Genomic DNA, 144,179 nt, shown 5'->3' on the forward strand with positions numbered 1-144,179 from the left:
TATATATATATATATATATATATATAATTATATTTCTTTTACAAATAAAACGAGATCAAAAGGTTTGGGTTCAATCATGTGGGATTTCACTCTGGATCCCACAGCCCCCAGTACGTTTTATATAATGATCATTATTTAAATGTCTGATACAGGACATGTATGAGGATAGTGTGACAGCAGTGAAGTGTGCAGTAGGAACGGCAGACTGGTTTAAGGTGGAGGTGATTTGTGATTTGTGGTGAGAGTAGGGAGCAGGTTGAGAAGAGCCTGGAGAGGTGGAGGTATGTCCTGGAGAAAAGGGGAATGAAAGTGATTAGGAGTAAGACATGAGTACATGTGTCTGAATGAGAGGGAAGGCAGTGAAGAGGTGTGGTTGCAGGGAGCAGTGGTGGAGAAGGTGGAGGAGTTTAGGTACCTTGGATCAACAGTGCAAAGTAATGGAGAGTGTGTTAGCGAAGTGAAGAAAAGCATGCAGGCAGGGAGGAGAAGAGTGGCAGAAAGGATTTGTAATAGAAGGGTATCTCTAAGAGTGAAATGGAAAGTTTATAGGACTGTGGTGAGACCTGCTATAATGTATGGTTTAGAGACAGTGGCATTGACTAAAAGACAGGAGGTGGAGCTGGAGGTAGCAGAGTTGAAGATGCTGAGATTTTAAGTGGGACTGACGAGGATGGACAGGATTGGAAATTAGTTTATTAGAGGGACAGCGCATGTAGGACGTTTATTATATATATATATATATATACACACGTTTATATATATATATACACAAGATACTACTAACACGTCTTATATACTATATATATATATATATATATATATATATATATATATATATATATATATATATATATATAAGACGTGTTAGTAGTGGAATTGTGTAATATACAAAATACACGTTTTTTGTTCTTTAAATTTTAGGTTTCCCTAAATATTACTGGAATAACGTGTAGTTGCAGTACGCGGGTATACCACTAGATGTCGGTGTAAGCTCAAAATAAAGGCGGACATGCTACAGAACTCTGGTTGATGTAGAAAGAAATTACCCTTATAGTCAATGCTGGTGACCACTACTTTTACACAAGAGCTTATTATCTTTATAAGAAAATAAAGTGCATCCAGTGTTTGAAAAGTAATTTTTTTAACCACTATGAACAACACTCTTCTAGTTTGTTATTGAGAAAACTTGAGAAAACTAGCTAACCAAGGCCAAATGTTCTGGTATTTAAAAATGTAATGCCGTAAGGTGCCCACAGCTAAAGTTTATATACTATTATACAGGAAATGCCAGTTATTATGGTCTTGAATGGTTCTTATAATTAAGGCATGATCTTTAATGGTACACAAAATTTATTTGGCAAGGCAAGTCAAGAAGAAAAGTAATTCATTCTGAATTAATTAACTCAATTATAATTTTTTTCCATTCATAATTAATTTCACAAAAATGTTTTCCTACATGCCTTCTGCCTACACACTTATAGTGGTGCCAGTACGATTTAGTCATCCCTAAAGAGAGCAAAGCAGCTGAGATTTAATCCTTCAGTATGTCCATCGCTCTCATCTGCACACTCTGCTCAAACAGATAAAGTAGCAAACCTTCCGTGCTAATGCAGCCATTGTACACTTCATCTTGTAAATTGCTAACTAGCAATTAGCAAGTACATGCTGTACAGCTGCATTGTATTCTTTAGCGAGTACTCCAGTATTTCAGTATTCCAAAATCCAGTATTTGCTGTTTTTTGAATTTTAGTTTTGTATTTCCTTTCCTTATTATGGCATTGGATGTCAATGGAAGGCTGTGGATGTGCTCTTTTGTTTGAAGTAGCCAACAAATTTTAGAAAATGTTGGAAAATGTTCAAAAGTTATCTATAATGTTAAAATAAACTAAAACGAAATACTAATGTAAATTGTTAAAACAAACTACTAAGGTATGTGCTACGAATATCTCAGGGCTGTGCTATGAGATATTGTTGACAGATCCCAGCACACATTAGCATTTAGCATGATCATTTCATGAAAATACTTTAAAAGATAAGCACTTAAATCACTGAACTTTTATTAAAATTATTTGGGTAGATATGATTAGGACTTTGAGGGTGGATTTGTCTTTTAAAGTTTTTGTTGGATTCTGGATAGCACTATGGTGGGTAAAGAGTTTTTTTTAAATAATTAGGATGTGTCACAATCAGAATGTATTAGCTCAATGAGCAGTCTTTTAGAGTTCTTTCCCTGATGAGGTAGAAAGGAGAGACAAATATCACCTAGCTATAAAAGAAACACAGGGACAAAATAATCTATTTTATATTACGCCTCTTTCTCTATATTGTGTGTGTGTGTGTGTGTGTGTGTGTGTGTGTGTGTGTGTGTGTGTGTGTGTGTGTGTGTTGTTGCTATTCTAGATGAATTGTCAGTGTCTTCTGTGCATTTTCATAGATTTTGATAAACCCGTGGTGTGCTGGGGTGAACACATGAGAAAGCAATCTTCACAACCTTGAATTGGTCTTTGGACGAAGGTCTTGACTTGAACACAAAAAACCTACACACAGCAGGAGAGCAAAGGCCTGTGAGTTTTTGCAACCAATGCAGGAAATGCTGGCAGACAGAGAAATTATGAGCCCCAAAATACTGTGAGAGTCCATCTAAACGAGGAAGTCTGAGAAATTTGCAGCGAAATAACAGAACAAGTTTGACCACAATAAGCTGAATAATGTTTCTGGTTGAGCCAAAACATTTAACAACTATGCTATTGTAAAACACAATGGATGTTACTATGTGTATATTGTGGTCTGGACACTTGGTATTTAAATTATATGTTGTATGTCGATTCTCACAGGAAACAGAGCTATGGAGAGAATGTTAATGTTTAATTAAATGTTTTAAAATTTACTTTCCTTATTTAGTATTTTCAGTGTGTCATTTGCAATGAAACTGAAATGAATGTTGAAAGGCAATGAGTAGGACTAAATAGCTTTGATTAATCTGACAGACAGAGTGGAAGATGAAAAATCCAGACCTACCTATGGGATTCAAAGCCAAACAAGCACAATGGCCTCAATTACATCTTAAGCACACACATCAAATGGTGCAAAAAAAATAGTTTTTTTCCCTCAAGCCATCAGGCTTCTCAACACACAGAACTGAACTGTACATAACACACACACACACACACACACACACACACACACACACACACACACACACACACACACACACACTCACTCACTCACTCACTCACTCACTCACTGAACTGTGTGTTAATGAACTGTAATACCCAAACTCAACACACACTCATTACTCATCGCAATCCATTCCACCACCCATATTATATTTAGATTTAATCATATTATACTGTTTACATGCTGGTTTTTGCACCTCTCAACTGCTGCTTCTGCTATTTTTGCACTACATTGTGTTTATGTTTACAAATACACTCTTGTTTATAGTCCTCTTTTGCACACTACTGTATAATCACAGTATACAATAGGTTTACTGGTCTGCGCTATTTTGCGTTTTGTGTTTTGTGTGTCTGTCCCACACTGTCTTGTGTTGTCTGTTTGCACTGTTTTTGTCTGCACTGTTTGCACTCAGTTGCACTCGATGCACTTTATGTGGTGAGGACACTTACTTTAGTCCTTAACTGTGTGTTCTGTTATGTAGCTTTATGTTGTGGGATGTCGCTCTATGTTGTTTTATGTAGCACCCGGGTTCTGGAGCAATGTTGTGTCATTTCACAGTGTACTGCGTCAGCTATATATGGTTGAAATGAAAATAAAAGTTTCTTGACTTGACTTGATTTGAGATGATGGTAAACGTGACTGAAAACTTGTAAACCACACCCAGAACATAAACATCCACTCAATTGCAGACCGTTCATCTCATTTAGATAGTTTGGCTGTGGTTCTCCAAACAGGAAATCATAAAACGTGCAAGAGAGAAGATGGAAGTATGATTAGTGCATTTACATCTATTGCTAAGATGCCATACAGATCCTCCAGTCCCTTTTGGTGTTCGTTTACATGGATGATGGCCCAGAGGATAAGACTGTAAAATACATTTATAATCACTAAAATGGGCCACCAGAGAAACATCAGTAATGGTTTATTCAAGTGGAAATCATCTGCTATGTTCACTTGCCTTTTTTTTTGTTCACAACTCTTAACTTCTGAGAACAGTTTTGTGTTGGTGTTTTACTAATCCTATTCTCACCGTGTAATTAATGTGTATAATGCAACATTGCTTACTTAAACCTTTGCCTAAAATAATAACAGGAGAAATTAAGTTTGTTGTATGATAATTACTAACTTAAACGTTTACGTGAGGACCATGTCCAGAACCCAGATCTGTGTAATAATGGTACATCAATTCAAAAGGCAGTCAATTTCAAATAAGACCTCTACCTCTATCTGGGTAACTATGATCATTATTGTTTATTTAGAAGAACTATGCTTTTTTTCCTGGTCTCATGTGTTTTGCTGCTTCAGGAGCTTGATGTCTGTGTGGGGGCTCAGTGACTAGTTTGGGCTTGGCTCAACAGGAAGAAGCCTGCTTATGGCCTGAAACAGCCTGGTTTTATCTCTCCCCTTCTGCCTTTCATCTTATCTTTGCCATTACTGTCCTTCTTTCCGCCACTATCTCAGTGTTTAAAAAGCAGCACTCTAGTAATGCTATTGCCTCTCTCTATTTCTCTCGCTATGGTTTCTCCCTTACCCTTCTCATGCTTGTCTTCTTTCTTTCTTTTTTCCTTAACCCTTTTTTTTCTTTTTTTTTTATCTTTACTGATAATCAAGAAACCATAAAGCAAAACATTTAAAACAAAACAACATAAATTCAAGTAACTGTAGGCCCACTCGTTTATATGATTAGATCATACAATCATTGCCCCCTGTCTAGTGAAAGTGCTTTTACTTTTTAATCTGATTCATATTACACATATTCAAATAAAAATATAGATTTTCCTATGGTATGGTAAAAAATACAGATTTTGACAAATTGTTTGAAAACTCAAGCCTATATTTCCTTAGACAACCATATAAAAATCTGATATATGGCCATATATGGCCATATATAAAATGATAGTTTATATGAACATATTTGTAGTTTTATTGGTTGCTTGAGACATATATAATAAAGTATATGTACAAACATTTAAAAAAAAAATTTTTTTTTACTTATAATCTAATGTTTATATACACATGTAGGATACATATACATTAATATGTTGTGTAACACCATTTGTGAAAAATTAAAATAGAACATAATATATGAGATACCTGATGTTGAGTTATGGAATTAGTTACTATGTGCAACTAGTGTCACACAGATGTTATTGTAGATTTTACTTATTGGATTTTTAACATTGATACACTCCTATTTTTCTAGATCTGTGAAATCTGAACATGAACATGTATGCAATATTTGTGCTTTGCATATATTGCTGTATATCAGATTTATGTATAGAAACCTAAAGGAGAGTTTGAATTGCTTTTTTCTTTACTAAACCATGGCATTTGACACATTATACTTTATAAAGCTTGTTATCTACGGTTTAATACCTTCCTTATTATTTTTTATATTCTGTCCAACTGTACCAATTACTGAAAGGCCCAATTAAATATCTAACACACCAAAAACAAGTTATAATATTCCTGCTCTAGTCTGACCCCTTTTTAGTTTCCTATTTGTGACATTTCCTGTTCTTAGTCTTCTTTTCTATTTGTGAGCTATATTTTTTGTATCTCCTGACCCCCTTACTCTGACCTGGGTGTCCACATCATTTTTCACTCTGACACTTTAATCAGAAGGTTTACTGAAGACCGTCTATAGCTCCCCTCCGTCTTAATCCTGACTTCATAAATCAGCTTTCAGCTCTACGTCCCTGGATAATATTCCTCCTGTATCTGTACTAAAAGAAAAACACGGCCTTTACTCAAATGCTTAATCATTTAATTGTGTAGTCCTCAACCTTTCACTCACTTTCACAGTACAGTTAAGATTAGATGTGATGCTTACATTAAGGCCCGTCACTACTAGTTAGCATTGGATAGAAACTGCTTGGATAACAATATTCTCAGCACAGGAAATGTTTTTTGACACTTGGCCTCTTTTTTTTTCAGTGTTTTTTAATTTTTTATTCTGAGACAACCTTGGTTTCTTGTTTGGTTCTTATGGAACCATAAAGCATGAGTAGAAGAGCTAGGACCCACTTGGACAACAAGGGCAGATTGATCGCTCCCTTGACAGAGTGAAAGTTGTAAATCTGAAAATGGGAGAGCAAAGCTAACAGGCACTCCGCATGTTTTACAGTGAGCTTTACCCAGCAGCAGGCCACCTGCCACCAACCCCCCCCCATTCATTCCTAAAGAACAAGCTGGCCTTTCACTGCTGCTTTAGAGCTGCTACTTTATTTTAAACAGACTGGCTGAGAGTGTTAGAGTGCTTACAGGTCCTAAACTGATAGTAATGTTGATGTTTGAAGGGGGGTGCATATACTAAAAAAAAAGGGACTATCAGAATAAACAAATTGACGAGAACTGCAGGGCCTAATGAAATGTAAAAGATGTTTGCGTGGCCTAACACTGGATTCAATGAATATGTGAACATATAAGGCTCGGCCCTTTAGAGACAGCGTGTCACATCAAGAGCAACTGTGCATGTGTGTAAACAATACAACAGTGGCTTGCTGGGCTCTTGTTAATGATATCTTTCTTTGTGATTAGATAAGACCCAGCAGCCTTGATGCAATTACCAGCACAAAAGACCCAATAAAAGTAAGTGAGTGCTCTCCAAAACAAATGAGTATTATGCCACTAAAAAACAAAAAACGTGAAGCCTTATGCCTCAATTTACGGCCTGGTGTCACAAGGCCACTTGTTCTGCTACCTTTATGTTTAACCTTCTCCTATATATTCAGATATTAAGAGTGATTCAGTGTGACATTCCACTTGTAGTCTCCAGGGCAATCTCTCTTCTGGCCCTTAAATGCGCTATAATGACTTGGGGGCAGCAGGGTCTCCGTGGCAACCAAATAGAATCTCATCTGTTCTGCCAGGCACATGGTGTAAGCCTGAACACAAATGTAGTAGATCTCAGCTGACATTTGCAACCTTAGTGCTTTTATGTGTGCATGTGTAAGCGTGTGTATTGATGTATGCGAAAGGGTTTGGGGTCTTGAGGGCTGGTTTACGCATGGCCCTGGTGAGGTTAATTACCGCTTTGTATGCACAATGTTCAACTTAATTTTAGTTCTAACTCATCAAAGCAATAAAAAGCTAATTTCACATTAGCCAGAGCCTATCCCAAGAACAATCAGACTGAGGTCGGAAATACAGACTGGATAATACACTAGTCAGTTACAGTGCACCACACACACACACACACACACACACACACACACACACACACACACACACACACACACAAATTTGTACTAGTTTCACTAGTATCACTGTGCAATCTGGAAATGCAATTATGGATCAATGCTATGGGCTGGTGTGCAGTTGGTGGCTGAAAGGTGAAAGAACACAAAATCAATATTTTGCAGCTGCTCTCTTAGGCTTCAGAAATAAATCCTGTTGAAATCCTGTGGTCAGAATTGTAGAAGGCGCTTCTAATGCACAAACAAAAGAGTAAGAATAGGAAATGGCTTAGATTTGTGCATAGTTTAGTGGCCCAACAACCCTCTAAAATGTCTGCAATGTTGTTAGTCATTACAGATAAAGGTTAAACTTCTCTGCAAGGAAACCAAATATTTCCAAATATTCCACACATTTTTAAGTATTTGAAATTGCACTAATTAAGAGAACAGTTTTATGTTGTAAATCTATTGTGTCAGGTTTATGCTTAAAATATCAATTGCATTAAATTTTTTTAATAAAATTATTACTATCAATAATTTGATTGTACATCATCTGCTTTTGTTCATAAACTAGTGAAAAAAGTTGCTGGATATTTAAAAAATAAAAAGGCGTGAAATTGACTGGAATTGAGTGACACTCACCTGGCAAGCAAGTAAAAACGGCATTAACTCACACTCATTAAACAACACTTGACCCAGTCAGAGATCAGCTGTCTGAATGAAAAGGCTTGTTGAGTTGCTATGTGTTTGCCAACTATAGTGTGTTTGTGGAAGAGTTTACATATCATATTTGGGACACAGCTGTCTGGGGGCAGGGTGTGCATTTCTTTTTCTGTGGACACAGAAAAGGGCTTGAGTCTGAAAAAGCAGCTGTGGATTGCTGAATGTTATAATCAACAATTATTTTACAGTTTGAACAGCTAGGACACACACACACACACACACACACACACACACACACACACACACACACACACACACACACACATTCAGAAACAAGTATAGATAATTTACAGTATCTCATCACACACCTGTAGATTTTGCATTACTGCAGTCCAGCTGTTGCAAAGGCAGACTTGCTTCTCAACCATGTGGACTTTATTCTCCTCATCAGCCGTACTTCATGTATGTTGGTCTGGTAAAATCCTTTACATAGCCACATTTGACACTAAATATACTGTGTTTCTCTCTACATGTCTATCAAACATGAAAAATGTAAAACATTTGTACACAAACAGCAAACCAGGAGAAAATTTCATTAGAATAATTGTATTTTTGCCTTTTACACTATTTATTTATAGAAAACATTACTTGACTATTAAGTAATTCGTTTTACAATGATGTGAGCATTACCCACATTAGTATTGTGCATGTATACATGTTAAGAGGGCAGAATTACTGGCTATTACTGGATTACTATTACAGGTAGTGTATTATTACTTAAAACCAAATTTTGTGTCATTTTAGTTTGGCTGTTTTCAGCCAAAGTTACATCCAACATGTTTTCCTAGGCTGCCTGATAAAGATTTCTGATCTATTGTTCAGTCACAAAAGATGTGTAACTATAAGAGAACTCTCCTGGCTGATTTTTGACTATAAGTGCCACCCTGCCCTAGATCCATACTAAGTGATGAAAGCAATAGAAGAGAAAAGATGTTTTTCTAATAAAATATTCAAAAGATACTAGGAAGGGCTCATTCCAACAAACACATTCAATATTTTATAGTGGCAGCAGATTGTGCCACACCTTTCCTTCTGCACAATAGATCCTCTCAACAGTTTAAAGCACTATTATTTGTAGCTAGTTTAATTAACCAAGTCTCTGATTTTCATAATATGGAATTACTATGACATTTGTTTTCTGCTATGGTTGCAGTCTTAGCTCTAACATATCACTGTCTGGACAGCACAACCACATAGTCATGCGGGATATTCATAGCTGCAAACAGATATGCAGGCCCAATCAGGCCCATACAGCACAGGAATCTGATAAGAATCTTATTCTTACCTATTTGATCATAGTGAAGTAAAAACATTTTATGTACAAGGGAAAACAAAGAACATTGTAAATGTCTATTATACTTTTATTCTTGACTAAAGTTATTTTAAACTTGAATAATTGTATCAAAAAATGCCACACAATTATACAATTTTATGACCAATGTTAGGTAGTAAAGATATTTTGGCTTGTGAAATCACTCGAACCTTCATTAAAATATAATGGTCAATCAAAGCTTGTGGCTGGTGACAAGTCGGTGGCTGAAGGTTGAAGAAACACAAAATAAATATTTGTCAGCTGCTGACTTAGGCTTTATATATGAGTCCTGTTAAAATTCTCTGGTCAGAATTGCAGAGGGCTGTCCTAAAACCCAAACCTAAGAATAGGATTTGCTATTTTTAGCAGAGGGAATAATGCTATACTATTTGGACAAAAGACACCTGATCGTAAGATTTGTGTGTGCTTTTTGAACATGCCATTTACACATATAGTCCTCATTTGCTGTAAGGAAAAGTGTCATGCTGGAACAGGTTTGGGTCTCCTAGTTGAAGTGAATAGAAAATTTTATGCTACCACATTTAGACATTCTATACAATTGTTTGCCTCCAACAGGAACAAATTGTGAATAAAACCAGAATGCAATGATGTGGAAGTTTCAAATTTCAATATTTTATTTAGAATACAACATAGATGACATATCAAATGTTTAAACTGAGAAAATGTCAACACATCTCAAAAAGGTTGGGACAAGGCCATGTTTACCACTGTGTGGCATCCCCTCTTCTTTTTAAAACAGTCTGCAAATGTCTGGGGACTAAGGAGACAAGTTGCTCAAGTTTAGGAATAGGAATGTTGTCCCATTCTTGTCTAAAACAGGCTTCCAATTGCTCAAATGTATCAGGTCTTCTTTGTCGCATCTTCCTCTTTATGATGCACCAAAAGTTTTCTATGGATGAAAGATCTGGACTGCAGGCTGGCCATTTCAGTACCCAGATCCTTCTTCTACGCAGCCACGATGTTGTAATTGATGCAGTATGTGGTCTGGCATTGACATGTTGGAAAATGCAAGGTCTTTCCTGAAAGAGACGACGTCTTGATGGGAGCATATGTTGTTCTAGAACTTGGATATACCTTTCAGCATTGATGGTGCCTTTCCAGATGTGTAAGCTGCCCATGCCACACGTACTCATGCAACCCCATACCATCAGAGATGCAGGCTTCTGAACTGAGCGCTGATAACAACTTCGGTTGTCTTTGTCCTCTTTAGTTTTTGACCTATAGAGTTTTAGCTGCCAACGGCGAATGGCACGGTGGATTGTGTTCACCGACAATGTTTTCTGGAAGTATTCCTGAGCCCATGTTGCGATTTCCATTACAGTAGCATTCCTGTATGTGATGCAGTGCCGTCTAAGGGCCCGAAGATCACTGGGCATCCAGTATGGTTTTCCAGCCTTGACCCTTACACACAGAGATTCCAGATTATCTGAATCTTTGGATGATATTATACACTGTAGATGATGATAACTTCAAACTCTTTGCAATTTTTCTTTGAGAATCTCCTTTCTGCTCCACTATTTTTCTCCGCAGCATTGGGGGAATTGGTGATCCTCTGCCCATCTTCACTTCTGAGAGACACTGCCACTCTGAGAGGCTCTTTTTATACCCAATCATGTTGCCAATTGACCTAATAAGTTGCAAATTGGTCCTCCAGCTGTTCCTTATGTGTACATTTAACTTTTCCGGCCTCTAATTGCTACCTGTCCCAACTTTTTGGAATGTGTAGCTCTCATGAAATCCAAAATGAGCCAATATTTGGCATGGCATTTCAAAATGTGTCACTTCAACATTTGATATCGTGAATAAAATATAAGTTTATGAGATTTGTAAATGATTGCATTCCTTTTTTATTCACAATTTGTACAGTGTCCCAACTTTTTTGGAATCGGGTTTGTAAAATTTAGGGAAGAATCACAGTTGGCTGGAAAAGTCAGGTGTCCTAATACGTTTGTACATATGGTGTATGTAAGAATGTAAGATAATAATAAGAGTACGAGCAACTTCTGGCTGCAGATGGCTGTGATATGATCTGGATCTGTATTCTAATGAACAATTTCCCAATGATAGGGAGGAGTTTCATTATTATTCATACATTATTATCACCCAAGAAACTGTATCACACTCAGAAGGAAAGAATTACCTAGGGCATAATGCACTTCAAACCGGTCCAGTGTAACTTGATCCAGAGATTAGGTCTACTCCACGTCATCCTGACGGAGGTATTGGGTTAAGTAGCAGGCAAGTCATCTGCGTCACATAGCAAGAATATATGTGTGGATTGAACTAGTAAGAGCTGGTATGGTTTCCTGGGGTATATTATTAAATATGACAAAACAAAAAAGCGCACAGTGAAAAAAATCCTTTGTCATTACTTTATTACAGTAGATGAGCAATGCTGCACTCATCCTCGCACACACAGATACACACAAATCTCCGTGGTGAAATTCCACACCTCTACTGTTTCTGCCTCAGGTTACATGGCTGCTGTTGGCCTAGTCTCTTTTACCATTAGTTCATGAATAACAACAAAAAACAGGGCATAAAGCCAAGACCACTGAGCCGTATAGTGCCACAGCTTAAGAGTTACTCTTCAGGATATTAAACTGTAAACTAAAACTAAATATCAGTGTTGATACAGTTACAGACAACAGAAAATGATAAAATAATAACAAGTATAAGAAACATACACATGCTTTACATAGCCCAATGTTACTCTCTTTTTTTTTTTTTAAACAGTGATGAATTGCTTTCATGTCTCACTCCCACTGACCTCCACACATACACTGCAGACTCAACATGCTGTGTTATGACGTCAGTGAGACTGAGGGTCAAATGGAGACCATGACAGAAGGAAAGCTGACCTTAAACACACACACACACACACACACACACACACACACACACACACAGTTAGACCTAAAGCCAAGGTGTTGACTGTTATTTCAGTCTCTTCCTGCTTTCTAACCATGTGCTCTTTACCATTGAGTCAAAATATCATCAGGCTGTTTGTGTGTTTCTGCAACTCATTATTAAAAAGGTAAATTGTGTGCATTAAGATTAAAGTCCTTTTTTGTGCATGCCACACCTTGTTTTGTTCCACCTAAATGTCTACAGGATTTGAGTCAGCCATCATGAATAAGACCCTTCTTTAACAAGAGCTTTCTGAAAGAAGCATTGAGCGCAGTTCAAAGTTTCTAAGTAAGCCTCACCCAGGTGAGAAACACAATACCTTCTTACATAATATCCATAAAAAGGTTAAACGAATATAAAGGAATCTTTTTAAACATTTGAATGCTGTTTATGTAATGGGAAATCATCAGTATGGAGCAAACATTAATTCATACTATTAATCCTTTGTGTTTTCAGAAAGGTTAGGAAAAGACAAAGTGGCATTCTAATTATGTCTTGCAATTTTTAGAATAAAACTAAAAAGAATATTACATTTTAAGGTTTTGTTGTTTTGGGGATCTATAATCTAAAAGTTTTACTGTAGCTTATTGGTGTCAATGTAGTGTATATAGAAAATGTATCTCCAGAATATACTATAGAATGAAAGCTATTGGTTTGAAGATTACCACTTACCAAAAACACTTTGCCAATATCTCACACAATCTTCTTTGGATAACTTCACTTGAATAGTGTATAATTACTCTGTTGTAAAGATAAAGAACTTGATGCTCATGCTGAAGATCCCTTTAACACACTCTGCTATATTGTTTCACTTTACAGTGTACTGCCGTTGAGATGTCATGATTCATAATCACACTATCCAGTGTCACCCAGGAGATGATTGGTTCCCTTTTGAGTCTGGTTCCTCTTAAAGTTTCTTTGTTTCATGTCATCTCAGGGAGTTTTTCCATGTCACTGTCATCTCTGGTTTACTCATTAGAGATCTTATTCTATATCCATATTTTTCTAAAGCTCCTTTGTGATGTCATTCTTCTTTCTCTTTAAGTTATCCACTTATTTTAGAACTTAGATACTATTCCCCAGTGTTCCTAAACTCCACATGCTACACTTTAGTGTCCAGTAAGTCTCCAGATGCACTACTTCATAATTCATCTGCAAAGTGCTTATAGCGGAGTTAGAGCCAGTGCAGGACAAGGTTAGAGCAAATGCATATGGTTGGCTTTCTAGTAATCATGGTAAGATGAACACACTTGCAGCATTCGTTTTTTTTATATGATCCTGGTTTAAGGCATCAGTGGTCAACATATACAAATATAATTTTAAGCTAGTATCACATTACAATGATGTGTTCCTGCAAACAGCCAATTGGCACATACGTCCTATACATAAAACAGGTTGCATGGGCTAATCCACAAATAGAATAAAGTGTGGAATGCACAGAGCAGTGATGAAGAGATATTTCAGCATGTTGATGCACACTTAATCTAACACATTTGGAATTAAGCAATGACCTTGTGTGCAGGCAGTGTCTCATGCATACGCAGACATGCAGGCTTTTAAATCTACATACATGGAAAGACCTAGGCAAGCTGATCAAAGGACTTATCTCCTTGACTATTTCCTAGTTCTGACAGTTGTGTTGCTATTTATGGCTTGATAGAAAAAGACACATGGAGTGTTATAGAAATGCTGCAGTTACTTTATGGTTCAGCCTCCCTCGAGGGAAACTTCACCTGCCAGACCACTGGCAGACTTAAACACTCAAGCAGCATGCACCAGTCTGACTCACTGTGTTGTTTTTATCCCCGGCCACCCCTCACTTCATGTTAAATCTCCTGCATGGTGGAGCGACCCAGTTTGGAAGTATTGCCTCTGAGACATTAATGTTTCCTTTTGAAGACGCTCACAGCATGACATCCCCATTACAACATGAATGAGAGAGGAAGAGAGCAATATTTGGTGAAGATTGCAGAGGAACAACAAATGTGCTAAAATATATTGTATGGTGTATGGATAGAATGGGTGCCTTTTTTGAGCTTTTAATCAAACGTGCAGATTTATGTCAGATCTCAGCCGCAAAATATAATAATGAGTGTTTGAGAAAATAGCAAAAAAAAGCAGTCACATGATGAAATGTTAATCCTGCCTTAATAATAATGAGAAGGAATTGGCATTAAATGCTGGAATAAAAAAGATCAAAATAGCTGTTCAGTAGTCTGAGTTTTACCTGAGAAATGAAGAGAAAACATATGAACTCTGTGTACAATATATGTTTAGCTTCTACATGAACACAACTTGAGCATGAAATAACTGCTTATGCATTATAAAAAAAGCTCTGCGCATACTGTTGGTTCGCCAGCATTTCTCTGTGTATGTCTTCATAAAGGATGCTAAAGTGGCAAGAACATTCCTGACTCTTTTTCCATGCATTAACGGGAACACACATTGCTAGATTTCGAATGTTTAATTCGAGAAGGGATTTACTCTGCGAAAGGTCCCTTCATGACTTGAATAGAAGTGAAAGGAAAAGGAACTAAGAAAGACAGTGTTGTTTTACTGTCTCTGTATAATTCATTTTCTGTTGATTGCTGCTAGATGTTTCCCTTCGGATGTGTCTGCTTTTATCTAGCAGATTGTACATTTCATCTTGTGTATATATGTGTGTGTGTGTGTGTGTGTGTGTGTGTGCGTGCGCGCATTTGGCTTTGCCAGCCTTTTCCCACACTGTGTAGACACACAGATCATAAACTGGAAAAACACTGTGGACAGCTGCCTGATGGCTGCCTGATGTTCAAGTCCAGCACTGGTTGGTCATGCTGCTGGAACTGACAGTGCAGACATACAAGTTGTAATATTTTCCTGAAGGAAGAGGAGTGTCATCGCATAAGGCATAATGTAGAGCCATTTATTGGTTCTCTATCACGTTTTTGACATGACCAAGACATGCACAAAATATGGCTAATGTACTTATTTTACACTCTCTCTCTCTCTCTCTCTCTCTCTCTCTCTCTCTCTCTCTCTTTTCTCACAGACACACACAAACAGAGGCACACACAGACACCCACATATTCATTTACTGATTCTGCCTCTTATCACAGAAAACACCTGCTGTCAGTTTGGGCCCCCGTATCATTAACTGTTAAGATAATAATTCAAAGAGGATGTCAGTGAACTGCTTGCAAAAGTCCACACAGCCTTTAAGTGTGGAGAAACAACAAAAAAAAGAAGACATAAAAAGAAGAAAGGTAAAGTAGGGCAACAAGACAGAATTGAGCAGAATAACAATGCGAGTAATTACCAGTGAGAAACCCTTGCAGTAAACAGGTAAAAAACAGCCTAGATCAGCAACTGCCTATAAACAATGTAGGCCAAAAATATATATTTTTTTATCTCAACTTTTTACAAGAAAAGGCTAGCAAGGCTGAAAACCAACCTCATGAGAACACACAATATAAATGACAGGCATAGACAACACATTTTTTTAATAGTCTGAATGTCTAATAAAGTTGTGCAGCTACTGGGTTTCTAATGGAGCAAAATTACTCTAAAAAATATTTATTAGAGATGTATACAATATTTTATTCCCAAACCTTTAACTGACAGAATACTTTATAACCAAGCCAAGATTGTTCTTTATTTATTAGACTACTTGTTTTTGAGTTTGCCAGTTTTGTAATGCTTAGCTCAAGAACCCAACCAAGAATTTGCTAATAGTAGAGTAGATTAACCTAAAAGCACTGTAAATGTAATTATTTTGATAAATGTATCAATGCTTCATTGATGTCTGGGAGGGTTTCAGACGTAGGGTTGCCAGGTCTCAACAATATTTTCAGCCTATTAACATGTCACAAACCACATCCCGCAAAGAAATGTTTTTCTTCATCTCATTCAATGTGTGGAAAACCAGTTCAAGATTGTATACACATTATTTTGTTTGTAGCTCCATACACAAATTATCTGCTCCATAAAATCCTCTGCTTTTGCAAATCTTTACTATATATCTTGCAACAGAAAAAGTTCTATACATCATAGAAGCACTGTGTTTAAGCTAACTAAGAAAATACCACCTGTAGACTTTTCTATTTTCTATTTCTTCCAGCTACAATGTTTTTTTTCTCAAACTCAGCCAAAAACCTGGCACAAAACTGTGATTCTTGCCAGACCTCACTTTAAGAATCACTTGGCTCTAATATAAAATGGGTTCGATAACTGGACCACACATCATATTGATATATTAATACAAAAGAATTTTAAGTTGTTACCTAAAGAATGTATCCAGGTTGAACAACCACCATGTAGAACACAAGCTGAGCAAAGATGATGATGATCAGGTGATCAGGAATGTCTCTGTTCTAAGTCATGTTTACATCGCTCACTCCCTCTGTCTTATCCGCATTAGCCATACTTCTTGTTGCCTTCTGCCTTGCTTGTTATTAGCTTCATAGGCTGGCCTACGTCTGTTGTGCATGTTAGCTAGGGCTGACAATGGCATGCAATGAGAAGAAAAATATTGATCATGTCACCAAATAGATTAAAACTAACGTAATAAGCCTGGTTTAAAAATAGAAGAAGTAGAACGTACAGATATTAACCCAGCCATTAGGGTTGCAGAAGCCAGTGCATTCTTAGTGCCAGTCCCAAGCTTGGAAAAATGGGAAGCGTTGTGTTAGGAAGGGCATCCAGCGTAAAACATGTGGTAACTACAGGGGAATAAAGTTGATTAGTCACACGATGAAGGTATGGGGAAGAGTAGTGGAAGCCAGGCGGAGAGAAGAGGTGACCATCTGTGAGCAGCAGTATGGTTTCATGCCGTGGAAGATCACCACAGACGCATTATTTGCTTTGAGAATGTTAATGGAGAAGTATAGAGAAGGTCAAAAGGAGTTGCATTGTGTGTTTGTGGATTTAGAGAAAGCTTATGACAGGGTGCCGAGAGAAGAGTTGTGGTATTGTATGAGGAAGTGTGGTGTGGCGGAGATGTATGTGAGGGTGATGCAGGACATGTATAAGGACAGTGTGACAGCAGTGAAGTGTGCAGTAGGAACGACAAACTGGTTCAGGGTGGAGGTTGGATTGCATCAAGAATTGGCTATGAGCCCTTTTCTGTTTGCAGTGGTCTCCAAACAGGAGTCTCCATGGACTATGATGTTTGTGGATGATATTGTGATTAGTGGTGAGAGTAGGGAGCAGGTTGAGAGCCTAGAGAGGTGGAGGTACGTGCTGGGGGGTGGAGGTATGCGCTGGAAAGAAGGGGAATGAAAGTCAGTAGGAGTAAGGCAGAGTACATTTGTGTGAATGAGAGAGAGGGCAATGGGGTGGTGTGGTTGAAAGAAGAAGTGGTGGAGAAGGTGGAGGAGTTTAGGTACCTCGGGTCAACAGTGCAAAGTAATGGAGAGTGTGTAGAGAAGTGAAGAAAAGAGTGCAGGCAGGGTGGAGTGGCAGGAGTGATTTGTGATAGACGAGTATCTGTAAGAGTGAAAGGGAAAGTTTATAGAACTGTGGTGAGACCTGCGATGTTGTATGTTTTAGAGACAGTGGCATTGAGTAAAAGACAGGAGGTGGAGCTGGAGGTAGCAGAGCTGAAGATGTTGAGGTATTTGTTGAGAGTGACGAGGATGGACAGGGTTAGAAATTAATTTATTAGAGGAACGGTGCATGTAGGACCTTCCATAAAGGAAGGTTTATGGTAGTGGTGAGGGAAGCCTTGCAGGTAGTTGGTTTGAAAGAGGAAGATGTAGAGAACAGGGTAGTATAGAAACATAATCAGCTGTGGCAACCCCTAACGGGAGCAGCCGAAAGAAGCAGAAATAGGAAGTACAGATATTTGTGTACAAAACGTAATAAGTGAAAGTAAAAAGTAAAAAATAAATAAATAAATAGTGAAGTAAAGTACTGATACCAGAAAAATCTACTTCTACAGTCTTTTAAATCTACAGCAACAAAGTATTTGTACTTTATTACTTCCTTTTAATACATTTAAGTATTATTTCATGGGTATGTGCTTTGCTTTTCTTATTATTTAAAATCAAACATTCTTTTATTCTGCTTACATTTTTTATATGGACCTTAGAAGCTTTAAGGTCTCTTCTTTTATCCAGCCATTGACTGTACATAATGCAGCAAATAAATGAGCTCAGTTTAGCAGTCAACCATTTTAGGTTCATTATTGTACAAAAATAATTAATGCTGTCAACAGACATGCCCATTTGTCATCTGTTGTGACCTCATGCTAAACAATGTGGTTAAGGCTGTACGCCAAAGATACCTAAGTGTGCTTGAAAATAGATAAACTACTGGACAACAGTCACAATCCTAAGAATTACCTTAGAAAATATTTAAGTACACTGGAGTTACAAAGACATTATAATGCAATATAAATACAATATTGCAAGATGTAAGTAATATTTTCAGCTAAATTAGAATAGTTGCTTCAAAACAAAAACAATTTTTTTATTAGAATTCTATACACTATTTTTTACACTATGTATATAATTTATACAATTTGTATATACGTTTTTTTTCATAGTTAGATTAAATTTGCACTGCAACATTTGTATGTGTATGTTTGTGTATGATGGGGACTGCGCCTCTTTACAGCTTCACGCTTTTGTTCAGTGAGTTCTCCTGATACATTTTATTTGGTGTTTTCCATTGCAGTTCTAACGCCTGATGTTGTCCTCAAACCGAACAAAGTTTTGAGGTTAAAGTCCAGAAAAACAGAATTGTCACCCCGTTGTGCAATTGCAGACCGCCCCTCCTTCGACATTAACGCTTAACAAGGCAAACACAAAGATTCTCTACATTTCCTGTGGAAAATCCTAAACCAGGAAAACTGGAAAGCATTAATAATTTTTCTGCAAAGAATACCCAATAAAAAGGTGAATAGGCTTTGCTGTAAAAGCCTCCTCCACTCTGCTTTTAGGTCTTTGTATATGTGTGTGTGTGTGTGTGTGTGTGTGTGTGCGTGTGTATTATATGTGAAGGAGTTGACAAAAGTTTGATGCTCATACCATGACTCACACATTACAGTATCTAGCAACTCGGCCCATCAGAGGCCTGTTAACACAGCTTTTTGTACCAGGTTTAGAACGGTGTGGAGGCTGGGATCCTGGGGGCTTAAAGTTGATCTTTTATTTCTGTTAGATGTGACACATATAAGATGTGTGGCATAACCACTAGTATCATGTTGGTTGTAAATAATAATAATAATAATAATAATATATAAAAATAATCAGTGTGATCTGTTTTATTGTTGAATGTTATTTAGTGCACACACACTCAACCCAATTTTGTTACAAAACAGAACCAGATGTATCCCACATGAAAACATACAAAACTTATTCTGGCATGCATTTAATCAGATTATCGCTATACACCCCCTGACAGTCTGTGTGTAAGTGTGTCAGGCTGTGGCTTGCATTGACTGCAGCTGGTTCCTGTACTGTCTGATTTACAAATAAATACACATCACTTCCTCAATGCAAAATCATTCTGTAACATATTTTAAGCAAATAATAGTATACAATTTGACAAACACAAAACATTTGCTAGCAAACATTTCGATTAGCTATATTTTTTCTGTTATATCGTTATAATTTAGTGACATTGTATACTGTATTTAAGGGCCATAGATATAGTAGAGTTGAATGTAAAAGGTTTCCCTAGGGTTATAATTATTGTTTTCTCATTTAGAATTTATTTTATTTTGTTTTTATTTTTGCATGTTCTTAATAAATCTTATTTGCAATTACATCATCTCCCAGCTCTTTACATGACACCTAGCTGCAACAAAAACATTATAATAGCCAAACCTTTAATGACTTAAGCTAGAATATGTTGACTGTTGATTTCTGTAAAGCTGCTTTGAGACAATGTCTGTTGTGAAAAGCGCTATAGAAATAAACTTGACTTGACTTGACTAGACTTTGTCATTACATATTCATTCATTTTAAAGAAAAAAAAACAACAACCAACAAAACATTTTTGTGAGTCAGCTAACGGCTTAGTCTGCCATGTGAAAGACATTGTGTGAAGTGCTCTGTGATTAAATGGATATTATTAAGCTACTTATGTAATGTTTATATACTGTTAAATGTGTAATGCTAGCTATTGACTAACATTAGTGGGGTATTAATTGCATTGTTTCTTTTGTGCAACTTTCCAATGTTATGGATTTCATGCTTAATTAAGATCAAATTGGCATAAAATGCTATCATTACATTCAGACTTGGGCAGGGATATGAGGAATTTTATTTTAACACAAAGGTTTTCATTACAAATGAAATTATCAGCAACAATCTTTGTGAAAAGTAGAATCCTAGAAATATTCACATGAATTTCAGAATTTCTGAATGTCTCCTTTTTGCTTTATTGGCAGTGATGACACAGACTTAATAGGTTTGTGTAAAAGATAACAACCCGTTTTAAATCCAAGTCATCTAAACACGTGATTCAATAGAAGAACTGACCTTTTGTCCATACAATTTAACATGGTCAATATCACAAACTAGCTTACATTTAAATATTCACCTAAAAAGTGTTGATTCTTGAATATTTTCTTTTTATTATTAATTTTTTTTTTTTATTAATTTATTTTTTTTTACAAATTTTAATTGAACAAATTTCTATATATTTCAATCAGAATTACATTGAAAAAATCTCAGATTTTCATTGTTGTCTCAAACATTTGGGCAAACCGTATTGAGCAAATTAAAGTCAAAGTCAAAGTTTTTCACAGAAATTGCTGAAGCTAGCTAGTTTTGAAACTCAAAGTTCAAGGGAAAATAAATTTGCCCATAACAAAAGAATTGAGCTAATTATTAGCTGGTGAAAACACACCCCACAAAAAGAAAAAGCTGACATACCCCAAATAAAAAAACAGCATAGGTAATTATGGAATGACAGCATACATTTTATGAATTTTTTACAATACATTTTTTTTTAACACTTTTACATAGCTACCTCAAAAACACTTTGTGCTAAGTTGTTATGCTAAATTCACTAACAGTAACACAGTAAGTCAGTCAATGCTATTTATAGTTAACTGAAACACCACCCTACTTCACTTGTTCAATGTAATTAAAATTTTTATATAAACTATATCATATATATTTAATCTACAAACCTTCAAACCTTCTTTTTGTGGGTATCTTCGTCTTGACAGGTAAAGCTACGTTTTTGTTGTAATTAGTTTTTTTTTTCTCATGTGTACAGGGCAGACACTGAAAAAATATTTTAAGCAGCTAATTGATGCTTTCAGAACGTGAAATGAACTTGATGATGACTTAGAACTTGATGCTGTGTTTTAACTGATCACGTTAATATATCGGAAAGCACTTATGTAAAAGGTGGGGAAATTATCCCTAACACGTGTCGGTATGAACACCTCAGCCCACTGCTGTTGTCTATTTCACCTCATCCCACTGCACTCTTTTTGTTTTTTAACGCCAAACCCACATGTTCCAGGATGACTAAACTCATTGACATGCAGAGACCAACACCTACTCTTTAATCCCACTCCTACTATCATGCTCTGACACATCACTCATTCTCCTCATCCTCATTGACACTTTGATGCTAGAGTTAGGACGTAACTCACAGCCAGGCCTTGGGGACGGTCTCTCGCTGTCAAACACAGCAGCTTCTGTGTCAAATAACAGGATCCATTTACCTTAATTATGGAGCAGCAAACAAAGACCAGAGGTGGTATGGTTTATGCGAAAGGTATCGTTATTTTACATATTCATTAATGTGCTATGTAAAGCCTTAGTTTGAGTATTGAAGATTTGTTAGCAAGTTGGCACGTTCTTTGGTAAGTTCAAGTCAAAAAAAAAAAAAAAACATTCATTCTTTGAGTCAAGGATTATGAATTAATGTTGTGATCACAATGTGAAAAGGAAGTTTTCTGAGGGCATGCATTTATTGCACATTTATCGTGCATGCATCCAGTGAGCTTTAGGATGAGCACACTATATAAAAATGATCAATATTTTATATTGTTTTGCAAGTCAGAAAAAAATGTAAGCAATCATTTAACTATTAATGAATACATAAAATTAATAGTTAAATGATTGCTTACATTTTTTTTATTAATTGCTTGCCTTTAACTATTAATTATTCATGTTTATGAGCTCTATAAAAAATAAAAACTACCAAAATCCAAAAAACTTACTCTTTATGATGTTAAAAGGTCTCTCACTGTCTAAAGCACAGCTTATATGTTCCATGCAACTTAATCCGAGGCACTATTTATATTTTACATAACTATGCTTCCAAGAAAGATTATCAAGGATTAGTTTCTGGGGTTATAACAAGTAATAAAATGTAAAATAAAGCCCTTACATAACCATGTTTCCAAAAAAGATGATTAACGATTAGTTTCTAGGGTTTTAACAGCTAATTAAATGTCAAATCAAATTAAAGGTAGAGTAAAGGCACACAAATATTCTTCCAAAACATTATCTGTTTATTAACATCATTCGAAGACATAAGAAATTCAGTCTTTAATGACTTAGCATTAAAAGCACTAGTAGACTGACCACACAACCCTGGTCATACTTCATTGCCCAGAGAACATGGATAAGCATACGAGGATTTATTTCAGTGACTTCTATACAGGTGATATTAGCATAAGTAATTGTTTTACTTTTGACAATATGCATGTAAAGAATATTTGAAAAAGCAAAGCAAACCCTGAACGCTTGCTGTGTTGTAACGTCAGACTGTTGGTGACCAACCGGAAAGTAAAAACTGCAGATAATGTCGTGTAACTACATTTTGTATCCATACAAGCTTCCTTCAAAGTAAGGATTTTTATTATCATCCTCCTGTGCCATCTGATGCAGGACAACATTCTTCCCAAATTATCCACCTGCACTCTGAGATATATTGTTGCAAACAAAATGAAAAGAAACCACAAATCTGTTTTATTACGATAAAGCTGGAATGTTTTTCGCCTGCCCTGCATCTGTGCTTTGCTTAAAACTGCTTTCATATATCACCTGCACAAAAAAGCATGCATGCTAAAAGAAGCTCTTGCATGCTGACAAAAATCACAGCCAAGTGTAAAAAGGCATTTAAAGGAACATGTTTAAAGCTGCTCAGAGTTCCTTCACAGTATCGTCGAGTCTTTCGCTTCACTAGTGCTATATCTCAACACCCGTTTTTGTCTGTTCGACACATTCACACTTGATGCTGACAGAACAACTCTTGCACCAGTAGTTGGTGTGTGAATGGTACTATGAATGCATACATCTGTGTGTGTAAATGGGTGTATCCTGTTTAGACCTTGCTTCCTAATCCAGTCCAAGCTGTAGCTCACCTCAATCATTCTACCCCCCTGGAGACTGTGGGAATGCAGCCTTTTAGAAAGCTGCTCTCACTTTCTGGAACAGTACCTGGTTTACCACTACTAAGCCCTTACTCTTGTATTCTTGACATATTGGAAGCTGCAGTTCCAATATCAATGCATATTATATGTAAAAAAAAAATAGACTAAATCTGATATAAAGTACCTGATTATCATCATTACAGCTGGCCTATCGCTGTGTTCATCACAACCGTCATCACTCATTCAGTCACACTATCATGGCTCTTAGCATCTAGTACTTTAATTATTGCTTTAAATGACTTTTATTTTCTAAGTCAATGTGCAGAGAATCTAAAGCATGCTCCAGTTTTCCCTTTGAGGTAAATCATTACAGCCCAAATTACACTGCCGAATGAAGCAACAAGGGGCTGCTGTGACAAAATGTCTAGAATAATTTCACACCAATGAAATGTAAAAGAACCAATATCCATGAGCATACTGTAAGGCAAATAAAAAATACTCCATATTAATCACAGATATACACAAACACAAAATGTCATCTTTCTTCAAAAGTCTCAATAAAACATAATAAATATATTGCATGTAAAAAAAAGACATCATCGAATTGGGGCATGTTCGATCCGGACCTGTGCCCGTTTTCCTTCTCACCAGTTTTTGGTGTTTCAGTGAGGCACCTATACATTGGAAATATTTTGAGAGTCCCGAGCCTGTCGGATTCCATAGAGCCACTTGATGACACGTGCATTTCTCTCAATTACAGATATGCCATAGGGAACACGTTCACTGGGCCTTGGAGGCCCGTCATCTTCATCATCATCCTCCTCCCTGTAAGCACGCCCTTCATCTCCACACTCAGAGCTGGGTGTGCTGACGCTGCGGAGCTTTGAAATAGAGACAATATCAGAACTGGCACGTCCAAAATGCTCCGTGCCCACGCCCTCCAATTCGCTGGGTTCTAAGCCACAGTAATTGAAAAAGCGCTCCAGGTCAGCATTAGCACGTGCATACCGGTCGCTCAGGTCGGATTTGGATCGATGTAGAGAAGGGCGTCTGCGGGTTGAGCCCCGTGAGCTTGCAGAGGACAAGCGGGTAAATGCAGGTGAAGCTGGGGGAAGCATGCCTGCTCTTAGCAACAGGGGACTGGAGGGTAGACAAGGGGACGATGGAGTGTGTGAGGGGAGGGATAGTGATTTAAAGGATGATGTAGGTGGGGGTGGGGTCTGGGGCTGTGGTGTCTGTTTGGGTTTAGAATGGGGTAGTAGAGGTTTGGACCTAGGCTGTAGAGGCATCCGCTGGGGCTTCCGGATATCGGCTTGTGGTCGCACATCGACACGCCGCACTGTCACAGGGTTTGGGCTGCTGTAATTGCCCTGTGCAGAGATTCTACCCATTCGGGCTGGCACAGGTGGAGGCCTGTGGCTCGGCTCAGGGGTAGATGAAGCAAGAGAAGGAGTCTGGATGTGGCTGTTGAGAGGAGAAGTAGTGCAGGAAGATGCAGGCTTCAACTGAAAATGTCCATTATAGCCACAACTTTGCTGAGGTTCTGCTGACTGCTCAGACATAACTGAAGGAGACTGAGAGTTTGAAGCTGGGGACGAGGACTGGGGCCCATCAGAAATGTTGATAAGATTGTTAAGGACATCCAGGTTAAGTGGAGTTGCCCTGCATGGCCCTTGTCCCCCGTTTTCAGTGTCTGAAGGTCTGCGGGGGACTTTCCTGGCTGGTGGTGTGTGCAGCATCATGGCTGGAGACATCAGTGGCTTGCGAATCACTGGCGGCTTGATGGGCTCTTGCCTGGTAAGAGCCACCTGCTGGCTCTTCACATATTTGGCCTTATCGGCTTCCAGACGCTCGACAGCACTCAGCTTGCGTACACCAGGCTCAGGAACCCTGCGGAAATAGTCTGGGCCCTTGTTTAAGATTCGGAGAGGCATGGCTGAGGTAAAATGTGTTCCAGCCAGACGGCCAGCTGAGGGACGAAGAGTCTCCACAGGCATGATGGGTTCAGATCAGTGCATGTGATAAAAGGAGCAATTCAAAAAGGTTGAAACAGAGTCTAATAGTCTGAACACCCCTTGCTGTTTCCAAATGTCCAGCGGCTCAAAAAAAAACTTTTGTATGGATGCTTTACTTGCACGTTCCTTTTGTCTTGAGTTTTAAGTTCCTTTCTCACTCGAGGGCCCCGACTCAAATCTGCTCCTTCTGTTGTTACTTGGTCTTTTTGTGTCACCTTCTGTCTCTTATCCTTGATCTTCCCAGTGCTGCTCAATGAATAAAGACTTGTCGAAGGGGGTTGCCAGAGGTTGCATTCCACATCAGTCTGAGTAGTGACCCACCAGAGTGAGTGCAGTTTGTAAAGTCAATGCTGAAGCCAGGAAAACAGGGACCCAATCCACTGTCTCATACAAGTGCGCCGTCCCATACAATCCCCCAAAGCTGGTAATTCTGAGCGTCCCTTTTTTAGGCTGATATTTTCTGAAAAAAAAAAAAAAAAGGAAAAACATGCTCAGAATTGATTATAAGTAATGAATAGAAAAAGTCTTCTCACAGCTTTAGCTCCACACATGTTCAGCACAGTGAAGCACTGAAGAGTAAATAGGACAGATACTTGGTTTTTAATGCACTGCCTGGCTCCTCCTACTCCACTCTCATAGCCTCCAGATGCTGTTTCACCAAGCAGCCAATAAGAGGAAAGAAAGGAGGAGGGAGAGACAGAGTTGCTCTCTTGTTGGCCAATATCCCAGGCTGTGACCATTGTCTCCCCCCTCACAACAAACACTCCTACTGAATTTTCATTCAAATGAAAGACATTGAAAGACAACAAAAAGGGGGAAAGGAAAGAGAACAGCTGCTATCTTTTAGTTCAGTCGCATTAAAATGTTCAGGGGCAAATAATGAAATCTAAGTTATCTATAATCTCAAGAAAATAATGAGGGTTGTGTATTATCTACAAGCAGGGTGTCACTGTCAGATTTTCATCTTACAATTCAAATCAAAGTCTAAATGAACTGTCATTCAGCCGGGCAGCAATGTGCAAAGCAGAACGAAATTGCGTTTCTCCAAAGGCTCTTGCAGAGTCACACAGTGATGGGCATGATCTCAGCTACAATCTGTTATTCTGAAGTATAACTGTTCTCAATCAGACTTTATGATGGAGTTGTAAGATTTCATTATTCCTTCTAAAGTCAAATTTATTTACTTTCCATTTTACCCTTTTCTTTATTCTATTCAGACTCATCACAGGCTCAAATGTATTATCCTTCTTCTTCCATCATACTGAAACAAATTTTTAAATGAAATAATTTTGCAATCTTAATAGAAGGAGACAGACTGGGCAAGAGGGTATGGTGTGACATTCTAAAAATAGACACCGGATTTAATACCAAACAACGATTTAATACCAAACAATGAAACACATGCCAGAGCTGAAGTGATTATTTAAATAGAACTCTAACCGAACTTATATGTGTATTATACATATAAATAACATAGTCCTTGATCAGCTCCAACAACATTGGAGTTAATAAATATATAAAAGCATTAAAGGACAACACTGAGTGCAAAGTAGCTGACTGATTCACATATACACACAAATATGTTCAGCTGTTCCTTACTGGCAGGGCTTTTAATAGATGGAGCATTTGCTTGGGACCTAGGCAGGCCAGAACTGTTGAGAAGACTTGGACCCAAACATTCAATTACTCACTTATATTGACAGGAATTCATCACCCCAATGCCCTATGCCATACACACAATGCCTCATAGTGGTGGCCATAAGGCATTGTGTGTATGGCATAGGGTATTGGGGGGCATTGGGGCACATTGGGGGTAACTCTAAAGTTATTCGATCTGTTGTTGCTTTTGTTAACTTCCTGTCTTTTACATTTCAAAAAAATTGACTCAGATGTGTGACTCAAAAACACAGACTCACAGCCACCCCCACAACCACTATTCACACCTTATTGTGCAATATTTACCTTAATCACTGCTCTAGGGGCCAGGAGCATTAGAGACATCGGTAAAGACTCTGGTAAGTAATAAGGCAGGCAAGACCAGACATGAATATTCAGGAATGAACTGGACTGTGCAGAATTGTACATTATGTAACAGACCAAATTTGGACACTTCTAGAAGTGTGAATGGACGAGATATAAAAAGGTCCAAGCATCATGGCTTCTAAGACATGTGGGCTTTCAGGAACATACTCTTTTTAAAAAGCTCAATTAGACATTTACGAATGCTAATAGTCCATTGTCGAAAGAATAGTGATCCGCTTCAACAAATAGCCATTCAGCTTCCCAATAGCCAGTAAACATTTATGTAAATGTACTCAGTATGTACCATGAGCATTAAATGCTGCTATATCCCTAGGATCTTTAAAAGGTGTAATGGTCCTCTAGAGTACTCTCTGTTTCCAGGAAATAGTTTACTGGTTAAGAAAAATGCTAAATTCCACTGTAATATAGCATTATGGTCTTGTGTTTACAAATTTCCCCACTTTGAGCAATGTGTATATAATTTCGACCCCAATTCACATTAATGGAGCAGTTTTACAGCTGAAATCTGAACTGGGGAAAATGTGACACTACATGGGCTAGAAGCACTACTAAAAACAGTAGGAGACCATCGGTCAACCTCAGCAGTCTACAACTAGAGAGTGGAAAAAATGAACACAAATTCCAGCTGAGAGAAAATACATGCTGTAATTACAAGGGTATTGGGTGAGTGAAAGCAGTTTTGTGCTTTTACAATTGCTATCAGTTACAGTCTGGAGAAGAGAGCAAGCCAGACATGTGCAAGACAGTGGAACAACAACAACAACAAAATACAACAAAGAAAACGAAAGCAGAAGTAGTACCCTGACTGGTAGGATTTATTTATTTATTTATTTTTTAACAGAGGAAATCCTGAAGATAAAGACATCAAAATGACGCAAAGTAAAAAATAATTGAATAAACTAAAAGAATGACAGCGGTTGGTTTAAAGCATGTATCTGTGTGTGTTTCAGGGGGTGATTATCGACAAGAAAGCATTATCTGGACCAAGCAGTGGCACTGACTAGAGACCAGAAATTGGTTTACTTCTCCCTGTTGAGCTCTGGGTAAAACAAACACGACTCCCTCATGCTGGGAGGCACAGAGCAAATCCAGCAAACCGCTGGTTTCTTTAGGATTTTCATTTGCTTTTTCAAATTGTACTTTTTTTTTATGGCTAGCTAAGAAATGCTGTAGCAAGTGTGTAAAAATAAAGTCAGGTGGGGTCCACTGCTGGACTGAGATAATGTGACCTCACAGGCAAACACAAACGTTAGGGGGCCATTTTTCTTTATCAGTAACTAGCACTATCAAGAACTGTGATCTCCCATTTACACATAATCCTCAGGGTCAGCAATCTGGCTATACTGTGGGGACTTGCTCAATGCTCTCAGGTCTCGCTGGTAATTGGAGTATTTTATGGCAGTAGATCACAATTCAGTCACCGTGTTTTAGCTGATTTGCATTTCAGTATTTAAGGATTCAATTTACCATTAAAGTATAACTGTCAGTAATCTCTACCTTGAAGAAGCAAAAATACCTTGAAGAAGCAAAAATGATGATTCATTTCAGTGCTATAAAGTCTCAAGTTGTGGTTAAAAAAATGCTGATCTCTGACTTAAGTTTAGGTTTAACCCATTATGGGCGATTCTAGCACAACTATGCAATTGTCATCCAAGAGCATTAAAGGCTTAAAGCTGCTAAATGATCTCTTTTAACCTGTACTTACATGACCATTACCTAGAAATTAAGGGTGATATGTGGAAAAACCTATAAACTTAACATTAGCATTACCTAACGTGCCAGGGCTCAGTTAGGTGTCCCTTGGGAGGCTTTCCAGCTTTTACTATGGTGGTTGAAGGACAGTTTATTGCCTCAAATGGAAGACACACACTACTCCCACAGTAACCAAACCCTGTTGCCTCAAGCAGGCAACCAGATAACACTACCCATCTCTACTACTGTCCCTCATATCAGTAAACAGTCCTTTCTTTATGCAGAGCCAGCACAATAGGACAACTCCTTCCAATAACAGCAGGACAAAATAAACTTTGAACAGAGAGCCATTAGAGTGTCAAAGAGTTGTAATGCGTATCCCCTCCTCCTGAGATCTTAGAGCCGTCTGAGTCTAAGCTCTCGGGACTTTCTAGATATTCATAATTCTACATGCATTCTGGCATTAAGAAGAGAACTATCCAGCAGTCTCTGTCATTCATCTTTGTGTGCAAAGCATGAACACCATCGTGTGCATGTTCAATCTTCCATCCAATTCCTAACACTTGCTGAAGATGTAACTACAAACACTGAGTGTGTCACTAGAAAAGTGAAAATAAGTACAAACAGGAAAAGAACTGATCATCTATACAGAGCCTCTTTATATTATCGGTATTTTTAAGATAAACACATAAGAGCAGGTGGTGCAATACCCCCATGCCCGAAGCAAAACCCCGCCTGTGAATAAATCGGCTCTGACAGGCGTTTGTGCATATTTTGGAGAAACTCCATCAAATAGATTTTCGGCCAAAAAAACTGAACAAAAGATTCTAGAATTCAGATTCTGATAAGTAGGACAAGTTGAGCCTCCACTCCTCTTTTGACTGTGCAGATATGAGCCAGCCTGAAGCTCTTCCCACGGCTGCACATTCCACTCATGTTTCCTATTCTCTTCTATCATATGCTGCCAGACTTTCAGAGATAAAGTCATCTGATTCAGGTCCTGTGAGGCCAAATCCATCATGGCATCATTCTTCATCAGTAATGCTACCTGAAGGCCCCTGGGAAAAGACCACTCAGGCGAATTGGTAATCCATCAGTAGTGCGTTAGTCTTCACTGAATCAAGATGTTTTTTTTAGGACTCTAATTCAGGGCACGTCACTAGGGCATCTGGGGTCAATCTGAACGCTAAACCAATAGCAGCTTCAGCATAGTTGCATTATCACCTCAGCAACAACCATTCCTAACTGTCAGCTGCAAAACAATGAAACTGTCCCGAGTCATGTACTGATTAAGCGGGACAGAAGACAAATGGTCTAAACATTTTATCAATTATAACCATTGTGTCATTTCTGAAATGTAGGCCATTTGGGCTCTACACGTGCCCTAACTAAGTAATGCTCATGGAGGAATGAGAAATGGTGTTGCCCAAACCTTGTACTTCACCATCCAAGCCTCCAAAATATGCATTATAAAAACCACAGGGAATGTACAACCTAGAAACAAAATTACATCTTTTGGATTGTGAGCTGCACAAAAAAGAAACATTTATGCATGTTCATGCACACACGTAAACATACCGTCACAAATCCCATTATAGTCGGAGTGTGATCATAAAGCTGTGGTAGTGTTGTGAGCACCCCAGTGACATCACTGCGGTCTCAGAGTATAGTCTTTATCTATTCTCACCACAATCACCAGACCACCCTTTCCTAGAGTCTCTGAGAGAGAGAGAGACCCATGCACAAACACACACAACTGTTAACACAAAACACACGGACCTGGAACGCACAAACCGAACTTCAGCAACTACTGAATCTGGTTTATTCAGTTTTACACAGAGCTTCACTGGTGACAGTGGGTTTCTGTTTGGTTTATCTGAGCACAAGAGGAGGAAGGTATACTAATACACACACACACACACACACACACACACACACACACGCATGCACACACACACACACACACACACACACACACACACACACACAATTCCGAGTTCCCATGGCTCATTTTTAGAGTATTCATGTCACTTGTCTTTACTCAAAGTTAAGAACTGTATTAAAAGTGCACAAAACATTAAAATAGGAAATATCTAATCTTAATCAAGAGACATCCAAGGACACACTGTGGGCCAAGGACAGAGGGCTTTTGTCACCTCATGGAGAGTGGAGCTTAATGAGCAATAGCTTAAGTTTACTTATCAAGAGGTTACACAGCTTTCAATGATCGAATAAAGAAACCCATTAACATTCTGGAAACAGAGTTGATCAGAAAGGCATCTATCTGCACTACAGAGTTCTACTCCAATGTGAAAAAGTAATTCAGTTCAACAAGTTTGTTTAAATCCTTTCAAACCAATAAGTCTGAATTAGTTAACATTAGTCTATTTCTGTGCAGCAACTTACCATGGAAGGTGAAAAAACTGGTCAGCCGAGACCACAAAACCTGGAAAATGAGTAATGTCCTATTGAGAGAGTTGTTCAGAAAGTCGCTCTTTAACGTCTACTCTGAAGCTGTTAAGCGCATGTGAGCGAGTTGAGTGTGCAACCGTGGAGAGAACTCAAATACTCCTCCTTTTTTGCTCTCCCCAGCTCCACCCAGCCTGTCCAATCAGCTCCTCTGTTCAAGCACAGGCAGGAAGACCACTTCCTAGCAGACACATGACAGGAGAAACAACAACTACTCGTGGCCAACTCTCTACTTTTCCGGTACCCATTCTCCTGGCACAATACACAAGAACTGCACAATACCTAGACACCTCATTCAATTTCCACAGACTCCATTTTTTTTCCACTTTCTTCATCTAAGCAGTCATTTCCCAAAACACCGCTCAACAATCTTTTCCTGTCCTTCCAGCACCTTTCTACCTTTGTGTTACTGTTAAGGAAGTGATACAACAGGGCCAGACGACTTCATTAAAGAAGTTGGGGAAGAGTTGTGGAAACAATACACTTGCAATGTTGCTACAAGGAAATCCTGTCCAGTTAGTCTCTGAGGAATTACCTGTTTGTGTGTGTGTGTGTGTGTGTGTTAATTTCAGTACCAGTTAATTCCTTTTATAGAAAAATCTGCCTACACTCCATTTACACATTTTATTTCGAATTTGGTGATTTTATCAGTATAGAACAGGATTAAGTCCATTTAGAAACTGTGCATGTATAAATGTACCATTAAATGCACAGAAATGTATTTATATATAATAAATTTAACCAAGCGCTCTCCAACTTCTTTTGTTGTCAGGAAAAGAAAAGAACCTTAGAAGATCTTTAAGTATTACAGCACAGATTTAGTTTTAAGAACAACAAGGCCCATACTTGCACAGTCAGAACAAGGGGTACTAAAACTGTTGCAATCCTTGTCATTGTGCAGCCTGTACACCAATTACTGTGTATAATTTACCTATAAAGGTGCATGTGGTGTATATTTAAAGCTTTAATCAGACTGATATTATGGAACAAATAATGTTTGATTTTGGAGGTAACAACATCCTCATGCCTTTTAATATTGAAATATCTTTTCTATGAGAGTGCCATCATACTGATTTAGCTTGAATCAAGGTGTACATGGAACATAAACACGTTTGGCTTCTAATTAAATTACTAATACCAACAGTACTCCTTAAATTGCAACTAGATTAAAGTATTTATTTATAAAATTTGATTTGTTTTGTATTTTTTTTTTAGATTAAAAACAATTATTTAACAAATTTAAATGCTATCATGTGGTTAAAAAAGAAAGAGGAAAAAAAAAGTCAATTACACCCGGAATATACATCACAGACTTCTAGAGGTCCCACTTTGTGAACCATGAGTTTAAACCATTTCAGAATCTCATTTAACCAGATGCTATACAGCGGTAAATATGTCTCTCCAAGCCACAAGTGGCAACCACTTGAAAAACCTTCTGAGCTCATGAAGGTGCGATTCTACAGCTGGATTTCAGGTTAAGATGCTAGTGTATGAGTTTCATTATAGGCATATAAACTTATCAGGATACATTAACACAAGAGGGTGTTAACAAGATCTTAAAGACGATACCAATCCTGTACAATTATCAGTAAAGCCACTGCTCTGTGCTCGTTTACATACAGCATCTGGTTAGAAGGTAACCAGTTAAAAGCAGCCCTAAATCTTGCCATGCACATCAGGTACAGGTGTGGATGTCCTCTTCATCCTGTAGCCTTTGAAACCCACACCGTGCCGGGGGCTCATATATGACACAATAGGAACAAATCACAGATACCCGTGGCTACAGTAACAGATATTAATGAGAACGGTTGTAATTCTGTCCAAGCTGTGGCATGACAGAAAGAACAAAACGACCTTGACGTCTCACAGTCTGCCCCATCTCAGCACGCACTAAAGCAAAATAATACACGATACTAGTGTTTTTATGAAATGCCATTGCAGTACAGTATAGAAAATGAACGTGTTACATAACCGAAATATCATTGCAGGCAACTTTCAACACTTTTCAACTTCAGGTGGCCACTATGCGATCATGTTCGGTGCAGGAGGTGAAGTTTCACTGACCCCTGAACTCCAACCTCCTTACACCCTGGTTGTAATTTCATCTCTCAACAACTTGCTGAGAGGTTCATAGCCAGTCTTACTGCAAGAGCTTGTCAGTGCCTGCTGCCTTTAGACCGAGCTATTCTCCTGAACAGTACAGGAGTGGAAGGCTCTTTGAATAGGGGGATTACAGAAAAAAAAAATGCTCTTTATAGAGGATTACCGCTTGAAACCATCCTTCAGGCAGAAGATCACAGACCATGCTCTAGGCCCCAACAAACACACACAAACAAAAGTCTTGGCTGAGCACCAGAGACACATTGGCAGTGAAAATTAAAAAAATAAGCAAAAGTCGAAATATGAAGTATTTGACAAACCATTTGACAGATCCCAGATGTTATTTTGGAAAAGCCCAGACATGAGTCACTGAACAGCGCAAGTAAACAAGTAAATAGACTGAATTGGTTAAATTCTCAATAATTTCCTGACCAACTCTCAGTTGGAAGACCTGTAAAAGGTAAACAGTTTGCCATTTTGGACGTGGCCCATTTTTTGCTCAGAAGTGTACCTCTCCACACAAGCAAATATAAACAATCTTTCCTTCCAGGGAACACACATTAGGCCCGAACCAGAAATGCTTAATCACACAAACAGTGAACACAGCAGGAAGAGGATAAATCAGACACATCACAGAAAAATCTGTTACAGAAGGAAACTTTGTGGTCATAGCCAAATCGGACATTATGTTAATTTCAAGCTACACCAGTCTAGATCAGCGGCCCCCATCCTTTTTTGTGCCACGGACCGGTTTAATGTCAGACAGTATTATCACGGACCGGCATTTAAGGTGTGCCAGATAAATACAACAAAATAAAATGATACAGCTGACCTAAAAACTGGTATTTTATAAATAAAATAATAAACGTGAATCCGATGTGTTGTTTTTTGTTCTTTTCTAGATTGGGGGTTTCAATTTAGTGGTAATGTATTATGTGTTACCGGCCGGAGCAGCCCTTTTAAGAAGGTAGAGGATGTAGGTAAGACATGTGACCAAGGCAAACATCATGACATTCATCAAGAGTGAGTCATAGACAGATGTGGTGGATAGAATCCGGTAATTTTCCTAAATAAAACATTGTTCAGAATCAGATAATAAATAAAACGGAAATAATGTAAGTTATGTATTCTTTCTGTGCGGCCTAGTACCAAATAACCCATGGACCTCCCGGGGGTTGGGGACCACTGGTCTAGATCACCTCCAACAAAACACACAGGTTAATGAGGCCCACCAGGGCAAGCAAAGTGTTAACACATACATGTATATCGTCAGGAAAAAGTGAGTGTACTTCTCAACAATAAGTTCGTGATTGGCTGGAATCTTGTTTCACAACAGAAATGTTCAGACTCATACAACCCAAAGAGCAAAGCACTCTGGGTAGGAGCAGTGTTTTTGAGAGTTGCTCAGATTTCCTGTCAAGAAACAATTAGTCAGTCTTCCCCTGGATAGTGTGGTCTGGCGCAACATGGTTAGTAAACCCCGTAACCGGTGGTTTCCATTGACATAGTGGTACTGGAACTTTCTTGCAAGTTGTGGTGTCACTGGCAATGAAAATCATGTTAACAGTAACTGCTAACTTTGCCAGAAAAAAAAAGATTTTCGTTCGAATTTGATTGAAGTAATATTTTCCTGCTCCATACATATATACAATAGTACAATATCTTGCTGTCACAATTTCTTTGACCATATTTGAGAAATAAAGTTTGACAACTGAGTTTCAGCCAGTGGTCTATATCACTGATGAACTGTGAGGTTTTTGATTTTGTTTCGATAGTGAAAATCAGAAAATGATCAAAGACATTAAAATCCATGTTATCAGCCTGTTGGACTGGTCTTGAATGTCTTGAGTTTAATTGAAACTTCAATAACTCAAGATATAATGGATGAGACACATTTATTTTGTATGACGTCTGAAAAATAAAAAAACAAACACTCAATTTTTTCAAGTCAGCTTAGATGCTTAGATAGACCTACTTCTGAACCTTCTATACGGCACATGTAGGTCAACCTGGGAGTCATTTAGTACCTTAAGTAGCCAAGTAAAAGTTCAGCTGAGTACTTAATGGAAATACGAGTTGCAATCACAAATGTGTTAACGTACCATACTGTCTGCTGGTGGAAGAGTACTTATAGACTATATGTGTATGTGTGCAAGTCCAGGAAAAATTCACACAAAGAAAAAACGTGTGTGGTTGCAAACTACATTCCCAGACTAACCCATATGGTTGGAACATGTAAAGTCAGCAGATAAACAAGGTTATTTTACATTATGTCATAACCACATCATATTTAACAGTGGCTATTAGCACAGATGTGGAGAAGACAACACACTCTGTCAGAGCAATGTCATCCTGCTGTTTATCAAGAGATATTTATTATCTGGCCATTCTTGAGAATCCACATCCCTTCTTCTCACCCTGTCAACAGACAGCAGGATAAGACATTCATTGTATTAAATTAGGGGCTAATTGACAGTGTCTTCTCTGGCTAGACGTCACAAATATTTTAATTTTAAAAAATGTAACTCACCAGCTGAGATATATATATATTTCTCACAATGTTGAAATTATATGTAAGTTTTTTTTTTTATCTGCTGTTTCCAAAAAGTTTAAGCTGCTGTATGATGTCGTGCAAGCTGGAGCTTAAATGAAGCTTCATGTGTGTTTTTAAAAGGTACAGCTAAGCTTCGCCAAATAATGGCTGGGGAATTAAGGTTTCTTTAACAAAATATTAATTCCATCAGTCCTAAATCTCTTCCACACTACAGACAGCTCATTAACGGCTGTAGGTTGCTAGACTATGGGTAATAGAAGGTGCTGGGTAAAGTGTGTGTCAAAACATTTCCAGAAGGGGAAAGGAAGAAGGGAAAGAGCAACCTACACTGTAATCCTGAAATCTCTACAGATGTGTCTATTTTTAGTGTAGATGTTTAAGCTCTGCTGAAATGCCTTGGAGGAAAGCAGCATTATGAGGCAAACGGCATCATAAATTAGTCAGCAGAAACATGGGGGGAGAGAAGAGAAGTGTGATGTCAGATGGAGTCTCTGAAATAGAACAAGGGTGTCACAGAATCCCCAACATTTCACAAGGCCCTGATAGAGGCTTATCTCCAAAATAGAGACATCAGCACCAGCACGGAGCTCCTCAATGCTAAGTCATCAGCACATGTGAACTAACAGCATTGCTACAGAGTGAGCAACAAGATGAGATAAGCCAAAGTGTGAGCAAATCTTATGTCGAAACATTAAGTTAAGTCGCTGGAATATTTTAAGGAATATTGAGATTATGAAATAACGGCGTTCATCAAGAAACACTGACATTCTTTAGGCTTCCCTCTGACAGCTTAAAGCATATTTATAGATTACAGAAATTAGTTTTACCTCCTTGACACAGGCAGAATGCTGTGGTCACATTTCAGTGTTTAACATTTCCTTTCATGTGTAAGCAAGTTGACAATGTGGCTGCACATCTGCACATGTTGCGAGTATGCTTCCACCAACGCCACCATTGTCTCCCTTCAAGCATAATGGGTTTGTGCTTTAAGCACACACATGCGTGTGTGCGTGCGTGCGTGCCCACACACACAAACACACAGTGCTTGTAGCATAACAAAAATTAAATAAGCATGTTGTCTACATAATCAATATTTCTCTCCCATTGGCCTTTCCTCTTGAATCAGGGATTCCCTCTTTACCATGGAATAACAGGATTTTTTCCAGCTGTGAATCATAATTAGACTGTGATTACAGCAGTTTTAATATAGGACTTATACTCGACACACTGTATAACCCCAATCAATTGTTGCTCTAATTCTATGTCACGTCAAAAAACTAAATTTAGTCATCGCTCTTTGCAGTCTGTGATCATTCTTCAAAGTGGCCTGTTTTTATCTTTCATTTGGTCAAATTCTAAAATTTTATTCCAAGTTCTGGAATTTCTGTCAAATATTTTTGGATTTAATAACAGTCAGACCATCGGTTTAAGAAAACAGAATGCACAACCAATGAAATCTTTGGCGATTTTTGCCTGCAATCGTATCTAAACTAGAATATTCAAGCACAAAAGATGTGGTGTGTATGGCTTGCTTTCAAGAGATTTCTACAATATGAATTTGCTCTCAGCATATATATAGTAGCATTCAGAAAAGTCATTGCATTCTGAAGTAGGATTAAAAGGGGGGGGGGGGAATCAACAATTCTCCGATGTTTGATTTTGATACCATTAGATTTAATGTTGTCCTGTTTTTATATGAAAGAAAACATACAAGTAGAAAATAAAATAAAGAAAAAAAGAAAAAACAGTCCTGAAAGCTGAAAGGTAAAAGTGTCTTACTGTACACTAGTGTAATGGGAGTAAATGCAAAAAAAAAAAAAAAAAAATCTTAAATGTTTTACCATGTGTTTCAAAAAGCTCGAAAGATTGGCTCCAGGCGTGTTTGTGAGACTGAGAGAAAATCTGAACAGAGGAAGTTGCTGTAAAGGCCAAAAGGCCAGTTTCATCATTAGTAGGGAAGAGAAGAGAAGAGCTGAGCTTCTCGTCTAGAATGTCTGCTGCAACAGAGTTCTGCATTATGCTTAAAATTAGGACATGTGTGCAGCTCTGTGTAGGTCGGGATATTTGCGGTTTCTCTGGGCGTTCACTCTACAAACATTCACCGTTTTCAGCAAACTTCCTACTCAAAATACTACCAAAAGCCAGCACTCAGACACCACCCTAAGGCAAACTTTCTATAATTACCATTAACTAGCTTTTCCTTACTTGGCATGTCAAAAAAAAGCTCCCTATTTGACAAGCTAATGCGTCCATTCTCCTCATAAATGTCTATAAAAAACAACTTGTGTCAAAGGAAAGATCCTGCATGTTAGCTTACTTACTTATTAACCAATCAACAAAGGACAGAGACACAATTTTTATTGCACAATTAACATGAGAAATAATAATGAAACTTCACCTCACCTGTCAGATGCTGCAGGTTTTTTTTAAATATATATCAGCAAAATAAAATCAAAAAGTATTTAAATTATTAAATAAATTCATTCACTGCTCTCAAAACTTCCAGTTATCACTTTGTCTTTATCCACCGGCTATGAAAAGTTCGGTTCAGTTCCTGCACGGAGTGTACCATTACGCCAAATATTATATTTACACAGAAATGTGGACAGTTATATTAACGCGTCTTTACAGCCTACACCAGAATACATTTTTACTTTAGTGAACAGTTTACATACATACATACATACGTATCAATCAATACGATATATTAGCGGGTTGAAAAAATTGATCAATTTTAAGAACCCCGAAAATTGGGACACCCCCATTAAAGATATAGTACGACCCTAATCCTGCCATTGGTCGTTTTGTAGTTCGGAAGACGCAGCCGAGGTTTCCAAGGTAACAAGAAACAGCTGGGGTGGGAACCCGAAACTGATCCTGGAATGACGTCATGTCCATGAGGCCTACCTCAACTGACAGCAGAACACTGCACCCTATTCACTATTCACTACATAGTGCACGAGGGTGTAGGTTTTGTCACTTTGCAGTCATGACTGAAAGTATAGCCGACATCTAATGTGCTAATGAAGTCCAAAAATTTTGCACTTTATACGACACATAATGCCTTGAGGTTTTGTTGCTCCAAATATAAGTTGTAAAAGTATTTAAGGGTTTATTTACAGATTAAATGTACAAAAAATTGGCAAAATTATGAGGATAAAAAACAATAGAGTTGACACAAGGGAGTTCTTTTTTCTCCTATAATAAGTATGAAGCGTAAATCTCGCTCGTACGCATGTGCGTCTATAGAAAACCGACATCACTCCCTAGAGCTACAAATCCCATTGTGTATTGGAGACGAGCCAGCTTTGTGAGGAGTGTTATGGGGGATGGGAAGATGATGTGTTGATCCACAGCCCCTAGTTTTTATCCTTTCAAAGGTGGCCCATTATGCAAAATGGTGATCTAATTTTTGGGTTTCAAAGTGTTAATTTCTTTAATTAAGCCCACTCCTGTGCTCAGACATGATGGTGTTGAAGAATGCTTCCCACTCCAGTCCAAGATCATTTAATCTGCCAGACAAATGTTTCTCTCACAGTCATCATTAAATTACACTGAATATTTGGTTAGGAAGTCTAATTTCAGTCTCAGAATGGAATTAAACTGTAAGAGCGGGTGACATGTCTAGACTAAAACGTATTCCACCTTGCCAACAGACAATTCTTTAAATGTTCATCACAACTCGCCTCTTTGAGTCTAGGACAATAAAAGCTCCGATGTCCCAGGCCCAAACTTAACCATGACAGACGAAAACAGAGAACTGTGGGAAACAATACAATTCAGTCCTTGGGGGAAAGATCCTCAACTGTTCATAAACTCAAATTACTTGCACCTGAATTTTATTTACAGGTTTGCTATTGTTAAGGCTTTTTTCCATGGAACAGAAAATATGTTGTTTGCCAGGCTGATTATGTAATTGTGCCCAGTGGCAAAAAAGACGACAAATTTATGAACATAAAAGCAATGACTATAACAACAATGACAAAGGCTTTTGTATAGCTGGAAATTCTCATTCATGTCTATAAGAAGTTTTATCTCCGATTCTTGTTTATTATTTTCCAATGTGTTTTACAAAACTAAATTTCACTGCATCACTGCATTATCTGTATAAAGCTGCTTTAAGACAATGTTCATCGTTAAAAGTGCTATACAAATAAAAAATGAATTGAATTGAAATTAGAGAATTATTTCAAGCAATGACTGTTAGGCATTAATTGTTTATAAAACGTGTGTTCAATAACTTCCCTACTGACTGACTACACACAATTCTGCCACCATTTAAAAAGCAGGAAGTCTCTAGAGCTCTTATACACATAATTATAGCTTCCTCCGGTGATTTTGGGGGTGGGGGACTCATCCAGCAAGTAAAACTTTCTTACAGGAAACAAAATGCTTAGCTTTTTACAGACCCCCTTGGTGAAATTAGCCAACTGTAAACTGAGGTGACCCTACTTTTGCCAATTAATGCTTTCATTAGGTAAAACACGTGTAGCTGTGCACATGAAGCACCACATGATGCACATGATGCACCCTGCCACAATTTACAGACAGTTTAACAGCACATATAAACATTTAAAAGGCAGAAATAAGAAGAATTGCAATATGTGGATGATTGGTAAATAGGAACTACTCCACCAGTGTATTTTAATCTTATCAATTCATCTACACCAACAACATCTATTTTTAATCATTGTTTTCTTTCCTTCTATTGAGAAGGCACAAAGGCCAACCAGGATACTAATAAACTCTCACACACCCACCCACACACACACATACACACACACACACACACACACACACACACACACACACACACACACACACACACATGTTGTGGGCATGCATATATATATATATATATATATATATATATATATATATATATATATATATATATATATATATATATATATATATTTTTTTTTTTTTTTTTTTTTTTTCTGATGAAGACAAGTAAAGATTGGGGTGATGCTGCAACTCAGGTGCAACTGAGGTGATTCTTAAGGGCCCACCCCTCCAATTTCTGCAAATCTGTAACAACATCTGACACCATTTTACTTTCACCTCCACCTCCTTGCTTCTTTTCACCCGTATTATTTGGTTCCCATTAGACTTCTCCATTTATTGGTTGGTCCCCTCTCCCTGTGGAGTCTATACCCATCAACCCCACAGGGCAGGATCAGCAGCTGCCAAGCAGCAGAGACACATTTTGAATAAAAACGGTGCACAGATCTCCACCAGTTCTCTCTTCCCCCTTTTCAAAACCCTGCTGATGAGCTAAAGATAGTTTGAGCTTTGGACAGGCAATGCATGTGTTTGTGTGTTTCTGTTTCACTGGTTGTATAATGCTTTTTTTTGTTACTAGCAAAGGCATTGATTTTTGCATCATTCTCAAAAAAAGCTACATTTTTTTTATAACTTCAGATATGAAAGAAAGAAAGAAAAAAGGCATATAGATATCCATATAGATATTCATGTTTATTACTAGCTTTGCCACAGCTCAAAAGTCCACAGTGTGGGCTCGATCTCACTTTCTGTGTGGGGTGTTGCATGTTTTTCTAATTTCTGCATGGGATTTCCTCTATGTCCTCCAGCTTTATTGACCTCCCAAGACATTACAGTGGGTGAACTGGTTATGCTTAATTGCCTCTAGGTGTGAATGGGTGTTTGACACCATGTATATGTGTGCGTGGTGCCCTGCGATGAGCGGTGTCCAATTTACTGTGTTCACTATTAGGCTCCAAAACCACAACCCTGACTGAGATAAAGCAGTAAGAGATGATGAATGAATGAATTTTATCTAGAAATTTGTGTTTTGATTAAAAATTTTGTCAAAGCCAATTTCATTCGTCTGTAAATTATTTCAACTGTGAAACTTCAGAAAACTCATAAAACCATAAAAAGCTAAAAAAAAAAAAAAAAACCACGAAGTTTGGAATGCAAATTTAAAATGCAATTGTTGCTGAAGGCGACATTAATGTTTGATTCAGACACAGTGAATTATTACTATGTCTTAGTGTCACATTTTTGTGATTATGATTTAAATAACTAACAACTTGTGTGTTATATAAGCACCTTGTGAAGAAGACCATCTTTGCAGTGGGTTTGGAGAGAGAATGTCTTGGAGTTGTAAAGTCAGGTTATAACACAGGGGAAAGCAGATAGACAGTCTCAGCCAATTTACTGAGGACATACCATAATCATAAACACAGTGCATTGCACTGATTATGCGGAACAGGATAACATATTGTAACTGGCTTCTCATGAAAAACTTCCTGAAGGCTGTGAACATTTTGCTTGTATTTGTTCATAAAAAGTATAATCACTAGTAGTCAATGGTAATACATTTAATACAAGTCAACATGAACTGACCTGTAAATGAATCCATGGCTATGCATAAATAAAAGATGGGCATTGAAAATACCTCTAAATATCTATCATAAATATATCATAGTTTATTTTTCCATGTTCCTTTGCCCACCCTTCTAACTTCCCTTCCTTCATCTACCACCACTTCCCTTTTCTCTCTGCAGACAAGCAGCTGCTCTGCCTCTCTGAAAGAATAGTGAGCCCCAGGAGAGAGTGAAGGGAGGAGGATGGCAGGAGAACGGATGAGTGTGACTAGACATCAAAGGTCAAGGTTCGAGTCTGCATGTGCCATGGTGCTTCGTATAAACAAACATCATGAAATAAATATCGTCTGTAACTGGGGGCTCATGAAGGGTCATATTGAGATCCATTTATTGCTATGCACTTGTCCTATCCTGTCACTTTCTTATTTCACTTTACCTTTCCCTGGTCTAATCTCATACTTGTGAACGGGCCTGGCAGTGAAAAGCCACAAAACACATGTACATATTCAGAACATAGTGATAGCTCATTTCACAGAAGCACTTAGCTGAACTATGAATTATAAAGAAAGATGAATAATGGATAGGGCACAATGTTTTTGTCCTGGAACTCAAATATGGATGAAATTTGTAGACAGATAGCTGCAGTGCATACTGGCATTAGATCTGTAGTGAAACAGAGCCACATCTTTCTAAAGTATTATTATATCTGGTGTTTTTTCTTTATATGCAGTTTTTGAATTGCTTATCACTGCTTATTACATGAAGTACAATATCAGTACCAATTTGAAAAAAAAACCCCATTATTTAAAATTATTTACTTGAAAATACATAATTAACTAATCAAATACATGTTAAGTACATTCAAAGATTCAACAAATATATTAAAATAAACATTAATATGCTATAAATCTAAAAATAATGTCTTATTAACAATATTTACATTTCCATCCATGGCTAAATAATTTTTATTAATAATGTAGTTTTCTTGTACCGTGCATGTATCTGTGAATCAAACCTCAACACTTATACAGTATTATTCATTTATTAATGCATTTTTCATTATAAAGAATTTTGACATTAAGAATTAGATTTCCTTTCAAATTAAATCTTGATTAAATAGTTTCTCTGTAGAAAGACACAAAAAAGGTTCTGTCTATTGTAATAGCACATACACTACTGCTGACTTGTAGCATTTTAATATATTTTTTTATTTTATTACCAGTGACCAACATACTGAGCAGCACAGCAACACACAGGAAAAAGTGGCCTGAGCTCCAAAAGGAAGTGGATGCAGGGAAGTAAAAGAAAAGCCCAATAATTAAAAGAAAAAAAGATTAACAGACAGTGGTGATTGATAGAGAGCAAAAGGGTGGTCAGCTTCATCATTTCCTCCAACAGGATGAAACATACTGTAAGACCTAATGAACAAATCTTTCCCCTTCCACAGATGTTAGAAGAGAGATGCATGGCACAGACAAAGAAGAGAAGTAGAGATGCTGATGTAGGATATGTTTTTCAACATAAGGAAGAGCATAGACAAAATGTTTTTTAGGAACTACATGTTCATATATTTTCATAATTTAGTAGGAAAGTCTGTATTTGTAGGTCCTTCCCTGCATTCAGGCATGGCCTTAACAAGTTTGAAAGAGGTCAAGGTCTGGGTCTCCATCGTTTAGGAAGATTTTTGTTTCCTAACTCTAATGTAGCTAAAATCAGTATGATACAAATTATAACCTGTTAATGCAGTGGCAAAGTCTAGCCTACCATGTGGAAAAACATCTATTACAAGACTGACCTGAGAGAGGCTGAGAATGATACTTTCAGTTTCCCTAGACTTGCCATTTGCTCTTGCTCTGATGGGACACAACACTAAAAATCTTCATGTTGAGGTATATGCAATGCACATATTATAGGCTGATCTCTGGCACAGCTTTAAGAATTTTGATTATACATGGACATTTGATATTAAACAACCCACTGGCATAACTGAACTGTCGCATTCTTCTTTTGTGATTCTTTTCCAGCCTTTTACCTCATCTTCTTTCTGAGGGGTTTTGAGGGAGTTTCTAACTTTCTTCCTCTTCCAAATGTGATTTGCAAGCACAAGCTTGACTGGTGAGTTTGTATGTTTAAGATCATAAGCAGATACCTTCTTTCTCCAAACTATGGTTTTTCCATCACTTTTGTAAAGGTTAATCTTGGTTCAAGTACTTTTGTGGCTCATTTCCTTGCAAACCCCAGCCATATCATGTGAATCTTAATTCTGATTAGTGGTTTGTATCTTGTGGAATGTCATCTGTAAGTCTTCTTTGAAATGTGGAGTATGATACTGTCACCCCTGCCTGAGGGACATTTTTTCTTCACAGCTCTCTCAAAGTTTCATCAACTGCTGTTGTTTTTCTTGGCTGTTTGATTTTCAGTTGTTTCATTTTGTTTTTGTGGTTTCTGATCGATTATCCTTCTTTTCCCACCTTCAAAATCCCTTGCTTTTCCCCTCATACACAACTCTCAAGTAGTTCCCTGGTGGACTACAAACGTGTGTTTCTAATGGGAAATGTCATTTTGTATGTCACTTGTATATTTGTTGTTGTTTCTTTAACTACTGCACTATTACTGGAAAAATAAGCTTGTTGTTAAAAAATACTGTTGGTTAATTTTTTATTACATACAATGAGCATGGGGAAAAACCTCATCATTAACTACTGTATTAATGCCTTATAATATAATGCAAAAATCAACACGTGTTCAAAATATATAACTCCATCAAATTAAATTCAGAATCAGATTCAGGGCGGTTTATAGAAGAATTAAAGGATAACACAACACTGATTAATTACCAAATGATTCAGTACAAATTTAGCATTGTGATATATTATCTATGACATGTTTCTGAAATATTGAACATCACAGGAGATTCAATAGTGATTATTGTTCTGTACTCATCTATATTGTATGTACAGATTTCACAGTTTGCACATGCAGTACTTGTGAACAGGGCCATTGTCATTTACACACAGATAAAGTCAGGCATAAGACTTGTGTTTTTAGACTAATGAATGGATGGAAATATAATACTTTCAACATCAGATCATCAGTAAATACATCAGCCAACACACCTGGAATAGGCGTGTTTAACATAGCTCTATCCTCAGAATTCTTACATAATTGTTACACATTTAAATTGAGACACCACACCTTTGTTATTAAAGGCATTCACCATGTTATATCTATTAAGGGATACAGGTTGGGAACCGTGAAAGGTGCACATTAAAAAACAAAATGTTCTTTATGCGAATGGACTCTAAGCTGGTAATATTCTATTTATTTTATCATTACATATGCATTTAAATGATGTTGTGTGATAGGCGTATGGAGTAAAATGGAGCTGGTATCATGACCTGGCAGTCAAACAAGCATACACACAATTCTTTGTTATGCCAAACCTGTTGCTTGGGCTTTGACTGTGCCTAAAGAGGAGGCACAGTCAAAGCTGTCATACCCTGAAGCAAAACGCTTAATCTAATTTCCTTTATTACATATCCTCTCTATATATGCATGTAAAAATAATATGCAAATGAGACTGCTATTTCCAACTGATCACTATAACTGTGTATAAATATGTTCTGTGGAATGTAGTGTTATGTTGCGGAAACAAAGGCTAAAGAGCTTTAATAAGTGAGGTACAGCACAGGACCCAACAAAAAGCTGTGGTGAGCACACAAAATGAGCAACAGAAAGGAAACAAGGCTCTAAAACAGACTACTACAGAAAGAATGACCCATTTACCCAGCATGCCTCAGGCTCTTTTGTGATGCCAGCATTTAAACAGGCTGTATTAGAGTGAAGAGAAAGAGAAATTGTGTGATATAGACCAGCCAGTAAACTGGTGACACCAGGAAATACTGGACTGGGTCATGTTCTCTCATGTTTTGGAAACTGGTACCTGCTCCTCCCACACACATGCTGCTCATGGTTTAGTTGTAGATTTAGGAACGAAGAGCAAAATAACAAACATGAATGAGTGTGTGATACCTTCTCTTCATACAAAATATTTGAACAGGACATAAAATATAATATTTCACAGAGCAGAAGCCAGAAGAAGCCCAACTGTGTGGTGTGTGTGTGTGTGTGTGTGTGTGTGTGTGTGTGTGTGTGTGTGTGTGTGTGTGTGTGTGTGTGAACCCTCAGTCTCTTACATGTACATTTACAACCAAATTTCCACATTCATGAAAATAGCATAGCTAAATGTCCCAAGGCATCAACTTATGAGTAAGATTTAATTGTGAGAAATAATGAAAGTTATATTCATGACTTTCTCAAAACGTTTTACCGTTTACCAGTGACTAGTGAATTTATCTGTCAAAATATTTATTACGTAACCCAGTAAATTCTGCTTTACCGATTACAAGTTTTAAAAAGTGCTGTTAATGATAGCTCAGTGGTTAAGGTTGTGGTAGTGATCAGAGGATTTTGAGTTCAAATCCTTTAACTTGCACTTGACCACTTGAAAATGTCTTTCCACCAAATAAGCATGTGTATGTGCACAATTAGTTTGTTTAAAAAAAAGGAAAAAGATAAATGATCCTTTACTAACACACCAGCATTTCTCTGCCTATGTGGCCTGTTACAGCTTCCCCCCACAAGTGTTGGTTAAAACCATATGCTTTCTTAAAATACTGTATCATGTCTTCATGTCAGCCCACTGCTAGAAATAAACCATTACCAGTCCACAGTTTTAGCATAGAATGAGATCAGTGGAAGTTTTTGGAAAACATAAAACAGCAAATAATATTTGGGAGTTTTTATTCTTGCTTCTAGAAATGTATTAAACATGTTGATGGAGGCAAATTATTTAAATTTGTATATGGGATTGTACATAGTATTTTTTATAACTGCAAGTGTATGTGCTGATATAATTATGCTGCTGATCGCAGCGTTTTTGTTGTAGTATGTGTGGATCACAGAGTTTATACTGTATATATATATATATATATATATATATATATATATATATATATATATATATATATATATATATATATATATATGTGTGTGTGTGTGTGTGTACAGTTTGGATACAGACTATAAAAACAGCTACTATTACATACTTGCCCATGTGGGGCCTGCTTGGCAAGTTCTGCATTTAGCTCCTCTAAATAAACAGACAGAACAGCATGTTTCTGTTGGCTAAGTTGTAATGAGCATCTATCTGAAGGACTGGCCTGGTAAGAGGTAAAAGATTATTCCTGTTGGAAGATGCCTGTCAGTTAGGAGACTATTGAATGCACATAATATTCATAAAAAAACGGCCGTCACAGGCTTTTGTTGGAGTAGGCGTCCTGTCCTGTGCATTATTGTTATTGCGGTTCTGTCTGTTCAGACTGCATGCATGGATAATCCTGTCACTGTGGGCCAGACTGACTCAAAGCTATTGGTCAAGGGACTAATTTCTCTTTCAATCTTCATCTTAGCTTTTTTATTGTTGTGTGAAGAGAAAGGACAATGTGAGAAAAGAGAGGGGACGAAGACAAATGGTGTGCGTGTTTCCTCCAGAGGGTGAAAAATGCAAAAATCTGAGATTATAATAAGACTGAGTGGGAGGAAGGGAGACCTTGTGGGACAGAGTGATAACAATGGGGGTAACGACCGAAAGGAGGGGTGAGGATGTTCTCGGTTTAATCTATATTTAGGGGGGAGCTGATGGGGACACGTGCCAGGTTCTGTGTACGGGAGATGAGGCGAATCTGGTGTGCTTAAATCGATTCTGGGTTTTGTTCTGCCAGCTGTCATTGGTACCGTCTGCAAACCATGTGACACCAGGAACCTGATCAGAGAACCCCAATTTTACACCCTTAAAGATCTATAAAAAGCACAAATGCTCAGTCTATTTTTGCATTATCTGCATTACAAGAACAAACTCAATAACACTAAATAAACTTAGGCTAACCGTACAATTACAGATTTATCAAATATATATATTTTTTAGATTATGTTTTCATTAAGACAAAAAATATATATATCAGAACATTTACATTCTGTAATTGGTTAGTACACACTTTTTAGACATCAATAGATGTGTCTTCACACATTCAGTAACTGTTCAAAATAAGGTATTTATATATAGTTTTGTTCTTTAGATGTGAAAGCCATGGTTAAAAAAACAAACAAACAAACAAACAATGTGCTGGCATTGCAAAACCTATAATCATGTCTAGGCTTTATAAGATTACCCTGTTTCATATCATATCTCAAATAGAAACACTGTGGGAATAAACCGGGTCATTTAACATTTCAGTTTTACCTGCATACAAATTATCATTTTTCTTTCTTTCCTTCTTCATTGTAGTTTTGTACTTTTTTTAAAGGAAAGAAGTTTACATCTAAAGGAACAATGATATCTTTTTGGAGAAACAAAGTACAGTGTTATAAACAGGAAGCTAAACACATTAAACTATTTAAAGATATTGTGTAAATATTGTTATTATTACAAAACCCTAGCGAGATATAACAACGAAGAACACACTGCAGCTCCCAGTGGTGATAGACATCTAACGAACATTCATTTTCAAATTGCTTATTGCTGCCATCTAGCGGCTATAATGCGCACTTTATTAAAAAGAAAGGTTGTCGTGAGACCTAATAATAATAATAATAATAATAATAATAATAATAATAATAATGATGATGATAATAATGATAATAATAATAATAATAATAATAATAATAATAATAATAATGACATTTTTGTTGCAAAGTAATGGAGAGTGTGTTAGGGAAGTAAAGAAAAGAGTGCAGGCAGGGTGGAGTGGGTGGAGAAGAGTGACAGGAGTGATTTGTGATAGAAGGGTATCTGCAAGAATGAAAGGGAAAGTTTATAGGACTGTGGTGAGACCTGCGATGTTGTATGGATTAGAGACCCCTAATGGAAGCAGCCGAAAGAAGAAGAAGAAGCAGAATGACATTTTTGTCTTCTTGGGCTCTTTAAGGGTTTATGGATAGTTTTTCCTCCGAACCATTTCTAATAGGAAAACAATCAGGATGCAAGTGGTGTAAAAGAAAATTTTAATTCAATCATTTTGGATGGACCTAGCTATTAAATTAAAAACTTGGTGTTCCAAAGTTTTGTATTCCCATACAAGCTGTTAATTGTATTTCAAAAAGCGATTAGAGTACTAATAGCTATTAGAGTAGAATACTTATATACTTAGAGACATACTTGTTTTTTGTAAGGTCTATTTTTTCTTATTGTAAGAAAGGATTCCTATTCAGTTGTATTTCCACGCTTCACCACTAGAGGCAGAGATACAGTATACCAAGCAATGACAAGTTACCTATGACATCAGTGCACTGACCATTCAGCAGTGGCCTTTTAGCATGCATTCTGCATCACGCAACCTACCGAACAGCAGCTAACAAAAGACAGCAAGAATCACCTAATATACGATCTATTCTATACCCAGTAAAGTTGAGTGTTCTGAATCCTGTACCGTGTTTTTACTGACACGCTGGGGCGAGTACAATCCCCTGATCAGCGCACACCAGATAGTGAAAATCCTTATATGGTCCTTCGAGATAGAGAGGAAAACTTCCTAACATTCGGTCTTTTGAGCCGGATAGGAAAAACTTCCTAACATTTGGTCCTTCGAGCCGGATAGGAAAAACTTCCTAACATGTGATATTTAATATAGTGTCAACATTTTCATAGTAAACAATTGATAAGCTGACGTGGGTATATTGGAAGCAAACTTTGAAATGTGTAGGACAGGTGGTTCTCCAAGGACCAGGTTTGGGATCCCATGCATAAATGCATGCAATTAGTTAGATCTCACAAATGTACACTTTTTAAATAATAATTCACTTAAGTAATTAATATTTCATTAAGGAGGCAGAACTGGAATATTTTGGGAGCCGCAAATTCAAACGATTTCCCTTTTATAATTGTTTTCTGGGTCTTTTTCACCACAATTTATAAATGATATTGGGTATTAAATAAATGGTATTTAAATACGGTTTCCGTGATTAGTCCGTGATTAGTCACGTGACCCGCATCAATTAAGCAATTAACGCGTACTTATTTATTTGAATGGCTGGCACAGGATTTGTGTCACAAGTGGTAACTTCATGTCTATTCATAGCAGGAGTTTAATAGTTTAGGCTTCCATACAAGTCCAGCGTCTTCCCATTTTTCTATCAGGCCTGGTTGGTGGCGATTTTTTTTTATCTGCATTGCTTAAACGATTTTTCGTGTATATTCAACTTGTCGCATTTACAATTTTAGTTGTTTTGATCCTGGATTTGGTGGATCACAAAGATTGCGATTTCAATCTGGCAACCCAGTCTGCAGTAGTCCATGGGCTAGGCTTGGACGCAACAGTAAATTTGTTGGATTCGTGGTTTATTTACGCCCCTGTGGTGCATTTTCTTTTTCTGGGCATCCGTGAGTAAAATTATATAGATTTACTCCAATATGGATATTTTTTGCGAAATATGGCTCGGTTTTAATGCGGGGTTATGACGCATGTTTAATTTTGATGAAGGCCGCCGCTTTGGTTTCGTGTAAAACACGCATGAAGATAGCAGGAAAGTTGTGAGGTCCACTTCATAATTTACGCAAGAATAATTATAGAAAACATTGTTTTCGGGATTAGATGATGACAAAAGTCCACTTTCTGATTGCTTCTCTTTTTCCCCCAGCTGCAAACAAATAACAGTTTCAAGAAAGTGCGTTTTTAGTATATTGTGCGCTCTTTCCTTTATAATACCAGACAGAAAAACAGGCTGGTTTAGACAAATGCATATTGTCTATCATTTTTCTAATATACTAAAGAATCTAAATGAATCTTTTCTACATGTTATCTTGTTTATAGAAAAAGCTCGCTGTTTATTCTTGAGATCTGTTTATACTTGAACTGGTGCCAGATCCGCCCATATTGGTTGCATCCTGTGGCGAAGGCTGATGTGTGGCTCAAACGCTTGTTCTTTCTTTCCTTACTTAGTCAATAAATAATTTCCAAGATTGAGTGCAGCTTTGGTTTTCCATTTCCACAAACTGGGATTGCACACGACACAGGCTTATGCTGATGAAGAAAGTTTATTTATTCTTTTCACTTTCCTTCAGCCTGAATTTGGAAGTTAATAGTGAGCTATAAATCATTTAATGTGGCCAAAAGATTGTAGTTGGGCTTGATCCAGGATCTCTTCTGTTCATGCATAAGGTGATTGTGGAAGTCCATGATTTCATTCTGTTGTCTCAGATGCTGCGTCTGACTGCAGGAAGACTGGGGACAATGCTGTCCAGAAGGGCAGTAGCAGCTTTCACTAGTGCCAGGATGGCCAGCCATGGTAATGGTCATATTCTAGTATATTAATTGTACTATATTGTACTTGTATTGGTCAGTATAGTTTACATTTTATCCACTAGGGGACGCTCTTGTCTTGGAAACGAGTGGCGTGTGCTAGGATGTTTTTTGATGTTTTAAAACGAATATCCTATTGTGCTGATCTGTTTCTCCATTCTCATCTTTTAAGTGTCCCAGCAGGCTGACATGTCTGTGCCCATGTACTGTGATCGTCTTGACACGCCGCTACCAGACAGACCTTACAATGATACCCTTACAGCTACTGAGAAGAGTCTAAAACAGAAGGAAAAAGGACCATGGAACAGCCTTTCAAATGAGGAGAAAATTGCCTGTTTGTATTTTCTCTATTACAATGATCATTTCTCTGAATCATGTCCCTGGAAAATTCGGTATTTAATCACCTTTGCTCATGTAATATGGCACTATATAGTGCGTATGTGTGTGTACACAGTGGTGTGAAAGTGTTTGCCTGATTTCTTTTTTTTTTTTTTTTTGCTTGTCACACTTTTTTGATCTTTCAGATCAAACCAATTTAGATTAGTAAAAGATAACGAGTGAACACATGCAGTTTTAAATGAAGGTTATAATTATTGAGGAAAAACTAAATCCAAAACTACTTGGCCCTGTGTGAAAGTGTTTGCCCCCTAAACCTAATAACTGGTTGGGCCACCCTTAGCAGCAACAACTGCAAGCATATGCTATAACTTGGAATGAGTCTGTTACAGCACTGTGGAGGAATTTTGGTCCACTCATCTCTGCAAAATGGTTGTAATTCAGCTACATTGAAGGGTTTTCGAGCATGAACCGCCTTTTAAGGTCATGCCACAGCATCTCAATAGGATTCAGGTCAGGACTTTGACTAGGCCACTCCAAAGTCTTCTCTTTTCTTCAGCCATTCAGAGGTGGACTTGTTGGTGTGTTTTGGATCATTCTCCTGCTGCAGAACCCAAGTTCGCGTCAGCTTGAGGTCACAAACAGATGGCTGGACATTCATCTTCAGGATTTTTTTGGTAAACAGCAGAATTCATGGTTCCATTTATCACAGCAAGTCTTCCAGGTCCTGAAGCAGCAAAACAGCCCCAGACCATCACACTACCACCACCACATTTTACTGTTGGTATGATGTTCTTTTTTGCCAGTGTTTCGGTGTTACTTTTATGCCAGACGTAATGGGAGACACACCTTCTAAAAAGTTCAGTTTTTGTCTCGTCAGTCCACAGAGTATTTTCCAAAAAAAGTCTTTGTGATCATCAAGAGGTTTTCTGGCAAAACTGAGATGAGCTTTTGTTCTTGTTGCTCAACAGCGGTTTTCATTTTGGAAATCTGCCATGCAGACTATTTTTACCAAGTCTCTTTCTTATTGTGGAGTCATGAACACTGTCCTTAACTGAGTCAAGTGAGGCCTTCAGTTGTGGGGTCTTTTGTGACATCTTGGATGAGTCGTCGCTGTGCTCTTGGGGTAATTTTGGTCAGCCGGCCACTCCTGGGAAGGTTCTCCACTGTTCCATGTTTTTGATTTGTGACTAATGGCTCTCACTGTGGTTTGCTGGAGTCCCAAAGCTTTAGAAATGGCTTAATAGCCTTTTCCAGACTGATGGATATCAATTACTTTCTTTATTGTTTCAGAATTTCTTTGGATCTCAGCATGATGTCTAGCTTTTGAGGATCTTTTGGTCTACTTCACTTTGTCCGGCAGGTCCTATTTAAGCAATTTTCTTGATTGTGGACAGGTGTGGCAGAAATCAGGCCTGGGTACGGATAGAGAAATTGAACTCGGGTGTGATAAACCAGTTTTAACACTCTCACACAGGGCCATGTAGATTTGGATTTTTTTCCCCCTCAATAAAAAATCAATAATAATTAACAATAAAAACCATTTAAAAACTGCATTATTTACTAATATTTAAAGTGTGGATAAATAGATATTTAGCATTTTCTTTAGTAATTTTGGCTTGTAAAATAACTAATTTTCTAAGTGTTTCAGCTCTTACATTTCATTCATGTAATTTTTGTTTGTACTTCATCATTTACCCTTTTTATTTTTATTTGTTGGTCACTCAGTGTACAGGCTTATGTTTAAGGACACGTATGCGGAGATGAAGAAGCCCTCCAGTGAGTGGAAGACTGTGTTTGGTGGAATTTTCTTCTTCATTGGTTTGACTGGCCTGGTGGTGCTCTGGCAGCGCATCTTTGGTAAGAAGGATTAATCATATCTAATCTTCAATGGAATTAAAAGAACTGCACAAATATTAACTTTTGGGTGTTTTTGCTCCCTGTAATCAGATGCTCCAGTATAGAATAAGTAGTAAGCAAATGCATATGTTGAAAGACTTGTGATTTGCAGACCAATGCCAAATTGAGTGTTGAGCTAATGTGGAGTTGTTGTTTGTGGGGTGTTTTTTTTTTTTTTTTGTGCAGTGTATCCTCCTGCTCCTCATACATTTGATAAAGAATGGGAGGCAAAGCAGGTGAAGAGGATGTTAGACATGCGAGTGAACCCGGTGCAGGGTTTCTCCTCCAAGTGGGACTATGAGAAGGGCCAGTGGAAGTAAATTCGGAGAGTTGTTTCAACATCTGTTAAAGCCATGGCGTTTGGCCCCATCCATTCATGTAAATGCTCAACTAAAAAAAAATTGAAATAAAATGTAATCATTCTTACAGTGAGTGGAAGTCATGCCACAATCCTGTTTTTCTGCCTCTAACCATCTAAAAATTGTGCAATTAATCATTTGCTATGGAATAAATCCTAGCATGAGTCTCTTGTGATCAGCCTAATATATTTTTTCAGACTAATATTGGTGTCATATCATCTTCCCCATTATAGTCAGATGTACTCAAATGTGTGCACACTTTCAGTGAATACAAGCACAGATGCAATACTTTGCAATTGGTTTTTATTGGTTTCACTGATGAGCTCAGACATGTTTTAAGAAAAATAAACAAACAAAACAAAACCTAAGACAAAACATTCAATTTAGGGGATGTTAAAATAAACCAAAAGCCTTAAAAAAATAGTTTTTTGTTGTCTTAGTTTCAGGTGATTTTGACCAATTACAAACACAGTGAATAACAAACACCTCAAAGAAATGGAGTTTAAGGCCATAGGAAAGAACACTGTGTTTTATAAATATTTTCAAAACATCGAGGCTTTAAATATTTTCGCTATCCTAATATGCTACTCTAAATGTAATTTAAGTTACCTAGTTTACATAGTGTCCTGCCATCATTTATCTGTCAAGCTGTTCTTATACACTATCGCTACAAGACAGTCTTTCTCATCTGGAAAAGGCGCGCACAGGTGCACACTTACACACACAGCATGCAAGCAGCGACTTTTCTTTATATGGAATGCATTCTGTTAAATCAGTGTCTACAGAGCAGCTGTAATATACATTTTTGGGCAGTTGAAGATCCCAGATCTGCCATGTTTTATGTCCTCTCAACACGTAGTGTGGCATTCAACTGGGTCTGAAGTAAAACGCAGCTCCTTTGACAGAGTGAGACTATATGATAATCATTAACTTACTTAGATATGCAAAAAACCCCATTTGTATAGGAGTGGATTTCTATTTTAGCTAGTCAAATTCTATACATTGATGAATCCCCACTGAGCATGTGCTTCACTAGATCTGGAAAGAATAGGGCATTTTCATACCCTGTATATTGAACCTACTTTAAAAAAAAAAAAGTAGAAGGCTGTTTGGTATTCAGCCTGAGAGATTTTATTTCTAGGTTTCCTGAAAGCTATCATGAATTTTCTTTTTACATATGACAAAAATTAAGTCGCTTGCCAAACACCAGTAACAATATCAGACAGAAACTTTTTTTTTTTTTTTTAGAATAAAATGCGTGTTTGCGTCTGGTGAGTGTAAGGTGCAGAGCAGCAGGTGGCCTCGCTGTGCGACAAGTAGCTTCAGCCACCATGACTTACTTACATTTAAACAACACAGCAGTAAAGACATAGAGATGATAGATAAGAGTGAGACATTAGGGAGAAATCTGTTGGGCCCAAAGGCCATTCAAGCATTCACAAATAATATGAAAAGACAAATTCTAAAAAAAAAAATGTCCCATCTCAGTCAGCTTTCCACAAAGATGTCTCAACAGTCATGCATATATGGCATATTAATTTGACACACTGCTTAGTAGGCTGGGTGGTTTCAGTCGTAGCCATTAACATGAACCTGATGTTGAATGTGAATTTGAGTACTCGGGCACTGCAGTCAGAACATTTGAGGCTCCTGACTGCATAATCCAGACAGTTTACATTCCTGGTGCATATCCTTGAAAATGGTCCTTAACTATGGAATGAAAACGGCACCATTACAATCTGAATATAAACATTTCATAAACCTGACTGTGTGCCTTTATTCGAATGTGTAAGCAATGTCACACCCATGGCAATTCAGCATGCATTAATAAATGCACACACTCAAACATTTACAGGAGAAAACAGAGATGAAGAGACCAAACACAAGTAGTAAATCAAGATTGAACACCAAATCTTGGAATTACGAGGCTGTGATCACCACGCCATGCCGAATGTAATAAATACTCTTATGACACCTTTCAAAGAATCAAAATTTGAAAAATTGAACTGGGGATGGATTTTGGCTCCAAAAGTTTTATTTGAATTGAACTACAATAGGTTAGAAGAAAATTCATGCCCATGCCATTTCAGTTTGATGTGATTCAACGTATTAATTTTCCAAATCATTCAAACAAAGGCATAACAGTTCAGCTTTAATAGAGTTTAATTGAGAGTGCAGCGGCACATTGCTACTGCATAACTGCGACCCCTGTTCAGCACCCTCAGGCACAGTAGATGTTAAAACTGTTAGGATTTCGAGCAGATCTGGGAAATATTCTGTAAAGTGATGTAAAACATTCATACATTTTTTTTAAAGTAGCAAAATAGAAATCATGCCCACTGTAAATAAACAAGGACGTACACTTATAATAGGAAGCACCCACTCACTCACTAACACTCAACAAAGTAGCAGTTTGAGAATTACTAGAAATCACTGGCTGAGAAGTTAATTATAACTAAAGCTAGCTAGATGTATCTAGGCATCTCATCTACAACCTGCGCTGATGGTTTTCTTTTAAACGATTTTAAAAATAAGCTAAACCACCACCAAAACCACACAACACACAGTGGACTCTTGTCACAATGTGTTAAACTTTTTTCTATGACATGTCACGTGTTTAGGATGTAGTGTGGCAACAAGAACAGACAGGAAAGGGCCAGCTCTAGCTCTCATTACAATACTCCCAATGGTGTAAAGAAAGTTACCACAATTTCAACCAATTTTGGTCAAATAATGAAACCTTAGAAAAAAAAGAAAGCGCGCGCACACGCACGCGCGCGCACACACACAGACAGACAATTTAACTTAGTTGCTTTTTTTTTTTTTTTTTTTTTTTTTTTTTTAATCAGGACAGGCTCTCGCATATCTCAGAGAGCACTGGGAAAATGAAAAGCTTTAATGAAGCCTAATCATTAATCGCATACAAAGCATCAAAATGAGCATTTCAGGGCATCGCTCTGAACATCAAATTAGCCTGGAATTCAATGCTAAACTACAGAATTGACCAGAATTCACTTGCAAAGATGACAACGTTATTAAACAAATCTCGTTCCCTTCATTGACCCTCCTTGGTCAAGGATTGTAAAGGACTTAAAAAATGTAGTGCAAGGTTTGAACGTGTTTAGTCCATTTTTTTTACAAGCCTGTGACTGGGTCAAAAACATGAACAGAGTCTCCATCTATAACCTGGGAGTAGGTGCTTCACTTATAAACTCACTTCTCAAAAGAGATCAGAATCATTGCTACTTGCTGTCCTCTTTAAAGATAAAATAATGTGTACATTTAAAATGTCTAAAGCTGTAAATATTTTTTTACAAGGAACAAACAGAAATGAGCGATTCATTTAGACTCTGACAAGTGATCAATTAAAAAAAAAAAAAAAGAAAAATAAAGAGGGGTGGGGGTGTTAAGCAATGCAAGTCTTATGATTTTGAGCAACATCACTGTTTTGGGCCAAGTAGCAACAAGTCCCCTTTCACCAGGTTTGATGAATTTTACAGTTGTGCCTGGGCCACTCACACAGTCCACAGTGCATCGCGAGAGGAGGAGGGTGTAAACATTACTATGCTTGGCAAAAAAAAAAAAAAAAAGTACAAAACAAAAATAACTTTGATAGTAAAAGTTTCTTCATGTATATTTTGAGGTGTATGCTGGGCGGAGGCCGCTGCTGGGTCTTTACAGGCGCTTCTGGGCGATTAAAGATCCCACCACCACCCCTGTGAACAGAGTCATCCCTGCCAGCAGCCACTTCTTGAAGCTCTCTTGCGACCTTCTGCTCTCTGCTGCAGCATCGCTCCCGAAGATCTCTGCAAAACGCTCCTGTGAAAAGAATAACATATAAGCACACGGTTCAGAAAAAAAGCAAAACAAATACTGAGAAATTTTGACAAAACAGCTTAATGTCTTCGACCAGATTCCCCACCAAATCCAAAACCACAGTAACACTGATGGAAAATTCTAAAATGATATGTTGCTTCGAGAAAATTCCTGCAGCTGTAAACCCACAGACATACACACAACTGTCCAATCATAGGTTGAGCTTACAGCCAATCACAAGGCTCTGTTAAGGACCTGCCCATCACAGGCCTTCTTCAAACACACCCCTTTTACTAACCAAGCTTGTGTGCGCTCAAAAAAAAAAAAAAAAAAAAAAAAAAACACAAAAGGGAACCAACAGAGGGCGCGCGTCTCTTTACACAGGGTTACACACCTCTCGCTTTCAGAGCAGAATTCTATAGCAACCAGTTTTATGCAAAGTGCAGAGAGGGGAGTTCAGGCTTAATGCTGGAACGTGTTTTCAAAAAGAAAAGTATATAGAAGCATGTTCGCTGACTGAGTTTCAGCTGAGCATGGCAGGGAAAAGAAAAATAAATAGTGAATTAATTCCTTCAACACCCTGTAATCACATTTTCGGATTCAGCCCTTTTACTTAAAGAGTCATCGTATCTCAGGTGTTTTGATGTCATGAAGCATTTTTGCACTTCATGTGCTTTTCTTCCCCCGGGTTGCCTAACAATGAGATCAGGTACATGGCAAATATAGCAAAAGATATTTGGAGCACGTAACCCTGATTACACCACATGCTGTAGTCATGCAGACTGATGTCATCCCCCAGCCTTGCCTTTCTACCAGATCCAGTATCTGTCTGTGCTGGTGGAAGTCAGAAAAAGAATGCTGAAGGACTAGACAGGAATTAAAACTCTTATCTTCATGTTCACTATCACAGAAATAGAAGACACCTCAAAACAATGAATTATAATGTCTGATAAGGATAAAATGCTGAATAGAACAGCATTTTATATAAACTTGATTGCTGCAACCTCTTTAAAGCCTTAAACATTCACTACAGTTTGAACAAATCGCTGTAATGCAACTTTACTCAGATTTATATATTCTTGGGGATAAGCCAAAATAAAGTATAATATAGGCTTTAGTGCCAGAATACAGCTTTCTAACAACCTGATCAAGACAAGCTATTTTATTTAGTCAGGACTCGGGGCATCACGGCCATATAAATGTTCACACAAAAACTGGAATGCGGCCTTACATGTCTCTGAACATGGTTTATCAGCTCCCAGGACACCTTATTTCAGACTCATACTTAATGTCCACAAACAAATGTTAAAATCAGACCTGACTGGAGTTACAGACATGTAAAATATCCATGCTGAATCATTTATTAATAATTATACCACACTATGGTCGATTTCTCAAATCTGACTGGTCAAACGTGATTTTGTTTTTGTGTGTAAAAGCACAGTTCAGTTAGTAAAACTGGCTGTAACAGGAACAATAGTTTAATTTTAACATGCTGCTTCTAATTGTTATTATAGTAACAGCCCATTCACAGGAACGTGTACAGTGGACCTTCTTTATAATGTATGACTGATATGGATTTTGAAAACGTGTCAACATAAATGTCTTCAAACGGCAGACACCACATGACAATTTTTAGTAGAGAAATATGGTTGTAACAGTGATACGACCTGAGGCGAGGCACAAGTTTTCATCACACACATTGAACATTTATTCGATAAACTCTAGTCCCAAGTGTTATTCCTCTTATACCATTCTGCAATTTGTCAGCCAGTACAATGTCTATGCTTAATTTAAAGATATCATATTTACTTAGTTAGCGTCTGTTATTAATTTAACAGTCATTTTCCACTAGCCTATCTTTGAAAAAAAAAAATGCAGCTTATGTTTCTGAAGAAACCAAAAGGCTCTTTACAAAGATGCTCGCATGCTGGAAACTTAAATCTTTTAGCTTTACCGAACCTTAACACTGGAGACTCCTTCTCGTTTTGACGAAAGATTACCAGATCAACAATTAAACAGTTTTTCTTTGGAGTGTACTATACGATGTGCAAGCTGTTATTATAGACACAAAAAATGTGGACAATTAAAAGCAGCATACAAGATGCCTTCAAATACTTTACCACACAAAAAAAAGAGAAATGCAATAGAAGACGATTGAGAGCCCTGGTTTGTAACGCAGACCAACACAGCAGCAAGGTAAAAAGAGTTCTTAAACGTACATGTGCGAACACACAGACACCGACACACATGTACAGCCAAGAGCAGAGACAGAGAAAGCATTGTAGCTCTTCTGGGAGTGTGGCCGAAGTGGAGCACTTTAAATCCGTGTGCATTTTAGGGCCACAGTGTCAAAAGTGTCAAGACTATACACAAAAACGAGGAGAGCGTACCAGCAAGACAAAGCGTGAAAACAATGCAGAAAGGATAGGTGAAAGAGTGTGAGCAAAGGGTTCTGCCGGGTAGAGAGCCAGATGATGGGTCTTTAAAAATAAAGAAGAGAGAGAATCAGAAAGAGAGGATTTCTTCGGAAATTAATGAGAAAGGGAGTGGTGACTGAGTATGTGGGGTGGTGGCAGCTGATAACGTTTGAGCAAGAGTTAAGGGTTGTGCCAGAGAGCAAGTCTGACCTCATAACCCCTGAGATGCAGCTGAAACAAATATCAACCTCTCAAACATGCTGTTGTATATGTGTGTGTGTGTGTGTATATATATATATATATATATATATATATATATATATATATATATATATATATATATATATATATATATATATATATTTTTTTTTTTTTTTACAGCCAGGCTGGAGTGACAGTATATTTGTAAGTATCTCAGGGTTATAAAGTCAAACTGTTGCGCTATGGCAGTAACACAACCCTTAACTCTTGTGTTATTTATTATATATATATATATATATATATATATATATATATATATATATATATATATATATATATATATATATAAACACAAGAGTTAAGGGTTGCGCCATAGCGCAACAGTTTGACCTTATAACCCCTATATATATATATATATATATATATATATATATATATATATATATATAGCAATAAACAAGCATACCTGAAGCTGCCTGACATACACAGAAAGCAAACACTAAGCTGTGCTTTACAGAGCCATCACTCAGTCTGACTATGAAAACAGAGCGACCAAAGCTGAGGATGTTAAAGATCCTGATGAAGATCACACCACATGACTCCTCGGGATAAGCTGCTTCAGGAACAATGCAAATATTGACTAAACTAAGGCAAGGCCGAGTAAAGTACACTGCCTCGTGCACACCCATGGGCCAGCACATATTACAAACATACAGGATGAACTGGTATGTGAGGAATGTGTGAGAAAAGCAGGCAGGAGTGCAAACTATGGCATGTGACTTGCCTTGCAACTTCGACAACACCACGGCTGACATTTTTCCTTTTCTAAAGCAGTGAACTGTCACTCGGTTAAAATTATTCTTTAAGATTTATTCCCTGAATTGTTCAGATGCAGGGTTTGGACTCTATCACGATGGACAATTCGATTTTTAAAAGGTAAAACACGGTGTATGAACGAAGTATTGGGACACCTGACTTTTCCAGCTATATGCGGTTCTTTCCCAAACTGTTACCACAAGGTTTAAGGCACAGGATGTCTCTGGACATGGCACCCTCGTGGCTGAATGACCACAAAATCAACGTAACCACGCTCCAAAATATATTGGTATAGTATATATATATATCTTCCCAGAAGAGAGGTGGTCATTACAACACATGGGGTCAACACAAACTTTTGTCTATATACTGTTGCGATTACATGTCTGTGTTTATAAGAATAATTTTTCACACCCAGCTCAGCCCACACTATTACTACATGCACTGAAACAGTGGAAATTTCCAGCTCTGACCGAGTGAGCCCAACATCCACTTAGTAACAGAACACCACGTTGTTTTTTATTTTCGTGATGGAAAAGTTCACCGACTTCAACGCCCACTCGGAACTTATACGAGGTGAATTTTGATCATCACAGGAAATCATTAACCTTAATGAATCATTAGAAAAAGCCACGTTGTTCTCGAGCTACATGGAGGCAGAAGAAATATTATAGTTATTTATATTCAGACTCGGTTTATTATTAAACAGGAAACCAACAGTTCAGAACTTTTCAAATATAATCTCCGTTTTAATCTATGATTAGAACAAGCAATATTTCTGACACGATTCCCTGCATGAAACGAACAGAAAACCCTTCCCAAATCTCAATAACGGAAGTCTAATTTCAGGGCAGATGCTGGGAAATGAATGTTGAGTCAATAAACATTAAACTATGAACTTCTTTCAGAACATTTTGAGTAAATCTTTAATGCATTCGTACATCACGCTCACCACACATTAAACTTTTTTCCCCAAAGGGAAAGTACAAGGTGTTTGTGTGTTGCTAAGGTAGCTGTATGCATCTGATCACACATGAATACCGCAAATATTAGGAGAAAGGGAGAGGAAAAAAACCCCAAAGAAATAATTTTTGAGAAAATGGAAAAGAACGACAAAAAAAAAAAAAAAAAAAAAAAACGGCTTCATAAGTGTAGTGCAACGGTTTTAAATACAGTATTTTAAACATTAATCAAAACTTATTCCATATAAACCCAAGGCCAGTTGTTGGGGCAGTCAGAAAAGTTTTCTGGTCTTTTTTTCACTACAGGGATACATGGTGAAACATTTGTGTCGCAATGATGCATACGCTCCATATGTTGTAGGCAATAGGTAAAGTTGATCAACACTGGAGTGTTCACTTTGGACAAGAGAACATAAAATGTTACAGTGTATGTGACCAGCAAAAAAAAAAAAAAAAAAGTAGAAGATGCTTTAGAATTCACTAAGGCATATCAAGTGCTCTTACAAATTCCACATGTTTAACAGACCTCTGTAAAGGTGTACAAACACAAATCGGTTCTTGACGCTTGTTACTTGTGGGCAGCATTACTCGGGATGGTCATGTCCCCCAGACAAGTCTGCTAGTTGATTGAATTCTATTCCATATAGCCAGGTAATGAACATGTCCAAGCATGCCTCTTTTAACACAATCAAGCATGCACAATATCAGCATAGTAACATTTACTACACTGTCTTTCTCTGACAAACACCACAGGAAGGTCCTTATCAACCCTTAACACCTACAGGTTAAAATATGTTCTGTATGAGTGGGTTGAGGGCCACACCTACACACAAAAAACCTCATCTGCCAGGCGCGCCAGCTATCCCAAAACACCCGAAGGATGGGTGGGTTTAGAAGACGTGTCCACTGGGATTGCTGCTGCTAGGCAGCAGTGTCTGCGCACGTCTCTCTAGACCACAGAGAGGAGACTCAGACGGAGAAAAAAAAAAAAAATAAAATCACGAAGGGGCCAGCATTTACACCTGACTGCTGCATGTTAACCTGCCCCTTTTTATTATTAAAACAAGATGTTTTCGTTACTGCGCATCAGCAAAAAAAAAAAAAAAAAAGGAGTAAAGCTGTCTGGCAATTAGGCAGTGAGTATGCATTGGTTGGCATTAATGACAAGGAACACACCCACAGGATATTTAGTCATAAAATCATTTTGTACAAAAAAGAAAAAACACTCAATGGGAAAACGATCGACAGTACTCATTATTTATATTGGGGAATTATAATAATCTCAGCTACTCCAATCACTGACTGCCTTCCCACGTTCTTCCTAGCCATCTTATTTGCATAGAAAAATAGGAACACAAAGTGTACACAATGGACATGATGAAAATCGTCCACATGCCAGGTACAAATCAAAGTACTTTTGTTAGCCAAATGTCCAGACACAAGCAGTTAAGAAGACACAGAGGACTTGAGCAAAAAAAAAAAAAAAGGAGTAAAGCTGTCTGGCAATTAGGCAGTGAGTATGCATTGGTTGGCATTAATGACAAGGAACACACCCACAGGATATTTAGTCATAAAATCATTTTGTACAAAAAAGAAAAAACACTCAATGGGAAAACGATCGACAGTACTCATTATTTATATTGGGGAATTATAATAATCTCAGCTACTCCAATCACTGACTGCCTTCCCACGTTCTTCCTAGCCATCTTATTTGCATAGAAAAATAGGAACACAAAGTGTACACAATGGACATGATGAAAATGCGTCCACATGCCAGGTACAAATCCAAAGTACTTTTGTTAGCCAAATGTCCAGACACAAGCAGTTAAGAAGACACAGAGGACTTCGGCGCAAAAAAAAAAAAAGCCTTCAACCTTAAACAGGAATCTTCCCTTTAACCCCTTTAAGGGTGGAGCTGCACAATCTGGTGACCCGGGAGCCGAAATGAAGTTAGAATATGCGAGTTAGTGAATAAAGTACAATAGAAGCAAAAAGGTATGCAGGGGAAACTCTTCCTTTTGGAGGAAAGACATGGAGAATAGAAGGCTAATGTTGGCAAGAGGAAGGGAGGGAGATATCGCTGGTACATTGCCAAGGTTACAGCAGAAATATTTAGAGGTATGTACACTGTGTCACAATGTACACGCCTGATTCGTTGATGTCCTAAGTGTTTCAAGAATGAGGGAGATGGGAGGAGTAATGATGCAGCAAAACTAATACTGAAGAAAACCGATGACGGACTGATGCGTGCGTGCGTATTTTCTCAGAATGAGGCAGGAAAAAAAAATAAATAAATAAATTTAGGTTTCTCCACTATTGCAGTACAGTATCCCTCTGACCTCTTTGACCCATTTTTTGACTTCTTTTCCCCTTCACACACACACACACACACACACACACACACACACACACACACACACACACACACACACACACACACAGAGTATCAAGTATTGTGGTGTGGCTCAGGCAGGTCATTATACCGAAATAGAAGCCATTGTCAGTCTGAGAATAGATGTACAGTACACACCAAAGCAAGCCATTAGTTTGGCTGCCTAAAGTACTACTCGTCAGATATTCCTTTAAGGTTTAAGACATTTTTGGCCAGTTTATTAATTTGTTAACTAGCTCAAAAAGCAATGGTTTGGTTGTCTGGAAACCGATGAGGCCGCAAGGTGATCACTTACTTAATGGCAACATTTTTAATGTAACTAATTTTACTACAGGTGAAAGAAAACTAATAAGCATATGATTATTAGTCACTTTTATGTTCTTGTTATGTCTATAAGTGTCTTAAATTGTTGGCCAGTGTTTCGGCAATGAGCTGTGGTGTATGTCCTCGAATGGCCCTCAAAAGATTTTTATATAAAGTTTTTATTTTCTTGTACCACAGGTGAAGGGGAGGTCACACTACACATTGCAATTTCCATTCTATTTAGAAGCATTCGGAGAACGAAAATACAAGCTCAACGTAAAGTAGTTTCGCATTTCTCTGCGTACCAAAGTTCAAGTTTGGTGGACTCTGTCCTGCGATTGTATAATCACATGAACAACAGAGAACTGACACATCACAGTGTGATCTCTTCAGAGCGTTGAAAATGGAGGAAACAATGACTATACAATGATTACAGTGGTGTCGTAGCATCCTGGTTTAAAGCACGACTTTAAAGGGAATATAACGAAAGCTGTTTGGTGGCACTGCACACGGGAAAAGATGGCATTTTTTAAAACAGTGGTGCACGAGTACATATACAGTTGACCGAAAAAGAATTCTCGAAATAAATTGTGTCAGGAGTCATGTTAATTTGGTGTCAAAATAGTTTTGACAGAGTTTCCACAGGTTCGGAAAAAAATTGTTATTTGTAAGTGCTAATTTGGGTGCCTCGCAATATGTGCATGCTGCACGTGGTGGGATTCGAAAGCATGTGCTCTCATTGCACAGTTACATCACAGTGAGTCACACAATATAATAGGAGAGTAGGGAGTTCTTCTTTTTCTGGATTTTAAACCTACTTGTATGTCAGGCAGCTATAATTTTTAAACAAAACAACAAACAAAAACACTGGCATGACATCTGCTTGTCCCAGGCACCCGGGCTACAGATTTGTCCACCCCCGAGCCATTAACTCAATTACTGTAATCTGAGAAACACAGAGCAGAATAGCCGTCCCTGAATGTAACTCAGTTCTATTTCAAATTCATCATGTTTTATTGGATAAGCTTAACGGAAACAAGCAGAGCTCTGTTCCACTTGTTCTCCTGAGCTAGCCCTCTAAGCAGAACAATCAGTGCTGGCAGGAAGGGCAGAACTTCCTGACGCTCACTGGAATGCTGCTTGTCAATTTTTTTTTTGGAGGTGGAGGAAGTGGAGGAAATCAGCTGCTTTGAAAGAAAGCATGACCTCAAAGCACAAACAGGAAAGCAATTCCTGGATTTGCACGAGCTTTCACCAGTCAGTATATATGAGGTCACTTTCTCCGAATCGTCTGAACACAGAGTGACATTAGCCTATACAAGGCTAAGTAGACTTCAGCAAAAGGACGCATGCTTCGACGATCACAAAGCAGGATATGTGACAAGATGGGGCTGGCAGAGAATTACAAAGCACTTGCAAAACAGAGCAAGAGGACTTGTCGATCTAAAGGACATTGGTCAATAGTGTAGCCTGTGTTTTACCAGCGTTACATCATCCTCGATAGCGCTGGTCATCGTCCATATCCCCAACAGCTCAATGACATCAGAATTATTTAGATCATCATTGGTGGGTCACAAAACTTCCAGAGAGGTGAACGTGGTAACGCAAGTCTCCTAATATTGTGATGAAGCATTTTCTGAAAGCGTGCTCCTAAGCAGCCTCATAGCTCTCTGACATTGACTCAAACCTCAGCCTTCTTTAAGAAGCAGATGTGTGTGCAGGTAAGCTCTTGCACAAAGCATATTATTAGGCAACTCCCAAATGGTACAATGTCTTCTTGTGCACCAAGACAACACACAAACCTTGATAACTGAGTTACATTAGGTACATGTTCAGTGTCAGAAGGATACTCATGCCAATGCAGTAATTTCAATTCATTTGAAATGATGATGTTAAATGATAGATATTAAGGAGGAAAGCACCGAGAGTCAGATCTCCCATCACTGCACAAGACACATCCCTTCCTATTTTAGGTCATATCTCTAGAGCTTTGTCTTAAGGAGGGTTTCTTTCTGTTACTATGGCGATGTGCGGGTGTGTGTATGTGTGGTTCTGTGTGTGTGAACTGTTGGCTATGTAGAAGTTCATATACAGAAGATTAAATGATATAGAATAGTGGCATTTCGATACCATTCTTTTCTCTATCTTACTAGCGAGATGCCACCTTTAGCTCTCTTTCTGTCAACTCAGTAAATCACAAAGATTTTTCTATCACATCCACAATTTACACATACTCTAATGGTTACATAATGGTTATATAATGGTTCATTCGTGAATATTTGTAAATTCTAAACATGACGAATATTAGACTAAAATGTACTATATTAATAAATAATACAAAATAAAACGATTTTATTTTTTTACTTAACATAATTAGGTGGTCAAAGTAGCACACATCAGCCCACCAAATATTTATGAAGATCATCAAAATGTTAAAATATAAAAACATTTTTTGTTATGGAACTGTTATTACATATTCTAATATGTTTTATGAATTTGTCAAACTCGTCACTTTTTTCCCCTCTCTCCACACAATAGATAAATTACTAGAGCTAGATACACATGAAACTTCTCTGCAAAAAATGAACATGCATTATCACGGTTATAAGCACATGGACTGAAAGTATAATTAAAATTCAGAATTGCACTGTTATGTATAAGCCACCATGAGGCCAGGGTTAAATACACTACTCCGGTATTTTTGGTCTAAGTACAGCTTGTTTACTTCATTACTGCTTTTGCCTTTGTGACCTAATGACTCTGCCTTTGTCTGCAGTTTCAGTATGTTTATGACGGAGAGCGCACAGAAAGATCAGAGCACGCTGCTACTGCTCACATGGAGACCTCGGGATCTAACGCATGTCAGTAAATAAGGAATAAAGCAAGCCAGGGCATGCTGCTAGAGAAAAATTTGTTAGCAGTTAATTATTGACAGCAACTTGCTAATAGATACTTTTCCTATTTACTAAAGAACAATTTACAATTTTTATTTACTCAAGTAGTAATTAAGATGTTGTACTCCTGATCTGAAAGTGGGGAGTTCAAATCCCAGTCTTACCAAGCTGCCATTGTTGGGCCCTTGTGCAAGGCCCTTACCTTAAAAAGTGGTGGATAAAGAACACAAAGCATGTACTTGAGTAAAAGTAGAGATACAGCAGTTAAAATATTACTCAAGTAAAAATGCTCCCTTTAAACTTACTTGAGTAACAGTACAAAAGTATTTGTCTTCAAATATACTTAAGTATCCAAATACTGTAATTTATTAGGCTATAAAATGTTCCTATCATCATTTTAAATCAAAGACACTTGCTTTCAACTCAGTTTACGGGGAAAGACTGTCACCCTTAGCACACAATCTAGTAATAGAATGATATTAAATGAGTCAAACACTGATATTAATAAATTTGAGAGCCCAAATCCTAATTTTAAACGACGTTTAAAAAAAAAAAAAAAAAAAAAAAAAAAGAGAGAGAATCGCGCAAACGTACACTGAACTGTATGTTCGTGGTAAGTTTTTTTTTGTCATCCATAATTTTAATTAGGATTCAGCTCTCTTTACTGACGTGACATCACCCAACCCCCGCCTCACCTTTCTGAGTGTATGGGTGAGGGAACTTCTGCAGGCGGTGGGTAACCAGGTTTACTGACCGTGACATGATATAATAATTGACACGACTGTGCAAATGAGCGGTGAAAAACCAAAAAAAAATTATAAGATTCGTTTTTTTTCCCTTTATGCCCACCACTCCCCCTGCTGCATGCTTGACCAGTTACGCTTACATCCACTTAAAAATATAAAGAAACGACTGATTTTGCTAAATGTTGTTGAGTAAAAAGTAAGATATTTGTCTCCCCCAATTGAAAAACTTGAGTAAAGTACAGATACTAATAAAAGATCTATCTATCTATCTATACGCAAAAAAACGATTAACAAATTTCATTTACTTCATTACTGTCCACCACTGCTCTTAACTGCTTGGTTGAATAAATGAGCTAACTGTCCCTCTGGATAAGAGCATCTGTTATAAATATAAATAAATAATTCAAAACAGTAATATTTAATTTTCATGACAAAAGTACAGCTTTTCCTTACAAGACAAAAGCTGACAACATTGTTACATAAACAATTTTTTAAAAAGTGGAATGTTCGCCAAAAACATTCAAAGTGCAAATTACTAAATAAACATCATATTAGAATAAGCTTATTTATCGGAGATAATCAACAAAAAAATTCGACCAATCAGAATCAAGAAGTCAAAACCTGGTATGCTCAACCCAATTAAGCTAATTAAGGAAGCCAAACCAACGGTTGTGATCGGGGTTCAAATCCTGTTCAGCCCTACAAACACACCACATACAGATGCATAAACACATTAAAGCAGATATACAGTGAACACACAGGGGACGTCTAGCAGGAAACAGACTGCAGGCTGTGGATAATGAATGGTACGCAGTGCCTATGTATGCGCGTGTGAGAGTCACAGTCATGGTATGTTAGCCCCATCAATCCCTGCCCAACCATGCTTGCATACACGAGCACAAAGAGACATGCTATCTGCTAGAGAAAGAGAGCGGAATTAGAAAGGCAGAGATTAATGTTGGGAGGCAGGCATGAAGGAAACTGCTAAAGGAAATAAAGAGTGAAAGACAACGGATTGGAACGCCGCTCATCAGCACAGGCCACTGGTCACATTGTGTTAGTTGCTGCAATTAATCTCAGATTCGCTAAAACCAAAAAATACAAATAAGTAAACATTTCTCAGTAACACACCTTACACTGTGTCAAATGTTTGCTTTTTTTTGTTTAACTTTGCAAAGGAGATTTGGGTAAATTCAATCTGGCTTAAGCTCAATCTAATTGAGAGAGAGAGAGAGAGAGAGAGAGAGAGAGAGAGAGAGAGAGAGAGAGAGAGAGACGAAAGAGAGAGAGAGACGAAAGAGAGGGTATACAAATCAGCCATACTTTTTTAAATGATCTTTAAAAAATGTCTAATATTACTAAGATCCTAAAGACCTGTTGTTAAAAATAAAATAAAGAATGTGAAAGTAATAATAAAGGTTAATTAATAAAAGATGATAAGAGATTAAACATAATAAAAGATTAATCAGGGAAAGAGGGAGAAACTGATTAGCCACGGCAATAAAAACGCAATTAAATATATAGCGCAAGGACCTCAAAGAATTTTGCAGAGGCACCGATTGGCTTCTTCTCCAATCATTTATTGTTTCCTCCCTGAGGTTTCCTTCACTGTTCTTTCACTTTAGCCAGATGTACATTGAAGGGTGTGTATGTGTGTGGGCTTTCCTCATTATTCTTGTTTTATTACCATTGTGTGTTGATTATTTTTTAGTTACTCACATAATGTACATTTACATTAGTTACGTGTGAAAACCGGGGTGGGGTGGGGGTTCCTAATCTTTCTCTCGCATTTACTGGCCTTTGTGCAAAAAAAAAAAAAAAAAAATAATAATAATAATAATAATAATAATAATAATTCTCCCCATGTCTATAAAGAATGTGAAATGAAAGCAAAAGGTGCACTATGTGCTATCAGGTTCAAATCAAAGCAATAAGAGAAAGATGAGAGTTCTGCAGGTGCGGGACGATGGCGAACATTGAGGAGACTATTAGAAAAACAAAACAGAGCATGGTGGGATGAGACGTGACGACGGAAGAGGACGATAGTAAAACTGACTGAGACTGTGGTATGGAGGAGGGACAATAAAGACAAAGTGGGCCAGAGAGACCTGGGGTTACAGAGAGCAAGAGCAGGAAAGGGAGCAAAAAAGCGAATAAACAAGAAAAGTGGGGAGAAACTGCTGATGGCCCAATTTCCAGACACAGACAGTTTGAGCAGGGATTCTGACTCAGCCCTGGTTTGTTCACTCTCAGAGCTCAGATGCACATGCACATAGAGTAGTTATTACAGACATCACTTAATTAGACTGCCAAAAGCAGATGAGAGTCACATGGTATAGCAAAACATACAGTACATGAAAGCAATATCATGATCACAAGAACAGGGGATATTGGGAATATACATTTGCATTACAAGCTTCTTTGCACAATTTTTGCTCTCAAATAATCAAATTCTTAACCATAAGGAAGCCGTATCATTCCGCCCTCCAGCTCGCCCCTATCCTGGCACAGTGACAGCCGTCTCATCATTTTCAAACTGCTGCTCATGCGGTAACACGGGACAGTGTAACCCACTAGGAGCAAACCCTCTTTCACATATACGAGCTCGGACACCCAGGGCTAGCTTGTGGCGCTGTGATTAACAACAAGGAAGTCTATTCCATCCCTCCCACCCAGAGAGCATGGCCAATTTTGCTTCTTTGGCACCTCGCCACGAACGGCTGTGGCATCATGACATGGGGTTCGGCTAAATATAGCCCTTGCTGGTACTGTCCTCCGTTGTTGTTTTGTCACGCTGCGTAAACAGGATGAACACCTGAATGCACAAAGCCTAATCAAAAACGGTTCTGGTTCATGCGAGATATAGCTAATCTAGAACCCAAGTAAGTCTGATTTAAACAGATCAGATTTTTGTGTCGGGCAGAACCGCAGCCTTATAGGTTTCAACATTATGATCTTTAAATAAATAAACAAACAAACAAACAAACTGTTCTTTGACACACCACTTCCATTTTCCTCTTTAAGAGGTCAGCATCAGTGCACACCGTTATTGGTGGTCCCATGATGCTGGCTTATCTCGGGGAAACTGCAGTTTGTTCTTCCACAAGAACGATTAACATGCACACACACATGCACACACAGACAAATAGAATAACAGTGAGTGTGTTAGTGAAAACGAGACAGACTATTAATAGTAGAGTGCCACTGTAACTCAGTAGACTGATCCACTGTGATGGTACACTATACAAAATAAAAAAAAAAGATTTCTGCTGCAATGTGAGGCATGCACACACACACACACACACACACACTAGGTGATTCATCTCACTGGTGACAAACCACAATCTGCGCAATGCAAGCAGAGACACACTTCATACCCGCCAACCACCCCCCCCAACACACACACAGTCTCTCATTTCATTTCCTTTATTATTGAATTACACAAAACAAATTAAAGTCGAGCTCTCAATTACAGTGGTGTATATTACAAGAAAACAATTCACAAGACAGAAACTATCGCCTGCCGAGATTACGTTCCCCCTCTCCCTCCGCATCAGTGCCGAAATGGACCAGCCCGACTTCACCTTCACCCCCAACCATCTCGGTGGAGTGGTTTACCCTGCCCAACCTCTTTTTAATTTTTTTATTTTTTATTTCTTACCACTTTCCGTCAGTCTCCATCTCCCTTTCTCTCTCTTGCACACAGAAGCTGGTGACAAGGCAGCAGCACACTGAACCTCACCATCTGTTTACTGCCATTTTCACCCAGTCTGCGCATACACACCAAACTACCAAACGTATGAAACACGGACAAAAAATCTCAAATGCTTCTTATGCACAGGCCTTGATTACCCATCCAGCCTTCAACAGTCGACAGGGTTGTGACCTTGAGAACCAGTGGATGGAGTTGCGACAGGATAAGAAACAGCTGGTGCCCTCATAGAAAGGAAACAGCGATCTAAATAAAAGGGGGTTGGTGGGATGTTTTGTGTAACGTGGCTCTGTCTTGGGTTGGGGTGGATTGGGGGTGTCAAAGTAGGGCAGGGAGAGGACACCAAGCAAGAAATCAGGCCATCAACCTCTCTCTGTGTTCAGCTCTCTCTGTTTACACCTCCTGCTACGGCCTGTTTACAGTCTATCAGAGCTCTTCACCTGGACCACTGCAGGGTGTGTTTGTGTGTGCGAGTGAGCATGCGCGTGTGCACATGCATGCGTGTCCGCCGTGTCTTTGTTTAAGGCAATCACGTGCACAGTGCGGGTTGTCCTCACACAAGCTGCAACGTACAGCTAGACTATAAATCTAATAGGTAAGAAAAAAAGGCACAAACACACACTCAGGACGAGCGTGAATACGTGACTAACCAAATTCGGCTCATCGTACAGAGAAACGTGGATCGGTGAATACGATTATATACTGTCTATTTAGAATAATTAAGGGGTAGATTTGTTAGACTGGGTGTGCAATGCAGAGCCACCATTTCTACATCATTTCTCTATTGAAAACATTTTTGCTGGACAACACGTGTAAAATGACAAGGAGAACAACTTTCTTATGCATTGAGCAACCTGGATGCGGTGCACAAAGGTTTTTACTTTGTAATTACTTAAAAATTATAATAAACGCATTCACAATAAAGCAATATTCAATGAACATGTATTAGCATTCACTATTGTTTACAAAAAAAAAAATCTAACAAATCAGACACCATTTAAGGATGTCCCACCCTCCCTTGTTTTTTTCTGGTAACTGGGTATATTATGTACACAACCCACCGTTTAATATTCTGGGCCTTTTATATGGGTTATTGTAACATTGTTTGAATTTTTTTCTGACAGATTCCTCAAGACTCCACATGAAGGTCAAGCCTAAAACAGTTACACTGCAGTTACAGCTGCACACAAGAAACACACGTTAACCCTTCAGTGTACACATTCTAGGTTGTGGAAGCACAGACCGAAGAAATGACAAAAAAAAAAAAAAAAAGTGCGCATTACACCGAGTGCTCTCGTACACGTAGAATCGACCGGAAAAATTAATAAAATACAGATAAAGGAGTGCGAAGAAAGAAAGAAAAAATAAATAAATAAATAAAAATCATGGCATCGAGAGATCTGCGGAGGAAAATCAAAGTGAGAGACAGAGGAATGAAGAAATACAAATGTAGCAGATCAATGTCGGTGACGACGATGCACACGTGTTGTTGCATGTCTGATCTGCAACACGTTTACCCACGTGAGAGAATCAGATAGGCAGAGAGACGGAGAAAAGAGAGAGTTAGAGACGAGGAGAAAGAAGTGAGAGAGAGAAGTGAGAGAGAGAAGCAAAAGAGATGGGGGAACAGAAAGAGATGAGAAGACAAATGGAGGGAGAGAAGGGAGCAAGTGAAAGAAAAAGAGAAAGAAAAAAAGAGTGGAGAGAGAGAGAGCACAAGAGAGAGAAAGTGAAAGTGCAGAATGGGGAATTTCAGTAGGTCAAGGCAAAGAGTGATGTATCCACATAGCATATCCTTTCATGAACATCTTCCACACAATACCCTGGTCAAGAAGAGAGAGAGAGCGCATGCGAGAGAGAGAGAGAGAGCGCGAGAGCGAGCGAGAGAGGAGAAACCAGAGCTTTAACCAGAAATTAGAGATATTGCTCATTACTGAGACAGCAATTAAATGATGATAAAAACTGCCCTTATTTAAACGTATGCTTGAGTGCATCTTCACTTGACTGTGTAGCTGCTTCGTTCGTGTGTGTGTGTGTGTGTGTGTGTGTGTGTTTAATTAAGGACACAGGCAGTGTGTTTGGAAATGAGTGACCTGGCAGGGGCGAGTGTGGTGACACTAGGGTGAAGAACCCTGTTTGGACAGCGTGCTAATGAGAGCTTTAAAGAGACTGCCACAAGATGACACCCCCCTCTCTCTCTCTCACACACACACACACACACACACACACACACACACACACACAATGAAGGAGAAAGCAAGGACAAAACCTCCACAGATGGAGCAATGCAGTCTTTACCCTGTCTATCCTGCTTGCTCTCAGACAGATTTCTCCCCGTGCGCTACTTATCATTCTCAAACTCACTTGCGGGTTGAAGATGATTTATGCGATATTGGCTTGTCTGAAGAAAGACATTTACGCAGGCCACATTGACTTATTATTCATTCAACAAGCCTCCCAAGCAATTCACCTCTACAAACACATCACACCAAAGATCTACAGAGCTACATTTAACAAGGTCCACGGAATATAACTGCAGATGCCTGCTAGCACACCTCTCCATGTGTCTCAATACTATATTGCTTTAATTCTTATGGCTTTTCCCAATAAAAACGTAATAGGAGTCAGAAACAGGGCAGAGGAACACAGGAGGAGAATTAGCCATAAAAAATAAAAAATAAAAAAAATAAATTAAAAAAAAATTAAAAAGAGTTTGAGGAACAATGGCAATGCTGCAGTTCATTACTAAAACACTGCAGCAGAAGAGACAATGTGTGGTAGAGGTGATGTGTGTGTGTGTGTGTGTGTGTGTGTGTGAGAAAGAGAGAGAGAGAGAGAGAGAGAGAGAGAGAGAGAGAGAGAGAGAGAGAGAGAGAGAGAGAGAGAGAGAATAAAAAAAGTACCTAAATGTACAGCCATACTCAGGTACTGAGACACACCTGGAGCTAACAGCTGTCAACGGCTTCTCCATATTTTGCGTGTGTGTGTGTGTGTGTGTGTGTGTGTGTGTGTGTGTGTGTGTGTGTGTTGCACACGTGGCAGACAGGAATGCCCAAAATGTATTGTTTAAATAAACAAACAAAAAAAAAAAAGAGTCTAAAAATGTGAATTGAAGGCAGATGCATTATTATAAAATTATTTTATGAATGAATTATTAATAATATAATTCATACAAAAATAATAAATAGAAATTAATAGAGTACAATATCATTTTCTATTACCTGAGAAAAAAAATGCCCTGACCTTTATTTATAAAAAAAGAAATAAAATACATCCTCACCTTCACACTTTCACCATTTTGGGCTAATGTGTGGTTTGGATTTGAGTCGATTTGAGTCTCAGTTTCACATGTAGATTATTTTGAAATATAGCTGCTGTGTTTTTTGACATTTCTAAATGGGAGCTGAATTATAAAATGTTTCGAATTCAGCATTTCTAAGTTTTTGTTGCTGCCACTTTTTTAGTGCGAACAAGAATATTGTTAGATGTACACTATGTGGACAAAAGTAGGGGGACACCTGACTTTTTCATGCGTTTCTTCCTCAAACTGTTACAACAACGCTGTAGGCACACAACTGTATAGGATGTCTTTGGATGTGCCAGAATTTAATTTTCTTTTTTTGAATCAGGACACCAAAACCTGTTCCAGCATGACATGGTCACTGTGCACAAAGCGAGCTCAAAGTAGATATCGTTTACATGGATGGGAATGGGAGATCTTGAGCGGCCTGCCAGACGCGCGTATGAATTGGAACACTGACCCCCAGAGTACTTCACTCTACATCAGTACCTGACTTTAATAACTGACTTATAGCTGAATGAGGCACAAACCTCCACAACCACACTCCAAAATCTAGTAGAACATCTTCCCAAAAAAGTGGAGGCTGTTATAACAGCAAATTGGGACTAATTGTGGAATGGAATGTTCAAAAAAAGCACATATTAATCTAATGATCAGGTGACGACAACCCTGTGACCATAGAGTGTGTGAGTATATGTGTAATGTAATATTATATAATATATACACATACATACATACACACAGTGGAACCCGGTTATGTTGCCGGCGTAGGGGGTTGCCAAAAAGCGTCGAGATAACCGACGATCGAGATAAACGAAAACCAATATGGCGGCAATATATTAACGTGCTTGAAATTTCTTTATGTACATGATGTGCGTTAATACATGAGAATGTGCATGCACGTGTTTTTGGAGGTTTTTACACAACAGCGTTGCCGCGATTTGTTTGATGAAGGCATGCTATAAAAATGTACATACATGTTTGTTTACACCAAAAGGCATAAGTGCACCAACTAACAGCAGAGATTTACCAGTATACAATACAAACCACCGTCCATTCTCCATACAAACCTTTATTAGATTCTCCAACATTGCAAACACAAAGATCGCTCACAAAATCACAAAAAACATGCGGGGTGTAGTTCGTTATTACAAAAAGCCAACCAGAGTCAAACTTAAATTCACGAGTCATTTCACTCCGACACACAGCTATGAAAAGTATCCTACACCTGTAGCATCTGTAAGGCTTGATTTTTCCGCCACTTCCGCAAGTTTTTCTGCGGCTGCACAGCACCGTCTCACTACCGTATTTTCGCGTATATAAGATGCACCCTGGGTGAGGGGTATCTAAAACTTTCTATAAGACGCGTCTTATATACGCGAAAATACGGTAGTGAGATGGTGACGTGGCAAAAGCCGGCGATTGGTCATGCGGATTGAGATAATAGACGTTAAATGTCAAATTTGCCCCCCCCTTGTGCTCAAGATATTAGAGTTCGTCGACATAAAAGAATTGACATAACCGATTAAAAATGCTAAGACAAAGCAAGAATTTGGCGGTTCCACTTCAAAAACGTCGACTTACTAGGGTTGGCGAGTTAACCGAGGTCGAGATAAGTGGGTTCAACTGTGTGTGTGTGTGTGTGTGTGTGTATATATATCTCTTAATTGTGAAGCGAGGCAGACAGAGAGCAGAAGTGTTCTGGGTTGTGTGTTTGTGTTTGTACGGAAGTCTAGCTGACTACATGTCGGAGTGGGTTCAGGTGGAGCTGCACTTGACCAGAACATTGAATATTTGTTTATGCTTTTAGTGCATGAAAAGGGAGCTTTGTGAAGACATTTTCCCCTCTGTAAGTGTTCGGGTAGCCCTGCAATACATGGCTGCAAAAGGGCATTAAAACTGTTACTAAGAGCATATTCAACTATACAGTACAGGAGTGACTGATCAATTCCACCCATCAGCCAAATTTAACCAGCAATTAGCAGGGGGCATGGTGTTAACAGGGAACCATTATTTTATGTGTGTGTGTGATACTGAACATTGTGAGCATTTCTCTGAGGGTAACTGGCCTACATTCAGCAGGTTCATGCACCATTTTCATGCTTGTCTCTCTTCTTGTCAGACATACAGCCCTGTATTCATCTGCCACAAAGGAAGTGACATCAGCACCACATGCCTGCTTCCCTTTAGTGTAAGAAGAAGTGAAATAAGTATTTCTTTGTTAAAAACCCACAAGATGACTTAATTCAGGCTCATTCAGTATTAAAGTCACTCATTGGCATAAAGAAGGGTATATTTCTTGGTGAAACAAATCATGATTCTGTTATGTTAAATAAAATAGGCTGTGTAAATGTTTTCTTTTCTTTTTTGTTTTCTTCTGTCAGACCTGAGAGTAAGTTTATTTTTAGGCCATGACTCCAGTTGAAATTCTGAGTGGCATGTTGACATTTTGTTACTGCAAATCTTTTAGACACTATGTCCTGTGAAACTTGGTGTCAGAAGGTTTTGCAAAAGGAGGGAAATACGAGTCTGTGTGGAAGCATTTCATGTCATCTGATGCCTCTGAAATGCAGTTTAATTCAATTGAGCTTTGAGCAGCACCAGCAATACAAGTTGACCAATCAGAGTGACACAAAAGGCAACAGCACCCAATCAAAAAACAGCCACGAACTGACCTTTCTGATCAGACAAGGACTTCCATAACATATCCCTAATGGACCACCCAGTTGTCTGGTTCTCGCCACAAAGCGGAAGATTGGCTTTTTATATTGCATCTCTACAGAGAACACTACTTATGACCCCACTGACAGCCTCGGTTTTCATCTAGTGCTTGGTTGACCAAAGAAGAGAAAAAGAAATACAAAGCAAAAAAACAACAATGGAATACAAGCAGGGAAAACAATAGGGTGTCAGGAGGACCGTCCCCCACCACCCGCTATATGTAGCTTACACATAATGCTTGCTGCTCTGCTCCGTTCAGTTTCAATTCATCTGAAAACAACTAGGGTTAGTCAATTTTCCGTTGGCCACTCTCTGAACACGTTATCGCTCTGTCCTTTTTTTTTAACCATTACATGTTGTTTAGTCCCCACCCAGACCCAGGAGAGAACAGACACTAAAAACAGTCCTCGTTTCGACCCAAGGGGGCAGTCAATCAAGCAAACGCAAAAAAAACACTTATACACTAGCCCTGGCGATAACGATCAATAACATCTGATTTGCCATTCTTTTGAAAACACTTAAAACAGCTAACCAGGATGTCAAGTGAAAAAAAAAGAATTAGAAACAACGAAACACTAGGCAGCATAAATATGTATGAGTGATGAAGGCCATCAGAAAGTTTTTTTGATTAATAAGAATTTTCACCTACCCATCCTCCTTGCTCTTCAATCCAGGGCTGGATGTGGTTATCCAGGTAGACGGTCATCCACTCTGCGATACGTGCCACCAGCGGACTCATTTCTTTTTCCACACACTCGACGCAGAGGGCACCTCCGAAGGCGAACAAGCCCACAATACGCCCCCAGTTGACGCCATCGCGGAACACCTCGTCCATGACGCTCTCAAAGCTCTGGTACACCGTGACTGGCGTGATATGCAACTGTGACGACAGGTCGCTAAAGGCGCGGGCATAGCGCAGCTCGAACTCGTTAGCAGAGTCGCGCAGTGCCTCCTTTACTGCTTCCAGGCTCGCCCCGCCGTTCACCTGCCTCTGAGGGGACAAAGTTGGCGATCGTGGAGGTGTCCCCGCTGAACCAGTCCCATTTATGGAACCATTAACAACAGCCGTCGGTGTCTCTAGTTCTGCTGCTCCACCTGCGTTCGCTTCCTCTGACTGACCTCCTGCAGGTCGATTAGCATCTTCTGTGAACCCAATGTGGTTGCAGGGGTAGTTTCTCTGAGAAAGTTTGTACTTGATGAAGTACAACACAAGTTCTCGGTTATAGTAAGACATAGTTAAGAGCGATACGTCGTTTATCTGGCGTTGGATCCCACTCCCGCTTGCTTGATTAAACAGCACACAGACGCTCGTGTCTCTACTCAGGCTTGTGTCGACGCTGACTCTCACTCATCACGGATCTTAAACCAGGTTGACCTCTGTTCTTAATTGATTTCTTCCCCGGCGTAAACAGATACAATCAAGGATGGTGCAAGAGCTTGGACACTGTGGTCAGAGAGCAGTGAAATGAAAAAGAAAAAAAAAATTATTAGCGAGAGTGCTTTCTCATACAGACATACGTACACTAACACTTAGACACGTTCTCTAAACAGGAGGAGGAGGAGGTCAGAATCAGAAGGTTTAAATGAAGGGTAAGGAGCTACTGTATGACCCAGGAAAGGGCAAAAAACATAGTTGAAGATTAACACGATTTTGTTTTAAGGCTTTGCTTCAAATGCACCAATATGTGAGTAAAAACAGGTTCAGAATTTAGTTTTGTTTGTTGATCCGTGAAAAGGCCTGGGAAATGAAACAAATGGTGCAAACATACTAATTCAGCCTTTGTAGTGAGTACTGACACACAGATAGAGCAATACTCAGGAAACAGTTACAGTTCCTATAAAGGACACCTTACAATACGGTTACTTAGAAAGGCGTATTGTGAAATTTTATCACATTGATCGTGTTATATCGTGTACCTATATGCTTTGTAAATAAACACCTTTTTTAATTCTAACCCCAATGGCTGTCCAAAGCAGCAGATGGTGGCCCCAATCATCTGCCTCTGATGAAGAACAAAAACACCTCTTTCTTCTCCTCTTAGACTCAGAAGCCTATACTAACCTTGACCAGGTTTCTTTTTTGTTTTGGTTGAATATCTATTAGACTTAACATTTCAGTCGGGCTGGACATGAGGAAACATGTCGTTGTAGTGAATAAAGTGGACATGTGTTCGTTTTTACCAGCATTTCCCAACAAACGATTATAAAGACTGTTGTGCAAAAGCGGGGACTCAAAAAACCTACAGAAAGCGTGTGCTCAAGAAATAACACACGCACTATGATCTGCGCTCGGAAACTCACAAGTCACTGGCACAGAAAAGGGCCATAACAATGGACAGATATGAAAACGTTGGTGCGCAGCTGTGCGTGAACTCGAGCACGCAGGCTGAAGACCAAACACGTGGTGAAAGAACAATCTGCTCGGCTCAACACACTGCCTCGTTAAACCACGCTAGATACAAATCGGCCCACGAACCACCACTCACGTGTGATCGAGTTGTTAAAAAAGAACGAGCACGACTACATTATGCTCATTAGATCATCCTACGAAGGGTGTACACGCTACAGAGATTTAATATCGGCCGCGCTCACGGCTTGTTGACACGCGAGATATCCACGCTCACGTAAGAAGAATGCGTGCTCTTAAGGCCTGCCGCAGTCACGCACAAAATCCTTAAGTAACCAGCTAATCTATAACACGCCCCCGAGAAGTGTGAACCGAGCGGCTGGGGATGCATCCTAGTTAAAAATTAACCCAAACATCATCACCACCATCAACCATTTAAAAAACTCTCTTCCACTCCGTTCGCTCCTATTGTAAACAACACACATGACAACCTGCTGAACTACAAAGTTCAAGATCAAACCATGCTTACCAGAACAGAAATCCGCTGTGGTGTATTCAAGGACTTCAGACTAACTTGTTGTGTTAAACAAGAACTGCTGAAACAATCAACGTGCAACCAGTACTTTCCAGAATCAACTGTTAAATGTGTGAACTCACAGAAAGAGCAGGGATAGCTTTCTTTTGGCCCCGCCCACACTTTCCCATGCAGACGTCACACACGCCCAAACAATTACGTAACTATGGCAACCTTTTCTTTGGCGTGTGCGTTATATTATATTATATTATATTATATTATATTATATTATATTATATATAGAGAGGGAGAGAGAGAAAGAATGAAAGCAATTTAAAATAAGATCAATATCGCGGAACCTGATAATACAATTATTTCTCTCTCTCTCACACATACTTATACTTACACACACACACACACACACACACACACACACACGTGTGTGTGTATATATATATATATATATATATATATATATATATATATATATATAATTATTATTATTATTATTATAACATTTTATTATTATTTAAGATAGATATACTGTAAAGGTTTCTTTCCCCAATAGATTCACACACAGCCAGTGGATGACGTCTTGTTCATGTCATTAAGTAGCTGCTCTAACTAGTGTTAGCTAATGGGGCATCGCTGATCAAAGAGTTAAATAACGATAATAATAGACCTGGTATTAGATCAGGAACGTTGTATCAGGACAGCTGGTTTAACCCCGTTACAAACTAGAGAAGAGCGTTATTATTTAAGGAGATTTCGGTTCAAAACCAAATGTACATAAAGCACCACTGTATTGAAGCGCTTCATCCATCAATCTAGAAAATGAAGACCATCAGATAAACAGAAAGATCCGTATTAGTGATCGTCCCCTTTCCTGGGTGTTCTAACTACGTCAAAACCTGGAGTCTCTCAGCCTACTCGGTTCCCAGCTAGCAGCCCGGACATTAGCTGACACAATCGGCCCGGTGGAAGTCACGATAAAGGACTAAAGAACAGGTAGGTTACAGCTGCAGCTCCCGCTACTTACTCAGATAAATAAGAGCGCTACGTCTCGCTCTCCCACATGATCAAAGAAGTAAGCAGGACTCCAGTCAGTGGCCGACTGTAAATCCGACATTTCTTGCTCTAAATCTCCACAAAAGCGCCGCCGCAGCCCAGCGAAGCTACGCTAAGCCTCCCAGCTACCAAAACCTGCCTGCCCGAGCGAGAAGCTCTTCTTCTTTCCACACTCCTATTACGACAAACCCCACCTTCAAACTCCGGGGATTGGCAAATACTTCTGTCTTCCAAGGGCTCCACCCCTACATCTGACCAATCACCTAAGAGCAGGAACTGTGCACGTCAAAACGCGGGCGGGAAAAATAAATAACACATTCCGACCGACATGCGCATGCGCGTGAATTCCGCCCTCTACTATTTAGACCACTGCGGCAGGTCCTGCCAGAGGTAGAATAGACTCGAAGAAAAAAAAAGAAAAACGCAGTTAAGACTCCAACTTTCTTACTAATGATTTAGACTCATGTAAATCGTGTAAAACCAGCCGAACTTCATTACCCCAAATGGTCTTTTAGTTTATTGAAATTTCACCCTCAGCATCCTCTACTTACTCCTCATTCATTTAACACATACTTTTAAAAAAAAAAACATAGCAGGTTATTTTTTAAATAGTGCTAATTTCACAACAAATGTCTTAGTATAAATAACTATAATCTAAGAATATTAAGCATATGAATACAGACCATGGGTTTTTTTTTTTTTTTTAAAGAGGTTTTCACTGAGGGTCTGGAGCCTGTCCTGGGACCACTGTGCAAGATGTGGCAATATCAGAGCATTATGCACACACATTTACACACAGAGGTAACTTCAGGTCACCAACCTACTTACCTTCATGTTTTTGGTAGTTGGGAAGAAACTGGAGAACCCAGAGATAACATATGGACACAGGGAGAGCATGAGAAACTCCACGCAAACAGTAACATGAGTTTAGGATTAGACCCTGGAGCCATGATGTAGGAATGCTCTGCACTGTGCCCCCATGCTATCTGACCATATTTATGCTTATTATAGAACTTATTAGATGCTTAGCTTAGAAAATCAAAAAAAAAAAAAAAATCTATAACTTGTTGGTGATCCGTACATGATTGCATAATTTCAGCTGCATCCCCAGAACCACAAATGATGCACATGCAGAGAATTGCAACTCTGCAGACTTTGACCCTATTTACAATTTAGATTGTAAATCTGGTATTATATCTGGATGGTTATTGCTAATCAAAATATTGACATGTTAATGCACTCAAAATGCATTTCAGAAAGATTCAAAAAAGATCATTCAAACCATTGCAGAAACAGGAGTGTGTGTAAATGCATCTGTCTGCTGTGACAAAACTTGGCTTACTCATACAACTTTAAATAAAACATACTGGAAGTTGGTGTTTGAGTTTAAAGCACTGATTTGAATATCAATGTGTAATACAGCTCAGTCTGGCCAAGCGGAGATGCATTTGACTACATGTGTTAATGTAGAAATCTTAGAATTTGATCCGGACACAGGAAGTACAAAAGAAGCTGGAGTAATTTGAAATATAATATTTTGTTTTTGCTGAGGATTCCCCACATTTGCAAGATGACACAACAATATGTATAGCGCATTTAATCTTTAATTTTACATGAAAACTTTACACTTGGTATTTTTTTCTTACTGTATATATATATTTATATTCCCCATACATTAGAGGAGCAAAGTAGACATATATAGTTGCAAGGGCAGGAATGCTTTCAGAAAATATTTTAAATGCACTTCAAAGAATTAAATACATCTGCATAAAAACGAATCCCAAGCTTCATATGCTCTGCTACTACAGAGGCTTTATACTGTTATACTCTGGTATAAACAAGTCGGCATTATACAGTGTATATAACCGTTTCTTTTTTGTTGTTGTTGTGGGGTTTGCTTGGCGTCGGTGGGGCAACACTGCAAGATAATGAAGCAAGCTGACCTGATCACACTCAACTCTGGGATAAAGCTCAGCTGATGATGGGACAGGAGAGATAATAAATCTGTCCACTAAGCAAGGACTTTCCACCAAGTAAGAAGAAAAAAAACAAAACAAAAAACAACCTACATTTTTTTTTTTTTTTTTTAAATGTAGGTCGCAAGAGAAGGCCATCTTCTAGATGTTTTCCCCAATTTGTTTGCACAAATAATGTAGTGTGAATTATCAAGTGAATGGAATGGTCTTAGAATCAAAAAGAACCAGGAGCAGCTTTATTGTCCCTGGTCAACACTGTCAACTTCAGTTAACCAATTCTTTTTAAATTATTAACACACACAGCAGGAAATAAAGAGTAACCGTTTCTCACATTCAGGATTTTACTGTTAAATTTGATACATGCAGCCTAAACCTAGGCTCTAAAAATAAAAGGTTTCACTTTGTGTGGTATATGAATGCAGTAAATGTGCTAAGATGCCAGACATGCCAGACAGAAAGTGCATTTTGCACTGTTCATCAATAAAGCTCCAATCAAAAATGATCAAAATACACTAAAAGGACAATAACCCAGTAGGTATAGAGTTGAATCATTTAATTGTTATAGCAGCACCTAACCCTTGTGTTTCTTGGTGTAATTCTTGTTTAAAGATTTAGTAACTCTCATTCATCATAGGCCTAACCTTTAAATTGCAAATGTATAAATGGTAAAATGCTCCTCCAGCTCTGTGCATTTGGACGATGCTGTTTGCTGACTTAATGAAACGACCAAAATAACAAAGAACACAACAAACAAAAAAATAAAACCCCAACACAAATCAAATGACAATTGGAAACAGGATAGACCACAAAATGAATAATAAATTAAATTATTGTTGCCATACTGCTCTGGAATTCATGATATGATTTTACTGAGCTGCAGTGTTGAGCAGTCAGCATAGAGGAAAATTACTGCTGGCTCACAGTGCTGTTCTCTCTTAAGGGAGAGCTGGGGGATGAAAAGATCATGAGGTCCAGACATGGAGGGTGGCTTAAGACACACAGGGCGAGCAGTCTCAGCCTCAGCTCCGAGCGATCCTGCATGGTTCTTCACACCCGAGGAGGGATACACAACACTTAAGCTTTCCTGCCTCCTCTTTTCGTTGTATTTTATACACATGAGCCATGCAGAGGCCTATGAGGCTGGGGTTTGCGCGTACACCATCTTGGGGGTGGCGATGTGGAAGACTGAGCCGATGCGGAGGAAGAAGCGACGCAGGACTGCACGCAGCTCAGGGATGAGGTCAAACTGCATCATCTCGCAGAGGAGGGGGTAGTAACATGAGGCATGTGGCTTGAACTGAAGAGTGATAAAGAATGTGTTCATGTGTTATGAAAAGTATACAGTAAAGAGAACACTGAAATAACAATATATTATATAATAATTGTATTATATATAATTATATATTATTTATTATAATATAATATCTAACAAGGATGCTAATTAAATATCAGCATTGACCAACTGAAATCTATTAATACCCTTTATTCGTCAGATTGTCCTAGTAAAAGGAAAAAAAAAAATAAAGCACATTGTGTTTCCAGAGAGGCAGATTGGCTCTAGCATTATCTTCAGTGCTCTTATGAATAGTAAAGGCCATCTGGATTAAAAAAATAATAATGGGAGAGCTCCTGGGGCTGTCAGTATTCTATCACTACAAATCTTGGATCTACATGTACATACAGAGGTCATCGCACTGACAGTTTGACTTATCAGCTGGGAGTTTCCTGCAAGTGGGGTTTACCCTAAGGGATAAAATTTGAATATGCAACCCAAGGGACATTCGGTGAAAAATGAAACAGACTACTGACGAGAAAAACTGTGGTAGAATGTTTGAGTGGGCTATAATATTATATATATATATATATATATATATATATATATATATATATATATATATATATATACACACACACACACACACACACACACACACACACACACACACACACACACACACACACACACACACACACACTATGAAGGGGAATTACCTTGTCATCAGGGAGTCTAAGTGTTCTAGTGAGTAAAAGCAGCAACAAGCTGGTCCAGGCCTCCCGGTGGCTCTCTGAGGTTAAGATGATAAAGTAAGCCAAAGCTTCACTACACACACTGTGAGAGACGAAACAGAATGAAATACACAAACGTGTATGAGTAATGGGTTGAGGTGAGCACTAAAGGCTTTTCTGTCAATCAACATTTACTCAATCCGAATACAGATCGAGTAAAAGCTTCTGCTAAACTCCTATTACACATTAATACATTAAAAATGGATGAACTTAAAAGCCAGACATATTGGAAGCTATAACTACACAATCCGATTACCATTTACAATCAAGTTTTCATGGCACAACCATTTCCCTTGTGAAATTAAAAGACAATATTGAAAAATAACCAGAGTGCACTCACCAGCCATTTTATTAGGCACATCTGCATTCATGTATTTATTAATTCAGCCAAAACATGATCTTGAGTTAATGTTTACAGCATATATCGGACAGGTATAGACTTAGACTGTGATAATTTTTTTTTTTTTGTGTGGGTATTTCAGAATCTTCTGATGTCCTGATCAGATTCTGTATGTTGCATATTAACGGGTGTACAAGCATATCTACGGATACGGTTTGTTACCTTTGTTGTGAATTGAGGAGATTGTTAATAATGTTTGATTAATTATGTTTAATATTTGTAACCATCTAGTGCCTGAGCAACACAATGGAACTAAAACTAGTTTTGAAATCTATTCCTTAAACTAATTATTTAATTTGCAAAGCATTTTACATTCAGATTACAATACTACAATTAATCATGGGAAAACAAAATTGGAAAACTAGTATTTAACACACCTGACACTAATCAACAGATGTGAGCTATCACACATTGTTAAAAGGTAAAAAAAACAAAACAATGTGAAGATTTAGCGTTTTATTACATCCAGGTGTTTCAGGTGCTAATTGTCTCATTGTCTGATCTAATAAAAGCACATGGCTGCTCATTTCCCTGGTAAAGCTCCATGACCCCCAGGGTCTAAACTTACAATAGTAGTCGAGTCTGGATTTCGGGCCACGCGTTCTGCAGCCGGCTGTCTGAGTACATCCGGAATAGTATCCTCAGGCTGCAGGCCAAGCTGCTCGTCTCCTGCTTCAGCAGGTTGGGTTTGGATTTGCCCTTGAATCCTGCACAAACACAAAGGCAGTTAAAACCGTATTAGCCAACAACTAAATACCTAGCACTTTGTCTGAACAAAATTGGTGAATTTGCTTCTTTTGGTGTTTTATGTGATCAGCTATTTATATATTGATAGCTTTTTTACTGCATTCTTTACAGACTGATAAGAGACCACTTGCAATAATAATCAAATTAATTGAATATAACACATTATGTCAAAATTTATGTAACTAATGTAAGATGCATATTCTGAACAGTGTCATTCGGTAGATCAGTAGCTAGTTCAAAATACATATCATGTGTCAGAATAATCTAGTGAATAAATTTTCTAACTCTCTAAAATGAATAAGCAGTGGAGCTACATCAAATCCATGAGTGAATAAAAAGGTATATACTGTTTTTCTTTTATTAGAGTCGAAGAAAAAATTTATTATCCAAAAAAAAAAAAAAAACCTTGTCTAAGTGTCTATACATATAATTAAGAGGAGACAAACCTGCCCTCCAAAGCACTGTCCTCTGCTCATTGTTGGAGTTGAAGACTTTAGCAAACCTGTGTGAATCAAGCAAGCAGTCGAGCAGTTTGAAGAGGTGCTGAGGAGAGAGATGCCTATACATGCCCCGCTCTGCATCAACCTGTGGCTCGCTCTCCTCTGGACCGTCTCTCTGAGTGAGGAGAACACACAAACACCAAAATATTAGACAAACTCACCCCCGAAACGGTCTTCTGACTACATTCTGCAGGCATGGAAGCGTTAACCTATGAGAAAAGTACAGTAATGGAGCTTTGTAGAAATTATAAAAGAAAGACAGACATACGAGAGCAGCCGCCATGTTCTCAGCGTCCTCTTTTTTGCTGGTGGCTGGGAAGAAGACAATGTTGTCTATGGTCTGAATGAGCTCCAGCTGCACCACGCACTTTATAAGGAGCCCTGCAAACAGCTTCTGGTCTGACACTCCTGTAATACACAGCAACATAAACTAAAGCTTAATCATATTTGACTGATTATTGGGTAGATACTAATATTTCTGTTTTATCATGAGCAGCTACTGTGTATGTTGATATTATTGATTTCCTTGAGAAAAGTCATGACTGATGCACAGTCGTGCCAACAAACCTCTTAACTTCTGTGAAAGGGTCGAAATGTCATTAATTGACTTTTTGACATTGTACTTTTTTAAGAAGGCCAATATGAACTCCTAACAAATTTCAACTTTAACATGCAATATATCTGTTGATAAATAAACTATTTTTTGGGTTTGTGATAAACAGCTTTTATCATTAAGCTAACATTTAGGAAAAACAAAACTATTATTAGTTAGATTTAACTAAAGGGAAGAAGTCAAATAAGTGTCAGTGGTTTGCCAACTTTTTTCTTTTATCAAACATTATTTTTATACTTTAAGCAGATATACTTTTCTACTTCAACCCAGGTGGCTAATAAAAACCTTACAACCAGAGTATGTATTTAGATGTGTAATCCCACTTCAATAAGCGCAACGTACTTGGGCACCTTTATCAATTTTGTTGAAATAAAGCACTGGAGATAGTTGGCAGTTTTGTTTATCTTTAGACCTTCGCTGTGGACACAAAGTGATGAAACTAGATTAAATTGTATCAGAAGCCAATTCTAGACATTAATTTGCTGACTGATAAAACATCTAAATGTTTTGCACAAAAGCAGCTTATGATATAAAGTGGACAAATCATGGTTGCTTCAACCATTCACTAGTGAATCAACCAGAAGCTCTAAGTGTACTATTGGGTTCATTTTAAACAGAATTTCCATAAAGATCTAACAGATTCAAGAGTCAATGAGAGAAAGTATTTTCTCAGATAACCTTTCCATGCTACTTCCACCTGCATGACTCTCTACACATTATTTAGAAATTGCTCTGTGGTCATAATGGCCTTATATTAACTCCACTATTCCGTCACACCGTTATTACACTGGTAAATTACATTTTTAATCAAGATAACAGAATTAGGTGGACAAATTTCTCATAGCTAATGTGTGTTTCATGCAAAGTGGGGAACATAAAAGCAGACGATTCCATGAGATCAGAAAGAACAGGAAGTTCACTCTGAATGGTGTAGGTGAGAGATGACGAACAGGCTGCTTACGTGCATGGGGCTTTCCCCTCCAAGCCTCATCACTGGCAGTAGACATCTGACTCTGTCCTCTTTCAGACAACGTCCTCTCAAAACTGCTTTGAGACTGAGAGTCCATTTCCACATCCTGAGAAAAAAAAAAACCCCAGAACTGTTTGCATTGGGTTCCACATCAGAAATATTGTTTGTTTAACATTATCTCTAGCCAGGGTGTATCATGTTAGGAAAAATGTTTTACTGGCATACAAACATCGGCGTGCCATTCAGTTGGCGATTGTCTCTGTGTATCTTGATTGTGGTGTGTAATATTTGCTTATGTTAGTTATCTCACCATGTGTTTCCCATCTCCCACCTCCTCTTCCTGTCCAGCTGGTCTCCATGTCAACAAGCTATTAAGAGGACAACAATCACATCAGGTCAGGTGTATTTAATTAGGAGCATTTCATAGTCAATGAGAGGTGCCACAATCCTGTTGTTCCCCTCTCGCTCTCGCTCTCGCTCTCTCTATATATATATATATATATATATATATATATATATATATATATATATATATATATATATATATATATATATATACACACACACACACACACACACAGTGGAACCTCGGGTTACGAACGCCCGGCATACGTATAATTCAGGTTGAACGAATCGCAGTTCATAAAAAATGTTGCCTTTAGTTACGAGAAATTTTTTAGGATACGAGCGTTAAGCACGGAAAAATCGCAGGCAGGTTAGTTTTTTACGTATCGCCACGTGCTCGCTGCGCCTCGTGCAGCACATACACATCCGCCGTCGCCTAACAGTGTGGAATTACTGAACTTTAAATACTGTACGTATTCCTATCACCATGCCGCCAACAAAGTAGCCTGATGGAAATTCTCCTTCCAAACAATAACTCTCCCTCCTCCCGCTTCTACGGATGTCGTCTCCATCATGCACGCAGCGAGACTTCTTAAAGGTAAGGTACCATTTAAAGATTTATTTTTTATATGTTTATATGTTTTTATATGATACGATTTCAATATAACATGTTAAAAGTAAATAATATTAGTGAATATTGGCGTTTTTTTTAAGAAACACCTTTTGGGTGTCCAGAACGAATTACCAAGTTTCTATTCATTCTTATGGGAAAATTTGTATCGGGATACGAGCTTTTCAGGTTAAGAGTAAAGTGATGGAACCAATTAAACTCGTAACCCGAGGTTCCACTGTATATATATATATATATATATATATATATATATATATATATATATATATATATATATATATATATACACACATATACATATACACATATACATATACATATACACACACACACACACATATACAGGGAGTGCAGAATTATTAGGCAAATGAGTATTTTGACCACATCATCCTCGTTATGCATGTTGTCTTACTCCAAGCTGTATAGGCTGGAAAGCCTACTACCAATTAAGCATATTAGGTGATGTGCATCTCTGTAATGAGAAGGGTGTGGTCTAATGACATCAACACCCTATATCAGGTGTGCATAATTATTAGGCAACTTCCTTTCCTTTGGCAAAATGGGTCAAAAGAAGGACTTGACAGGCTCAGAAAAGTCAAAAATAGTGAGATATATTGCAGAGGATGCAGCAGTCTTAAAATAGCCAAGCTTCTGAGCGTGATCATCGAACAATCAAGCGTTTCATTCAAAATAGTCGACAGGGTCGCAAGAAGCGTGTGGAAAACCAAGGCGCAAAATAACTGCCCGTGAACTGAGAAAAGTCAAGCGTGCAGCTGCCAAGATGCCACTTGCCACCAGTTTGGCCATATTTCAGAGCTGCAACATCACTGGGTGCCCAAAAGCACAAGGTGTGCAATACTCAGAGACATGGCCAAGGTAAGAAAGGCAGAAAGTCGACCACCACTGAACAAGACACACAAGCTGAAAGCGTCAAGACTGGGCCAAGAAATATCTCAAGACTGATTTTTCTAAGGTTTTATGGACTGATGAAATGAGAGTGAGTCTTGATGGGCCAGATGGATGGGCCCGTGGCTGGATTGGTAAAGGGCAGAGAGCTCCAGTCCGACTCAGACGCCAGCAAGGTGGAGGTGGAGTACTGGTTTGGGCTGGTATCATCAAAGATGAGCTTGTGGGGCCTTTTCGGGTTGAGGATGGAGTCAAGCTGAACTCCCAGTCCTACTGCCAGTTTCTGGAAGACACCTTCTTCAAGCAGTGGTACAGGAAGAAGTCTGCATCCTTCAAGAAAAACATGATTTTCATGCAGGACAATGCTCCATCACACACGCCCAAGTACTCCACAGCGTGGCTGGCAAGAAAGGGTATAAAAGAAGAAAATCTAATGATATGGCCTCCTTGTTCACCTGATCTGAACCCCATTGAGAACCTGTGGTCCATCATCAAATGTGCGATTTACAAGGAGGGAAAACAGTACACCTCTGAACAGTGTCTGGGAGGCTGTGGTTGCTGCTGCACGCAATGTTGATGGTGAACAGATCAAAACACTGACAGAATCCATGGATGGCAGGCTTTTGAGTGTCCTTGCAAAGAAAGGTGGCTATATTGGTCACTGATTTGTTTTTGTTTGGTTTTGAATGTCAGAAATGTATATTTGTGAATGTTGAGATGTTATATTGGTTTCACTGGTAAAAATAAATAATTGAAATGGGTATGAATTTGTTTTTTGTTAAGTTGCCTAATAATTATGCACAGTAATAGTCACCTGCACACACAGATATCCCCTAAAATAGCTAAAACTAAAACTACTTCCAAAAATATTCAGCTTTGATATTAATGAGTTTTTTGTGTTCATTGAGAACATGGTTGTTGTTCAAATTAAATCCTCAAATAAAATTAATCCTCAAAAATACAACTTGCCTAATAATTCTGCACTCCTGTATGTATATATATATATATATATATATATATATATATATATATATATATATATATATATATATATATATACATACATATACATATACACACATACCACCCATATATAAGCCGCACCCACTGAATTTCACAAATATTTTTATTTTGAACATAAATAAGCTGCACCTGTCTATAAGCCGCAGGTGTCTACACTAATTTACTTTACACAGGCTTTAACGAAAGACAGTGTCTGTTACATGGTGTAACGGGTGAAATATGTTGCGCTTCTTTAGGAGCATAGCGGTATTTTGGGAATAGCCTGGCACTGCATTTTTCCGCTATTACTGCATGTGTTCAAGACGAGGATTATATCCTTATTATTTTCTGATGCTCATTTCTAAGTTTCTTTGACTAACCCTTAACGCTGTTGCCAAGAATAATACTTGGGACAAAGGTAACAAAAAAAAAAAAATGCTCCACGTGGGTCGTGGGTAAACAAAACGTGGGAAAAAAGTAGCGGCTTATAGTCCGAAAAATACGGTGTGTATGTGTGTGTATAATATAATATAATATAATATAATATAATATAATATAATATAATATATATATATATATATATATATGATTATACAACACACAGCACCAAAGTATGATCTTGCAGCTAGTTTATATCATAGACAAAACTCAGCAAACTGTATTTATACAACAATATTTATAATATTGAATATTTCAGCTTATTACATTTAGTTTACTGTCCTCACATAATTAAAATATAGTTTGACCATAATTAGCATTTTTATTTATCTTACAATAATTTTAAAGGCGACGGAGTTAACATATTCGGGGTCCTCTGTGCAAAGTATTTTAGAATGTCTTAGAGAAGTAAAGAAAACAGTGCAGGCAGGGTGGAGTGGGTGGAAAACAGTGGCAGGAGTGATTTGTGATGGAAGGGTATCTGCACAAGTGAAAATTTATAAGACTGTAGTGAGACCTGCGATGTATGGTTTAGAGACAATGGCATTGACAAAAAGACAGGAGGCGGAGCTGGACGTGGCAGAGTTGAAGATGCTGCGATTTCTATTGGGAGTGAGGATATTAGAGGGAACACACAGGTAAGAAATTTTGGCGAAAAGGTGAGAGAGGCTAGATTGAGATGGCTTTGTCATGTGCAGAAAAGGGACATCGGTAGAAAATGCTAAAGATGGAGCCACCAGGCAGGAGGGGGTTTATGGATGTGGTGAGGGAAGACATCCAGGTTGTGGCAGATGTAGAGAACAGAGTGATCTGCTGTGGCAAACCCTAACAGGGGCATCTGAAAGTTGATGATATGTAAAGGTGACTGCAAATTACAAACAGTTCTTAACTTTATTCTAAACATCATTTCATCAGTTTTACTACACACTGTATATTCCTGCTTTGGAAACATCTGTTCTCGTTAAGGCATGTACAGTTGAAACCAGATATTTACATACACTTCAGAAAAAAACACAAAAACTTTTATTTCTTTAATGTCATACATTAAATCAGAGTAAATTTGTTCTGTTTTAATTTAAAAAGAGAAACATATATTTTGCATTTGTTAAATGTCAGAATTGAGTGAGGGAGAATTTTCATGTATTGTTATTATCACTTTCATCAAATTCAGAAGTATACATACACTTCCTTAGTATTTGGTGGAATTGCCCCGAAACTGTTCCACTTGGGTTTTGGGTATCCTTCCACAAGCTTTCTACAATAGTTTGCTGGAATTTTGTCCCACTCCTCTTGACAGAACTGGTGTAACTGGGTCAGGTTTTAGGCCTTCTTGCTCACACTTGCCTTTTCAGTGCCGCCCACAAATTTTCTATGGGATTGAGATCAGGGCTTTGTGATGGCCACTTCAATATCTTGACTTTGTTGTCCTTAAGCCACTTTGTAACTAATTTGGAGGTATGCTTGGGGTCATTGTCCATTTGGAAGACCCATTTGCACCCAAGCTTTAACTTCCTGGCTGATGTCTTCAGATGTTGCTTTAATATATCCAAATAATTTTCTTTTCTCATGATGCCATCTATTTTGTAAAGTGCACCAGTCCCTTCTGCAGCAAAGCAGCCCCACAACATTATACTACCACCCCCATACTAAACAGTTAGGATGATGTTCTGAGGCTTCAAAGCTTCGCCCTTTTTTCTCCAAATATACGTTTATCATTATGGCCGAACAGTTCAATTTTTGTTTCGTCAGACCACAGAACATGTCTCCAGAAATTAAGATTTTTTCCCTCATGTGCAGTTGCAAACTGTAGTCTGGCTTTTTTTATAGTGGTTTTGAAGTAATGGCTTTCTCCTCCCAGAGTAACCTTTCAGCTCATAGTGGTACAGTATTCGTTTTACTGTGGATAATGACAGTGTCTTACCAGTTTCAGCCAGCATCTTCACAAGATATTTTGTTGTTGTCCTGGGGTTGATTTGCACATTTCACAACAAAAAAACATTCCTCTCTAGGACTCAGAATCTGTCTCCTTTCTGAGCGGTATGATGGTTGTACATTCCCATGTTTTATATACTTGGGTATTATTGTCTGAACGGATGAATGTGGGACCTTCAGGCATCTGGAAATTGCACCTAAGGATGAGCCATACTTGTGGAGGTCAACAATTCTTTTTCTGATGTCTTGGTGGATTTCTCTTGATTTTCCCATGATGTCAAAGAAAGAGGCTTTGTGTTTGAGGTGTGCCTTTATATGCATCCACAGGTGTGCCACTAATTAACTCAAATGGAATCAATTAACCTATCAGAGGCTTCTTAAGCTCAGAATGGAATCATCTGGAGTTTTTTTATTTAAAGGCACGATAAAATTAGTGTATGTATACTTCTGACTTTGATGAAAGTGATAAATACATAAAAATTCTGACATTTAACAAATGCAAAAAATAATATTAATATTTATTGATTTAAAACAGAAAAAGTTTACTCTGATTTAATGTATGACAGTAAATAAATAAAAGTTTTTGTGTTTTTTTCTGAAGTGTATGTAAATACATTGGTACCCCGCTTATCGGCCTTAATCTGTACCTTAAAACCGGTCGAAATGCGAAAAGGTCGAAGAGCGAATGTAATTATCCCATAAGAAATAATGGAAAACCAATTTATCCGTTACCGACCTCCACCGAGACCCATTTATTAACAATTTTTACCCTGTTTTTAGCATTCAAAACGAATAAGAAGTAGAGATCATGTCCACTAGGTAATTTCTGCAATAATAATAATTCTGGGGTTTTTGATTTGTTCACTAGTAAAGCTACTGTGCTCATGATTAAGCTGAAAGCAGACTAGAGTGTGTGCAAGATTCATACACATGAGGGCTTGTAGACTTGAAGATCTCCAGCATGCAGTTGCAGGTGATATCCCAAACCTCTCCACTGAACTTCTCTCCATTCTGGATCACCAGGTTTTCCAAACAGTTGGTGCCCGACCTTGCTAGCTGTTCGTTATCTAAGAACACAGAGTACAGTCTGCATTAAGACTGCATAAAGACTGCATACAGTCTTATGCAGTAAGTGCTGCATAAATTACAGAAACATTTTTTCATAAAACAACTTGAGCTTTATGTATTTCACTGGCTACAATATAAGTAGCAGTGGTTCCAGTTGTAGATAGTGCATTGAGAGCAATAAACAAATACATTTCCCATTTATTAGTTTTACTGAGTCACATGCAGGTTTATAGTTCCATTATTAGTAATACTTTATTCCCAAGGGTCCCTTTACCAGTAATTTGAATTCAGCCTGTTTAAGATAACATTTTGGACTGCTGGTGTAGTAGCTTTGTGACATCGCTGTGAAATTTTAAACTGTCTAACACAATGCTGGAATCTTTTTAAATAGTGGAAAAACAACACTAAAGTACCTGGGCATTTTACTTTTTTTTTTTTGTCACATCCATGTGATTACCTTTGACCAGCCCACGTCAGTTCGTAGTAAATGTGTAACTGCAACACCTATTAATTTGATAGGTGCACAAAATGCAATAACATGGCTTTTATTTTGAAGGCCACTATTGTTTTTGTTTTTTTGGTTTTTTTATTAACGTCATCAGTATGCTTATGCACGTCAGCGGATGTGTTGGACAGATTACAAGAAATTAGCTGTTAGCCTAACTGTTAACTAACGTCAAAAAAAGAAAGATTTATGCAGAATGTAGAGATTTCAACAGGGCATGGACTTCTAAATATTTATTTGCTGAATTTAAAGACAAAGCTGTGTGCTTAGCTCCCAATTATCTATCCAGTCTTCTAACACGCTACAATCAGTCCCATTCCCTGAGATCTCAAAACTCTTCTAGTAGTTCCTAGAATAGCAAAGTCCACTAAAGGTGGTAGAGCACTTTTAGCTCCTAAACTTTGGAATAGTCTTCCTGACAGTGTTCGGGGCTCAGACACACTCTCCCAGTTTAAGTGCAGATTAAAAACGTATCTTTTTAGCAAAGCCTACACATAACACACATCACATCATAACCTTGTGCTCCACAACATCTGATCACATGCACATTATTAACTTGTGCTGTTGATATCATGAACAGCAGCTACGCTAATTCCTCTCCACTGCTTTTCTTTCTCTACCCATCCCGAGGCATCCTGAGGTTGCTCTAGCCCCAGTCACGTCCCACCTTATAAAGATTGTGGACCGTTAAAAGAAGTAGATGCCAACCCCGCAAACATCCAGAACTATCTAAAGACGTACCAGTGCCAATTTAAGTTACAACATTGAACCTCCTTGAGTGTTTAAAGGCTCTGGCATGGAGAAGCTGGTGTTGGAGATATAAAATATCTGCCACATTTTCTCACCATAATGTTCCATTTACTGTTTCTTATAGTGGAATATATATATATATATATATATATATATATATATATATATATATATATATATATATATATATATATATATATATATATATATAAGTTCTCTTTTGGTTTTTTTATTAACGTCATCAGTATGTATGAACTTAAGTTCGATATATATATATATATATATATATATATATATATATATATATATATATATATATATATCGGAACTTAAGTTCACAACTAAGCAATAAGCATATATTAAATATAATATATATATTCCAGCCCTCTAAAACCATTCCAATATTTCATGTGGCCCTTTTCGGAAAATAATTGCCCTCCCCTACAATAAAGGGTAGAACTGTGACCTTTCCCCTGTATTACGAGTCAGTACTTTCGAAACATTAGTGCAGTGGTGCAATAATCATGAATAATGAGCAATGCACTATAGGTCCAATACCATGTGATACATGAGTTTGTGGAGCAATGAGTGGGCTTGTTTGAGTATCTGAAAGCTGTACCTTGTCTGACGCACCACTGCAGCTGAGCAAAAACATCGGCCAGCAGCACCTCGCTTAGGGGCTCGTAGAACTGCGTGAAAACGTCACAAATAGCGTAGAGCGCGTGGTTGCACGTAGTGGTCATCCATTCAGTTTTCTGTTAAAGACAAAAGCACAGCAGAAATGCTCTCACACTAAAGGCTGTTTATTTGCACTCAAATTCTTTATTGCAACATTCTTGCAGTTAAATAAAATATATGACTTCACTTTATAATTGTACTTAACCAATTCCAAACAAACTTTTTGTCAAAAAGACGCATCCAGAATTTAACATTGGATCTGTAATACACGGATCTTCAGTAAAATTATACTTAATGTATAACCACAATTAAGGCATTATTATTTAGTTCATTATTATATTATATTAATTATACATAAATTTTTTACAATTATTTTTACCATCAACATTTATTGAGGTCCCAGGATTTACCATTACACACACAAAAAGTGAGTGCTTTGTTAATCAAACAGACACAGATGCAACAGTGAGACCTTTGGTTCTACAACCATTAGAGTATTTCTTTACATACAATTTTACCATTTATTACCAATGACAAATATGTGCAAATAGGTCACCTCAGTCTGTTGCTCTGGAAGTTTCATGTTGTCAAAGATGCGGAAGACAATGCGAAAGAGGTCATGCCACCAGTGCTTCTCGAACGTGTGTCCATAACTCTTCATAATCTCAAACATCACAGTCAGCCCTCTGAAGACTCACAAACAATGTAAAATACAGAAATATCTGAAAATGTCTCAAATATTAGAAAGAGTGTAAGGAGAGGAGTTCAGCCCACCTGGTTCTGATGTCCAGCTTGCAGCGGTTGATGATACAGGAAAGCTCAAATAGAATAGGGAACCAGCCTCGCACCCACACCCGATCACCAGGAGCAACGTTCATGTCATCGCTAGTGTACTCTCTTAGTGCCTGTGCAGGATAACGATGTGAAAGATCATTAGTAAACGATCTTATCTTTAAAAGATCACCTGCGATCTACAGGAAAGCACGAGTGCTCACCTGTGGTCTGTCAGATACATATTTAGCACAGTGTCGAATGAGCCGGATGGCTTCCATGCTGGTGTCAGGGAATGCAGCATTACACACAAACTCAGATAGACATTTCACCGCATCCTGGAACGAGTCAATGGCTGCTGCAAAGTGCTGCTGAAAGGTTTTCACTAAGACGAAAGGTGAAGGGTAGAGAAAAGGGAATGGAAAGATTAGAAGAACACTGCATCCACTTTTACTAAAGACTAGTTGGTGTTGCTGCTCTCTCAGATGGGCAGTTTCTGACACTCACTGACAATATGTCCTGTGGTTTGGAAGGCAAGCTCCACTATTGTTTCATCATGGTCTGATGCCGCCTGGTGGAAGACAGAAAATATGTTTTTCCAGCCTGAGCGGATGTTAGCTGCCTGAGAGTTCACCATTTGAGCCACGCAACGAATCACCATATCCCGGATTGTCGGAGACCTATATTAAAAAAAGCGGGAAAATCTAAGTAAAAACCAATGCTAGCCAAATTATTACTGATTACAGGTCATGTTGTTTCTCTAACCTGTTCTTCTTCATAATGTGCTCAAATGGCCTAAGAAAGTCCTTCTGGAAGCGAAAATTGGCCAACTCTCCTTTCTCCAAAAACTTCATTGAAAGCTGTCTCAACGAATCAACAGCAAAGATGGCCACATCCTCGTTAGGGTTGCAGCCCACCTATTATAAAAACATAAGCAAGGTAGGCACACCAGAAATGAGCAATTATAGATTCTGCACAAACGAAATCAAAAAGTAGAATAATAGATCTATTTGAAACAGAAAAACATAGCTGACCTTGTTGAAGTGGTCTCCTATGACCTGCCAAATGCGTGACCACTGCAGCCGGATGCGGTTCATGTTGTAGTAGGAGATCTCCACAATCTTCTGTAGGCTGAACATGCGTGGCTGGTGAGCAGAGGCCAGTTCATCCATGGACACTGCGCATAGCCATCGCACGAAATCCACTGAGAGAAAAAAGTTTACTATTATAGTCAACTGTAATTTTAGCATGGACAGGGGTAGACGTTTCTTGTTTTGTTTTATGTTTTTTTTTTTTTTTTTGTTAAATCTATTAAAGGAAGCAAGGGCATAACCAAATATACCATGTTAAGAGTTTAAGCTCTTTATGTCTGAAATGGTGACAGTTAAAACAAATGTAATCCATACCAATTGCATTTCCATCAAGCCTGGTGGATCCAGTGAAAATTCTGGGGAACAAAATGGAAAAAGTAGAACATTAAACGTGATACTAAATATACAGCTTTTTTTTTTATTTTTTTAGCAGTCAACGTTCTCTCACCTGTCTACAGCTACCACTACACTCTGAGAGCTGGTTTCCCCCACAGACTCCTGAATGTGAGCCATTTGACGTCTGTCTGGACCCCCAACTAGTGTACCTGTGATCATTTGAAAATTCACTCACAAAATGTAAAGTACAAGGATTGGTACATAAATTACAATGATTACAACACATTCTTTCATGTCTTTCTATGGAAACACGTTGTTCACAACAGAGTGCAGTTAAGAAGCTTTTCTGGCCTCTAATGGTGTTTTCACATATGCAGCACTAAATGTGTTTATATTGATCATGTTTATTTTTTCCCCATGCTTTTATTTATTCAGAGAATAGCAGTACTCGAGTGCAGACAAAACGATCATTTCAGAGATGGGTTTTGTTCCAGTGTAAATGCAGTGAATAAGTCATTAAACTCTAAATCTGATTTTGAAGATTCAGACAAACAAACAAAACCTGAATGAATGAATGAATGAATAAATAAATAAATGATGGATGCATTTAAAAGATTCTTTAAACTAGTTGCCTATATAAATATAGTTATCTACTGTATATAGCCATTTATTTAAAGGCCTGACTATATGCTCTCCATGCTCAGGAGATTTTTTAATTCCTATGTACACTTGATTTGTATCCAAACACCAAATTTTTGACAAATAAAAGAGCTTGATGAGTACATAATGCCCCTCAGCCGACAAATTTTAGTTTAATGGGTTGTTTAATTTTATTAAGTTTAAAAATTCAAATAAAACAAACCAACAGTACGATTTTCTGTTCATCTTGAAGCATAACACTAGCTTACCTAAGCCAAGAGGCATGAACTCCTCTCCTCCAGTAGGAAAGCCTTTGATGCCACCTCCCTGGTCACGGACTACACCAGAGATATAGCGCGTCTTTACTCCAGTGCCAATCAGCTGAGCCAATTCCAACTGACTAATACAACGCAGAATCTACATAAGTGAGCAGAAGATATTAGATCAGGTGTAAAATGAGGGCTTTACTTAATGGATAATCTGCTAACAAGACCAAAATTAGCTGCAGAGATGTAGTGCAATAGACACCTCATGCCAGGAATTGCCCAGGTAGTTCCCATCAGTATGTGCCACAGTGATGAGGGTCTTAATGGTATCAATGTTCTTCTGCTTCATTTCCGTAATGCTGGAGCTAGCTGTGAGCAGTGTAAACCTGGCCAAGGCCTGAATATATGCATCACGCTCCAGCTACACACACACACACACACACACACACACACACACACACACACACACACACACACACACACACACACACACACACACACATAAAAATCTAGACAAAATTATGGGTACAGATGGCGCTGATGAATATGGTGAACTCACCTGCATGCTAAAAATGCAAGCAATCCTGATCGCACAGCGAATTCCCTCCAGACACAGAGATGCCACCTCCTGGTCATCACAGTCCTGCAGGCCCACGCTGAACGCTGCTAACAGTGGCGTCCACGCTAACTATAACATACAAACACTGTATTGCCTTTTCGGATTTTAATTTTTAACCTCAATAACATTTTAACAAAGCCGCACTAAAATAAACGACTTATTTCAAAGTAATTTTAACCTTAAAGAAATTTTCCAAGCAAAGACAGAATAAAAAGCATTAAATAAATGAGTGTCAATATGTATAATCATCCAGCTCAAGTAATAAATCATATCTAGGACTGTGAAGCTATTTTGGTCGTCTCTGTTCTTACTAAATTAAATAAATAAAGAAGGGAAGAGGGAAAGGTCTTGTACCTTAAACATTGGGCGGACATGTTCTAGGTGGGTGGCACTGAAGAAAGGAGCCTGAGCATGGCTCACAGCTTCCATCAGGGCTTTAGCTGTCTTAGCCATCTGCTCCATTTCCAAATTATACAGCAGCCGTCTCTGTTTCTCACTAGCTACATCTTCCAGAAAAGCAGAAGCTTATTCAGTTCAGCTCAGAAAAAGCACTTTACATAAGGTTTTTATCAAATTCAATTAATTCTAGTAATATCATCAGTAATTTATGCTTAATAAGTCTATATAAAAGAATTCAACAAGTTCTCTAGGTGAAAGAAAATTTAATTACCTCACATAGAAAAAGCACTTACTCTGCTTGTTAGACTTTGGGGTGATGGAGTACTCTTTACTCTCCTTCATGGCGATCTTCTTTCCTGCTATTTCATCATAAATTGAAGAGAGGTACTCCTCAGGCAGATCCTTACTGTCATTAATGCCACGGTTCATCTTAATGTACTGTTCTTTTGTCATTTTGCTCTTTACCTGATACAAAACAAAAACCCTCGTTCAACAAATGATTGAATTGTGCACATTATTTCAATGACATTTAATTAAAAAAATATATAAAAAGGTACAGTTGTCTGGCATCTTTACCAGGGCTTTAGACTCACCTGTGGGCTGTGCAGATCGGTGGTTAACATGATGATTGAGTATGCCAGCACATAGGCTGTGTCAGCACTAGCAAACAGAGTCTGCCTGGAAACAAAACAGCTGAAGGTCAGTGCAAAGAGAACAACCTTCACTAACAAGTGGACTAACTTCTAAAATTCAGTGAAGGAATCAATGGAAATCAATAATACCATGTTATTACATAAAGAAAATACAATAGACTTGTTATATAAATGAAACTGCAATCTTGTTTCTTTTGTGTCTACCTGCCAATACAAGTCTGCACTTTAGCTTTCTTAAACAGTTAATCGATAGGCCAGATTTAATATTATAACATGCTCTGTGAATTGACTTGCTGTATTCATGATGACTATGTTAGACTCTCACCCCTGATTGCACTCCAGATAGCGTGCTGCAAATTTCTCCATGAGCCGATCGATTTTCTGCGCTTCCCCAGGCAACCTGAAGCCTTCAAGAAATGTGCGCAAAGCCGACACAAAGTCCTTGCCACAGAAGTCCAGCTGGTCCACGTAGCGGTACATTACTTCCTTATTGAACTTAGCATTCTCACCGAGGAACTCCCCAACCTGAGTCTTAATGACAAAGGCAAAAGACAAGTTAAAAATGTTATACAAGCAAAACAAAGGCAGGAAAATGCTACATGAATACACCTACTGTATCGAGTCTCTCTTCCTGGTGCAGGAACTGAGCGATGTCCTCAGCAGAGGGTCCCAACATGCCTTGCTCTTGCAGGTATTGCACACCCCTTTTGGGTTTTTTATTAAATCTAGACAGAACATATGGTGGAAATAAATCCTTTAGAGTTGGAACAAGGATCAATAGACTATAAAAACTAAAATTAGCAAAAAAAAACAACAACAACAACAAAAAAAAAAAACCACAGACGTACAGCTCAATGCCATGCTCAATAATCTCTTTCTGCTGTTTTATAACCTCATACTGTTCAGGATGGGAAGCCTGAACATTGGAGGACACAGCAGAGTCCTGAGAGCTGACACTGTCTCTACGAGAGGACAAGTGTTCAGGGAGTTTAACTTCTGCTCCTTCTCCTTCAGCCTGATGTTCCTGACCTATACATACATGAGAATATAGCAGTCCATCAAAACCCTTAAAACAATAAGACACGGCACTAAAGGTGATCCAATTTTATAACAATGTAACCAATATGGCAAGTCCTTAAATATCCTACAAAGGACAATTTCTCACCTAGATTAGACTGCAGGTTGGGATTGACATACAGGTCTTTGCTCCACTCCACCATACATTTTAGAATAGACACCAGGCACTCTAATCCTTTCTTACGTAAACTCAGTTCCTGCATAAAAAACAAACCAAAAACTTGAGACATTCAAGCATTATACAATGCTCAAACACTTGTTCAGACAACCCCTAACGAACACATCTCTATTGTATTTACCCTTAAATTATCAATATAATACATAGTATGTGGTTGCCTTGAGGGAAGCCATACACATTGAGAAATGTAGAAATAGTCTGCTCTATATAATTTAAAAATAAAAGAATCTCTATCAGAAAGAACATAGAGAATGAAATGGAGAAATGTGTATAATTACATGTATTTAAAGATTGCATTCCAACTATAATCACATCAATCACATACTTTCATAGTTTCACATAGTTTCCTTAGATGATTGCAGTGCAGTGATCTTTATCAGAATCAGAGTTCATCAATAGCTGCGCTAGCTCTTTTAAATCAGGAGCGGAATGTAATTTGAGAACTTGGAGTTGCAAATTAGATTCTGACATCTGTTTTTTTATAGTATATTAGTTAAATGGCTCCTTAACCCAGCCAATAGGGTTGCACAAGCCAGTGCCGGTCCCAAGCCTGGATAAATTGGGAGGGTTGCGTTAGGAAGGGCATCCAGCCTAAAACGTGCCAAATGGAATATGCGGATCATGAATACGGATGATCCGCTGTGGCGACCCCTAATGGGAGAAGTCAAAGGAAGTTTTAGTTAAATGGCTCCTTACCCAAACATGATCTCATAAAAGTCAAGGTTTAAATAAAATAAAAAACACTACAATGATGCTTTGAAAACCTATTCTGAAGTAGATAATGCAGAGTATTATGCTGGACACCACCTTTTTTTCTTTTTAACAATTCTTTCTCATAGATGTATTCTAGAGTTTAGCCACAGTGGCTTTAAATAGGCTTTTATCATACTGCTTCACACTTAATTAGACTGCTTCACCAGAGTCGCATATTTCCATCATTCGATATGGTGCATGCTGGTTCTAAATCATAAAATCTTAAATAAAAATTGTGGGTCTCTGAAAGAGGAAGTACCTGCAGGGGAGTCATTCCCAGCTCTTGTCCACTTCTACCCTGAGCAATTTTTGACAGATCATTTACCAGCCGCTCAAAGATATTTGCTGCATTTAGGTCACAGTCATAGTTCACGTAGATATCCACCACACACTGAGCATCTGAGAGAGAAGTAGAATGGCTCTTATGAACTCTTTCACAATTAGGCCTTTGTAATATGTATCTTTTCATAAATATTGAAAACAGGTCAGAGTCAAACAATAAGTGTACCTGCACAAATGCGAGTCAGTGTCTGGATGACCATCCATTTGTGCTCGAAAGAGCTGGTAGATGTTTCCAGAATAGTCAGGAAAATCTCTCTGAAAAACACCTGACAGAGCCAAGAAGAATCGATAAAATTTGATTTAATTGTATAGATTTCGCAGGTACAATCAACTAACTGTGTGTACCTTTATTCTTTCTTACCTCAATCTGCATCTTCAGGTGCACTTTAAAGTGGGAGAGCAGGGTAAGGAAGATGGCTAGAGAGAGTTCAAATACTTCAGGCACTGAGGAAACGCCATTCTTTGACAGTGCCACACACAAGTATTGCTTGATCGCGTTCACAAACATCTCGTGCGTGCGAAACACAGGGCCGGCCCCTTGAAGCACCGACAGCAGCAACTGGAGCGAGACCACCTTAGAGCGTAGCTCATGAGACCTAAGTGTCAAAAGAACATCATGACCACTTAAAAAGATACAAAGCTCTAAAAGACTGGAGAAAAGGCTGCCCATTTCTTATCTGGATTCTAGCATTAATATTTAGGTCTTATAAACTAGTGATACAGCTCGTAGGCAGGCCACAAAAATGGGCATTTCCACACATTTTCACAAAACCATATATTATATATTTATATAATATATATTATTTATATATATTTCACAAAACCATATAGTATATATTTCCTGACCTAAGATATAATACAAAAATTACAGTATGCTGTTTTTCAATACAAGGTGAGGAAATGATTAATAGGTTTTGGGCACATTTTTTTTTTGTTCTTCTGTATTTTCTTTGATTAAAACAATGATACGCAATTTATATAGTATGTCAGGTAGTAAAACAGGTGTATAAATAAGATACAGTATACACACATATACATACACACACACACACACACACACATATATACACATATACATATATATATATATATATATATATATATATATATATATATATATATATATATATATATATATATATATATATATATATATATATATATATATATATATATATATATATATATATATATATATATATATATATATATACACATACACACACACGTTTAACACACTATATGGACAAAAGTTTGTAGTTTGGAATGCACTGCACACTCCAATATTTGGCCAGCTAGACTTCAGTACAAACACAAACACCAACCCTGAACCCTCACTATCTATCTATACATCCATCCATCTATATATATATATATATATATATATATACACACACGTATATACATATATATACACGTATATACATTATATATATATATATATATATATATATATATATATATATATATATACATACAGGAGTGCAGAATTATTAGGCAAGTTGTATTTTTGAGGATTAATTTTATTTGAGGATTAATTTGAACAACAACCATGTTCTCAATGAACACAAAAACTCATTAATATCAAAGCTGAATATTTTTGGAAGTAGTTTTAGTTTTAGCTATTTTAGGGGATATTTGTGTGTGCAGGTGACTATTACTGTGCATAATTATTAGGCAACTTAACAAAAACAAATTCATACCCATTTCAATTATTTATTTTACCAGTGAAACCAATATAACATCTCAACATTCACAAATATACATTTCTGACATTCAAAACCAAACAAAACAAATCAGTGACCAATATAGCCACCTTTCTTTGCAAGGACACTCAAAAGCCTGCCATCCATGGATTCTGTCAGTGTTTTGATCTGTTCACCATCAACATTGCGTGCAGCAGCAACCACAGCCTCCCAGACACTGTTCAGAGAGGTGTACTGTTTTCCTCCTTGTAAATCGCACATTTGATGATGGACCACAGGTTCTCAATGGGGTTCAGATCAGGTGAACAAGGAGGCCATATCATTAGATTTTCTTCTTTATACCCTTTCTTGCCAGCCACGCTGTGGAGTACTTGGGCGTGTGTGATGGAGCATTGTCCTGCATGAAAATCATGTTTTTCTTGAAGGATGCAGACTTCTTCCTGTACCACTGCTTGAAGAAGGTGTCTTCCAGAAACTGGCAGTAGGACTGGGAGTTCAGCTTGACTCCATCCTCAACCCGAAAAGGCCCCACAAGCTCATCTTTGATGATACCAGCCCAAACCAGTACTCCACCTCCACCTTGCTGGCGTCTGAGTCGGACTGGAGCTCTCTGCCCTTTACCAATCCAGCCACGGGCCCATCCATCTGGCCCATCAAGACTCACTCTCATTTCATCAGTCCATAAAACCTTAGAAAATCAGTCTTGAGATATTTCTTGGCCCAGTCTTGACGTTTCAGCTTGTGTGTCTTGTTCAGTGGTGGTCGACTTTCTGCCTTTCTTACCTTGGCCATGTCTCTGAGTATTGCACACCTTGTGCTTTTGGGCACTCAGTGATGTTGCAGCTCTGAAATATGGCCAAACTGGTGGCAAGTGGCATCTTGGCAGCTGCACGCTTGACTTTTCTCAGTTCACGGGCAGTTATTTTGCGCCTTGGTTTTTCCACACGCTTCTTGCGACCCTGTCGACTATTTTGAATGAAACGCTTGATTGTTCGATGATCACGCTTCAGAAGCTTGGCTATTTTAAGACTGCTGCATCCCTCTGCAATATATCTCACTATTTTTGACTTTTCTGAGCCTGTCAAGTCCTTCTTTTGACCCATTTTGCCAAAGGAAAGGAAGTTGCCTAATAATTATGCACACCTGATATAGGGTGTTGATGTCATTAGACCACACCCTTCTCATTACAGAGATGCACATCACCTAATATGCTTAATTGGTAGTAGGCTTTCCAGCCTATACAGCTTGAGTAAGACAACATGCATAACGAGGATGATGTGGTCAAAATACTCATTTGCCTAATAATTCTGCACTCCTGTATATATATATATATATATATATATATATATATATATATATATATATATATATATATATATATACGTATATATATATATATATATATATATATATATATATATATATATATATATATATATATATATGTATACACACACACACACACACACACACACACACACACATACATACTCATACTATATGGCCACAGGTTTGTGGACACCCGATCATACAATTCGTATAGGCTGTTTGAACATTACATTCATCACATCACATTTGCTGTTAAAATAACCTCCACTCTTCTGGGAAGATATTCAACTATATTTTGGAGATCGATGGGGATTTATGCTCTTTCACCCAAAAAGATGTTAGTAAAATTGGGTACTGATGTAGAGTAAAAAGGCCTGGGGTGCAGTCAGCATTCCAATTCATCCCAAAGGTGTTTAATAGGTTGAGAGGTTAGAGCTCTATAACAGCAACTGTGTAAAAAGGAGCCCTGAGAGCAAAGAGCACTGATCTGGATGCACTACCTGAATCTTTATTAACTGTAAGATCAATTATGGCTGCCTGAATATAAACTAGATTGTAAATAATTGTAGCTAAAAATGAAAAGTAGAAAAAGACAACTGGATTGTGTTAGTGTTTGTTCTCAAAAGTGAAGGCCTCAGTTATTGTATAGAGAGGCAGGATTTTTGGTTAGACAACTGCTTGTAACAAGTGCTGCTTGTAACAAGTGTGTATGACAATTATTTTAGGTCATGGGGCAGAAATATGACACCAACTTGTCACAGAACTTGAAAGGCTAAGTAGAAACTCCAGCCTCACTGTATGACCATGTTTTGTAACATCCAACATGCTTAACTGGAATTGTTAGTCACTAACTGTTACTCTCAGACACTATGAAATTTCATTGCTGTTACAAATAAAAGTTAGACTTGTTTCTTTAAACAGGTTAACACATACAATGCAAAGTGCATTTATTTCTCTTCCACACATATTCTGGAGGTATAAGTTTTGTTACAAACTATTGGCCCAAAAGCACCTAGAGAGGAAAGAGTAAAAGCATTTAATGTCTCACTTGGGGTCTGGTGGTCCATCAGCTAATGGCTTCATGGAGAGTTTGCAAAGGGAACGGAAGACCAGGAAGGCATCTTTCTGGAGGATGTGTGAAAAGCGGGCAGCTGTCTGTGTGCTCTGCATCACCTCTGACTCCTGCATACACATGTATATGTATATGTAAATGTATACATACATATACGCACATACACACTTGAACTAGGAGATGCAAACATGTTACAGCAAAGACCCAAACCTGTTCCTGCACTTCATGGTCTGCATACAGCTCTTCCCTACCTCAACCCTACTGAATACCTTTGGCATGAATTGGAACTCTGACTGCACCACAGGTTTCCTCTAAATCAGTACCTGATTTTACTACTTCAAATCGTGGTTGAATGAGCACAAACCTCCACAACCACATTCCAAAACTTAGTGGAACATCTTCCCAGAAGAGGGGAGGTTTTTTAAGCATATGGGGACCAAATGTGAAATGATATCTTTATAGAACCTGTACATCAACTTCCAGCACAAATAATTGTTGTTTTAAAGGCTACAAAACCTGTGATGCCAGAAAACATAAGCCTTTGTTACTCATGGTGTAATGATTTTCCAGTAATGAGCAATATGTCTAAATCCTGGTCTGGGTGTTGCAAATGTGGTAGAGGGATTACATGCTGTAGAGTAGATGGTTTTTAAGCAGCAATATTGCAGCAGGTTTCTTGCATTAAGCTTTTCTGTGTGTAAATTACGCAGCAAACAAAGGTGTTTCCTGTTAACTGTTATCTACTTAATACAGTGAGTTCAGAGAACTTTCAAGGGCTGAGTAACAGTATGTGAGACTTTGTGAAAAACAAGATAAGTAGACAAAATGTCACCTTGACTAGAAACCACGAGACCACAAGCATTATTAAACAATAATAAACTAGCAAATGTCTGACTCCTTAGGGTCAGGCTAAGAACCAAATAAATAAAACCAAATGAAGCAGTGCTTGTATTTGTAACATACCAGGATATCTGAAGACACAGAGGTTTGGTCATCCACAATACCATTCATTTGCTGAGAGTCTGTCCTGGCCATAGGGGGTGTCACTTTGGACTCAGAGTCAGATTGTTGGTCCAAGCCTACTGAAGCGGAAAGAGTAGAACTAATAAAAGATCACATATGGGCCTGAAATGCCATATCCCCAGCATGATTAAGAAAAACAAAAACAAAAACAAAAAACCCACTGAAGTCATGGTTCTTAAAGTAGGGTCTGTGATGCATTGCCAGATTTTTGTTTTACAGGATACAATGCTTAAAAGCACAATCCATTTTTAATTTAATAAATAAATATTGTTATTATTTAGTTTTGTTTGAGTAGCTATACAGTATAAATTTGCACTTTGTTTTGTATGTGTGAAACTTTGTGGCAAATGTTTGATGGCTCTAATAAATAACCAAATATGACTTACACAAACTACTTGTAGGCTTCATACTGGAGTAGCTGGATTATATTCTGGGTCAATAATTATTATTATTTTTTTATATATTTAAATTTGCAATTGAAATCAAAATGTATGACAACCACTAATATGAGACATTAAATTAGACTTTTTTTTTGCTAAAAGTTAAAAGTTAAAGTTAACAGAAATGGACACATGGGTTATAAATAAGCTGAATAAGATGCTTATTCTTAACCCATAAAATCTTTGCCAAGGACTTTGGCAAAGATGCCTCTGCCACCAATAAGTCTAATCTGTCTTGTTACTAATTAGCCTGCCTGAAATAGCCTTATAATATACCTAAAGCATGGATAAATTGAGGAAAAACTATTTTGGACATTTAAAGTTTACGCTGTTTCACCAAATTCTATTAACAAATCGGTTCAATTGCAAACAAGAGTCTCGAATAAATGCTAGAACATCTGAACAGCCGAAAGATATAATCGCCACCATTGATATGGCAAATGCATGATCGAGACATTGCCTAATTATTGTGATATGGAAATTCTGACTATTGTCATGTAGAAAATGGGTTTACACTGCCACTCACCTCCCTCAACAGAGCTCTCTCCCAGGCCACTGTCTGGCTCAACCTCGTCTTGGGCCTCTGATGCTTGCTCCATCTCAGCTTCCCGATTAACCTCCTCTACCTCACCATCCCTCTCTTCTAGCGGCTTGGGCATAGTAGGATTTGCCTTCTGCAGTTCTGGATCATAACAAATAGAATATTACAAATCAAAATAAATAAGTATATAAAAAACAGTTGTCCATTCAGTGCTTTCAGTTAACATGACAAAAATTGTACCTGGTTGTGAACTTTTGGTTTCATTCTGTTCTTGTACAGCTGGTTCCTCCTGCGTTTCCCTTCCTTCTGATTGTCCGTTAATAGAATGGTCCTGAGGAGTAGGAGGTGTAGAGTTGAGTTCAAGAGGGCTCAGAGAGGCCTCTGGAGGCCCATTCTGCGGGGACGCACACACTCCTGGTGTAGGTGAAGTGTTTCGGGAGGTTGGGACAGGATTTGGGACCTGCAGCCGTTGCCTCTCTTTTTCTGCTTCCTGGGCTTCGAGCGCCTACAACATACATGCAATTGTATATAATGTACAGTATCTCACAAAAATGAGTACACCCTTCCCATTTTAGCAAGAGACAAGGGACAATAATATAGAATTTTAAGGGACAATATTACAGAAATTAAAATTAGATTTACTTTAGAGTAGTCAATGTGTAGCTTGTATTGCACACAGATTTACACCATTGTTATGTAGCACTGCCTTAATCCTCATGACCATAGAATTCACCAGCACTGCACAGGTTGTTGCTGGGATCCTCTTCCACTCCTCCATAATGACATCACAGAGCTGCTGGAAGTTAGACACAGGCCGCTTCTCCACCTTCCGCTTGAGGTTGCCCAACAGGTGCTCAATAGGATTCAGGTCTGAAAACATACAGCGAAGTCCCTGGCTATTTTCAAGCGACGGTTGAAGACCTACCTCTTCCTGAAACACTAAATTAGCTCTTTCCAAGTTTGCTTTGTAGAATTCAAGTGTTATATTTATATTAAGTTTGTAATCTTGCATACCAGTGTAGATTTATTAATTGCTAGAAAATCAAACTACAAAAAATACACTTTGTACGTCGCTTTGGATAAGGGCGTCTGCTAAATGCCGCAAATGTAAATCTAAATGTAAGACATATTTGGCCACTCTATCACCTTCAGCTTCCTCAGCAAGGCAGTTGTCATCTTGGCGGTGTGTTTAGGGTCGTTATTAAGCTGGAAAACTGCAGTTCTGTTTAGTCTCTGAAGGGAGGGCATCATGTTCAGCTTCAGAATGTCACATTACATGTTGGTATCCATGTTTCCCTCAATGAACCGCAGCTCCCCAGTACCAGCAGCACTCATGCAGCCCCAGATCATGATGCCACCACCACCATACTTGACTGTAGGCAAGACACAATTTTCTTGGTACTCCTCACCTGGGTGTTGCCACACATGCTGGAAACCATCCGAACCAAACAAGTTTATCTAAGATCAGACCACAGGACATGATTCCAGTAATTCATGCTCTTGGACAGGTTGTCTTCAGCAAACTGTTTACAGGCTTTCTTGTGAGCCAGCTTCAGAAGAGGCTTACTTCTGGGATGACGGCCATGCGAACTGACTTATTACAGTGTGCGCCGTATGATGTGAGCACTGACAAGCAAACATTTGGCTTCTGCAACCTCTAAAGCAATGCTGGCAGCACTCTAGTGCTGCTGTTTTTTGAAGACAGCTTCTGCACCTGACACACAGCATGAGGGTTCAACTTCTTTGATGGACCCTTGTGTGGCCTGTTCAGTGATACCCGTCCTTGGAAAACGTCTGTATGACCCCGGCCACAGTACTGTAACTTAGTTTCAGGGTGTTACTGAACTTCTTATAGCCTAGGCATCTTTGTGAAGAACAACAATTCTAATTCTCAAATCCTCAGAGTTTCTTTGCCATGAGGTGCCATGTTGAATATCCAGTGGTCAGTATGAGAGAATTGTATTCAAAGCACCAAATTTTAACTGCTCTAATACAAGATACACAAATTCATATTTGCCTGTCAAGCAGACAAAAACATGAACATAAGACATGTGGCTTTGTATGGTTTACCAACATACAGCTGTTATCACACAGGGTGTACTCACTTTTGTTGCCAGCTATTTTGACAATAATGGCTGTATGTTGAGTTATTTTCAGAGGACAGTAAATCTGTACTGCTATACAAGCTGCACATTGACTACTATCCAAGTTTAATTTCTATAGTATTGTCACTTGAGAAGAAATACTAAAATGGGAGGGGTGTACTCACTTGTGAGATACTGTATGTACAGTATATGTATGACAAAATAGGATAGAGTATTATTACAATAACTCAAATTACAGATGATCCAAAAGAATCTAAAACTAATAATGTAACAAATCGAATAAATGTATAGAGTTAAAAGAGTTGGTGTTAAAAATGTAATGTTTTCATTAATAAGTTAAGAATTGATACCATTAGGATGGGCTGGGAGTAGGTACCTATGCTTTTGCATCACACTACCACATCCTTCAAAGCCTTAAATGTTTTATTTTCTTAATAAATCTGCAAAACTCAGTGATTATTCTGATAAGTGTTTATACTGACTGCTTGGTTCTCCATGCGTGTAAAAATGACGTTGAGCATCTGAGTTAGTGTGGCCTTGGCTGTCGTCTGGTTGATCAAGTTGCGACTGGCCAGGTAGATGTTATAACAGGTACGCACTGTCAGAAGGATTGTGCCCTCGTGAATCTCTATGTGCGGAGATGTGACTGCAGTAAGGAGAGCCTGGGAAACCAAACAAGAAAATCACAGAAATTTTACAATGGCTTAACAGTTGCTTCAGGATATGATTTAATAATTTTGCAGTGGGGTTACAACATAATTACTTTGTAGTAATTCCAAAGATATTATAGCATCTTACCAATATGTACCGACATTTAACAAAAAGATAAATTAATTAAATAAATTATCTCCAGTGTTTATGCCTTTAGAAATCGGTAAGACTACAGAAAACACTCAAGGCACACGATGCATTTGTTTGAATTTTGGCTTGCAAAACGAAGTTTAGGAAAAATATATTTTTCATTCCACCTTTAAATTAAGCAATAATAGTTTAGCCTGCCTGAACTAGGCCACAGAAACTGGTATGATTTTTGAGACCTCAAAAATCACTTGTGACCTTTAAAAGACTCGTATCTTGCTATCCATCTGGCAAAACCAATAAATCATAGAGAGCTCTTACTTTGATAATCTGGAGCTGGACTCCTTCATCAGTCTGTGGACCTTGGAAACAGTTACAGATCGTTTCAACCAGTCGGTCGATCAGCCGTTTCCCTGGTGCACCGCTATCCGGTGCATTACCCGTGATATGGCCATAGGCAATGAGTTTCTACAAGACAAAGAAAGACCAGGGTTAGTAAAATTACATAGGAGTGCATTAATTGCAAATATAATGTGTTCAGGTTGTCATTTTAAACAGGCTTTTTTTCTGTGTGCAATACCGAAAAGATTACTGAAATAGGTATGAATATATACAATACCTGTAGGCAGTCCAACGATGTACTGACAATGCGTGGAGACTTTGACTGACATGCCAATTCAAAGGGTAACACATACTTGTCAGCTTCGATGTAATTAACTTTGGGAGGAACCACAATGCCATCCCTGAAAAAAAATTATTCAATGAATACAGCTTTTTGTTAAAAATAATGACAGTGATTGGCTGAGAGAGTGATGCCTGAAGAACTTTCTCTACAGTTTACAATTTCAGCTGCAGCTCTATAAACTATCGATAACAAAAAAAATGGTCGACCACAGTGCCTCAGGAGCAGGGATGCATCAATACCATTTTTCAGACTGAATTAATGTTTTTTTTGGAAGTAACAAGGAGTACTGATACATAAAGAAAGATCTTACTACTTTGTAATCTGAAAAACACAGGATATTTCATTTAGCTATATATATATATATATATATATATATATATATATATATATATATATATATATATATATATATATATATATATATATGCTCCTGGTGATGAACTCCATGCAGCTAGTTTAAAAATCTAATTCCAATTAAACGATATCTTCGATAAAGGGTGTGATTGGGCACCTAACCCGAGTACACTGAACAGTACAATTGAGTATGGTCATTAAAAATAAATGTAGGGTGTCTCGAATTGCACCTTGACTCCTAAGCTGGATGTGGATGGTTAAAAGAGTGTGTCTTGGTGCTTGCAGAATTGAAATGCTCATAATAATGTTGTTATAATAACCTCCCCTCTTCTGAGAAGATGTTCCACTAGATTTTGGAGTGTGGCTGTGGAGATGAGTGTCTCATTCAGCCACAAGGGTGTTAGTAAAGCCAAGTACTGTTGGCCTGGGGTGAAGTCAGCATTCCAATTTATATAAAAGGTATTTAGTAGGGTCAGAGCTATATAGCAGGTCACTCAAGATCTTCCACTCCAATCCATGTCCACCATATATTCATGGTATATGTTAAAACTCCCTTTGTTCACAAGTCTACTGTCATCCTGGAACTGGTTTGGGTCTCCTAGTTCAAGAGAAGGGAAAATTTTATTCTACCACATCCAACGACAATAGAATTGTATGGCTCCAACTTTGTGGTAACGGCTTGGGGAAGACAGTTTCCACATTTGAATGGAAGAGACAAGTGTTCCAGTACTTTTGTCAATATAATGTATGTGACATACCATCATATGATATGAGGTTGTTAGTATCAGAACGTATTTACAAATACGAGTGAATGAGCATGGAAGTATACTGATACCAGGTACTAGCAATGGTATCAATGCATCCCTGCTCAAGGCTAAATCATATACTTCAAAAATCCTCACACAGGTACTTTAAGTAAAGCTCTACTTATACATCTTTTTAGCTACAAGGCATGGAAAGGAAAAGAAAGGATGATGGACTCACTTCTGATTTTGCAGCTCAAGTTTGATCTCCTCTGAAAAATTGAGAAAAACATGCAAGCATGTAAGTAGAACTATTACTGCATGAATCAGTAAATATACAAAGGACTGTATAATAACATACATTTATATTTAAACATAACAGCTCTTCCTTCCTGAGGATGTGCAAATGTGTATATTTGGGTCTGTTCTCGTTTTTCTGTACTGCTGGCCAAAGATGATTGTGCTTGTGGTCACATTTATTATTAAGTAATCTACTATCTTCTTCTTCCAAGTGTAAGATGATGATGTGTTATTAAGTTTTCGTGTCTGCTTTGTGACTCCCGTTTATGCCAGTTTTGTTGTGATTGTTCAGCATACAACCTTCCTAAACTTGTTTCTGGCTCACAGTGATGATACTTCATGTCAGGACTTTTAACCACTGAATACTTTAAATTCTGGCAAACAGCTCTGACAAGCACAAGTCAATTTAAACGCATTATCTCCTCTATGAAAACAACTCTTTCACGAGAACTGGAAAGCTTAATCTACTGGAATATCACTTAATCTAAGATTACCAATAAACAAATACAAAATGTTAAGGTATACCATGGAAAAACATCATTATACAGTCAACTTTTCTGTAAGGAAATGGTTCTTTAAAATATTCTGGAAGCATTCTCCAGTGTCAGTGCTTTGGAACAGTCAGGTAAAACTGTTACTTTACGATTACCACCACATTACAGTATATGGATGATGGATGTGGTGCTTCATGAATTCTCGGTAACAAACCATGTTGAAAAAAAAGGCACTAGCTTCAAAAACAAGTGAAGAAAAGAGTGTTTATAGCTGCTATAATACAAGTAATAAAAGGACATTTTTCCACAAATACACTATGCCGAAGACATGCTGTCCTTAAAATAGAAATAATTTTGATAACTAGTGGTGGTATATGAGGAAAACAATTCTGGACATATTTTTATAAGAACTTAATACTCATTTATTGATTCTTTTTTAAGAGTAACACAAACAGGTATTGTTTCTTCCTAAACTATAATCTCTCATTTATCTTTCATTCAGATTCTGACAAAAATATGACTATTAAGTTAATGCAAGATTAATTCTTTAAAGGACCAGGTTTGAATTTACATCCATCTCCTGCTGAATAAAAACCATCCAACTGCTTTGCTGAAGACATTGCAAAATCGGCATGATGACAGAAATGGCCCCTAAAAAGGGAAACCAACACACTGTTGCTCACAGTGATAATGCAAATATGATAACATGCAATCATAGTCAGGTTATATATTTCTCTAAGAACAACTATTCCACTATCAGCAAAATATGATGTAGCATAAGCAGAGCCATACTCTTACTACAAAATCTTTTTATATATATATATATATATATATATATATATATATATATATATATATATATATATATATATATATATATATATATATAAATAATTAAGTCATTGGAGACTTCCTTGTGAGATTTTAGCTGGAAGAAAGAAGTTAGCACTAAATATCATCTGCTAAGGTTTCTGTAGAAATGGGTGTTCCCTGTGCAAATATACTCCATTCGTTGACGCAACAAAGCCTTTAATGAGCTGAAAATCTAGTAAAAGTCTTGGTCTGGAGCAGTGTGGTTTTTGTATTCGTAGTCATTATCACATCAGATATCTACATGCAACTGCAGGGTTAACTTAAGCAACACTTCATTTCATAAAACATGAGCAAAACCATAGAGCTGATGTAGACTGATATCTTGTGATACATCAGCAGCTACAAGTGCTAGAACAATCTGAGAAAGTCAAACGAAATGAGACTAAAAAAAGGATCACTTGTTCCAAAACTATATTATTTATAAAATAATTGTAAAAAAAGTAGATTAAAAAAATATATATATTTTATATATATATATATATATATATATATATATATATATATATATAAAATGTGATGAGGATATTATGATTATGATAATAGTGTGATGATAATATGTATGTCTCATCAAAGTTACAAACTTGATAGCTTTTCACAGCTGCACCATGAAGGCCTGATTTATTTGTCATGGCAATGTTTCAATACTGACACCATAAACATTTTTAAATGTTGATGATGATATGAAACTGTGTATTAAATCTGGGATAATAGCATAGCTATCTATATCTATCTATATCTATATCTATATATATCTAGATAGATAGATAGATAGATAGATAGATAGATAGATAGATAGATAGATAGATAGATAGATAGATAGATAGATAGATAGATAGATACTGAATGCAAAGTTATGTCACCAATGAATAGGTGCACTGTATGCGCAAGGTAAGCCGTGCACTATGAATCCGGGAAACTGCACTGCAAACAGCTCTGCTGAACCAACAGACCAGTCAGTTTCTCGAAGTTATAAACTAATAAAAAATTGAACCTGACTACTGAATATCAGCCTTATCAATGGCTTTCTTTTTTTTTGGAGGAAATTTCAGAACAAAGATCAGAAGTTGAAAAACGTCATTAGGAAACACGATCCTACACCTTCAGAAGTATCAGTTACCTCCCTAACAATAATGAGTCCTGGGGTAAAAGTCTCACAACCACTTTTTTTTTTTTTTTTTTTAAAGCTACACGCCTAAATAAAGCATTCAAGAAGTGCAGAGAGCTGCAATGTTACGCAACGTGTGTTCATGACAATTCTGGGAGGGAAAAAATATCACTTTGAATTACATTTATTTTATTTTTTTTACTGACATACGATCTTCAGTAGTACATTTATTTTGTGAAGAAATGGTTTAAAAAAAGAAATAAATAAAAGAAGCTAACTTTTATGGTTTCATCTTTTCACTGACATGTTGGTGTTGACAGTTTCCTACACGATCCAAAACACTGTCAGACTATCTTCACATTCTGGCACCAGTTTATTTTAATCTGAAGAGAGATGAAGCAACTCTTTGCTACTTTTAATCTTTCCTGTTCGATTAACTTCTCCCCTGCTCAGAACAGATCGGGTTCCAGACCAAAATGCCATTCTGTCAACACTATTGTACTTGTCAGCTTGTAGATCACTAACTAGCTAAACCGGGTCTCGGCCCTTACTCGACAAAACTGTGTTGTATCACTAAGAATAGCAGTCCACAATTCAACCAAGCAAAGTATTCCTGTGAAATCACTGGGATTACATTCTTAACAAAAACACAGGACCAACCCCCCAAACAAGCATCAGAGTCCTGTAACATTTAATACTGACAAATGTAACGTGTTTCAGGGTGGAGTTTTCCTTTAATGACGTTCACAGTGAGCAAGAGGCACCTATGCAGGTTAAAGGATCAATTACTTGTTTTCATGTGTTTCCATTCATTGATCAAGTAAGCAAATCTGAAGTTCTCTGAGACAACACGAGTCTAGAAAATTGAGCAACCTGACTGATCTAAGCAGGCCAATCACTGATCACTGATCCAGTACGTATTATTATATGATTCATCAAACATCTGTGTGTTAATATAACCCTACTCGGCAATCGGTAAAATCATTCATACAGCATCATTCAGTTAAGTTAATAGGACTATGACTATGGGAACTGTATAAGACAAAAGCGAGCAAAACAAATCTCCGAGAACTATCTAGAGGACTTCTGATGATGTGTTCGCTAGTGATAGCCAGCAGACTACCGAGCGACATCATCGTGATGGCAGGGTGTGTGTTAAAGCAAATAAAACAACAATGAATGAAGCACATTTGGCTGACAAACATTCAGGAATCAGCTCGCAAGGGAAGCAGAGTTCTCAGAAAGGAAAGGAGGAAATGGTTAGGCCCTGGTAGAAACCCGATCGTGGACAGTGTAAACACATGCGCTGAAACTGAACGCGGATTTATAAGGTGTTGCATGTTGTAAAGAACACAATCGGTGTTCCGTGGACAGCTGTTTGTAGCAGGTGAGACTTGGCGGTGTGAATGTAAGCAGTGCTCACCCAGAGCCACCTGACAGGCCTTGCGCAGCTGGCTGTGTTGGCTCCGCTTCACCTCCTTATCCGACAGGATTTTCTCCAGCGCCCGAGACACAAACATGCTCTTCGTCGTAGCGCTTTCTGTCTCTGTGTGCCGTTTATCTAAGTCGAATTGTTGCTCTTTCATTTCTCGTTCGCGAAGTCGATTTCCTCGTCTAGGCCGTCATTGTCGGCCTAAGCCCTGCTTTAGTGCAGGTGTCAGATGCTACCTGAAGCTGGCCGACGTCGCCGCTGGTTGTATCGGAGCGACAGACGCTGCTGTCTCAGCACTGGGCCGCCATGTTGATGACGAGTCATGTCACGTGTTCCTCAGCCGCTCGAAGTGGTGTACATCCTGAATGTTAGTCTCCGTAATAACGTACTCTATCAAACAATGCACGTTATCTCTTAAATCAGGACATTAAACGAGTATTTGAAAGCAAAATTGTGTCTGGCAATGAGTAATTTGTTTCACGGATATTCGTCACAAGATATTTATATACGTATTTCCGTCTTGTGAATTTTGCATAAATCGCCCACTCACCACGTGACGTATGCAGGAACCTGTAGACGGTACTTTTGGCTCAATATGTTGAAATGATATATATGTTCATGACCATTAAATATACGTAAAATCCAAAATATTTTTAAAAAATTGTCATAGGAACAAAGCTTTGGTCAGGCATTGAGCAAAAAAATTACCGGATAGATAAAGTTACTTATCCGGTTTACTATGGGACAGCTTTTCCCTTTGGTTTCTGTTCACTATTAACCCGCTTGGTGGATATGAAGACAACTTTATTCAGAATGTTGCTCCATTCAGTGCTTATGACTTTAAAGCCTTAATAATCCGAGACGTGTTAAATTTCACATCAAACATTTACATCAATCATTATTACCTGTGGGCACCTTTTCAAATGTATGCATCCAGACTATATAAAGAAAAGTTCCTGTTTCCCCAGTCAATGCAGCCAAAGTAAACAGGCAAACGGTGGCACAGGAGCTCTTAGAAGTGTGTTTGTTTCATTCTTGCGAATTATTTTGGCCACGTATTTATTTTTAAAAGCTTAATATTTGACATTTGCTGTCCTAACATTAATCTACACTCTTATATTTTACACTCTCTTTCAACTGTTTTCATTGTTGTATCATTTATTTTTATCTTACTGACAATAATCTGATCTTTTAAACTACTGATTCTTTTAAATGTTAGTTGTAATGTGTCAATTTATTTACTTGCCAATGTATTTGTAATCATATGTCAGTCAGATATCAACAGGACTTTGATATTAGTCCAAATTTGATGTTTAAGTTTAAGGTAACTGAAAAGCACAAGGCTGTCAGGTAATGTCACTAAAACTTGTCTTATGTTGACACATAAAGTGCGATAGCAAACAAAAGCATAATTGTCCTGTAATATGCACTTACATTTAGGCCACACCTCAAAATGTTAACAGATCCTGGTTCACGAAAAAATATGCCCCATTTTTGATTGCAAGTCCCGACAGCAAATAGTGAGAACAGCTGAAAAGATCATTGAGGTCTCTCTTCCCTCCATCATGGACATTTACACACTGCATCCACAAAGCCACTAGCTTGTGGCTGATCACACACTCCCCACACACTCTTCACCCTCTGTGAAAATGTAACATAAGAATTCAGGCCCTCACATACTCTGTATCTTCTGTCTTGCTGTCTTATGTTGTTTTATTACACTAAATGTCACATACATGCATTTAATGTCGTGCCCCAGTTAGTTTTGTGTTACCTTTTTGTTAATTTATGTCGTCTTATGTAGCACCTTGGTCCTGGGTCCATTGTTTCGTTTCACCGTTTACTGCACTTTATATGGTTTGAATGACAATATAAAAACTACTTGACTTAACTTGAAATGATCATGACACTTTGTGTTAAAGGCCTTTACATAACCCATACAGCTAATTTTAGCCCATACTAGAAAAACAACACAATATCACCTCAGAACAGGGCTCTAAAATACAGTAACTCACTTTCAAACTGGAGCAAAACAATTCAAAACCTTTAAAGTACCATTAAGTTGTGTGAAGATGATCTTTGTATTACAAAAATGTTTGGACTGCAGCACAAAAGGTTTAAAACATTAAAACTTTTCTAGAAAACTTCAGGAAAACTATTAGGATTTTTAATGTTTTAGGATTTTGAAAGCACTGCAGTGATAAAATACATGAAATACTTTGGGTTCATTTTTAAAAAGAACACAGGACAATGCCTGCTTAGATATTTTATTCTTCCTACTGTTCTTCCAGCTAGTCATGTAAATGAGATTTAGCTTTAAATGCAAATTAAGTATAAGAATTGTGTAATGGCCCAAACAGCCAGATTAATGCTAGACATGTTCCAGAATGGTGTGTGGTTTTATTCTTGATAAAGAACAGCGAAAAGGTTATTTTCATCCACGATTGCCTTAAAACAGTTTCAGCACCATAAGTAATGCCCTTCAACATAATACAGTATTCATATTTTGGGGAGGCATAAACTCATTCTAATGTCTAGCTGAATGTGTGTAAATGGTAATCTGTTATGTACACGTTTGCTTGGTATTGTTACAGGTGTTATCACCCAAATTGTCAGGTGAAACTATTGTTTAAATTGTAATCATGGCAAAGCATTTCACTGCATGTTTAAAGCATTTCACTGCATGTCGTACCCTGTATGTATGTGTATGTGACAAATAAAATTTGATTTGATTTGAGGTGGGAAGTTCTGAAGTACAAATACTTTGTTGCTGTACTTAAGTAAATTTTTCTGGTATTTGTACTTTACTTATTATCATTTACTTATTTATCTTTCTGACAACTTTTTACTTTCACTCATTAAATTTTTTTACACAAATATTTGTACTTTCTACTTACATTTTACATTTTTAAACCAGGCTCGTTACTTTAGTTTTACTTTATTTGGTGACATGATCCATATTTTTTTCTTCTCATTGCGTGCCGTTTGCAGCCCAACCTATTTCTTGTCATTGCGTGGCCCTTTTTAAATTCACCACAGGTGTATAATTTCCTGGCTCTCACACACCACAGGCATAGGCCAGTTTATGAAGCTAACAACGAGCAAAGGCAGAAGGCAACAAAAAATATTGGCTGTGATAGATAAGACAAGATAGCAGTCAAGCAGCTTGGACTTGACAGGCATCACAATAATACCCCATCTATTTATCTATATGGACAAAAGTATTGGGAAACCTAACCTTTCCTGCCATATGTGGTTCTTGTCCAAACTGTTATTACAAAGCTGGAGGGCGCACAATTGTATAGGATGTCTTTGGATGCAGAATAATAACATTTTACGTTAACTTGAACTTGGAAACCCAAACCTGTTCTAGCATAGCAAAGCCTTTGTGCACAAATCGAGCTCCATTAAGATATTTTTACATGGTTTGGAGAGGAGGAAATAAAGTGGTCTGCTATAGAGCTCTGATCCCAACCCTACTGAACACTTTTGGGATGAATTGCATGTCTATCTATCAACTAATTTGTTGGTTCATTTATTTTATAATTATTATAATGCAAAATGTATTTTTGGCCCATGGCCCTCAATCAAGTTTGTGTTTTGAGGTTCATATTAAAGGGTTTGTGCACTTCTGCCAAAGAGTAACTAGAGTGTTATAGTACTATAGTTTCGGCACATATAATTGCTTTGTCTTCCTTTGGAAACATCACATTCTTTGTTGTTTTTGAGAGATTCATGCAACAACCTTTTTTTTTTCGTGCAGTTAGTTTCTCCAAACATTCAGTTGAAATAGTTGCAAATGGTGTTCAATACTTTGGTATATCTTTCTTGTGCAATCCATTTCATCCCAGAGCAGTTCAACAGAATTTAGGTCTGGTGACTGGCAGACAATCCAGCCAACTGTTTGCTTTCTAAATAACACTTACAGAGCTTGGACATATTTTATGTCATCATAATAATATATGTTGTATGGTGAACATCCAATTAGCCAGACAGAATTGCATTGCATGATGTATGAAATGGTAGCCATGAGACACGAGGAATTAGTCTCTTCTCCAAAACCAGCCCCACTCACATCACATTATTTGCACTAAGAGAAGAACCATCATCCAATCATTCAATGTCCAATTCTTGTATTTTTTTTGCCTTTTACCTAGTTGGTTGCAACCAAAGAAACACGTGTTTCAAAAACGCTAAAAGTTTTGACAGGCACTGTATAAGCAGTTACCTGGTTTTAAACGCAAAGTTCATCTCAAATTCACCTATTAAACACTACACCGCTTCTTCTTCTTTCGGCTTCTCCCAGTAGGGGTCGCCACAGCGGAGCATCCGTTTCCATACCCCTCTGTCCTCTACATCTGCCTCTTTCAAACTAATTCTCACCACACCGAAGAGTTAAAGTTATCACTAGGGGGCAGTAATACATTTATTACAGTACATTTATACACATTTCCTGCTCAAACACTTCCATTTTCTTTCCAGGATAGTCCTGCTCCTTTGTGTCTGGAGATCTTAAACATAAATGTACTACTTAATCATACCACATTTTCACCCTACTTATTTATGATAAGATAAGCAGGTGATTTTATTCAGTACAGACCCATTTGACTTAAATGAGTTCTAGTATCCATGGCAAATAAATGAAACTCATGACAAAACAGTTTTCTACACATTAGTTTATTTCATCCAGCTTGTCGACTAATGTATACATGTGCACCTATATCTTAATAAAGTATTTATCCTTTTAAACAGTTGAATTAATGAGATACAAATTTACAGTATATAGCATTATGAAAATACTGGTCATTTCAGTACAAATCTATACCTTAGGATTTATCTAGCAAGCAAAATAATCATTGCTCATTATCAATAAGAAATGAATGGAGTTGACACATACAGAAAAATGAGAAACCCATTAGTCAATGGTCTCGGATTCTTTCAGGTGTCCTCCAAAAATGAAATAAATTCACAGTATGGAAAATAGCACGTTATCTTCAATCTAGATTATATAACAATTTAAAGTCTACAACAATAAGTGGCCCCAAACAGTATATGGAGACGATCCTCTATGAAAAGAAAGAAAAAAAAAAAGATACATGAAAGCTTAACACAAAAATAGAGATTAAAGATGACATGAGAATAGTCAGTGTGGTTACAATCCCGTGTTTTCTAGTTATTAAAAAAAATAAAATCAAATAAATTAACAGTTCTCTCAAATGCAATTTGATCTTGTTTTAATAAAGAACTTGAAATTATATGATGAGGACAAACCTGTCATACTACATTATATGTACCATAGAAAGCCGCTGTAATGGCGAGTTTATTAAAGTGTCTAACGTGTGTAGGGAAGGAAGTGGTTAGAAAGCGTTCTGGTCACAGTCATCCAGTGTGTGTGGTTTTTTATTCTTGTCAAGTACAAGTGAGAAGGATAAAGCTACATGTTCTACAGTATGGATAAATGGACTATGGACCCAAAAACACTGGTTAAAAGTACATGAGGAACAGCAGTCTATCAAAATCTTAACACATTTAAGATGTATATGCAGTACATCTATTAATATAAAATGTAGTGTTTTCGCTATATTGCCTTTGAACATACAAAAGGGCTGTCCATACAGGTCTAACGCAATAATGTTAACTTAAAGCAATGTATTTGAGTGGGAGTTTAAGTGTAATGTATTCTCATTTACAGACATTTTCACACAAGCCAGACAGTGTCAAGAAGCATTAGAGGAAATGTACGTTGTTATTGTAGAGGTAAGAGAATTCTTGCCTTAGCAGTGCAACAGTTTTTTTTTTATGACAGAAGGTGCTTTTGTAAAGCATATTTTTATTAGATAAGAATTATGCAGCCAATGCCCACATCACACAGGCCTGTAATCCTCTACCCATGTTCATAGCTACACTGCTTCAGTTTTACAGAAAGACTAGGTGGTGATCTACTGTGGGTCAGAGCTCAATTCAAAGTTCATCCTTTGATAAGTCACGGCACGTCACCTGGAAAATAAAATGTTACAGAAGTGCCCCTTTTGTGGCTTGTATTCATGTACGACTTTTTGGTGGTGATGGTTTATGCTACTGTATATCTAATATCCTGCACTGGCTCTTATTTCAGGAGACAAACACACTCCTCATTCATGAAACACTTCACTTCAGAGTGCATGGTAAATCAGAGTGGGCGTGTACATTATCTCCGATGCAGATCAACAATTAGTGTCATGCTCTGCCTTCATTTACATCATTAAGAAAAAACGCATCACATAAATCAGATTCAGGAGAGCAGGGAGAGAGCCCTTGTCATAAACATTAAGTGTAAAAAAAAAAAAAATTAAATATCTGCTATAAAAATATGATTTCTTGGGTCCTTGGCAATGATTAAAAGCATTAACTGTGGCCCACTACAGGCCTTATAAATCTTCCAATCAATATAGGTAAAAGCGGATTTGATCGCACAGAAATTTTTTTTAGAAGCATCATAAATTTAGACAGTGTTCAATAAAAACATGACAAAGCACACCAGGAAGCAAATATGACTGCTGAACTAGCGTCACACAGGCCTCCGTATGCCTCTCCAAGATTAACAGTGTAACCACAGAGCATTTACTGTGCTATTCATAAAGCGCAAAAAGTCACTAAAATTTGTTTGTGGTTCAAATGCCGGAGTCACTCAGGTGAGGGTGTCAAAACAGATTGTCATCACTGATATTGCGTCTCAGAGAGTTCTCTCTGCGTAGTTCCAAAGGCAGGAAAAACCTGCAAACATGTGCAATTAAGTTCAGACTCAGCAAGTCAAATCCTTTACTTATTTTGCTCCCAAGCATTGAGGGAAGTGTGTAGGAGGCTGTCCAGCAGGAAAAAAAAAAGATGTGCACATATGGAGAAGTGCTGTGTTGTGGAGTTTTTGAAGCGCTTTTCCAGAAAGAAAGAAAAAAAAGGGATGCTCTTTGTGACAGAGTGAATTCAGGAATCTGAAAAGAGTACACACATTCATTGCTGGTCCTATGGCACAAGAGACTGTGATATGTTTGTGTAAAATATATTGTATATTGTAATTATGAAAAATTGCCTGTATGTGGATAATGTGGTTAGGATAATTATTATATACTGCATATATATATACAGTATATCGAGTGTGTTTATCTCAGCCATGTGTCTATCGTCGATGTTGTCTTTAGAGTGTGATCACTGTGCCGTCCTCTTCCAGGCTCCGTGTCTGCACACCTCGTTCGGCGGCCCTCGGTGACCCTGTGCTTGTGCTGCTCATTATAGAAGGTTGAAAGGTCCCATTGGAATTTCGGAGGTCAAGGTGAGGCTTGTACCTGGGAAGGGTGGACATGCTGGCGCTTGCATCTGTCTCCGACCCTGGCGCAAGCCTGCTATGTCCACCTGCCTCGATCACCAAGTCTTCATCATCCTCATCACTGTCCACTTCCTCAGAATGGAAATTCTGGATGATGTGTGCAGTTGTTGTTGCCATGGCACCGGGGGTCGTGTAGCTGTAGTAGCTGGCTCCGCTGTCGGAGGAACGACCCGAGCTGCCTGATGCTGCTCCACCGTTGTTGTGACGCACCACGTTGTTTCGCTGGTTAGCTGGCTTCACTGTTATAATGAGGTTGTGGCTGTTCGCGATCATCATGTCTGTGACCTGGTCCAGGGACTTCCCAGCCACCTCGATACCGTTCACCTCAAGCACCTCGTCATTGACAGCAAGCAGGCCAGTGCTCTCGGCAAGGCCGCCGGGAACCAGACGCGAAATAAAGATGCCTGGTGCTTTTTCCAGGCCGTGCGGTGTGACGCGCACACTCGAGCCGTCTCGGATGTAAAAGCCCAGTGGCTTTTCCTGACCATGTTTGTAAAGCCGCACACGCCGGTGCGTCTCAGGCAACACGTCCACATCAATAATAGAGGACACGGGACGGAAGTCTCGAGGAAGGCTGATGACTACTGCTGGCTTTTTCCTGGCTGCATCAGGTCGCAGGAGCACTGCAGCAAGGGGAGGTTTCTTGCGTGTTAAAGAGTTGGTGCCAAATGTGGAATAGTCTGCCTCCTCTGCAGAAAGAGAATACACAAAAACAGAGCAAAATCATTAGCTTAGAAAATAAAACCAACACATTTATGATCACATATGCCAAACAGGCATAACTTTATGGCTATCTGCCTAATTTTTTGTTGGTTCCACTTTTGGGGCCAAAACAGTCCTGACTCATAGAGCATTAACACCATTAACAAATTAAGCTACAGTAGCTTGCCCATGACTGTGTCGCCGGTTCACCACTGTTTCCTCCACCACTTTAAAAGAGCTGCAGTTTGGAGGTGCTCTGACCCATTCGTCTAGCCATCACAATTTGGCCCTTGTCAAACTCTCTGAAATCCTTATGCTTGTCTATTTTTCCTGCTTCTAACACACTAATTTTGAGGACAAAATGTTCACTTGCTAACTATCACACCTTCTAACAGGTGGCATGATAAGAGATAATCAGTGTTATTCCCTTCACCGGTCATAATGTTATACATTTTCTTCCTACTGCCAACTTATAAAAAATCTAATCTTATTTGTTCTTTCTTACCACATTATCTGTGTAAAGCTGCTTTGAGATAATGTCGATAATGACATTAGAAGCGCTATACAAATAAAAATGAATCTAATTGAAAATTATTGTTATGCCTGATTGGTGTACAGTTTAATAACACTGACCATGACAGCTTCATTACAAAGCTTTTTCCCAGCAGAAATCTTAAAGCATGATTACAGATATTCCTTTCCTTCAGTGTAACAGATTTAAAAATATATATATATTTGTAGACATTAACATTCTCGATAGACAGTCATCTAAATCACTCTCTCTCTCACTCTATATATATATATATATATATATATATATATATATATATATATATATATATATATATATATATATATATATATAAACATTTTATGCATGTATTAATACTATAAATCTGACAGTGTATAGCTTCCCCTTCCTCAGCTAACTCTCTTCAATATGCACAGGCCTAACAGCTCTAGACTTAAAACTCCATTCCCACAGAACCACTGTAAGAGAAAACCTTATGGGGATCCCAGGGAGAAAAAAATGCCTGCCTCGTTAGTTTCGCCACTGATCTGAAGTTTAATCTACTGTAAAACCAAGGCCAAGACTCCTGTCCCCCTCCCTCTTTTTCACTGTGTCTCCTGTGTTCCTTCTTTCTTTTCCTCTGTCAGCAGCCGCCTGCAAATTCCACAGAGGCTTACTCACACGGCAGTGCTCATACACTCTTACCTTTGTGAACAAACCTACTTAGGATCAAAGTACTACAGTAGTTGCATGAGAAGAGAGAACAGGAGGGTAAAAATAAAGCAAGGAATAACAGAAAAGGGTCACAAATGTTGATGGTTGAAAAACACCAAAAAATGGCAGTCAAACATTATCACGACTGTCCCAAGTAAATGGGAATGGTTAATCTATGCTTCTAATCATTAACTTGGGAAGCATTTGTGCACCTGTTGTGCCTCTATTGCTCCCTGTCCTTCACATGAACCAAAAACAAACAAACAAAATCTCACCCTGCTTTTTCCAATATGCAGAAAAATGTAACTAACACTATAGTGAAAGATAATGGCATTTGGGGACAACAAAGCACAAAGCAGAACCGCTAAAACCTCTGCTTTATACACACATGTACATCTCTACCTATGTATTCCTTCTGAGATATACTGTAATTCTCGTAAAGATTAAGTAACTGTTAAACAGCATGAACTACAGTACTGTTTAATCAAAGGATAGCAAAGAACCAATTAATTCCAGTGCCCAAAAGTAAATATATCCCAAATAAGCACACATACACAAGTGCACACAAAGGATTAATTGTCTACAGAGTGCAATGGTCTCTTTTCAATTCCCACGAGATAAAAGAAAATGATTTGGACCTGTTCTTTGTTTTCACCTGAATTTATAATCACCTACCGAGCTACATTTCATAATACCTTCAGGCATGATCCTAAAGCTTTTGCTCACGTACAATGAGTTGATATGAACAGTCGTTTCTAATGCATGCAGGCACATGCAGAGTGTGCTCAGTCTGTGCAGTCAAGCAGAGCACTTTCATCGTTCTTTTATCACGTCACTCCAACTCTCCCTCTTTTCCCATATTATCACTGGGGCTAGGGCTGATGCTAAAGGACAGGAGCACTTCTACATCTCCATAATACGCACACTGAGATACATTTCACTCGGTTGAATGCTCACCACACGTTGCTTGTCTAATCAATAGAAAGAGGAAAGAAATCAATAGGCACAAACTGAGTAAGGCCAAGGCCAGAGAGCTATACAAGGTAAGGAAAAGTCGATTTTCCCATGGCCCAATTAGTGGGGAAAAAACTGCAAATATATTGGTACAGTATGTAAGCCAACTAACTATACCGGGTACTTGGGACGAAAATTATGCATGGCAATGTTTCTTCAAAGAACGGCATTGCTGTATAGTAAGTGAAATGCTACAGATTATCTGTATTAATAACTTAGTCCTAGTCTAAATATACAAAACACTGTCTGGCGTGGCACTCGGAGCAAAACTACAACAATTCTGATCTATTCACTGACCTCAGAACAGGAAGCAGTGTCTGAGCAGTTGGTCAACAGAGGCCATGTGTGTCAGTGTGTGAGAATAGGGCCTCACATCAATGAAATAAAACACCGCTGTCACAACTAGCTATCCTCTTACACAAAGTGAAGGAAACTCTCAGAATCAGGTGTTTGTTGATGTGCATGCATTGATTTAGGATTCACTAGGTCTCTAATCAATACTGCTTTTTTTTATTTTTTATTGTGGAATAATATATGGTGTTCCTAACTGCCTCAGATTCACAGGCAGCATATTTATAGCATTTCATGTAAAGAATCCTGTGAACTTTTATATACTTTGCAAAAATAACGTTCAATTTAATTTTTTTCCCCTGAATGAATGGCTCTGTGCACCAGCCTGCCACAGCCTGAGACACGGCCTCACTTCATCCAATATTCAGCAGTTCTGTTGCAGGCCATATGACAGATGTGATGGCTCATGTCTCGCATTACTGAATGGCTCCCTTCAAGGCATTTGGTGTGAAGCTGCTTTACAATGCTGTGTTTACTATCTAACCAGCCAGGGTGCTTTGTTAGACAGCCTTACACTGACCGTCTCTGAAAGGCATCCTGTTTCTTTAAGGTACTCGGGCCGTGTATGTCCCACGTGGTTGGTGTGTGCCACTGTGTTCCAGTTACGGAGGGGTGGAGGGGGGCATAATGAGTGCCTCTTAAGGACCAGAGAAAGAGTGGGTGAGCGAGAAGGGGAGTGGGGGTAAATCCTTTCAATCGGGGGAAAAGAAAAAAAAAAAAAACCTTAGGTGTTGCTATTCTGGGCCCATTCTGCACATACCTTGGTGGCACTGCCTGGATAAAGTACACCTTCAACTGATAACACACAAGTAGCAGAGGGGGGAGAGAGAGAGAGAGAGAGAGAGAGAGAGAGAGAGAGAGAGAGAGAGAGAATAAAACGAATACATTAAGCTAAAAGAGTAAAAGCAGAAGAGAAAGTTAAATTTAGGATTAAGTGATGTGAAAAAAAGCACAGAAATAACTATTAACACACAGACTTGTATGATGGTTACTCTATCTAAAGGTCAAATTCTCGGGAAGGTCACGTTTAACATTTATGGGTGGAGTCTCCAGTATCAGTCAAATAAAGCGCTGAACAAATTTCTTGGATGCTGGATATAACTTTTAACAATCTTAAACTATCAATAAACAGATGAAATAGATGCTGTTTTCCAAAAATGTAATTTTTTTTTTTTAGCAGTTTTGTGAAGACTGCTACTCTTTTGTTTTACACAAAATTTCATCCAAGCTCCAAACAAGTCTCTTAATACTATGAAGGCAAACATGTCGGAATGTGACCGTGACAATGATCATTGCACCAGTTTAGGTGAAGCCTGTGTGTTACACTATTTATCATGCTAAATGTCATAATAAGTAAATGACAGCTATTAATATTTATTTTATCTGGAGGGAATTAAACATAAGAGGAAGAAATTGAGTAGACGATGTTTGAGACTCCTGACAGGTGCTGCATCACATTCAATATGGCAGTGAAAAAGTCTCTCTGGCTTGATGCTGACAATCATCCTTTGACAACTCTTTGGTCTCGTCCATGGTGGTGGTGAGGTTTGAATGAAAGAGGTTGATTCTGTGACTGGTGTCTTTTACTTACACACACACCCACCCACACACACACACACACACACACACACACACACACACACACACACACACAAGTTGATATTTTCCTAAAGGAACAAAACTAATTTGTGTGTGGGAATCAGAATTCATGCTAATTTGGTACGAGATAAAATACTTCTTTCATTCGGCCAAATACAAATTCATCTATAACCTTTCTTTTATGTTTTTTATGGATCTTTTAAAATATTCGGTCTCTCTCTGTTAAAATAAACCAACTATAAAAATTTCATTTCTTTGTAAGCAGCACAGGTAAACCAGCAGGGGATCAAATAATTATTTCCCCCACTGTATCTTAAGGAGTTCACTTTGTGCACAGGGGCATAATCATGTTGGAACAGGTTTGGGTCTCCTAGTTCAATCAAAGGAAAAATTTTCCAAAAGACATCCTATCAATCTTTGTGGTAACAGTTTGGGGAAGAAGCACATATGGCTAAAAAAGTAAGGTGCCCCAGTACTTTTGTCCATATAGCATATATGTGTTAACATATATATGTTAATTTCACTTCGGTATTATTAAGGGCATGATCTTTCGAGGGCTGTAACGAGGGCTGTGTTTTCTTGAAGTAATTCGAGGAAAAAAAAATTCATCTTCGTTTAATCCATTTAACGAAACACGGAACACTGTGTTTACCATGGACCATTATTATTGATGCACCACCCGCTAAACTCTGGAGCCCTCTGGACAGCTAAACACAGAAGACGCTGCAGAATGAAAAAAATGGAGGGACAAAGAGAAAACAGAGAGAACTAAAACATAAGGAAAACACAAAACAGTGCAGTTACCGTTTTTAAAGTCATTTGAAATAGATTTTTATATTTGTATTTATATACAGCGAGTTTAAAAAGTCCCCCCGCAGTGGCCACTTGTTCATTTTAAGAGCCCTGTCTTGTTTTCTCTCATTTAGTATTGCTCTTTAATAAAGAAAAGTACTTCCTTTATCTGATTACTCGATTATTCGATTAAATAATTGTTGGAATACTCAATTGCTAAAATAAAAGTTCAATAAAAGTTTATTAAATAGCAAAAAAGATAATTCATTATAAATCGTTAGATCAGTGTTTCATTTGTGAGGTGCAGAGAAGCTGAGGACAACCTGGGTTAATTTGTTCATGTGTTATTAATGATGCGTATGCTGTCTGCATTCAGAGTGATCAAACCTTCATACATCATTAGCTTGATTTACGTCAAGCTGTGGTGCTATTGTACCGAGTATTGTTAGAAAAACAAGGCCAGGAAACTGTTGCAGATCTTTGTGGGGCACAGAATACAAAGAGACGTCCTAATCTCTTTATTTGGGTTAAGATGAGTGCGTGTGTGTGTGTTTTTAATAAAAGTAAGAGTAGGAGTTCACAGGGGAGTCCTTCCTCATGTAGCCTGCCATTTCTGATGTAAGCCTACATCTACTGTGAATTTGCTGACAATAGTCATCTCTATGACACCCTCTCCTCTATATCCCTCCCTCCTCTTCCTCCTCCTCCTCTTCTCTCTCTCTCTCACCCTCCACTGTTCTCTTTCTATGGCATTCGTTCTCTCATTCCACGTTTATTGTCCCACTCCTGCAAGCTCTCTCATAGAATATCTGGCTTGTTCCAACTCTAAGTTGTTCAGCTGAGGCTGCTGGGTTAAAGCCGGTGCACAGAATTACATTCCTGCATCCAGGAGAGCTGCTGCAGCTTGCCGAAGTTGGGAACGAGGCGACAAGGAATACAAACTTCTTGGAATAAGCTATAGTTGGAAACACTGTTATTGAGGATCCTAAACAATGATCTGCCTGGGCACACGCTGCTGACTTGCTCTGTCTAACTGAAAGACAGATGTCTATGGATTACATTTTATTCATTAAAAACAGTAATCACACAGAAAACGATGCATAACAGCAAGACTGGCTCTCCCTTACACACACACACACAGGAGATGGTTGACAAATTAATAGGAAAACAGCTTGTTTACATCCTGCACTGAAGAAAAGTATTTTCTGCTTTTATGTATTTTTTTTTTACATACAGTATTAAAATATCGTGATCACTGAATGTGTTCGAAATACCAAAATCTTCAGCCTTATTCACTAATGTCTACAATACTTAAACCACTTTTTATATGGAAATACAGCCAGCTCAGATTTCACTTTTACGTAGATGTTCGATCTTTTCCTCTATCCATCTTGATCCAAATGGAGGTCAACTGGACCTGCTTAAGATTATACACACCCCAGAACCATGTCTGAAAGCATGCACAAACAGATAGATGATAAACTGGATTCAGGGACAGATGAATGTGATTTTCTCTCAATGGCCGTTCTTTGCTGTAATATGTGATTCATTGCCGAAATAATCAAAAATATTTAAAATACTGGGCTTGCAGACCATACTTCATGCTAGTCGGGGTAGTTTCAGTAGTGACTGAACCCCAGAACTGTTTAGTGGAGGGGGGGAAAAAAAAAAAAAAAACCACAAAGAAAGAAATAAGTACACTAGACTTAATTGGAAGAATATTTGTTTAAATGTTTCACTATAATCAATCATTTATACACCGCAGTTCAACTTTCTTCATGCTATAAGTATAATGTGTTTGGCAGACAAAATATAGAGAAACAACAAATGTTAAGTTTTACTGAATGCCAGCAGGTAAAAAAGAAACGTGTCAAAGTGGATGAGCACTGCTATTTACAGTATCGCCTAAAGGTTATCGGAAAATGATTGATGATTTTACGGCTGCTGCTATCGATTATTTTAATAATCGAATATTCTTATGATCATTGCATCGATTAATCGGATAAGAAGTACTTCTTTATTAAAGAACAATACTAAATAAGAGGAAAAAAAAGACAAAATGAACAAGTAATTTTCTTTCTTTCTTTTTTTTTTTTTTTACATTTTAATTGCTGAAATTGTAACAAGTATTCCGGTGAAAACTACATCTATTTAGTGCATTTAATTGCCATATCAATTCAAAATGCAAATACAGTGCGCTCAAAGTCCCTCTGCAAGTGGCTGTGTAGAGTAGGTTATATGAAACTATTTGTTTAATGGAACTCAATTCTTCTCACTCATATTTATGTATTAAAGTATCGTCATGTGGTTTTCTTGTCTCTGGAAAAGCTGCATTAAATTTTCCACGCACTAAATCCATGTATTTATCACCAGCTTTAAAAACATGGGGAGGGACTCTTTTAATGCAATCTATAAATACAGATATAAAAATCTATTTCAACTTACTTAAACATAAAGAATAGACCGTACAGTGCGGTTACCATTTTTAAAGTTTGAAATGATCACAAACTTTGGAAACTCTCTGGTGTTATCTTTGGCCTGAATCTGCCCCTCGCTGTTTTCTCCCAGTCCCTCCATTTTTTCATTCATGCTTCTGTGTTTAGCTGTCCAAAGGGCTCCAGAGTTTAGCGTGCGGTGCATCAGTAATAATGGTCCGTGGGAAACAAAGTGCTCCGTGCTTTCTTAAATTGACAGCTCAAATGAAGCATTGGGGCAATATAATCTGCCTCGTTGAATTTTTGCAATCGAATTACTTGAGTTATTCAAGGAATGGTTACAACCCTAATTATTTTTAAACAATTTCCCTATGGGATCAATAAAGTATTCTGATTGCCACTCTTTTATCCCACAGGCTTTTTAATCCTAATCAAGTGCCCAGGCATAGACCTAAGAATAATGTGTCACAATGTCAGATCTGTACTTCTGAAATATCACGTCTTTACATGCACTTTCTCAAATTTCACATTTCATGACTTGGACATCGTAATCACTTGGGTAGACGACTTGCATGCGGAGGAATTCTTTTATTGTTAGCAGAAATAAAATAGACGATTAGGCAGACAAGTTTTTAACATGAATTTTGCAAACCAGTGGATGGTGTCATATTTCTCACCACTAATATTCTCAGTACAACTTCAGTTCCCAAATGCCAATGGGAAATGTAGTGACCGTACTTCATGCGCCCCTGATTGTCACAATTTATTCTGAAGGCTTCCTTTTCTCCCTGAAATCGCTGTATGGTTTATGCCTTGTACTCATATGTCTGATGGGCTGTGCTGTCCTGTCCAATCTAGCCAGTGTACATGAAGAGCAGCTGGCCACATTCCAAACAGCACAACCCCCTCTACTCCCTTTTCTTTAACAAATCGTGGCACTCGCTTTACTTTCTTGGAACTGGCCTTCTCCGTTTATCACGCACTTCATGTATGCACATTTCTTCCTACTTTACATACACAGGTTTGGGTATGATGACGTAATACAATTACACGGGCAGAGGACAACCTATGTACTCAAGAGTCTGTACTCATACTTTCACCCTCCTGTTCAAGGAAAACCTAATCACCAAACTGAAACTAAAATATTGTACGTCACAAGTATCGCTGTACTTGGGAGCACACCCTCAATTGCTCAAACTCAACCACCTTGCATGATGAATGGAAAACAAACTCCCTGTTTCACCAGAGAAAAGGGGAGGCTGTTTTACAGAACGCATTCTTTTAAAAGAGGAAACTCCAGCCTGCCAACTGTATAACAATAAAATATTTTACTCCAATAAAAGGAAGTCTGAATGTGACACTATTGAACTCTGAACTGAAATAATTCCTGCCTGAAAGAATGTCGGGCCATAAAACACACCTTAGAGAAATGAACCTTGCTATAAAGCAGAGAACTTCCAGCTAAGATAAGAAAACTTCTGTCTGAGATGTAAGGCCGTCCTTTAAAAGCCCACTCACAGTGCTATGTTAATCACTGCTGCAACATGATCCGTGCTGCATTTGAATCGATCTAGACAAGGAGATCAGTGGTTTGAGTCGGTGAGGTGCTTTGAATGGAACCATACAGAAAATAGCAACAGTTTCGGGTTACAATAATGAGGATATTATTAGCCTAGAATGCATTTAGTGTCTTCATCCTCAGCTGAGGAGATGAACAAAATGTATTGAATACCTGGTTAAAATGCTAAAAGTCTAAATAATCACAAAATGGGGCACAGTAACTGTAAAGTTGTGATTATTAATGAGCAGCTCTAAACCAAACATGAGATTATTAAACCCATTTTATAGTAATATTTTGCTTTTAATCTTATTTATAAACAAAAATCTTTTACTAGGGACTATATTACATTCTTTTTCACACCCCCATTATCTTTTTGAAGTTTTTACTCTCAGTAAAAGAAAAAGATTTGAAAGGTGACAGCACTTCGAATGAATGACTCTTAGTACAAAGAAAAAAAAGAGCTCAGATTAAATGGCACACATAGAACAGTCATGGCATGTGAAGGTCTCACATGACCACCTCAATGACTGGCTTATACTACCAAGGCCATAGAACCATATGTCTATCCACTCATTACTTTGTAAATGCTTTATCCTGGTCAGGGTTGCAGTGGTTCTCGAGCTGATCCTGAATTCAGGCATCAAGTGGTAATAAGCTTTAAACCGGACCCATCATGCACACATACACACATTCATTTTACAACGTGGGGAAGTTCGAACAATTGCTCCAGCTACTGGTATGTTTTTGGGAGAAAACCAGTGAACCCAGATCAATCCCATATAAGAAAAACAAACAAAAAAACTCCACACAAAGAGCCATACAAGCTTTAGAGCTGTGACCACTAGCCTGCCCCACTATAAAAACTAATGTTTAACAAAGACATAACATGATTTACACATAGTAAGAAGTTTGAAGAGAAATCTTTAAGTAAAAGTAGATCAGATCAGTCATTATACTTTTTTTGTACTTAAGATGTCGAATACAACAAGAAAACAAAGTTACAGCAAAATGTTATAGCAAATAATCTCATTATAAATCCAGATAAATGTATCCTTAAATGAATGCAACAGAACATGATAAGGGTTAAGTTTGATTACACTAATGACAGCACAGTGCTTGAGTGTTTCACTGGATCAGCAGATGAGTTTAAGAAAAGCAGTGAGGGATGGAAAGGGGAGGAGAGGACGATAGCTCATTTCCTACACTCATTTATAAGTTAATTAAAGAAACTGGCAGAAGGTCTGCGCACCAACGGAGGGGGTGATTTATCACTTGTTCTATTACAGATTTCTCTAGTTAAACTGAGCACATTTGAACAACTTTCTCTCCTGATTTTTGTATGAAATAGTGAGTTGCAGAAATAATATCTCGTAGGTCTTTGATGAACAGATGAATGCCATTTTAATCCTTATTTCAAATATTAATCCAGTGACAAATTATTGGGACAACACCCTGGTTAGGTTTATATTACGTAACTGGCATAGCTCATACCTTTTCACTTCTAAAGCCAACCAACATCACATGCTCTTTTCTACACCTAGGAGTTAGGTGAAATATTTCCAGGCAACACTCCCTTAAAAGGGATACTTCACCTTCTGCACTGTATAGTAAAATTTCCTTATGCCAGCTGAAACTAGTGTGAGGTCGTGAAACTACAGCTATATCTGGAGTAATCACAGGATCAGAACATGAATGCAAATATGGCGATGAGTCAGAGAGACCAGCGAACAGGACTTGTTATCAGTGAAAACAAGCCTATAGACTTGCACCACCACACCTTAACCAAACATGACATCCATGACTGTGAATGATAATGACTTTCCAGTGCGCACTTGGAATGTGACTGGTAACAGGTGTGCATTTTATGGTATTTAACCCAGCATGCCCTGTTGCTGCTCTTATCAGCCCTGAAGAATCCCTGGTCGCTAAGCGCAAAACAGGCTCAGGCCTCTTTAGTGCTACCATGGCGACAGGTAAACAGGCGCGAGACCAGTGGCACTGCAGCCGTCTGCGCATTGTGCGAAAGAAGTGAGTGTGTATGGAAGGCGGGGGGTGGTGGCGCACATAGACAATGCAAACCAAACCGCTGAGTGGTTTGACGTAAGAATATCATTAGGGCAATACCGCATACCAGCATGAAAGCCTCGGCACACTGACTTCATTTCAGACCACTTCTGTACGCAACAAAGGCAAACTGAAGACTCTAATATAATCTCCAAACTTCCAAATTACCACAAGACTAACACACACCACAGTACTTGAGTTGAATGCTGAAGCTTAGTGAATTGTAATCAGATCTAATCATAAGCTGTAAAAAAATCTGCCCTTCGGTGGGACAATAACAAAAAGATGACTGTTACACATTTACAGACTGATTATGAAACATGAATTTCTCCACATCATAGATTAACAATCTGCCCCAGATTGAAACCACACACAGGTGGAAGAAGTGTGCAGTTTAGTTACATTACTGACCCGTGACTCAGTTAGAAACTAAACATTTTTATGTTGTTGTCTGTGAGTTTTCTCCACTACTGCATTTTAACTTTACCTTTAACCTAGTTTTTTTATTTTTTAATACATATTTTTCTTCTTTTGAGGAAACTTTTAAATGAGATACACACCGTAATACAATGCTGTTTTGTATTCACTTTATCTTGTTCAATGGCAGCTTGACTTGAAATCTTATCAGTCATCATACTCGAGAGCATTGGGCTTTCAAACTTTTGTTATTTGCCATCAAATTTAATATGATATACTCCAACTGATTAGTAGTCTCATCCAAAAGCAATGCAAACCAATGGGTTAAAATCTAATATTCTTTGTTACTATATGGGCTTCATTTCAGATGCTAAAACCCAATTGCATTCCCTTAATGAAAACTGTTTTACTCGTAGGTTGGCACCTTATAGTATTAACTAGTGTCTGGCAAAACCAATGGAAAAGAATCTCCTACCAGCCACAGAAAATCTGAATTTTATTGCAGATGACCAACCACTGACTTTTGGCCTGTTGGGTGCTTATTCACTAACTACTATAAATAAAAAGTAGGATTTTGTGTTTTCCCTCACTGGTAGAAGTCTAGCGAGAGAGCCAATCAGATTGCAACATTGGAGATTCTGAACTCTGTGGCCAGGAAAGAGTACAAAATATACCAGCCCTCTGTGGCCCTGATACTGAGACTCGGCATCGGGATATATGTGATTAGAAAAGTGTTTAGACAATTGTTTGATAAGGTTTTTTACTAATGTGTTCCAATTTTTTAAAAATCACAATTTTAATAACCCGACCTAACTGTTTTCATTGGCAATTACATCTTGCATTGATTATCTACAGCGGCACTAAACAACAAGACACAGAATTGGGTAAAGACAGAACAAAAGGATAGGAAACAAAACACAGCTTTCACATATAGAGTGTTCAGTACGTTTGAGTCAAAACCTGGTGTTGTTACTGACACATCTGAGCAAAGTGTCTCATTCTGGTTTCAATTAAACCCAAGCATCTTTTGATTCGAACAGGAAAAAGATTCTGAATCAACTGGGTTGTGCACAGTAAACCCAATAAAGAACTTTTGAGCTGCTAAACGGAGCTGTGATGAACTAAAGCAAGAAAATATAAACTATGTTTGAATCCCAACCCAAATGTTGGACTTTTACTGACATAAGTATATAGTAATTTGTTTAGAGCATGCTCTGATGAGTATTATAATTTCTATGTGGAGTTGGTAAATAAAAACCTTATTTACCTTTTTCTTTACTCGGGATTGTATTTCTGAACAGTTAATAATGAAGGTTTTATGTTTGTGTGTGTGTTTTCCACCCTGCATGCCCTTCAACCTGTATTTTTTGTTATTAGGTTCATTTAATTATATGAAATAAGAAAACAAAACAAACTGGACCAGACTAATAGGTATGAAAGCACCCTGAGATGTAAAAAGCTCGGTGTCATACACTGCAACTAAAAGCTGATGAAGGCAAATATAAACTCAAGTTATTTGCATTAACAGGATTATAAGATATTGGTGCCTGTCCCGGTATAATTCTCATCGTTAATTCAATAAAGTATATTATGAACATGTAGCCAAATAATTATGGACACCTCACCATGACACTTGTATGTGCCTTTTGAACATCCCGTTCCTGATTTAGTTCCCACTTTAAGGAAAAGATTTCCAATACTTTTTGATGTGTGCATGTTGGTATTTGTGTTCATTCATCCACAAGAGCATTAGTGAACCTATTTTTGTTGGGGAAGCCTATCGTGAAATCAGCAGTCTAGTTCATCGCAAAGGTGTTTAGTGGTGTTAAAGTTGTGGATGTCTACAGGTTACTCGAGTTCTTCCACTTCAGGCTTAACAAACCATGACTTTATAAACCTTGCAGCATGCACAGGGGAATTCTTATACTGGAACAGGTCTGGGCCCTATGTGGTTCTTCCTCAAACTGTTACCATGTATGTAACATGGTATGGTAGATGCAGGAAAATTAAATATTTCCTTCACACCAACTAGAAGACCCAAACCTATTCCAGCATTACAATGCCTCTGTGTATAAAGCCAGACCTATGAAGATATGCTTTACGTGGTTTGGAATGAAAGACCTTGAGTGGCTTGCAATAGACTTCTGACCTCAACTCGACTGAACACCTTTGAGATGAACTGCACCTCAGGCCTCCTCGCTCTACATCAGTGCCTGATTTTGCTAATGCCCTTGTGACTGAACAAGTACAAATTTCAACAACTACATTCCAAAATCTAGTGGAACAACTTCCAAAAGAGTGCGTATTTATTATAAAAGCAAACGGGACTTAAATGTGGAATGAGGTGTTCAAAAAAATGCATTTACAAATCTTATGGTCAGGCGTTTACAAACTTTTGTCAATATATTTTAATTTATTGATAATATTAATTTGCATTTGAGCAAAACTAGCTAAGCTTCTTTTGTGTGTTATAGAAAAGATAACCTGTGTAATCTGAGCAACATGTACACTGTCCAGAAATCTACTGCAGCAAGGAATATTGCTACAGTCATGATGGTACTGAAACCTGATCCTTATGAAGCAATGCAGTAATTCAATTAATTTGGACATGGTCGAGTAAAAAAATAAAAAATAACTGCTGTTAGCAGGAACGGCATGATGTGTGGAGAGGACAGAGATTATTGAGCAAACTGGTCATGTCTTGACTTGTCATTGTCAGTCAGATAGATGGCAGGGGAGAACTGCCAACATATTCCTTCACCAACACTAAGAAAAAAAATCTCATCCCAACAGGGTGTTCCTTTATTTGGATTTAAAGGGCTGTGCTGCTACTAGTAAGTGGGTGAGTGCAGTTAGAGACGAGGCACAGCAGGACTCCAGCGTCAAGCGTGTAATTGAAACACAGGCACATACGGTGCTACACAGTGACCCTAGTAATCTCCTTCTGACAAAGTGGCTTAGCATCTATGGGTCATATGGCACACAGACACAACTTCAACTGAGTTGCCCTGATAAGGCACCATCGCACTGGGGGCTCTGATAAAAGGGAAATCCACCATTACAAAATAAAATGTTCCCTGCAGAGACATTTACAACACCATCAGCAGAACACATACAATCCAAGTACATAGCATTTATTACAAATCATTTATATTCCATGTTTAACCTATTGGGGCATTTGAACAGAAACATCTGTAAAAGAATACAAACATGGAAAAATAAATAGACACAGCTCTTACAAAACAAAAATACTAATTGGTAATAATAGTTTCCATCACACATCTCCTCTAGAACCACAAGACCTTATGACTTGATGTGCAAATAAGACAATATGAGTAACAACCTTCACAAAAGTTCAGCTTTGTGTAGCGGCTAAAGCTTGTCACAACAAGAACTCCACATAATTTAATAGAACATGTGACATTTTAAGATCCTGTTTTAAAAGAATTAGGATTGGGAATAACAAGAACCAGAGTTGTACTCGTTTTAACAAGCATGTTTTTAGTTTCCAACCAACTAAAATAAAATCATTTCAGATTTTACTACATGATTGCTGACATGCCAAACTGATAAAGCTATTAAATACAAACACCTTGTCACCAGACTACAAGTTTCCATAAACATTTAAATTCCTGTCAAATTCTTTTTGAACAAGGAACAATGTAATGTTTACTAATATTGCTTTGCTCTCAATCAGGCCTATAGAACAGAGCCTAGCTGGAGTTAAAATAATCATCTTATCCCTAAAGGCATATAGTTTCGACCTTTGACCACAAATCAAACCCTCACCTTTCCTCTGCAGAAAGAGGCGAAGCACAGGCATCGCTGTGGTAATAGCCTTGTGGTAGTTGTCATCGTTGTTAATTGGCAACAAATCTCCATGGATGTCAGTGTAGCCCACCAGCAGATCCACGTTGGGTATTCGATGAACATGCTGCAGAAGGCCGTAGAATTCGTCAAAGCGGCCA

General features: G+C 38.0%; 5 protein-coding genes across 8 annotated transcripts in view; 1 reads left to right on the forward strand and 4 right to left on the reverse strand.

The window, feature by feature from the left end:
* Nucleotides 1–22,765: 22,765 nt before the first annotated feature.
* On the reverse strand, nucleotides 22,766–39,074 carry wu:fa11c10 (protein FAM110B). 2 transcript variants are annotated; one of them, XM_046869453.1, is made up of 2 exons: nucleotides 38,927–39,074; nucleotides 22,766–26,125 (listed from the first exon to the last, which is right to left on the reverse strand). In XM_046869453.1, the coding sequence occupies exon 2, from the start codon at nucleotides 25,645–25,647 to the stop codon at nucleotides 24,325–24,327; it is 1,323 nt and encodes a 440-aa protein (XP_046725409.1). In that variant the 5' UTR covers nucleotides 25,648–26,125; nucleotides 38,927–39,074; the 3' UTR covers nucleotides 22,766–24,324. The 2 variants fall into 2 exon arrangements, with proteins under 2 accessions (XP_046725409.1, XP_046725408.1); XM_046869452.1 differs by lacking the exon at nucleotides 38,927–39,074 and adding an exon at nucleotides 31,807–31,943.
* Nucleotides 39,075–50,918: 11,844 nt separating this feature from the next.
* LOC124399041 lies at nucleotides 50,919–54,899 on the forward strand. Of its 2 annotated transcripts, none has more exons than XM_046869693.1 (5): nucleotides 50,919–51,075; nucleotides 52,131–52,218; nucleotides 52,405–52,566; nucleotides 54,297–54,428; nucleotides 54,654–54,899. In XM_046869693.1, exons 2-5 carry the CDS (start codon nucleotides 52,131–52,133, stop codon nucleotides 54,785–54,787), a joined length of 516 nt encoding a protein of 171 aa, XP_046725649.1. In that variant the 5' UTR covers nucleotides 50,919–51,075; the 3' UTR covers nucleotides 54,788–54,899. The 2 variants fall into 2 exon arrangements, with proteins under 2 accessions (XP_046725649.1, XP_046725650.1); XM_046869694.1 differs by lacking the exon at nucleotides 50,919–51,075 and adding an exon at nucleotides 51,156–51,313.
* Nucleotides 54,900–58,351: 3,452 nt separating this feature from the next.
* Nucleotides 58,352–83,216, reverse strand: bcl2l1 (BCL2 like 1). Its single transcript, XM_046869692.1, has 3 exons — nucleotides 83,011–83,216; nucleotides 79,760–80,554; nucleotides 58,352–58,645 (listed from the first exon to the last, which is right to left on the reverse strand). The coding sequence occupies exons 2-3, from the start codon at nucleotides 80,342–80,344 to the stop codon at nucleotides 58,502–58,504; spliced, it is 729 nt and encodes a 242-aa protein (XP_046725648.1). The 5' UTR covers nucleotides 80,345–80,554; nucleotides 83,011–83,216; the 3' UTR covers nucleotides 58,352–58,501.
* A 1,409-nt stretch (nucleotides 83,217–84,625) lies between these two features.
* Nucleotides 84,626–121,173, reverse strand: arfgef2 (ADP-ribosylation factor guanine nucleotide-exchange factor 2 (brefeldin A-inhibited)). 2 transcript variants are annotated; one of them, XM_046869691.1, is made up of 39 exons: nucleotides 120,683–121,173; nucleotides 116,729–116,759; nucleotides 115,325–115,448; nucleotides 115,027–115,173; nucleotides 114,390–114,569; nucleotides 112,043–112,307; nucleotides 111,788–111,943; nucleotides 110,762–110,877; nucleotides 109,775–109,908; nucleotides 106,053–106,287; nucleotides 105,858–105,957; nucleotides 105,609–105,748; nucleotides 104,507–104,615; nucleotides 104,190–104,370; nucleotides 103,955–104,066; nucleotides 103,667–103,872; nucleotides 103,282–103,366; nucleotides 102,982–103,153; nucleotides 102,644–102,795; nucleotides 102,230–102,358; nucleotides 101,933–102,091; nucleotides 101,674–101,821; nucleotides 100,878–100,974; nucleotides 100,745–100,785; nucleotides 100,373–100,542; nucleotides 100,104–100,255; nucleotides 99,846–100,018; nucleotides 99,563–99,723; nucleotides 99,342–99,472; nucleotides 99,124–99,253; nucleotides 98,509–98,644; nucleotides 96,495–96,633; nucleotides 90,623–90,680; nucleotides 90,304–90,418; nucleotides 88,998–89,137; nucleotides 88,676–88,844; nucleotides 88,051–88,189; nucleotides 87,008–87,125; nucleotides 84,626–86,312 (listed from the first exon to the last, which is right to left on the reverse strand). In XM_046869691.1, exons 1-39 carry the CDS (start codon nucleotides 120,843–120,845, stop codon nucleotides 86,148–86,150), a joined length of 5,478 nt encoding a protein of 1,825 aa, XP_046725647.1. In that variant the 5' UTR covers nucleotides 120,846–121,173; the 3' UTR covers nucleotides 84,626–86,147. The 2 variants fall into 2 exon arrangements, with proteins under 2 accessions (XP_046725647.1, XP_046725646.1); XM_046869690.1 differs by having other exon boundaries at nucleotides 110,762–110,880.
* A 4,179-nt stretch (nucleotides 121,174–125,352) lies between these two features.
* Nucleotides 125,353–144,179, reverse strand: part of pard6b (par-6 partitioning defective 6 homolog beta (C. elegans)) — a 20,672-nt gene continuing 1,845 nt past the window's right edge. The window contains exons 2-3 of the mRNA XM_046869676.1: nucleotides 144,001–144,179; nucleotides 125,353–128,740 (exon numbers count right to left, since the gene is read on the reverse strand). The exon at nucleotides 144,001–144,179 is cut by the window's right edge and continues 44 nt beyond it. Coding sequence (XP_046725632.1) covers nucleotides 127,863–128,740; nucleotides 144,001–144,179 — 1,057 coding nt within the window. The 3' untranslated portion in view covers nucleotides 125,353–127,862. The remainder of the gene's footprint in view (nucleotides 128,741–144,000) is intronic.

This window comes from Silurus meridionalis, chromosome 16 (assembly GCF_014805685.1).
Source record: "Silurus meridionalis isolate SWU-2019-XX chromosome 16, ASM1480568v1, whole genome shotgun sequence".
NCBI classification, from domain to species: Eukaryota; Metazoa; Chordata; class Actinopteri; order Siluriformes; family Siluridae; genus Silurus; species Silurus meridionalis.

Excerpts from the sequence above, each read along its gene's own strand:
- LOC124399041 (XM_046869693.1), top strand. The coding sequence starts at position 52,131 with ATGCTGCGTCTGACTGCAGGAAGACTGGGGACAATGCTGTCCAGAAGG. Across the intron at positions 52,219-52,404 it reads TGCCAGGATGGCCAGCCATG|TGTCCCAGCAGGCTGACATG; the intron begins GTAATGGTCATA and ends TCATCTTTTAAG. Across the intron at positions 54,429-54,653 it reads GCTCTGGCAGCGCATCTTTG|TGTATCCTCCTGCTCCTCAT; the intron begins GTAAGAAGGATT and ends TTTTTTGTGCAG.
- arfgef2 (XM_046869690.1), bottom strand. The coding sequence starts at position 120,845 with ATGAAAGAGCAACAATTCGACTTAGATAAACGGCACACAGAGACAGAA. Across the intron at positions 96,634-98,508 it reads GCAGTGGTGCGTCAGACAAG|ATAACGAACAGCTAGCAAGG; the intron begins GTACAGCTTTCA and ends CTGTGTTCTTAG. Across the intron at positions 90,681-96,494 it reads AAGTCTACAAGCCCTCATGT|CTTGTTGACATGGAGACCAG; the intron begins GTATGAATCTTG and ends TCCTCTTAATAG.
- wu:fa11c10 (XM_046869453.1), bottom strand. The coding sequence starts at position 25,647 with ATGCCTGTGGAGACTCTTCGTCCCTCAGCTGGCCGTCTGGCTGGAACA.
- bcl2l1 (XM_046869692.1), bottom strand. The coding sequence starts at position 80,344 with ATGTCTTACTATAACCGAGAACTTGTGTTGTACTTCATCAAGTACAAA. Across the intron at positions 58,646-79,759 it reads TTGAAGAGCAAGGAGGATGG|GAGCGTTTTGCAGAGATCTT; the intron begins GTAGGTGAAAAT and ends TTCTTTTCACAG.